The sequence below is a fragment of the Bufo gargarizans genome, chromosome 10, assembly GCF_014858855.1.
Source record: "Bufo gargarizans isolate SCDJY-AF-19 chromosome 10, ASM1485885v1, whole genome shotgun sequence".
Classification (NCBI taxonomy): domain Eukaryota; kingdom Metazoa; phylum Chordata; class Amphibia; order Anura; family Bufonidae; genus Bufo; species Bufo gargarizans.
Genome location: NC_058089.1, coordinates 10,873,716 through 11,017,894, shown reverse-complemented (window position 1 = coordinate 11,017,894; position 144,179 = coordinate 10,873,716). Strand labels below are relative to the sequence as shown.

Sequence of the window (144,179 nt, the reverse complement as noted above, 5' to 3'; positions counted from 1 at the left end):
GCCTTATAATACAGCTGGGCGTCAGGTAGAGCCATGCCTCCTTGGTTCTTCCTCAGTATCAACATGCGATGTGCCAGTCTCGCTCCCCTCCCCCCCCAGAGGAATATACTAAAAAGCCTTCTGATTTGTGTGAAGAAGGAAGAGGGGAGAAAGACAGGCAGCATCTGCATGGTGTACAATAACTTAGGCATAATGAATGCCTTCAGCAAATTCTTCCGACCCATCCATGAGACATACGGGATCCGCAATGTGTGTAGCTGTTGCTGAATATCTTTCAGTAACGAAGCATAGTTCAGCGGAAATATTTTATCTAATTTGCAAGGAATCTTGGTACCCAGGTAGGACAGGTGAGAGGTCTGCCATAAGAAAGGCGTTTTGGATTTGAGTAAGTGGATCTGCTTGGCGGGTGCAGACACATTCATGGCCTCTGATTTAGTATAATTTACTTTGAAGTTGGACACCTGCCCATATTGCTCGAACAAGGACAACAGATGCGGGAAGGCCTCGACCGGGTTGGAAACCATAACTAGAAGGTCATCTGCGTAAGCTGCGTTAAGGTATTCAATGGGGCTATTCTCCAACTTAAGACCTCTAATACCGGGATGTTCCCTAATAGCCTGAAGCAAAGTTTCCATTACGAGGATGTATAAGGCAGGTGATAAGGGACAACCCTGCCTCGTCCCATTCCTTATAGGGAAAGAAGGTGACAGGGTACCATTCACTCTAATCCTAGCGCTTGGGTCACCATATAGTGACATGATAGCCCTTTGAAACTGTTGGGGGAAGCCAAATTTTTGCAGGGTACTCGTCATATAGGCCCAGTTTACCCGGTCAAAGGCCTTCTCCGCATCTATACCGAGCAGGACCAGAGGGAGGCGTTTATTTACCGCTAGCTGTATAGTGGATATAATTCTACAAGAATTATGACTGCCTTCCCTACCAGGTACAAAACCCGCCTGTTCGGGGTTAATGAGTTTCGGTAAAAGGACACTTAACCTAGTTGCCAGGAGTTTCGCCCAGACCTTAACGTCCACGTTTAAGAGCGAGATTGGTCTATAGCTGCCACACAATTTTGGGTCCTTTCCGGGCTTAGGAAGTATAGTGACTGTGGCCTCGAGGGACTGCTTAGGCAGGTTAGACCCATTCATGAGCTCATTGCACCAGGCAGCCATGTAAGGAGTAAGGGTACTTGCAAATTTTTTAAAATATCCCACTGGGAAGCCATCTGGACCCGGGCTCTTCCCTAGTGGCATAGATCCTAGAATGCTAGTGATCTCTTTTTCTGTTACAGGGGAGAGTAGCGCTTGGCCTTCCTCCTTTGTCAAGGATGGAAGATGAAGGTGTTGCAGAAAGTTATCTATCAGCGTGTTCCTATCTATAGTAGACCCAGGAACCTCATCAGAGAGACCATAGAGGCCGCGGTAGAATTTCTGAAATTCGTCTGCTATATCTGATGTTTTATGCACGGTAGTACCATCCGTCCTGTTAATTCCCGCTATATACATCGACTCCTTTTTTTGCTTAAGAAGGGAGGACATGAGTTTCGTACCCTTGTCCCCGTGGGAATAAAAGCGGAATTGCGAATATTGGTATGTTTTAGCATACCCAACATTCAGGTGGTCTGTCAGTTGCTTACGCAATATGGTCAGCTGCTCTTGGGCCGTCTGGGCTCTAGAACGTTTGTGCACAGACTCAATAGCGGCAATCTTTTTAAGTAAAGAATTCAAATACTCCTGTCTGTCCTTTTTAACTTTACTGCCTAGTGCAATGAGCTCACCCCTCATGACCTGTTTGTGTGTCTCCCAGACAGTTGTGAGTGGCATTCCTTCTGTGCAGTTCTCTTGGAAGTACCATGTCATTTTCTGGTTGAGATTGTCTAGATCTGCTTTTTTATCCAAAAGTGTCTCATTTAACCGCCATTGTCTGGCATGTGTTGGCAGAGTCGGGAACCGGAGGGAGGCAGTCACTGGTGCATGGTCAGAGACCACTATGGGTTCTATGGTAGATCTCTCCACCCTGTCAGCACAGCTACCCGAGATCAGGACATAGTCCAGCCTCTTATGGGTGTTATGCGGGGCTGAAAAGAAAGTATAGTCTTTTTCGGCAGGGTGGAGTAACCTCCATGCGTCCACTAAGTTGGCATCAGCCAAGTATGCGTTAACCCGTCCCAAGGCCGCCTGAGTCAATTGAGACGTGCCATCAGACGCGTCTATCAAAGGGTTAAGAGTCATATTAAGATCACCTCCTATTAACCTGATACCTTCCGCAAAAGATGCGAATGTCTTCAGGGTATTAGTGAGCCATTTTGTCTGGCCACGGTTAGGGGCATATAGACTGGCAAGGGTCACTACCTGGGTACCAATTGTGCCCTTAACAAATACATACCGCCCGTCCGGATCGGTTTGTGTGCAATTCAATTGGAAAGGGACTCTCCTCGATATAGCAATACCCACCCCCCTTGCTGCCCTACAGTACTCGCTAGTAAACCAGTGCTGGAAGTAATTTTTGGGAAGGGTGGGAACATGTGCCGACTTAAAGTGCAATTCTTGCATGAAACAGACATCTGTGTGTAATCTCCTCATCATGCGAATTACCTGTGACCTCTTCTGCGGGGTGTTGAACCCCCGAACATTAAATGAAGTACATTTAATTAATGCCATAGTACAAGCTAGATGGGTACCATAGAGCTACCAGCAGTATGGGTACATGCGTGCGACCAGGGAAACTTGGTAAAACAGTAACCAGTAACAATAACCGGATAATGGAGTAAATCTCCAACAAATGGATCAGATGACTTGTGCCCAACGCGCAGCCCGTCAGAAGTAGGCAAAGCGCGAATGGCCCAAGCCAGCCGTATTGAAGGCGCTCGCACCAGGATTGCGCCAGGAAATCCCTGGTGGTCGTTATCTGACGGTGGGGGGGGAGGGAGCCGTTTAGTCCCCCACGCCATAGCAAACATATTCAAATATAATACTAATAGCTTAATTACCTAGCTATCAATCTAATGGTCAAGCCAACCCAAGGGCTCTCTAGTAGGCCCAAACAGACCTTACCCCCCTACCACAGCAATGAAGTAATGCAACAAGTCATATGAACCGCCACCAACTATTATAATAGGAAAACGTGGTTTACATAGGGCTGCCTGTGGTGTAGTTGTGCACCATATCCATGGTACAAGGGACGGCACTGCATGGGAATGTACCGTGGACCCCACAGCCGGGTCGGACCACCCAGGGGCCGCACCACCTCCACCCAGCACTCAGCTGCATCCCATTCTAGGCCCCACAACCCGGGGTAACGGCTGTATACCTCCCTATCAATAGCAAACAAACAGGCATAGATAGTGCAGAGTATACTTGCATAACCAAACATGGAAAGTGTGCATGGCCCAGGTCGGTCCGAGCTCTCTAGGTCAGGCAGCCGCCCTCAGCCAGCAAGATGAACACTGTAAATCAGGCTCACTAATCAGGGCCTGTTGTTAAGTCTTCTCTTCGTCGCCGCTTTGATCCACCTCTGCTCCGATGGCAATTCAGGCAGTGGGACTCCCGTATCTGCAGACGGGAGCCATGACGGGATGTCCAGGGGGGTTGTCTGCAACAGAGTCCATGCCGCTGGTAGGTCCGCCGGGGTGCGGATTGTGCACCTTTTCCCCTCAGATGAGAAGATCAATCCAAATGGGAAGAGCCACTTGTAGGGAAGCTTGATAGCCCTCAGATGGTCCGTGAGCGGCCTCAGGGTTCTCCGCTTGGCTAACGTCGACGGTGCTAAGTCCTGAAACAGGAGAACTTTGGCTCCTTCATAGAGCGGTTCTTTCTGCTCCCTGGCTGCCTTAAGGATCGCTGCTGTATCTGTGTACCGCAGGAGACCACAGACTACGTCTCTCGGCGGGTCAGTGTCCTTCGGCTTCGGCCGTAGTGCTCTGTGAATGCGTTCCACGCAGACTTCTGCGGCCCTGTCGGCGCCCAATAGATTGGAGAATATGGCGGCCGCCGCCTCCGGAAGTGCTTCATGCGGTACTAGCTCTGGGAGACCCCGCAGCCTGATATTTTTCCTCCGACTGCGGTTCTCTTGGTCTTCTATAAGAGCAAACGCAGTATCCAGTGAGGAGGCAAGCGCCGTGCTGTTGTCACCCAGCGTCTGGGCAAAAGTTAGTATGGCCTCCTGTGTGTGCTCCAATTTCTCCACACGGTGCCCAATGTGCTTCACGTCGCTCTTGATTTCATTCAAATCTTGAATCACCGGAGCTAACGCTGAGGTCAGGGCTTGCTGTATGAATTGGCGCGAGATGGGTGCCGAGGAATAATCACGGGACCCAGCGTCTATAACTGAGGAGACGCCGTCCGCTCCCTCTGCGTCCTGTAGCCGGGCCTCATGCTCCGGCGGCGCCATCTTGGCAGCACTCGCGGCCGGAGGCTTCTTTTGCAGAAATTTGTCCATTTCTTGTGGACCGCGGTCCGATCTGTGGGGTTCAGGCGTGCCACTGGGTATATATCGACCCACTTTGCCCATTCTTTCGAAGCTAGATAGCAATATTAACTAGTTTGCTGGCTCACATGGAGAGGAGCTCTCTCACATGCGTCTGGCTTGGCCGGAAGTCAAGCTCCGCCCCCCATAGTAGTTATATTCTTGTACATAGGAGCAGTATTATAGTAGTTATATTCTTGTACATAGGAGGCAGTATTATAGTAGTTATATTCCTGTACATAGGAGCAGTATTATAGTAGTTATATTCCTGTACATAGGAGCAGTATTATAGCAGTTATATTCTTGTACATAGGAGCAGTATTATAGCAGTTATATTCTTGTACATAGGAGCAGTATTATAGTAGTTATATTCTTGTAAATAGGAGCAGTATTATAGTAGTTATATTCCTGTACATAGGAGGCAGTATTATAGTAGTTATATTCTTGTAAATAGGAGCAGTATTATAGTAGTTATATTCTTGTACATAGGAGCAGTATTATAGTAGTTATATTCCTGTACATAGGAGCAGTATTATAGTAGTTATATTCTTGTACATAGGAGGCAGTATTATAGTAGATATATTCTTATACGTAGGAGCAGTATTATAGTAGTTATATTCTTGTACATAGGAGGCAGTATTAATAGTTATATTCTTGTACATAGGAGCAGTATTATAGTAGTTATATTCTTGTAAATAGGAGCAGTATTATAGTAGTTATATTCTTGTACATAGGAGCAGTATTATAGTAGTTATATTCTTGTACATAGGAGCAGTATTATAGTAGTTATATTCCTGTACATAGGAGCAGTATTATAGTAGTTATATTCTTGTACATAGGAGGCAGTATTAAAGTAGTTATATTCTTGTACATAGGAGCAGTATTATAGTAGATATATTCTTGTACATAGGAGCAGTATTATAGTAGTTATATTCTTGTACATAGGAGATACATAGGCAAATGTGATCTCTACACAGTTTTATAACACTTGATGGATTCGTATGTGACTGACATTTATAAAAAATGAATAAATTATGAAAAATATACCAGATGGAAAGAACTGACTGATTGTTCTAGTGGGTTTTTGGAAGGATTTTGACATCAGATCTGCCTACGTTAAACCTGCCATTCACAGAACCAAGGGAACAAAACAGAGGCCTTACAAGTAGTGTTGGTAGCGCACCAAAGTGCTCGTGTGCTCTGGTGCTAGAGTCGAACACTGGTGTTCTGGTGTTTCTACTAGTGAGTATTCCTATACAGCAGAAGTCTCATATTTTTTTTTGTAAGCGGCCATGCAGCTCTATAGTGTAGTGGTTAAGGTTCTTGGCTGTAATGTAGAAGGTTGCGAGTTCAAATTCTGCCAGAAATTTTTCAGAAATAGAGAATACATTTGATTTAAGTACACTGACTCGAGCACACGCGATATTCGGCCAAGCATAGCGATGCTCGAGCCGAACACTACTTACAAACTCACAATCAAGATAAAAGGAGCCAGAATGGTGATGCATAGGTGTAGCAGAGTAAAATGTGGTCAAACTCTTTAGCAAACAGTGCCTCAGTTTATTAATCCTAAAGGTGGAGTAAGCTTCGACCGGCTGTCTATCCCTGCACCAGCTTAAGGCTACATGCACACGACCGTTCCGTTTTCTGCGGTCCGCAAATAGCGGATCCGCAAAAAAACAGAAGCCGCCCGTGTGCCTTCCGCAATTTGCAGAACTGGCGATCGTCAATAAAAATGCCTATTCTTGTCCGCAAAGCGCGGACCCAAACAACGGCCGTGTGCATGAGGCTTATATTTTGACTCTACATCAGTTGGGTTACTTTAAGACAGATTTTGACATCGTTGTGGTGCAATTTTGGGACATCTTAGGCCCCACCTCTTTCAGCCAAGCCCTGCCTTGTTGAGCATATCAGAAAAAAGTTCAAAAACCCCAGATCTGGGTCACTGTGCAGCAAGCTCACCGGCATTCCCACTTCTCACATAACATTTCCCTTATTCAATGTGGCCCTGTCTTCACAACTGGATCTTAAGGGTATATTGGTCAGGCAGATTTTCTGCTCTATAATCGCTAACGGGCATCTCTATGAAAGCTTGTTAGCAATCATCTGGCAGTGTAAGGCTAGGTCTGCGCGACACATATGTTACAGTGTAGTTGTGCCCTATGTTGCACGACAATTTTTATAATTATAGTCTATGGTGTCGCACTGCAACGCAACAGTCACAGAAAAATCCATTTTGAATGGATTTTTTGCGACTGTCGCATCACAGTTCCATGTCGCAGTGCGACACCATAGACTATCATTATAAAAATTGTTGCGCAACAAATGTCGTGTTAGACATAGCCTTATGAACAAGCAAACGTTCATTCATCTGGCAATTCAGATATTTCAGCATGCTGAAAGATCTGAATTTGCCGGCGGTGGATCGTGCTGTGGAATCACGATCTGCCGCCGACACACTGCTGTCCTGCATGGGGACAAGCGATGGCATAGCTATCACTCCTCCCCACGCTGCAGAAGACATCACTGCGTGAAATAGCAGCCGTGTCCTTTGCTAGCTATCTGACCAGTGGCATAGCTAGAAATGACTTTCATGCCGCCCCCATTCCTGTGGCTAGTAAAGATCTCTTAGACCAGGCCCAGGATCTGCTCCATCTGTTTTCTACACTGTCTATACTGTCACTGTATATCATTTCATTGTATAATACTGTTGAGGGGGCCCTGACAAAAACTTTTTGTCCTCCTCCTCCTCTTGGATGGGCCCCTTCTGGGTCAGGGCACCAAAGCAGCGGCTTCCCCCATAGCTACGCCCCTGTATCTGACGACTGCCTGGAGGGAGCGCTTCCCCCCCAACAATCTCTCGCAGTATAGAGGTGTCTAATACACCCTTTATAGGTCACTGTCGAACTTAAAACAAGCAAATTTTTATCTCTTGAAATACTCTGTGCTATTGAAGACTGTCTCCCTTTCAACTCTAGTTTATGACTCTCTACTTGTCTCCATCCCCCTCCTCACATCATGATACCACCCCTGCCACCTACCATCCTGTTCTTACTTACATGAGTGCACAGGTTACTGCCTACAGCATACTCCTCTCTTACTGCTGTAATTCCCATGACCTGATTGGATACAGGCTGGACTGGGCATAATGGATCTGATGCGCTCAGCATTAATTCATGTTAGGAGCATTAGGTACTTGTGCAGCTGGTGGCTGCAGATGCCCTCCTGAATTCACCCGTATAATCTTCCTCAGGACAGTGCTAGGATTGAATACTGCAGTGTGGACAGTGGTATCCGGCTCTGCCGGGGCGGTATATTGTGCTGCACTGTGGTATCAGGCTCTGCCGGGGCGGTATATTGTGCTGCACTGTGGTATCAGGCTCTGCCGGGGCGGTATATTGTGCTGCACTGTGGTATCAGGCTCTGCCGGGGCGGTATATTGTGCTGCACTGTGGTATCAGGCTCTGCCGGGGCGGTATATTGTGCTGCACTGTGGTATCTGGCTCTGCCGGGGCGGTATATTGTGCTGCACTGTGGTATCCGGCTCTGCCGGGGCGGTATATTGTGCTGCACTGTGGTATCAGGCTCTGCTGGGGCGGTATATTGTGCTGCACTGTGGTATCAGGTTCTGCTGGGGCGGTATATTGTGCTGCACTGTGGCATTTGGTTCTGCTGGGGCAGTATTTTGTGCTGCACTAAAGTATTGCTGGTCCTGCCTACTTGTGTTATCCCACCTTCTGTTAATTTGGGCCTACCTACAAATGGGGCTACTTTTAGACTTTTTGTAAGGGCCCAATTAAATTCCCAGTCCTCCTCTGGATACAGGGTGTTTTCCCCACTTCATGGCATCAGAGACCCACAGGAGGCAAAGCATAAGGCTGGGTTCACACCTGAACGTTTTACAGCGCGTTCCTATGGGAATGGTTCTCACCTGGGCGTTTTACAGCGCATACGATCGCGCTGTAAAATGCCCGACGCCCCAAGAAGTACAGGAGCTTGTTTGGGGCGTCTTGTAGACTTTCGGGAACGCGCGACAATGGGCGTTCGCTTGTCTCTGTATGCGCGATTGCAAACGCCGGTACAATCGCGCATACAGAGCGCTCCATCGCGAACACTCAGGTGTGAACCCAGCGTAAGACACCTAAGTGGTGAATATGTATATAACGTCTAGTGTTTGTGCTAAAGACAGATGTAGCAGTTGCACCCAGGCTCTAAGTATAAAAAGACATCAGTATTGCAAATGGCACATTGTAGGTGGGGCGCCCTGGTACGGGTTTTGCTGTGGAGCCCAGGAGCTTGATCTTGAGCTAGATAGATGGTAGTACCAAGACTGAAGGTAGCATTCCTTTCTAGCAAGGCACCCACATGACTCCAGCACATGAGGAGTTAATCTGCTGCCATCTCCGGCACATCGAGTCAGTTGCTATACGCCGCAAATCTGAATAACTCCAAATCACAAGTGAAGCACGGAGTAGATGATCCAATTTTACGTAAGTACCTCCTTATTTAGCTCTCCTGATTACAGGGTTAGCGCCTACAAATGGAAAACAATACTATTTGGAGCATTAAAATTCATGAGACTTGGACACCTAGCGCCAATCTCACTTGTGAAATGAAATCACATTAAGAAATGATTTCTCTGGGAGATGAGCTTGGAGTAATTGCAATTTGAAACATTATTGCAGAGAGATTTATTTGGTTTTCCTTTGGTGTAATTAGGATTGGACCCAGATGCAGTTGTACGCTAGATATATGCATATATACTGTATGTACATACTGCAATATATGCTTATACCTAGACACAAATAGGCCTGTACATGCTGCACACATTCCCAAGTGTGTGTGTGTATATATATATATATATATATATACACACACACATATACACACACACAAATAAGCTTATATATACACACATAAATACATGCACACACAGATGTATCCAAGCATATACATCCACATACAAATATTCAGTATACACGTCCAGATATACACATGCATCCCTACAGCACATACAGATATTACTGGCACTAAAATTTCATATGAAGTGAGCAGCAGAAATTTTGGCAGATTCATGACTACACATCACCCATACTGTGCTCTATCAAACAAAAATCTGCTCCCCCCTCCCTTGAATTGTCAAACATGTATGACCGCGTGTGCCAGCCATATGACATGGCACACACTGTGTAAGAGGTCTGCATGTGTCTCTACAGTTATACCTGTCTAAACAGTGGGGAGTTAAGTCAGGAGGCACCCAATTACTCCTGCGTTTAATAATGGGTGCTAGTATGGCCCAGCCCTGATGGTAGAGGTGCAGTACAATGCAATTATCTCCCACTTTATATACAAAAAATAAATAAATAAATAAATAAATAAATAAATGAGGAACACAAAAAGAATGAGAAGTGTGATTCCAACCTAACGAAGGGTGATCTCATCAGTACTATTCTGTACTTACTAGGACTCTGAGGTCCAACATGGACATTGGGGCACGTTGCCTATTGGAACCAAAAAGAGAAGACAGACAGCACCAAAGTGTGACCCCATCCACTTCCGCCATCTATCTCATAGGCATATCCTTCTAATACAACAATAGGCTTTGTCTGAATAATTTGTACAGTGAAATTATCACCCTATCCTTGTTTCACACACATTTAATTAGTAATACCTCCCCCCCAATCACTACTACTCCTCTCCTCCATTATTATAATGAACCCTCCCTACACCTGAGGTTTAGACCCTACCCCATATAGTAACCCCTAGAAAGAGAGAGGACTCTGGCTATGCCTTTTCAAGCCTCTACTTCCCCCAGACTTATTAAGCAGTCTACCCCTGTACTGCAGCTTCCCCCAGACTGAAAATACATAAAATATTAATGGGAAATGATTCTCCTGTGGACTTTTTCTATTGCTAATCAAGAAAACGCTGGCGATATGAATCCTTTGAAGGGTGGTGAGCGGTCTTCTGGCTAATTCACCTGTGTAAAACACTTCAAAGAACACAATCTAGAGCCTTAAGGCAAGGAGACTGGGATCTGGGCAAAGAATTTGGATACTTTCTATAGGTTCATAGAAGCCTGGGAGAAGACTTATGTAGCCATTATATATATTGTTACTAGTAGATTATTCAATTCTTATAGTACATAGATAAACACAAGTTCTCCTGCCTTCCAAGTGTTGAGCTAGCACTGCAGCTATGGTGCAACGAGGACACCAACAGATAACCTAGATTACTGCTGAGCCTGGGAAATTTCGTATTAAAGTGTGTATTAGTGGAAACACATCTTTCAGTGAAATATTCCACAGCAGATGAAGGCTGTCAGTGCCCCCTTATGCAGACCTGCACCATTACCTAGTGACAGAGCTGTCATTCTGGAAATCTTCATGTCTGAAGCATTTAGCAACAACAGAAGGTGACTGTCACAGAACAGCACAGGATACACTGGGAATGCAAGTGACTGGGAGCAGCCAGGTATTACACAGGTGTCATGTGGGGGGCTCTGCCAGCTCCTAGGCTGTGCCATTATCTAGATAACACAATCATCTAAATGACACATTGATCCTGTCAGGCACAATAGTCTCATCACATGGCATCTGCTGGCTCATGCCCATTATTAATGAGCAACACAGGCAGCTGACATTTAAATGAGATCCCAGTAAAGATAATGGACATCTCTGGAGCTGCTCCTGCAGTGGCCGATTGCACTGACTTCCAATAATGCTGATGTCCTGGATGGAGAAGGTGACACTTGTCATTGCAAAGCTGAGCGGCACATCCTGGACAGAGCAAAGGGAGGCAATTGGGAATTTGGAGGTATAAAGTTTTAGGGGGGTTTCTACAAGTAGTAGGAGCTTGATGTGCAAGTAACAGTGGTGCCAGGGCTATAGACTGGTACCTAGAGGACCTAGGTCAGGTGCATATGTAGAATTAAGCCTTATGTGTGGGGTGTCTGAGAGGACAGAGACATTTGACTGTTCCTGCGCAGCTGCAACCACTAGAAATGACCAGGAACCTTACACCTTTTTGCACCTGGTGAGATGGTGATATACTTGCCCTTGTCTAGTGGCCAGGAGAAGCAGAATGGAAGACTGGTATCCAGCCTTTGCATATGTATCAACAAGATGCCTTCAAGCATAAGTGCTTCACTTTGTTCCTGAAACCAATGACTATTGTCATATCTCACACCTCAAAAAGGTGCATTCAGTTTTGTCTTAAGACCCACACAAAACCTGCACATCAGAGTAATGCAAATTCACCATGCAACAAACACCCAGCTGTGCCAGGCAAGCTTCTTACCCAGTGATGTACCATGAAGCTTAGAAAACACCCACCTACCCTCCCTGCAAGCAAAGAAAGCAGCTGCTGCTTGAACAGCAACTATAGCATAATAGAGAGGAGGGCAGAATACATTTCACCTGCACATCACAATACATCTCCCATCTATAACCTGCCAAGCAAGCATCTTACACAAAGCACTATGCAAGCAATCAGCATTCGTCAAGCTGTAATGTGGGCTACTCTACACAACCTGCAAGCCAAGCACCCAGCTATAACATGATGAAGACAATAGTACACTACATGCCACCTGCACAGCACACTGGCTTCCATCAACACCCAGCAGCTATAACAGGCAATGTCAGCCCTCTGTCAATCTTACCTGCTTTAGCTGTGAGCACACAAGTCAGCAATGCAAAAATCCCATCCATTTGTGTTATGCACAGAATTGTTCCTAGGCTGGAAGCAGTAAATAATCCTCATCCAGTTTGGTGGAGACGGAAAGTTGTGCAGCTCCCTGGAAGGCTGGTGTGAGACTGAGCGGTTGCAATCTCCAGGAGAATGAGATCTAGGCGCACACCACTCATCAATGAGGGGGAAGCTCCACTGCCAGCATCAAGCCTATTCCATTCTGCAAACACCTACCCAGAAATAAGAGCAGCCCCCTGCTAATATTAATCACCACAACCAGAAATGTCACCCTAAATGCATGTGCCGGGGTGAAGGGCAGAAGTGCAGGATGGTGGAAGTGTTTGCTTCACCCTGATGGGAGTTTTGGTTCATCCTTACACCAGAAACTCCAGCTTTTAGATGAAGGAATTGAGACCAGTAATTATCACACATCTACTACATGCACATTACTCGGGGGCTTTACTGGATCTATGGAGGAATCATGTGCAGGTTTGTAAGACCGCAATGGTGCAAAAGCAAGTGTTGTGTAAGTGCTTGAGTTTAGTTTTGTAACATTTTGCTACAAGTTTCTCTAAAGGTCAAAACTAAGGAAAATATAGTAACATAAAGGGAGTTAAAGGGAACCTGTCACCAGGATTTTTTGCATAGAGCTGGGGACATGGGCTGCTAGATGGCCGCTAGCACATCTGCAATACCCAGGTCCCATAGCTCTCTGCGCTTTTATTGTGTTAAAAAACAGTTTTGATCGATATGCAAATGACCTGATATGAGTCCTGTATCCGGAGTCAAGCGGAAAAGAGCCCATCACCGCCCCGCGTCCTCCAAATCTCCTCCTTGCTGGCTGACGTCACAGAGCTGGAGCGCCAAAATCTCGTGATGCGCGAGCTAGCGCATGCGTAGTTCGTTCCCTGTGCTGATGCCAGCACAGGGAATGAACATGATGCCGACACTGCGCATGCGCTAGCTCGCGCATCGCGAGATTTCGGCGCTCCAGCTCTGTGACGTCAGCCAGCAAGGAGGAGATTCAGAGGATGCGGGGCGGCGCTGGGCTCCTTTCCGCTTGACTCATCTCCGGATACAGGACTCATATCAGGTAATTTGCATATTGATCAAAACTGTTTTTTAACACAATAAAAGCGCAGAGAGCTATGGGGACTGGGTATTGCAGATGTGCTAGCGGCCATCTAGCAGCCCATGTCCCCAGCTCTATGCAAAAATCCTGGTGACAGGTTCCCTTTAAAGGCAATATTGTATCTGATACCAGAAGCAAGTTCAACGACAATGTCTCAAACACTAAAACAATGAGAGGTGCTGTGGGCAACAATATTGCATCATGCATTAGAAACAACACAGTATCATATAATGGATAACAACAAATTGTATCGTACACAGGCAAACGCAACACCATTGTATAAGACTCTTAGACCTCTTCGGAACTATTCATTTCAATGGTTCTGCAAAAAAAACGGAATGTACTCCGTATGCATTCTGTTTTCATATTTCCGTTCCGTTTAAAGATAGAACATGTCCTATTATTGCCCGCAAATCACGTTCCGTGGCTCCATTTAAGTCAATGGGTCCACAAAAAAACGGACCCATTGCGGAACCATCTATTGAAAATGTTATGCCCAGCCCAATTTTTTCTATGTAATTACTGTATACTGTAAATGCCATACAGAAACGGAAACACAACGGAAACAAAAAAACGGAACAACGGATCCGTGAAAAACGGACCGCAAAACACTGAAATAGCCATACGGTAGTGTGAAAGAGGCCTTAACTACAGGGGAATCCTTCAAAAGAAACCTGAAAACCCACCTCTTCAGACAAACCTACAACCAGTGACCCTGCTGCCTCTATACCGCCATGACCAGCTTCACCCGCACCTACTGTGTAATTCTCCTATACCATGTAGATTGTAAGCCTCGCGGGCAGGGCCCTCTCTCCTTCTGTACTAGTCTGTAAGGCTACTTTCACACTTGCGTTCGGAGCGGATCCGTCTGGTATCTGCACAGACGGATCCGCTCCTATAATGCAAATGATGGTATCCGTTCAGAACAGATCCGTCTGCATTATATTTCAGAAAAAAATCTAAGTCTAATTGTTAGTCAGACAGATCCGTCCTGACTTTGCATTGAAAGTCAATGGGGGACGGATCCGTTTGAAATTAGCCATATTGTGTCAACGTTAAACGGATCCGTCCCCATTGACTTACATTGTAAGTCTGGACAGATCCGTTTGGCTCCGCATGGCCAGGCGGACACGAAAACGCTGCAAGCAGCGTTCGGGTGTCCGCCTGCTGAGCGGAACGGAGGAGAAACGGAGCCATACTGATGCATTCTGAGCGGATCCTTATCCACTCAGAATGCATTGGGGCTGTACGGATCCGTTCGGGGCCGCTTGTGAGAGCCTTCAAACGGAACTCAAAAGCGGAACCCCGAACGCAAGAGTGAAAGTAGCCTAACTCGTCTTGTTCATGCTTAGTGCAATTGTCTGTATTATGTATGTGAACCGCTTATCATATGTACAGCGCTATGGAATGAATGGCGCTTTAATAATTAATAAAATAATAATTATACACTGGCAAGCGCAACAACATTGTATCATACACTGGTTAACAAAACAACATTGTTTTATACAAAGGTTAACAACACAACATTGTATCATACACCAACGCAGCGACATTGTATCATACACTGGCTAATGCAACAACAATGTGTCATACACTAATGCAGCAACATTGTATCGCACACTGCTTAACGTAACAACATTGTATCATACACTGGCTAAGGCAACGAGAATGTATCATACGCTGGCTAACACAATATCATTGTACAAAATCATACCTTTTCAAGCCAAGAAGTTCCGAATACCCCATGGAAGCAATTAATTATAAGGCCTCTTTCAGACGGGGGTCCCAGATTTGCTCCGGATGCATTTGTGGGGAAACCTGCGCGAGTAAGCTTGCAATTTTTGTTGACTGCGATTGCGTTGTTCAGTTTTTATCGCACGGGTGCAATGCGTTTTGAATGTGGTACCCAGACCCGAACTCCGCCCCGCCCCCATTATAGTCAATGGGGACGGAGCGGCAGTCCGGGTGCACACGGTCACTAGCGGCAGGATGGATCCGACAGGCTGTTAACCCAAAGGAACAGCCTGCCGGAGGTCTGTGCTGCTAGTGTGAAAGTAGCCTTAAGAATGCTATTATTTTCCTTTATAACCATGTTGAAAGGGAAAATAATACAGTAAATTGACTTTTATCAATTTACTAACATCATCTCCTAGCAACCATGCGTGAAAATCGCATTGCATCTACACTTGCTTGCGGATGCTATGTCATGCGCATGAGCCCTTACTGAAGGAGACCTTTTTTAAAGGCCATATCTCTAAAAGGCATCAGTAAAAAAGAAAAATGCAATTTTGCTGTTTATAATGGCCATTTTTTTAATGTGAATGTAGCTTAGGAGGATAGGAGCTCATGGACACCGCTGTAAGAAACGGGACGGATCCGTTTTGCAGCCCATAGACTTCTATTATGATGGAATGAATAACGAAATGCCTCCGTTATGCATTCCGTCATAGAATTGTTTTATGGTCCGTGGTAACGGAATCCATAACCCAATTCACCTTTTACCAACAAACGAAGTGTGAACGAATTTCAAAATATCAAATTCGCTCATCTCTAATCATCACTACTGCAACTGCTACGTCCAGCGATACTAGTCCTACATGGGCGTCCAACCTGCGCTGCCCCTTCACTTAATCTGCCTCCTGAAGAACAAAGCAGCACAAACCATATGAGAGAAATGTTCCCATATTCAATAAAGGAAGAACAGCTCAAATGAGCAGTAACCTATAACAACCTAGCGGCAATTAGCCTCAATTGAGGTTAATGAAAACAGATCTGAGGGTGCTGCTGACACACGTTCAGGCTTTTTGATGCAGTTTTTGCCGTTAAAATCAGGTGTGGATTATAGCGGGAGAGAATGTATTAAGGACAGATACAATGTCTCAAATTTTTTCAAAAACTGCATCAAAAAACCTGAACGGGGGTCAGCACCCTGGGGCCAGTTATTAGGGCCTTCATTAAGCTTTATCGCTCTAAAATATACGTCTTGTGTGCTCTACATAGATCCGACTGTATGGATAGAGACACAGCAAAGTCTGCAAAATGTGGAAGACGGGCTAGATACTGGGGGGCAACCACAATGTATCTGCTGGTAAATCCCATGTAAGACCATAAATCAGAATTATGCAAATTGTATGTATTTCTGTGGATTTTCATGTGCAAATTAAAAATCCATCAGTGTTGGGTCAAAACGCTTTTTCTTCATCTAGATATAAATGGTGAGGGTCATTTACTAAGGTTGGCTTTGACACTATGGATTTTTACTGCACAATTTTGGTGGTACAGACGTCCCTGAAATACATCTCAATGGGAGGCAGCTCTCAGGATCAGGGAGCGGTGACATTAGGGTGCCAGCACAGGGAATGAACATGATGCCGACACTGCGCATGCGCTAGCTCGCGCATCGCGAGATTTCGGCGCTCCAGCTCTGTGACGTCAGCCAGCAAGGAGGAGATTCGGAGGACGCGGGGCGGTGCTGGGCTCCTTTCCGCTTGACTCATCTCCGGCTACAGGACTCATATCAGGTCATTTGCATATCGATCAAAACTGTTTTTTAACACAATAAAAGCTCAGAGAGCTATGGGGACTGGGTATTGCGGATGTGCTAGTGGCCAACTAGCAGCCCATGTCCCCAGCTCTATGCACAAAATCCTGGTGACAGGTTCCCTTTAAAGGCAATATTGTATCTGATACCAGAAGCAAGTTCAACGACAATGTCTCAAACACTAAAACAATGACAGGTGCTGTGGGCAACAATATTGCATCATGCATTAGAAACAACACAGTATCATATAATGGATAACAACAAATTGTATCGTACACAGGCAAACGCAACACCATTGTATCAGACTCTTAGACCTCTTCGGAACTATTCATTTCAATGGTTCTGCAAAAAAAAACGGAATGTACTCCGTATGCATTCTGTTTTCATATTTCCGTTTTTCCGTTCCGTTTAAAGATAGAACATGTCCTATTATTGCCCGCAAATCACGTTCCGTGGCTCCATTTAAGTCAATGGGTCCGCAAAAAAAAGGGACACATACGGAAATGCATCCGTATGTCTTCCGTATCCGTTCCATTTTTGCGGAACCATCTATTGAAAATGTTATGCCCAGCCCAATTTTTTCTATGTAATTACTGTATACTGTAAATGCCATACAGAAACGGAAACACAACGGAAACAAAAAAACGGAACAACGTATCCGTGAAAAACGGACCGCAAAACACTGAAATAGCCATACGGTAGTGTGAAAGAGGCCTTAACTACAGGGGAATCCTTCAAAAGAAACCTGAAAACCCACCTCTTCAGACAAACCTACAACCAGTGACCCTGGTGCCTCTATACCGCCATGACCTGCTTCATCCGCACCTACTGTGTAATTCTCCTATACCATGTAGATTGTAAGCCGCTCCTATAATGCAAATGATGGTATCCGTTCAGAACAGATCCGTCTGCATTATATTTCAGAAAAAAATCTAAGTCTAATTGTTAGTCAGACAGATCCGTCCTGACTTTGCATTGAAAGTCAATGGGGGACGGATCCGTTTGAAATTAGCCATATTGTGTCAACGTCAAACGGATCCGTCCCCATTGACTTACATTGTAAGTCTGGACGGATCCGTTTGGCTCCGCATGGCCAGGCGGACACGAAAACGCTGCAAGCAGCGTTCGGGTGTCCGCCTGCTGAGCGGAACGGAGGAGAAACGGAGCCATACTGATGCATTCTGAGCGGATCCTTATCCACTCAGAATGCATTGGGGCTGTACGGATCCGTTCGGGGCCGCTTGTGAGAGCCTTCAAACGGAACTCAAAAGCGGAACCCCGAACGCAAGTGTGAAAGTAGCCTAACTCGTCTTGTTCATGCTTAGTGCAATTGTCTGTATTATGTATGTGAACCGCTTATCATATGTACAGCGCTATGGAATGAATGGCGCTTTAATAATTAATAAAATAATAATTATACACTGGCAAGCGCAACAACATTGTATCATACACTGGTTAACAAAACAACATTGTATTATACAAAGGTTAACAACACAACATTGTATCATACACCAACGCAGCGACATTGTATCATACACTGGCTAATGCAACAACAATGTGTCATACACTAATGCAGCAACATTGTATCCCACATTGCTTAACGTAACAACATTGTATCATACACTGGCTAAGGCAACGAGAATGTATCATACGCTGGCTAACACAATAACATTGTACAAAATCATACCTTTTCAAGACAAGAAGTTCCGAATACCCCATGGAAGCAATTAATTATAAGGCCTCTTTCAGACGGGGGTCCCAGATTTGCTCCGGATGCATTGTGGGGAAACCTGCGCGAGTAAGCTTGCAATTTTTGTTGACTGCGATTGCGTTGTTCAGTTTTTATCGCACGGGTGCAATGCGTTTTGAATGTGGTACCCAGACCCGAACTCCGCCCCGCCCCCATTATAGTCAATGGGGACGGAGCGGCAGTCCGGGTGCACGCGGTCACTAGCGGCAGGATGGATCCGACAGGCTGTTCACCCAAAGGAACAGCCTGCCAGAGGTCCGTGCTGCTAGTGTGAAAGTAGCCTTAAGAATGCTATTATTTTCCTTTATAACCATGTTGAAAGGGAAAATAATACAGTAAATTGACTTTTATCAATTTACTAACATCATCTCCTAGCAACCATGCGTGAAAATCGCATTGCATCCCCACTTGCTTGCGGATGCTATGTCATGCGCATGAGCCCTTACTGAAGGAGACCTTTTTTAAAGGCCATATCTCTAAAAGGCATCAGTAAAAAAGAAAAATGCCATTTTGCTGTTTATAATGGCCATTTTTTTTATGTGAATGTAGCTTAGGAGGATAGGAGCTCATGGACACCGCTGTAAGAAACGGGACGGATCTGTTTTGCAGCCCATAGACTTCTATTATGATGGAATGAATAACGAAATGCCTCCGTTATGCATTCCGTCATAGAATTGTTTTATGGTCCGTGGTAACGGAATCCATAACGCAATTCACCTTTTACCAACAAACGAAGTGTGAACGAATTTCAAAATATCAAATTCGCTCATCTCTAATCATCACTACTGCAACTGCTACGTCCTGCATAGTCAGCGATACTAGTCAGCGATACTAGTCCTACATGGGCGTCCAGCCTGCGCTGCCATATGAGAGAAATGTTCCCATATTCAATAAAGGAAGAACAGCTCAAATGAGCAGTAACCTATAGCAACCTAGCGGCAATTAGCCTCAATTGAGGTTAATGAAAACAGATCTGAGGGTGCTGCTGACACACGTTCAGGCTTTTTGATGCAGTTTTTGCCGTTAAAATCAGGTGTGGATCATAGCGGGAGAGAATGTATTAAGGACAGATACAATGTCTAAAATTTTTTCAAAAACTGCATCAAAAAACCTGAACGGGGGTCAGCACCCTGGGGCCAGTTATTAGGGCCTTCATTAAGCTTTATCGCTCTAAAATATACGTCTTGTGTGCTCTACATAGATCCGACTGTATGGATAGAGACACAGCAAAGTCTGCAAAATGTGGAAGACGGGCTAGATACTGGGGGGCAACCACAATGTATCTGCTGGTAAATCCCATGTAAGACCATAAATCAGAATTATGCAAATTGTATGTATTTCTGTGGATTTTCATGTGCAAATTAAAAATCCATCAGTGTTGGGTCAAAACGCTTTTTCTTCATCTAGATATAAATGGTGAGGGTCATTTACTAAGGTTGGCTTTGACACTATGGATTTTTACTGCACAATTTTGGTGGTACAGACGTCCCTGAAATACATCTCAATGGGAGGCAGCTCTCAGGATCAGGGAGCGGTGACATTAAAGGGAACCTGTCATCAGGATTTTGTGTATAGAGCTGAGGACATGGGCCGCTAGATGGCCGCAATACCCAGTCACCATAGCTCTGTGTGCTTTTATTGTGTAAAAAACCCTTTTTGATACATATGCAAATTAACCTGAGATAAGTCCTGTGCCTGACTCATCTCACGTACAGGACTCATCTCAGGTTAATTTGTATATGTATCAAATCGGATTTTGCGGATGTGCTAGCGGCCATCTAGCAACTCATGTCCTCAGCTCTATACACAAAATCCTGGGGACAGGTTACCTTTAAGCCGCGGCCATATCAAGAAGGGACATGTCTTAGTAAATGACCCCCAATGTTTCCATTCACTGGAAGCGAGCAGACATCTTATCAATTTTGAAGAACTGAAATATAAAGTTTATTAGAAAGTTGCAGAACATTTCAGAATACAATGATGAACTATATACCAGCCTATAAGGCAGGTTTGCCTGGTCGTATAGCTATAGGTCTCCTGCTTCTTGGAAAGCTGAGTGTCAGATGCAAGTAGTTACATGTAATCTGCTAAACAGAACCCATGGTGTTAGCGCTAAGTCACATTAGCACCTATTCAGCTCCTTGCATTTTCCCTGACTGTATCATAGTAATATTCACATATGAAGCAGCTCCACTGTGCCCGGTGGCATAAATCTCCCCGTCAGATAAAGGCTTTTCCCTATAAAAGGTAAGTTTGCAATCATAAAGATGTGATCGGCCGCAAGTGAATGAGTTTTTATATGATGGAGCTTATCACTCTCGTACAAAGCCCCTCACGGGAGAGACTGACAAATGAATATATCTCATGGCTGTCAGGGGGCGCAGATAAAGGGCGCAGAAAAGTGTCGGCTCTCCAGAAAATAAAAAGGGTCTGGTTATAAAGTAATGGCTGATGTATAAAATAATCTTCTCTGGGGTCTGGAGGCTGTTAATAAGCAATTCAAATCATGATGTTTCTCCTCCATGGGTTCTCCAGATGGGGGAGTGAGAGTCTTTATGCTGATCCCTGCCAGCTATTGTGGAGAGAGCCCCTTTATCTGCTGCTGGGCCTCAGTGCAAAATCTGTAGCAGGGCCCCATGACAAACATAGAGGAGAAGGGGCCCCATCATTCTGTCCTGGACTTCCCCCTGCAAAATCTGCCACAGCACCCCATCACAAATATAGAGGAGAAGGAGCCCCATCATCTGCTCCTGGGCTCGATAAAAAATCTGCAGTGTTTGCAAAACTACTACTCTCACCATGTCCTGGCATAATCGAATAGATTTTCATTCTGAGTAACTTATGATATTGTAAAAACTTGTAGCTTTATGTGACACTTATCATCATGGCCTGCCGTATGTATGCTCCAGAAGTGGCCCTCTAAGTCTTATATAATTTAAAGAGGTATTCCGGTTATATAAAATTATCCCTGATCCACAGAATAGGGGTTAACTATTAGATCATAGGGGTCCTACTGCTGGGACCCCCACGATTATTAGAACAGGGGCCTGTACCCCGTTTAGCCCCCAGATATGAACTGAGGGGCTGATTGGGATGTGTCCATCCGTTCCATTTATTTTCTATATCTCCAGAACACCCATAGAAATTAATGGAGCGGCTGAGTAGATGTCCGACTGGCCCCTCAGTTCATTTTGGGGGGCTCCACAGGGTATGGGGTCCCCATTCTTGTGATTGGTGGGGGTCCCAAAAGTAGTAGTTATCCTCTATCCCAGGGATCAGCAGCCTTCGGCAATCCAGATGCTGTGAAACTACAACTCCCAACAAGCACAATCACTCGGCTGTTCTTGTATCACCCATAGAAGTGAAAGGAGGATTCTGGGATTTGTAGTTTCAGAACAGCTGGAGTGCCGGAGGCTGCTGATCCCTGCCCTATCCTGTGGATAGGGGATAACGTTATAGAACCAGAATACCCCTTTACGTTTTCATCTATTGTGGGCTACGCTAAATGCAGCTTAAAGGGGTTGTGTCACTTCAGCAAATAGCATTTATTATGTAGAGACATTTAATACAAGGCATATTGCCTCCATTGCTGGCTGGATTCATTTTTCCATCACATTATCCACTGCTCGTTTCCATGGTTATGGAAACAAGCGTGGATTTTTCCCTATAGTGTGTGCGACGTACGGCAACGGCCATGGGCCCCTTAAAGCAAATGTTTTTCATGATGTCAGTTGCAGAGAAGCAACAAGGGCACAGGGCTCATTTTAGTGACGTAGTAGATGGTACCCAGGTGTAGGAATTCCAGAGTGGTGTAGGGGGGCCTAAATGTCCCTTAATGTTGGTGCACATGTCACAGTGCTCCTACCTGAATACGCTGGAACCCAGGCGTTGTCGTCCGAAGCAGAGCAAATAGGGGGAATAATCGAGGGATTTGAAGAAATAAATTGAGTCCAGACCTTGCGATGAAGTTCAATAACAGCTTAAGGCCTCATGCACATAACAGTTGTTTTTTTTGGAGGATCCGTTTTTTTCCGCACAGATCCCTTGTAATAAATGCCTATCCTTGTCCACAAATGTGAAAAAAGTAGGACATGCACTATTTTTTTTGCTGACAACGGACGCGGAACACAAACGGATGAATTATCAGCATTTTTTTGCTGACCCATTGAAATGAATAGGTCCCCATCCTATCCGCAAAAATAAAAGGAACGGAGGCCGAGAAAAACAACTGTCATGTTCATGAGGCCTTACTTGAATAAACATTGCTCCAACAGTTTCAGGCTTTGTCTTGGTCCCAGCAGGCTTTAGCATCAACTCTGGCAGGCAAACAAACTCAACTCTGCTACATCTGTTGCTCTCTGGCTCTGCTGTGCTGACAAGCTTACTGTATAGCTTATTTCTTTATGCTGCAACTTCTCTCTGCAGTATGTCTCTAGATTAATACCAGGGAATCTATACCTCCTGGCTTCAGAGACTTCAGGCTTTGGCCTCTGTGTCCAGCAGAGCTGAAGGTGCTCTAGCTGGCTTAGGCAGGACACATCCTTCCTTCCCCAAGCAGGGAGTACTCTCCACTGACCTCTAACTAACTAAACCCCTCCTTAGAGGGAGAGAATTAGAATGGAAAGAAGGTTCCATCCTCTGCAAATGTAGCTTTGCCATGCTTGCTGCCACCTTCTGGTGAACCAGGTACATTACATGAACAATAACAGTTACGTAGGAATAGCAATTCACTTTGTATAGGACCTGCAATAAATGCATAAGATGACACTGTGTTAGCCCACAGGAGACAGTTGCAGGGTGCGGAGTGGTAATAGCACTCTGGATCATTAAATGTGCATGCACTTCCACCGCTGATGGATTGCAGGGGAGTTGTAACCATGGAAACAAGCAGTGTATAATATGATGGAAAAATGCATCCAGCAAGTAAAGGAAGCAATATGAAGATTCACAATACATTAGTAAGTGTTTTGTATTAACTTTCTCTACGTGATAAATGTCATTTGCTGAAATGAGATGACCCCTTTAACACTGCACACCCCTCATGGTGAATAGTTAAAGGGGTTGTTTCACTTTCACATTTATCCTGTATAGAAAGTTAATGCAAGACACTTACTAATGTATTGTTATTGTCCATATTGATTTCTTTGCTGGCTGAATTCATTTTTCCATCAGATTATACATGGTTACAACTACCTTACAATCCATCAGTGGTGGCTGTGGTTACGCACTATAGGAAAAAGCAATAGCTTATGTGAGCTCCCATGGCCCCGGCCACTAGAAAGGCTGATGCTTTCTCCTATAGTGTGCATGCACGGCCACCACTGATGGATTGCAGTGTGGTCAGAAACATGGAAATGGGCAGTGTATAATGTGATTAGTGTTGAGCGAATAGGGCTTTGGATCATAGATTCGTGGAGGCAAAATTAGTTCTACCTGAAGTTGCGTGAATTAATTTGGTATTCAGTTCTACATCTTTAACCTCGGGAGCAAACCCGACTTCGGATAGCTAATTTGAAATGTTTTTAAAGATGCAGAACTGAATACCGAATTAATTCGCAAAAGTCTCGCGCGACTGAGTGAAACTAATTCTGCTTCCACGGATGCAATACATTTTAATGCTGTACGGAGACAGGTACAGCATTAAAACGAAGTGCTTGAACGGATCATCTTCAGATCTATGATCCAAAGTTCGATTTGCTCAACACTAAGGTCTGGTTCACACTTGAGCGTATATGATATGCGCGTTTCACGCGCCTTTTTGTCGGACATTTTCAGGGCACGTTTTTGTAAATAGGAAACGCGCGTTCTTTCGGTTGACCACAGAGGCATCCAATGAAAAACAGAGGTGTTTATGTACGGAACGTGTGACAATACGCCCCAAAGAAGCTCCTGCACTTCTTTGGGCGTAGGGCATTTTACAGCGCGTTCGTACACGCTGTAAAACGCGCAGGTGAGAACCATGCCTATAGGGAAACCTGGGTTTTCGCCTGTTGAGTGTTTTACAGTGCGTAGGAACGCGCTGTAAAACGCTCAGGTGTGAAATGTGATGGAAAAATGAATCCAGCCAGAAAAGGATGTAGCTAAAAACAATACATTAGTAAGTGCCTTGTATGCACTTTCTCTACATGATATATATGCCATTTGTTAAAGTGAGACAGATCATCGCTAACAAGCTACAGTGTTAATGCTCGTTAGTGATGATCTGGCAGTCTAAGGCCTCTTGCACACGAACGTGTGCGCCCCGTGGCCGTGCTGCAACCCGCAAATTGCAGGCTGCAATGCACGAACACCCACCGTGGGGCAGCCGCAGCGGATCACAGACCCATTCACTTAAATGGGTCCACGATCCGCCTGTTCCACAAAAAGACAGGACATGTTCTATCTTTTTGCGGAACGGAAGTAGGGGACGAAACCCCATGGAAGCACTCCGTAGTGCTTCCGTAGGGTTCCGTGCTTCTGTTCCGCACCATTCCGCATCTCCGGATTTGCGGACCCATTCAAGTGAATGGGTCCGCATCCGTGATGCGGATTGCCCACGGAACGGCGCCCGTGTATTGCGGTTCCGCAAATGCAGTCCGCAATACGGCCACGGAGCACACACGTTCATGTGAAAGAGGCCTAATACTGCTGCCAATTACCCAGTGAAAATTGGAGTCTTTCAACAGGTTTAAAAATCATACGTTGCTGGCAGCAGATCGTGGTGTCTAATGACAATCTACTGCCGGCAAACAATGATTCAGTATGGGGACGAACAATGGCATAAGTGATCGCTCCTCCCCCTACTGTGGAGGAGATCGCTGCATGTAATAGCAGCATTCTCCTCCGATGACGAGCAGCAAATTGCCGGGAAGGAACGTTTCCCTACTGACAATCGCCTGTGTGATCTGCCAGTGTAATATAAGCTTTATTACATAGATGTGTGAGGTCAAGGTTTACCAATTGCTCATGTATCTATGCCTCAGCTCTCATGTGGAGTCCAGCCGAGTAAGCTCTTCATGGTCCAGGGTTAGGCTTCAGTTTGGGACGTAAACCCCACATGGTCTTGGTGGATGTACTTCTTGGGCTCTACCAGGGGTGAACTGGGAACTTAAAGTGGCCCCGTTTTGTAGTCGGTTCCAAACTGATAGTAAGCAGGGCCAACACAAGTAGGCAGGGCCAGCAATACCATATTGTGGTACATTATACCACCCCAACAGAGCCAAATGCCATTGGCATTTCATTAGCTCCTCTCCCCGCAGTTCCATAGCATTACAATGATCACAATACGGTTAGACTTGCCCTTTACCTATTTTGCAGTCTTAGGTCACTTTCACACAGTCAGTATTAGGCCGAATGCACACGTATAGTGTATTACTGTAGTGCAGCGGCGACATGAAGCGCACAGCGTCATAGCAACCAATGACGCCGTGCGCTCCTGCTCTGAACAGGAATCCAGCCTGGCATACCACGGACCGCTCTCGGCCGCGGAACACGACCGTGTGCATTCGGCCTTAGGCTGAGTACACACGGGCGAGATTTCCGCAGCGGGTGCAATGCGGGAGGTGCAAATGAGCCCCCATTCATTTCTATGGGGCTGTGCACATGAGCTGTGATTTTCATGCATCACTTATGCGTTGTGTGAAAATCGCAACATGCTCTATATTGTGCAATTATCATAGAAGTGAATGGGGCTGAGTAAAAATCATAAGCATCCGCAATCAAGTGCGGATGCGGTGCGATTTTCACGCATGGTTGCTAAGATGACAGTTTATTCACTGTATTATTTCCCCTTATAACATGGGTATAAGGGAAAATAATAGCATTCTTTAATACAGAATGCATAGTAGGTGATCAACTGAAGGTTAAAAAATAAAAAATTATTAACTCACCTTCTCCTCTTGATCGCGTAGCTGCCGGTCTCTTCTTACTTCTTTAATCATGAGCTGCCGGCTAAAGGACCCGTGGTGACGTCATATCACATGATCAATCACACGATCATCACCTTATGGTTCATATATGAACCTCCCCAGCAGCCATTTTCTGCAGTTTTTTTGCAGTTCTGAGAGAGAGCAGTGACATTGCTGTGCTCTGTGCTTTAATCTGGATCATATTCCTTATCCAGTTACATTAGATAGTTAGTTAGCTCATATATACAGTGAGGAACAGAAGTATTTGAACATCCTGCAATTTTGCAAGTTCTCCCACTTAGAAATCATGGGGGGGGTCTGAAATTCACTTTGTAGGTGCATTCCCACTCTGAGAGATAGAATTAAAAAAAAAATATTCAGGAAATCACATTGTATGAATTTAAAGAATTTATTTGTCTTGCACTGCTGAACATAACTATTTGAACACCTTAGAAATAGCAAGAATTCTGTTACTGCGCCTTTAAAAAGTCCACCTCTACTCCACTCATTAATCTAACTTAGTAGCACCTGTCTGAGCTCTTTAAAGACCCCTGTCCACCCCACAGTCAGTCAGACGCCAACTACTACTATGGGCAAGACCAAAGAGCTGTCAAAAGACACCAGAGACAAAATTGTGGACCTCCACAAGGCTGGAAAGGGCTACGGGGGAATTGCCAAGCAGCTTGGTGAAAATAGATCAACTGTTGGAGCAGTTGTTAGAAAATGGACTGGGGCTCCATGCAAGATCTCACCTCGTGGGGTATCACTTATGATAAGAAAGGTGAGGAATCAGCCCAGAACTACAAGGGAGGAGCTGGTCAATGACATGAAGAGATCTGGGACCACAGCTTCAGAGGTCACTGTCGGTGGAACACTACGCCGCCATGGTTTCGGATCATGCATTGCACGGAAGGTTCCCCTGCTCAAGTCATCACATGTCCAGGCCCGTCTGAAGTTTGCCAATGACCATCTGGTTGATCCAGAGGAGGCCAGGGAGAAAGTCATGTGGTCAGATGAGACCAAAGTAGAACTTTTTGGTCTAAACTTCACTCGTCGTGTTTGGAGGAAAAAGAAGGCTGAGTTGCATCCCAAGAACACCATCCATACTGTGAAGCATGACATCATGCTTTGGGGGTAGGACGACTGCACTGTATTAAGGAGAGGATGAATGGGGCCATTTATTGTGAGATTTTGAGCAAAAATCTCCTTCCCTCAGTCAGAGCATTGAAGATGGGTTGTGGCTGGGTCTTCCAACATGACAACGACCTGAAGCACACAGCCAGGATAGCCAAGGAGCGGCTCTGTAAGAAGCATATCAAGGTTCTGGAGTGGCCTAGCCAATCTCCAGAACTAAATCCAATAGAACATCTTTGGAGGGAGCTGAAACTCTGTGTTGGTCAGCGACATCCCCGAAACCTGACAGATCTAGAGGAGATCTGTGTGTAGGAGTGGGACAAAATCCCTGCTGCAATGTGTGCAAACCTAGTCAAGAACTACAGGAAACATCTGACCTCTGGAATTGCAAACAAAGGCTTCTGTACCAAATATTAACACGGATTTTCTCAGGTTTCCAAATACTTATGTTCAGCCGTGCAAGACAAAGAAATCTTTTAATCTTTGAATTTCAGACCCCTCCATGATTTCTAAGTGGGAGAACTTGCAAAATCGCAGGGTGTTCAAATACTTCTGATAGTTAGTGGGAGATAGTCAGTCAGTGTAGGTTAGATAGTGATATAGTGTAGCTCAGGCATCCTCAAACTGCGGCCCTCCAGCTGTTGTAAAACTACAACTCCCACAATGCCCTGCTGTAGGCTGATACCTGTAGGCTGTTCAGGCAGTTTTGCAACAGCTGGAGGGCCGCAGTTTGAGGATGCCTGGTGTAGCTGATAGGTTCCAGTGCAGGGTGTTGGGTAGTGTGATAGGAGTTACTGTTTATCTGCTGTCCACACATACATGCTACAGACATAGTCCTGTGATGGACCAATCAGTAATATCTACTCAGACCTGATAAAATGTGAAGTTGAATGTATTGCGCAAAAAATATGCACATCATTAGTGCCAATTTGCTCAATCGCAAATTTATTGCGAATATTATGCAAAAAATTTCCCAAATATCGCAAAAACGAATATTGCCTATGCCGCTCATCACTAGTTTCTAGTGCCAATTTACGCACTTTTTGTAGTTTTTTTTAATGTTTGCTGACGAAACCCCAGCACCAGATGTTAGCAGAAAGTCTCTGGGAAATGTGAAATCTATTTTTCAAGTGAATGGATCCACGATTCACATGCAGCGGCCCCCACGGTCGGTGCCTGTGCATTTCGGACCGCAATTTGCGGTCCGCATCACGGGCCCGGCCAGCTCACGGTCGCCCTAAGAGAAACTGTCTTCTATTACATTGCATGTAAGGGATCTAAATTACTTTTTATGGCTCATGATAAACTATTTTAGATACAAAGAGCAAGGGTCCCATATACTGTGCCCCAAGTGAAGTGTGACTACTACTCCTATTATTGTTACTAGTACCACATTAACACTGTGTGTGGAGAAGTGCTGGAAGGGCTATATATACTACCCCCAGCTGGGTGAGATAAAAAGAATCCAGAAAGCTGCATTTCAGCAAAGTGCAGTTTGCTGGAGCCATTTGTACAGACTTTGATTGTGGGCTGGATTTGTTTTGGGATGGTAGGTAGGTTTGGCAGTGGTACCTACCACTACACACCCTTACCCCAGGAAAGCTATTCCCCCTGGACTTCAGATATTTGGCTACTGGGATCGTTACTGGGGAATAAATAGAGGCCTCGGAGCCTCAGTCAGTGTCGGAGTAGAGTATGCTGGCTATTTGACTGGGGCGTTGCAGAGCCTGATCCCCCGACATACTGAAGGCTTAAAGGGGTTCTCTGGGCTTTTAATATGGATGACCTATCCTCAGGATAGGTCATCAATATCAAATCAGCAGGGGTCGGACACCTGGCACCCCCGCCAATCAGATGCATGAAGGGAAGGAGAGCATGCAGTCTCCCTTCTCTCTTCCTGCTTGCCATAGACAGCAGCAGCGAGCAGGAGAGAAGGGAGACGGCACACGTGCACTGCATGCCTCTTCCCTTCATACAACTGATCGTCGGGGGTGACGGGTATCAGACCCCCATCGATCGGATTGATGACATATCCTGAGGATAGCACCAAACAAAGTAGATTGCAGCATATCCTCCAGGGATTCTTTATTCAAAGTAGGTCAATAAAAATGTACACAATGTTGAAAAAGTGCCAAAAATAGTGCAAAGTTTCAGCTACAACAGTCTTTTTGCACTATTCTTTTGTACTTTTTCTACTTTTCGTACATTTTTATGGATATCCTCTATCTATACAGTCCTGGATGTTTCAGAAGCACCAGATGCAGGATTGTCAGATATTCTGGACTATAGAGGCTGTGACCTCCCAGGCCATTGACTGCTGATTATCCATACCCAACCTACAGTATAGAGGTAGATATAATGAAGTACAAAAAACTGTATATCACCCTTTTATTATTACACAGACACCCAGGCTTTAACTCTCATCCTCTCAATATATTCTTCCTTACATTGCAAGAGTGCCCTCTTTTGTTCATTGCATGTAATTGCCTGCATCTCCCACTGAGAAATTAAATCAACTAAAGTTAGGCCTCTTTCCCACACGGCCGTTGCCGTATTGCGGACTGCATTTGTGGATCCGTAATACACGGGCGCCGTTCCGTGGGCATTCTGCATCACGGATGCGGACCCACTCACTTCAATGGGTCCGCAAATCCGGAGAAATGCAGAATGATGCGGAACGGAACCACAGAACCCTACGGAAGCACTACGGAGTGCTTCTGTGGGGTTTCGTCCCGTACTTCCATTCCGCAAAAAGATAGAACATGTCCTATCTTTTTGCGGAACGGCCCGATCGCGGACCCATTCAAGTGAATGAGTCCGCAATCCGCTGCGGCTGCCCCACGGACTGTGCTCGTGCACGACCACGGGGAGCACACGCCCGTGGGAAAGAGGCCTTAAAGGGGTTGTCCAGACTTATAGATAAAGATGAATCTTTGTATAATGAAACAGTTTGCAGAAGTCTTATCTACTTTGTATTTTGTTTAATCACCTTTTTTTCAATATCACTACTTGCTGTCAGTGACTGTTCGTACACACCCAGAAGCTAAAAACCTGTCTGAAATATTATTCTTACATGTGTGTCCTTCAGGGTGTATTCAGTAGTGGAATGGGACAGTCAATTACATTTCTGCAAATAAAAAAAATCTGCTACATGTGAATTCTCCCCAATACCACATGTACATGCAGAAAATCCACAACATAATACAGTGCCAGCTAAGTTGATGAGGTTTCCAAAATCTCATCTGCACAGTGCGGACATTTTCCACCCACTTTGGTCTGCTGTGTGGATTTTGAAATATGTTGCATGTTTGTGCGGATTTTCAGTGCAGCTTTCACCCTTTTAAATGCAAAGGGTTAAAGCTGCACAAAAAATCCACATAAACTACACTGCCATGTGCATCTACACTAAGGATATATTCACATATCATCTCATGGATCTTGCCACAACTTTTCTGAACTTGCAACATTTCTGCAAAAACCACAACATGACCTCGATATGTCAATAAACTCTTAGGCCCCTTTCATACGGGAAAATGTGCGGGTGCGTTACGGGAACACCCGCGATTTTTCTGTGCGAGTGCAAAACATTGTAATGTGTTTTGCACTCGCGTGAAAAAAATTGCGCATGTTTGGTACCCAAACCCGAACTTCTTCACAGAAGTTCGGGCTTGGGATTGATGTTCTGAAGATTGTATTATTTTCCCTTATAACATGGTTATAATGGAAAATAATAGCATTCTGAATACAGAATGCAAAGTAAAATAGCGCTGAAGGGGTTAAAAATAAATAAAAAATAATTTAACTCACCTAAAGTCCACTTGATAGCGCAGCCCGGCATCTCCTTCTGTATTCTTTCTTCAGGACCTGGGTAAAGGACCTTTGATGAGGTCACTCCAGTCATCACATGATCCATCACCATGGTAAAAGATCATGTGATGTACCATGTGATGACCGTAGTGACGTCATCAAAGGTCCTTGACCTGTAATGAACGCTCACCACAGGTCCTGTTCAGCAAAGGAGACAGAAGAGATGCCGGGCCGCGATCAAGTGGACTAAGGTGAGTTAAATTATATTTTAATTTTTTTTAACCCCTCCAGCGCTGTTTTACTATGCATTCTGTATTCAGAATACTATTATTTTCCCTTATAACCATGTTATAAGGGAAAATAATAATGATCGGGTCTCCATCCTGATCGTCTCCTAGCAACCGTGCGTGAAAATCGCACCGCATCCACACCTGCTTGCGGATGCTTGGGATTTTCACGCAACCCCACTCATTTCTATGGGGCCTGCGTTACGTGAAAATCGCACAATATAGAGCACGCTGCGATTTTTCACACAACGCCTAAGTGACGCGTGAAAATCACCGCTCATGTGAACAGCCCCATAGAAATGAATGGGTCGGTATTCAGTGCAGGTGCAATGCGTTCAACTCACGCATCGCATCCGCGCGGAATACTCGCCCGTTTGAAAGGGGCCTTAGGCCTCTTTCACACGGGCGTCATATTTTTCCGCGCGAGTGCAAAACATTGTAATGCGTTTTGCACTCGCGTGAGAAAAATTGCGCATGTTTGGTACCCAAACCCGAACTTCTTCACAGAAGTTCGGGCTTGGGATTGATGTTCTGAAGATTGTAATTTTTCCCCTTATAACATGGTTATAAGGGGAAATAATAGCATTCTGAATACAGAATGCATAGTACAATAGTGCTGGATGGGTTAAAAAAAATAAAATAAAAATTAACTCACCTTCTCCTCTTGATCGCGTAGTTCCCGGTCTCTTCTTTACTAGCTGTGGGCTAAATGACCTGTGGTGACATCAGATCACATGCTCCAATCACATGGTCCATCACCGTGGTGATGGAGCATGTGATCTGACGTCACCACAGGTCCTTTAGCCCACAGCTCATCATTAAAGGGAACCTGTCATGTGGATATTTGATTTATAATCTAACTAATTATATACAATCATTAACTACTAAAAAGTACCTTAGATGTGTTCACTTACTGGTGTGACAGATGGTTACCTCATAATATACACACAAAGATGCCACATGCCAATGAGCTAATTTGAGTCCAGCGTGATGTCATTGAGTCCAGCGTATATATTTAAGTCAGAGCTATAGCCACTCCCCTGCCCACCTGCTGCTGATTCATAGGGAAGCAAACTGTCATTCAGCAGCAGGCGGGCGGGGAGAGTCAGGAGCTCATGAATATTCATGACTCATCATTATCAGCTGGAGCTTTTCAATACAAGATGTTGGCAGATTGACTGGGTCAATTAAAGAAAGTGACCCAGCATTTTGCTAAGCGAATCAGTCACTTATTTATGTTGCCCTTATTTAGGACACCATAAAACTGGTGACAGGTTCCCTTTAAAGAAGTAAAGAGACCGGGAACTACGCGATCAAGAGGAGAAGGCGAGTTAATTTTATTTTATTTTTTTAACCCCTCCAGCACTATTATACTATGCATTCTGTATTCAGAATGCTATTATTTTCCCTTATAACCATATTATAAGGGAAAATAATATAGTGAATAAACTGTCACCTAGAAACCATGCGTGAAAATCGCACCGCATCCACACTTGCTTGCGATTTTCACGCAACCCCATTCATTTCTATGGGGCCTGCGTTACGTAAAAAAAACGCAGAATATAGAACATGCTGCGATTTTCACGCAACGCATAAGTGATGCGTGAAAATCACCGCTTATGTGAACAGCCCCATAGAAATGAATGGGTCCGGATTCAGTGCGGGTGCAATTTGTTCAACTCACGCATTGCACCCGCACTAAATCGGGACCCATTAATTTCTATGGGGCTTTGCACATGAGCAGGGATTTTCACGCATCACTTGTGCGTTGCGTGAAAATCGCAGCATGCTCTATATTCTGCGTTTTTCATGCAACACCGGCCTCATAGAAGTGAATGGGGCTGCGTGAAAATCACAAGCATCCGCAAGCAAGTGCAGATGCAGTGGAATTTCACGCAGGGTTGCTAGGAGACGATCGGGATGGGGACCCGATCATTATTATTTTCCCTTATAACACGGTGTAAGGGAAAATAATAGCATTCTGAATACAGAATGCATAGTAAAACAGCGCTGGAGGGGTTAAAAAAATTTAAAATAATTTAACTCACCTTAATCCACTTGTTCGCGCAGCCGGCATCTCTTCTGTCTTCTTATTTGAGGAAAAGGAACTGTAGAGACAGTCACTGCGCTCATCACATGGTGATGGATCATGTGATGGACCATGTGATGAGCGTAGTGATGTCATCAAAGGTCCTTTACCCAGGTCCTGAAGAAAGAAGAACGAAGAGAAGCCAGGCTGCGCGAACAAGTGGATTAAGGTGGGTTAAATTATTATTATTATTTTTAACCCCTCCAGCCTTATTGTACTACGCATTCTGTATTAAGAATGCTATTATTTTCCCTTATAACCAAGTTATAAGGGAAAAAAATACAATCTACACAGCCCCTAACCCAAACCTGAACTTCTGTGTAGAAGTTCGGGTCTGGGTACCACATTCAGTTTTTTTTATCACGCGCGTACAAAACATATTGCACCCGCGAAATCAAAACTGAAATTGCGTACCTACTCGCACAGGTTTGCCACAATGCACCCGGGACGCATCCTGAGCCAAAACGTGACGCCCATGTGAAGAGACCTTAGGGCTCATTCACACTAATGTTTTTTGCGTTCCATATACGGGCAGTATTTGTCGTTCCTTATACGGTCCGTATACGGAACCATTAATTTCAATGGGTCCGCAAAAAATGCGGACAGCACTCTGTGTGCTGTCCGCATCCGTTGCTCCGTTCCGTGGCCCCGCAAAAATTATGAGGCATGTTCTATTCTTGTCGGTTTTGTGGACAAGAATAGGCATTTCTATAATGGGCCTCCTGTTCCGTTCCGCAAATTGCGGAAGGCACACGGGCGGCATCTGTTTTTTACGGATCCGAAATTTGCATATTGGTGGTCACTAAGGGGTTAAAAGTCCCAAAACCAGGTTTTGCAACTTGTTAAATGCCATTGCGACTAAAATTTGTCACAACTGGTGTTTTTACGCTACCCTCGCCTGTTTCTTAAAAGGGTGTGGGTGGAGCCCTCAGCCCTGGCATATTTATCATCATGACTTCCAGAAACTGGCGTAAATGATGACTGAAATCTATGCCAGTTACGAGGGAGTAGGTTTCAGTCTGGCGCACGGACTGCCGCAGGATATATTTGATTTATGACGAGGTCTGCACCTCGTTATAAATTAAAACCCTCCTCCAGCAGCACGGCGCCTATCAAGACTGGCGTAGCACATGTTGGTCTCGATAACTTGTAAAGTATATTTACTTGTATTATTCGTTGCGATACTGGTCATTGCAGAAAAACCTCTGCTGTATTTCCATAAATGTAGCAGTACATGTATCCACATGACTCAATCATTACAGGTACAGATAGGGTGATTATTTACAAAGAACGGGATTGTCGAATGGTGTGTTGTCTTTCTGGCGTTTAGTTCGAAATATTGCGGCTCAGGTTGATAGATTACTAGAAGGGGCTGGCAAAGACCCGGTGGTCATGGTCCACACTGACACCAATGACAAAGTTAGAGGTAGGGAAAAACCCTTAGGCCCCTTTCACACGAGCGAGTTTTCCGCGCGGATGCAATGTGTGATGTGAACACATAGCACCTGCACTGAACCCTGACCCATTCATTTCAATGGGTCTGTGTACAAGAGCGTTTTTTTTTTCGCGCATAAGTTCTGCATTGCGTGAAAAACGCAGCATGTCCCTGGCCCCATAGAAGTGAATGGGGCTTCAGTGAAAAACGCATTGCGTCTGCAAGCAAGTGCGGATGCGATGCGTTTTTTACTGATGGTTTCTAAGAGATGTTGTTTGTAAACCTTCATTTTTTTATCATGCATCAAAACGCATTTTACCCGCGCCTAAAAAACTGAACGCAATCGCAGACAAAACTGACTGAACTTGCTTGGAAAATGGTGCGAGTTTCTCTGAACGCATCGGGAGCAAATCCGTCATGCTCGTGTGAAAGAGGCCTTATAGGAGGGGAAGATGGAGTGCAGATAGAGACCTGGGTCGAGGTAATGAAACTGGGGAAGGAATAGAAGGAGGGACTAGAACAGTTCATAAGGAAAGGTGTAGGGTAAAAAATCTACAAAAATCTGCACTACAGTAATACACTCGTATGATCTATACAAGTGTATTACTGTAGTGCAGCGGCGGCATGAAGCGCACGGCGTCATAGCAACCAATGACGCCGTGCGCTCCTGCTCTCAGCAGGAATCCAAGCCGGGTTACCACGGACCGCTCACGGCCTAATAAAACTGGTGAACTGGAAGTAGTAACTTTTGAGGAGAACTAGGACAGTGGGCATACCTGAGGCAGTGCTCCAGACGAAAAAAAATTACCTAGGAGCCATTAAACTGAAAAATTTAGGAGCCAAATAAAAGAAAATTGTCGCCAAATTTAAATACATATGTAATTATGATATAAAAAAATTGCCTCATTCACACGTCAGTGTTTTGGTCAGTGATTTTCAAAACCAGGACTGTAGGCTACACAGACATAAGGTATAAGGCCTCTTGCATACGACTGTATGTCTTTTTCAGTATTTTGCGGTCCACAAAAAACGTATCCGCCAAAAATACGGATGACGTCCATGTGCATTCTGTTTTTTGCGGAATGGAACAGCTGGCCCTGATAGAAAGTACTATCCTTGTCCGTTATGCGGACAATAATGGGACATGTTCTACCTTTGAACGGAACAGAAAAACAAAAATACGGAGTACCTTCAGTTTTTTTTGCAGATCCATTGAAATGAATGGTTCCGTATACGGAACGCAAAAAACGGAACTTAAACGGGGAAAAAAAAATGTTTGTGTGCAAGAGGCCTAACAGGGGGTTCAGACCTGAGCGTTCTGAAACGAGCGCTCTGTATGCGCGATTGTACGGGCGTTTACAATCGCGCATACAGAGACAGGCGTGCACACATTGTCGCGCGTTCCGGAATATCTATGTGTGGGAACGCGCGACAAGCGCCCAAAAAAAAGCTCAAGAACTTGTTTGAGCGTCGGGCGTTTTACAGCGCGATCGTACGCGCTGTAAAACGCCCAGGTGAGAACCATTCCCATAGGGAATCATTGGTTTCTCCGTGTTGAGCGTTTTACAGCACGTAGGAACGCGCTGTAAAACGCTCAGGTCTGAACCCAGGGTTAGGGAAAGATCTGCACCTGTTCTGTGCTTAGAGCCGAACCTGGCTTTGGCTCAAAATCACTGATGGAAATCACTGACCGAACACTGACGTGTGAATGAGGCATTACTGTGTGCAGTGTCCTGCATCTCTCTCCTCCTTCTCATTCCATTTGGTCCTCTTACAGCTGAACTTAAAAACTTGAACTTTCATTACTTACTGATGAAAACTATTTACATAGTTCAAAATTTAGGGTTTATTGGTCCCAATAAACAGTCAAAATGTCAGCGTCACTTGGCCGTCCTGTGTACTGAGGCTCCTCTTTCTTTTAGATCCAAACCAGCCTCTAACTCAGGGCTCGGGATTAAATGGCTGAAGTGAAGGCCTTCTGAGCTAATTTCGATTAGATCCTCCAGTGTAGAAATATGAATTGATTGCATACTTTTGATTTAATTCTGTTTTGGGCAGATAAACCTTCATTCACATGGGATTCTACTTTTCAATAGTACCACCCTGGGGTATATATAATTTATTGATCAACTTTTATTAAAGCAGTTCTCTGGGCTTTTAATATTGATGACCTATCATGCTCGCTGCTGCTATGTCTATGAAGAGATACGGGAGGAGGTGGGTATCAGACCCCCTGCCAATCGGATATTGATGACCTATCCTGATCAATATTAAAAGCCCCTTTAACCCCTTAGTGACCACCCATACGTGTTTTTACTGACGTTAAAAAAGGGGGTTTTAGCTAAACTGCTGGTTTTAATCAATCATTACATGTACTTAAAATGGTGCATTAAAAACTTTAACTTGTCCTGCAAAAAATAAGACCTCATACAAGTACATTTATGAAAAAACTAAAAAGTTCTAGCTCTTGGAATGCAATTTTAAAAAAATGTGCTTGGTCACTAAGGGGTTAACTCTTTCTTTGGGAAATAAACAAAAACACCTTTCCATGCCTACCATCACCTATCTGAACTTCCAGCACCGATGGAGGTTGCATAGCATTCTATTGATTTATGAAGCTATGTAGAGACACTTTGTTTGGTGGTAAAAGGTGAATTGCGTTATGGATTCCGTTACCACGGACCATAACGCAATTCTATGACGGAATGCATAACGTCATATTCATTCCGTCATGATAGAAGTCTATGGGCTGCAAAATGGATCTGTCTCATTTCCGTTATGTAGGGGAGTCCCATAGAATTTTTTTTTTCTCTAAAATTAGGAAAATTGGCTTCTACCTCACAGGGGATTTTTATTAATTTATTTTTTCCCTCCTCTGGATCAATTTGGCTTTAAAGAAGTGGAAGATCATAATAGGGTCATTTAGGGCAGCTGTCCCAGGCCCGAGTCCTCTAGGGGGCCCATAGCCACCCAAACTGCCCCCCAAGAAAATTGGAGAAAAACCAGTGAGCAGCGCCACAGCACCAAATCAGGAGAGGAGTAGAATGTCAGCAGGAGGACATTTGGGAAGAAGGATTGGCTGACCCTCCCAGTATGGTGATGTCACATGATCACGCTGGGAGCGTCAGGAGGATGGGACTACCAGTGTGGAGATGAGCCCTATAGGACCTGGTAGTGCTCTCCAGTAGGGGATAGGGCAGTGTTCATGGACACACAGCTGGTGAGATGCCCCTGTGAGATGTTGGCCAGTCCGCTTCCCCATGTGCCACCCCACCTGGCCCCCTGTACTCACCCAGGGTAGGTCAGTGTCCTGTCCCTCCTTCTCCTGCCTCTGTCCCCACACTCATTGTCTATGTCCCCCTCCCCCCTAGCTGCTGTCTGCTCTGCCTTCTGAGAGTGGCGAGGTGCCAGGTTTGATATCCTAGCTCACATGGGCACTTCCATCACACCTTGGAGGTTTTACTATGCGATGATTTGCTGTCCCTTTTGTTCCTCCATGATTTTCCTCCATACATAATGTCCTCTTATTTGTAAGCTGTGCGTATATAGAAACAGACAAGCCATTTTTGGTATCTCAGCCCTGGATGAGGTCATGGACACAAATAATTAAGCCTGGAGAGGAGACATCTCCAAGACAACACATTAATTCCTGCCGTATGTAGCTGTAATTTCATGACTGTGGATATTCGAGAATTAGCAACTCCGCAGACTGGCAAACGTTACCATCATCTTGTCACCTTTCACTGGACAGACGGAAATAGAGGGGCAGTCAATGGAGAGGAGATGATGAGAGCGCGGAATGAATTTGTAAATATGATTAGCATTTAATATAATATAGATGTAACTCTACATATAATACAAGTCAAGGGGGAGTAGAGGTAAGTATACTTATGAAAGGCACAGTGTGACATCAGAATAGGACTAGGGTTTACTAGCAACACTGGGGTGCATTGAGTCGAAGGAAATGGCAGCTTTATTGTCACGAACCAGCGGGTGTGAACCCTCTGTGCCACGTGTCCTACCTCTCCTAAGGGTGTTGTCTAAGTGAACCCCTCGATTCTTCACAGTACCCCTGATGGTGGGGATAGACGTTCCAGAGGGGAACACCAGGTCGCTACCTCTTGAGGAGGGTAGGCACACGAGGCAGCTGGTCCAGGCGGACCAGGAGGTACCTGAGAAAGGTACCAGAAGTACAAGCGTAGTCAGGCAGGCGGAGTCATTACCAGGAGCAACAGTGCAGGACTGAAGGATGAGGCAGAGGCGTAGTCAGACAGGCAAAAGGTCAGGGCAGGCAGCACAGGTACAGATCAGGCAATCTGGATCGGCAACAGGAGAGTTAAGGCAAGCAGGCAGGGATCAGATGGTAAGCAGAATCCAGGAACGAAGTTCAAGTCAGGAACACACATGAGTATCAGGATCTTTAGCAAAATACAAGGACCTTGACACTGAGGCATCTGGGAAGGGGGCTGAGCCACTTATATATGCGCATGAGGGCTAGGATTGGTCAGCGAGGTCACATGACCTAACCCATAAACCCAGAGATTGACGCGCCCCGGCCCTTAAGGAAGTGCTGCAAAAAAAACAGCAGCAAGCATGCTGTGGACAGGACTGAGATGAAACTGTGGAGCGGATCCTCAGAACCACAGCACTTACCTGAACAGAGCCCAAAGCTGCAGCGGTGAATGGGAAGCTCTGGCCACAGCTCACCGCTAAGCACAGCTCACGGAACTGCAGTGGTAAGCAGGGGAACAGCGGCGCACAGCAGCCGCTGTTATATTTATCTTTGCAGTGGCCGGGTTTGGGGTGGCCCCAACGCTACGCTAGGTCACCAGACACCGTTGAGGTGTGCCCACGTGTTGCTGCTCCCTGGAAGGGATGGTAAGTCATGGTGCACCCCAATGGGAAATAAGTCCAGAGCAGGCATCCTCAAACTGTGGCCCTCCAGCTGTTGTAAAACTACAACTCCCACAATGCCCTGCTGTAGGCTGATACCTGTAGGCTGCTCAGGCATTCTGGGAGTTGTAGTTTTGCAACAGCTGGAGGGCTGCAGTTTAAGGATGCCTGGTCCAGAGAGTCAGGTTCTGCAGCAAACCTGAGTGCTTCTTTACTGGAAGAATTCAGGTGCAAAATAATACAGGCGAGGAATAGGGCTGGCTTCTCCAGTCTCCTCCTTGAGACAAGGCATAGGGCTGGCTTCTCTAGTCTCCTCCCTGGCAGAAAAAGGGTTTGATGCTGAGGAAAGGCCTGAGCTAGCTATCCCTCTCTCTCTTCAGAAGGCTATTACCCTGGTCATAGGCAGGTGATCCAGGGTCTGTGGCAGAGTATCCCCGTCTCAGCATCTTCTTCTGGTCACTCATGCAGACTGGCAGAGTCTCCCTCTCCAAGCACTGGTCCCTAACTGAAGAACACTAGGAGCTCTGACTGCTCTCCTTAAATACCATTTCTAGCTAGACTGGAACCTTCTATTGGGAGGGGTGGAGTGGAGAAATTCACCACAAACAATGACAAAGTTGCCACTCCCGTTTGGCATAGACTTATATTAGAGCTCCAATTATACTCAATGGCAATGACACAGTAGTTTTTCCAGACAAAAACAAGCTAAAACCAGACATTCAAAAGGGCAGTCTGGTTTCGGTGGTAAACAAGCCTGTTTTTTTACCTCCAAAACTTTAAACCATATGGCAGCTATGGAACATTACCAGCTTCTTATTCAAAGTCCCAAAAGTCTCTCAGTATTCATTAGCCTTTTCCACAGAGGCTTGCGAATGCAGTGCAAATGAACAGGATATATATCATAACATACAGTTAGTAATAAACAGTGCAGATTAAGAGCATAGGTGAAACAGGGGGAAATGTCCATACTTTAAAGTACCCCTTCTCCAGGGCACTACACTTTGACTCTGGGACCTCAGTGCTTACCAATAATGAAAAAGTCAATGATCACTCTAACGCTCCAACGGGTGTGGACTTGCTGTGCCACTTACCGGTTTGGCTTTGGGCCAAACTTGGGAGCGGAATCTAAGTGTTTCCCTGGTCTTCACCCTTTATCCCACTCCAAGATGCGGAAGCTGGTCTTAGCTGCAGGCGAGACACCAGGTCGCTACCGTAAGAGTGGTCCCAGTTAAGTGGCAGCTGGCCGAGCAGGCCAGAACGCCCCAGTCCAAGCACTGGTGATACAGGCAGGTGGAGCGAGCTGTTGCTGGATGGAAGAAGCGCAGCAGCAGAGTCAGATGAAGCAGAGCTGAGTTCGTGATTAAGCAGGGCTGGAGCTGTTAGAACAGCAGAGCTGAATATCTCAGGTGCAGAAGGTGTAACAAGCTGAACAGCAGACAGAGGCGTGGTCGACAATCCGAATCATACACTTTAGAGCAGCGAAGTACAGGAGGATCAGGCAGAGACAAGGTCAGGATATAGGCTAAGGTCAGAAGCAGGATAACAACACAGGAAAGATGAGCTGGAACCTTCGCTGTAGAAAACTACAATATTGCTCAGGCATCACAGGAAGGGGGAAGAACCCTTATAAAGGTGGTGCCTGGCCGGGATTGGAGAGAAGGCGGAATCAGGGGCGTGCATTGTTACAATCACAAACATACCATCAATTTTGGGAAATTTGCAACCTTCTAGTTTTTTTTTCTGAACATGTTACCACAGACAGTTAGCTTAAGGGTAGGGATTCACATGAATTTTTGGTCATGACCTAAGTGTTACCTATGGGGGAAAAAGAACAAATCTGGAATTCTTGCAGTTGTTGTAAGTCAGTTGCAATGTTTTGTAACACTGATTTGTGGAACTGTTGCTTTATACAAAACTGCAACATTTATGCGAGAGGTTCATATCACAGAGGCAGACTATGCAACAGCCATGGGGCCCTCAGTTAGAGGGGGTCCAAGCCTTTTTACTTTCATCCCCTTTCCTATTGGGTGGTGATAACCTGTATAGGACAAAGCTTTACAGCAGAGCTGAGGGGTTGAAAGGTGGATAAGAAGACACCTGTGCAGGGCAATGAAAATTCAGGCCACACACATAGGTCGGAAACAGTCCAAGGTCAGCCAGCTAGATCAACCTATTGCTCAGGCACCTCTCCCCAGGCAAAGGTGCTTTAAGTACCTACAGGAGTCCAGCCATAAACTTGCAAAGTTTAAGGTGCACCCTTGCTGGCTTTTTAAGAGCCATGGATCATGCACACACTCTGTGGGACAAGAAAGAAGGAATGAGGAATGAGATGCAGGTTGTGGCCTTCAACAGAAGACACAGGACTCTGGTGTCCAGGCCTGCTGCTAGAAGGTAGAGGAGAGTCAGCATTCTACAGCCGCCAGACAGAGACAGCCACAGAAGAAAGATGAGAGAAGCGGTTCCCATGCCCGCGCAGGGAAGCTGGAGAATGGTGGGCTTGGGCTGCAGATTTTAAATCCTGCAGGTTCATTAGGCTGTGGATTTGTCCACAGTGTGTGAATGAGATTTCTTCAGACCTTCTCCACTTGCGAGCTACTGTAAACATGGTGGATTTGCCGCACACAAATCCACATTGTGTGGCAGATTAGCATGCAGGTCTGTACCAAGACGGTGATGAAACTGAATTTCTATGTATAGTTTTAGATTTACCATGCGATCCACAACAATCATAGCAGCCTCTACAGAACCAGCTATATCCTGTGTGTGTGTGATATAGTTTACATTGTCATTTTTCTATGCTCCTCTTATAAATAAGTCATCATGATCCTGTCACTACACATTACTGTCAGTCCAAACCTCAGGAATGCAGCAATGTCACCATGAAACAAAGCGAACTCCTGTCAGACTCCGCTTATGGATAATGCCATCATCGCCCACTGTAACCTGAAATAATCATTCATGCTATATATCTGCAAACCAGAAAAATGTTTGACAAGTGCAAAATATTAAAGTGATGGGTAAGTGTAACCAGAAGGCTTTGTTAAATGGAAATTTTATACATGTGGTGACTGAAATTACAATTATACAATTTGTAAGAGTATGCTTACAGCTCACCTGACTGGAAAGTAATCGATGTAAAACCCTGTATTTATACAGATCACACTTTGTAAGGTTTCAAATACTTAAATTGGTAAATTTAAAGATATTAACACAATTTTAGAACGTAAGACTAATAACTACTATAACTGCTCTTCATTATGTACCGTAATATAACTGCTATAACTGACATGTCTACCGGGGGTCATATGGACCTCTAGAACATCTCTCAGGCATATAACAAGGCAAGGACCAAAACAAATACTTTATTAGTTCACTGTGTCATGGGTTGTCGTGCGTACTCTCTTTAGTAGCTGTGGCGTACTGGCTATGGTGGATTCCAGGGATGTTGGTTGCTATGAGGTACGTCTAGTTGCAGCTTCCTGTGTATTTGTCTCCCTGTGTCCATCACTAGGTAGTTCTTTACATGTAGGTGTGCAGGCTGGCTGCATGCACTCTGTGCTCGGCTATGGTGTTTCCCTCTGGTTGGTTTTGTGATGCATGCTGGCTGCAGCTTTTGTGTGTGAACGTGGGCCTGTGTTAGGGATACTGTCTTGTGTATCACTGTTCAGTTCCCTGTCACGTTTTATGGCTGTGTACGCTGGCTGCCTTACTCTCGTACTGGCTATGGTGGATTCTGTGGATGTTTATTTGGATGTGCTGGCTGCAGTTTGTGTGACCTATGTGTGAACTGTCCCTTGTGATGTTCTGTGCTTGTTTCTTGTGTTTGTACTAAAAATAATACCAAGGACACCGCGCTTAAACTCACCTCACACAAAGCCCCTTTACTACTAACCTCAACTACGAAACACCGCGATTATTCCTGTGTCATACAAGCCTACCTTAATCTAGGCACTGTGATCGCTGCACTGGATGTTCCGGTGGTCTGGCGTGCTATACACGCAGTTGTAGGCGCTGATGCAAGGGACTCCTTCTGCGCAGGGGATCTGTGTCTCAGGTGAGCTGTTAGTCCTGGAGTCTGCCCCGGCCGGTAGTAGAACTTCACGCTCACAGCTGAGCGGGTGACGTCACCACTCCAGAGCTACAGATTGCTGTTAGTCCCACAATACCATCCAACGCGTTTCGAGTGAATTACGTCGCTCTTCGTCAGGGAATCCTTGACGAAGACTAACGGCAATGTGCCGGCATCCTGTGCTGTCAACGCATAAGTCGCGGTAAGCCCAACACTCGCCTAGGGACGACCGCCTTAAGAAGGCACCTGGCCTCCCATCACCGAGCCCAGTGGAAGCAACGCCATCAGAACCCACAAATCCACACTCCCAGAGCTCCACGTCCTGCCTCTTCTCCTCTCTCCTTCTATTTTTCCTCCACTCCACCTTCCACCGTGTCATTGTCGCGTTCATCTGGCACAAGGCAGCTTCCGTGGCCCAAATGTTTGAGTGTAAAAAGTTGACCGCTGGCTTGTCAGAACTGCTAGCCCGCCAACTACTGTCATATAAACTGGTGGACTCGGAGGCCTTTATAAAATTTGTGGCCATTGGCACACCACAATGGAAGGTCCCCGGAAGGAAATATTTCTCCCAGAAGGGCATCCCAGAGCTATATTGCCATGTTCAGCGGCAAGTTAATATATCTCTGGCACACAGTGTCGGTTCCAAGATACATATGACCACAGACACGTGGTCTAGCAAACAGGGGCAGGAAGGGTACATATCTTTTACTGCCCACTGGGTGAACCTTCTGACGGCCATCAAGCATGTAACCTGTGGCACCCGTGTGGATTTGGTGTTACCGCCACGGATTGCATGCAGGCCTACCTCTTCTTCTCCTCCTTCTACTTCAACCCCCGTCTCCTCCTCGGCTGACTCCTCCTTTTCCACTGCTACTGCCTCTTCCGCTGCACCCCCCAAGCTCCCCAGAACCTATTCGACAGGCCAGGTGAGACATTGCCATGCTGTGAGACATTGCCACACCGGTCCTGCACTCCTTTCAGCTCTGCGGTCACAGGCTGATCAGTGGCTAACCCCGCTCAATTTGACAGTTGGTAAAGTGGTGTGCGACAACGGTGCCAATCTGCTGAGCGCACTGAAACAGGGCAAAATGACAAACGTGCCATGCATGGCACACGTCCTGAACTTAGTCATGCAGCGATTCGTTGCCAAATACCCCGGAGTCAAGGACGTCTTGCGGCAGGCCAGGAAAATCTCTGGCCATTTTAGAAGATCTTACACGGCCAAGGCTCATGGAGCAAGAAGAGCAGGCTTTAAACTTTTCGGGGATCCCTGGTGTTGTCCGTGGCTGGGGGGAGGAGACCGAGGATGACATTTTCCTGGGCGATGAGCAGGAGCCAGGGCGCTCCACCGCTTCCAATTTAGTGCGAATGGAGGCCTTCACGCTCCAGTATTTAAAGAGGGACCCCTGTATAAAAAGCATAAAGGTCAAGGACCTGTACTGGGTGGCAACGTACTTAGACTCCCGGTACAAACACAAAATGGCAGACATGTAACCAGCATCACAGAGGGCTGTCAGAATTCAGCATTTCCAGGCCTTGGAGGGCGGTTTGAATATGTGTTGGTCACTTCGGATATGAGATCATTCTTGCAGCCAACCCATCGACAGCCGCCCTCTGGATCCATCCTCAGGGAATGCCTAGACCGACAGGTGTCCGACTATATCGAGTTAATGGCCGATGTGGACGCTCTGAGAAGCGAGGAACCACTTGACTACTGGGTGTGCAGGCTTGACCTGTGGCCAGAGCTGTCACAATTTGCCATGGAACCCTTGGCTTGCACCTCGTCGAGTGTCCTGTCCAAAAGGACATTCAGCGCAGCTGGGGGGGATCGTGACCGATAAGCGCACTTGCCTAGCTCACGACAGTGTGGACTACCTCACATTTTTAAAAATTAATGAGACATGGATCTCGGAGGAATTCAACACCTATGATGACCACGTGTAATTGAATTTCCTCATGCCAACCCACACATACCCGCCACCAACCAGAACAATGAATAGTCCTTGCCTTATGTATATACAGCGGCATAAAAGGCCTTTTATGTCAGGTGAATGCCTAATTTTTTGGGCCTGTACTGGCCGAGCGTTGCATACTTATCCTGTGACCACCTAATGTACCTCCAGCCACAGAATCCAAAGTTCTTTGCTGTCATGTGAATGCCTATTGGCTAATTTTTGGGGCCTGTACTGGCAGACAGTTACGATTTTTTATCTCTAGCCACATAATCACACCCCTGTTTCACTCCTCTGCCTCTCATTATGGTGGTGTATGAACCGCATTCACCATAAGGACCTTCTAATGTCACAGGGTCACGTGACTGTGCCCCCCACCCCGTACTGTGCCCCTCATTCCGTACTGTGCCCCCTTATACCCTGCATTGTGCCCTCTTACCACACCCTGTGCAGTGCCTCTAGTCATTCCCTGTACTGTGCCCCCTTTTATCCAGTCACGGTATGGCGGTGTTATCCGGTCAATGTATGGTGGTGGTATCCAATAACTGGATAGCCATAACTGTATCCTTTTCCCTGCCCACGCCATCCTTTTTTAGACCTGGAATGAGTTGGAAAAATATGCAGATTGCGGTGTTAAGGACCTTTGCGCCACAATCTGTGTCAGAAATACGCCTAACATAGACGTATTTCTATATAATAAATGACCACCTAATTGTATTATTATTCGGGGGTAGGGCTAATATCTTTATATTATATAGATTCTAGTGTATTATACTGTGCCCTGTATTTCCCAGTACAAAATGATCCTTGGGAAACACAGTCCTCATCCCTGACCACCAGGACCAGGTAGCGCTCTGTCAGTACATGGCGGCCTCACCTCTCCGCCACGCTGCTCCACTGTGTACTGGTGCTTTATTCTGACACTAGGACTGGGTTCACATCCTATTTGCAGGATACAAAAACGTGGAGTGCCGCACATTTGTATACATCAAACCGATAGGAAATAAATTTCTAGGCTCCAGCATGGCGCATTTTTGAGAGTTTCCCTTTTAAGACGCATAAAAATGGCCCCTGATTAAAATACATATTTTCGGGGGGAATTTTTGCCAATGATCCCCCTCTAGTATGTCACTGTCCATGTTGTGGGACTATTTGTGCACTCATAGTTTGTATTTGGTGGCTGCAAATATGACCTGAAGGTTTTTCAGGTTCGCCTGCCATTAAAGTGAATGGGGCCCGTCGAGAACGCGCAGTTCGCGAACATTTGATCGTGAACGCGCGTTCGCGAAACGTCCCGGCCGATGTTCGTCCATCACTAATGATTGCTACAAATAAATGTTCCTCAATGTGCAAGTGCCTGCGGAGTCCTGGACCTTGTGGCTGATGGGTCTGGCTCTGTAAACCGTCAGGCAGTATTTCTTGGCCTTCTTAGTAACACTTTACTGTACGGAAGTTTTGCACTCTCAGTGGGGGAAGGCTTCACATATACATTAGTAGCATTTAACGTCCGCCCAGATGAGACGGTATACACTTTCTGCAGCTCAGATAATCTCACAATCGGTTTGACAGCATGGCTTCCATTGAAGTGACAGAATCCGGCCAGTGCAGGCTGTTATTACGACGCTGCGTGTTTTTCGTGTGACATCGAGTGGGTATTAATTCCAGTTCTACCCTTCATAAAAATAAATACAATTCTGAGCTTCTGACCTCTGTCTGTGTCCCTGAGGATCTGAGATGCTTTTAGTTTTGCCATCTCCCTGAAACAATCTGTATCCTGCCCTAGAATTGAGACTAATTTATAAATGCGTTGTGGTTGCTAGGCGACAAAACATACCGAATTATCAGAAAATGGACAATGTTCTCTGTGCATTTGGGGAGCGCCGTGTATATTATCAGCTTATACCAACAGAACAGCAAAGCTGAAGCCCTCTCGTCACAAAATGTGATGTGGGGATCAGCGTCTGCTGGATATCGGCGGTGTGCTAGTCCAGAAAAACGTCTGTCTTGGTCCAGGGTGAATTTTGACGCTTTTGACAACCCCTTTGGGTTCCTCAGTGATAAACTGAACATGGGGTGTCTGACTGCTTAGAACCCAGCGATCAGCTGTAATTTGAACTAATTGCTCACTTATTCTGCATCGCCCCCAGTGGAGAAATGAAGAATTGCACCCTTTTCATTGAAATCAATGTGCTGCCCACGTAATACATAAAGGTGCACTCATCATTGACCATCCAATAGCCCCTACCTGGTCCATAGCTAGTTCCATTCCTGCACCCCACTTTCCTTCCCCCTGGGCACCCTTCTTATGCACCCACCCCTAAGATTGCATTTTTCTTCTTTCCAACCTTGCACCCTATCCACTTTTCCTTGGTCTTTACTTCCTCTCCTTTTTTCTTCCGTGTGAATGTTCATGTGCTCATCATTAAAGGGGCGCTCCCATCTCACCATGGACAGGTGGTTGTGTTTGTGCAGCTGCTATCCCTTCACTTCAGGAGCCCCATTTTGAAGATACAGGGGCAGATTGGCCATAGACCCTACAGGGAAATATTCGGGTGGGCCGATGCCCAGGGGGCTACCTAAAGCCCTTGTTATGGATGCCAGCCCTCCATGGTTGCAGTCCTCAGGACGATGATACAGTTTCATACTTGGTTCTGCTGGGGCAGTATATTGTGCTGCACTGTGGTATTTGGTTCTGCTGGGGCAGTATATTGTGCTGCACTGTGGTATTTGGTTCTGCTGGGGCAGTATATTGTGCTGCACTGTGGTATCTGGTTCTGCTGGGGCAGTATATTGTGCTGCACTGTGGTATCTGGTTCTGCTGGGGCGGTATATTGTGCTGCACTGTGGTATCTGGTTCTGCTGGGGCAGTATATTGTGCTGCACTGTGGTATCTGGTTCTGCTGGGGCAGTATATTGTGCTGCACTGTGGTATCTGGTTCTGCTGGTGCAGTATATTGTGCTGCACTGTGGTATCTGGTTCTGCTGGGGCAGTATATTGTGCTGCACTGTGGTATCTGGTTCTGCTGGGGCAGTATATTGTGCTGCACTGTGGTATCTGGTTTTGCTGGTGCAGTATATTGTGCTGCACTGTGGTATCTGGTTCTGCTGGTGCAGTATATTGTGCTGCACTGTGGTATCTGGTTCTGCTGGGGCAGTATATTGTGCTGCACTGTGGTATCTGGTTCTGCTGGGGCAGTATATTGTGCTGCACTGTGGTATCTGGTTCTGCTGGGGCAGTATATTGTGCTGCACTGTGGTATCTGGTTCTGCTGGGGCAGTATATTGTGCTGCACTGTGGTATCTGGTTCTGCTGGTGCAGTATATTGTGCTGCACTGTGGTATCTGGTTCTGCTGGGGCAGTATATTGTGCTGCACTGTGGTATTTGGTTCTGCTGGGGCGGTATATTGTGCTGTACTGTGGTGTTTGGTTCTGCTGGGGCAGTATATTGTGCTGCACTGTGGTATTTGGTTCTGCTGGGGCAGTATATTGTGCTGCACTGTGGTGTTTGGTTCTGCTGGGGTAGTATATTGTGCTGCACTGTGGTATTTGGTTCTGCTGGGGTAGTATATTTTGCTGCACTGTGGTATTTGGTTCTGCTGGGGCAGTATATTGTGCTGCACTGTGGTGTTTGGTTCTGCTGGGGCAGTATATTGTGCTGCACTGTGGTATCTGGTTCTGCTGGGGCAGTATATTGTGCTGCACTGTGGTATTTGGTTCTGCTGGGGTAGTATATTTTGCTGCACTGTGGTATTTGGTTCTGCTGGGGTAGTATATTGTGCTGCACTGTGGTGTTTGGTTCTGCTGGGGCAGTATATTGTGCTGCACTGTGGTATCTGGTTCTGCTGGGGCAGTATATTGTGCTGCACTGTGGTATTTGGTTCTGCTGGGGCAGTATATTGTGCTGCACCAGAGGAGGGACCCGCATCTAACTGACATTTATAGCATATCCTAGTGATATGTCATGAATGTTGAGATTAGAATACCCCTTTAATATGCCAGCATTGTGTCTACAGCTCCCTCCCCACAACCCCTAGGGCTCTTCTTTATACTACAGGGGGCGACACATAAACCAGACCCCTGTATCCCTCGTGTGGTTTGTACAGGATGGTGATGGAAGAGCAATGTACTTACCCAATACCGGAGACGCTGAGTTGGTTTCCACTCGCGGCTGCGCCCGTTGTGCCCGTCTTGTCCTGTTTAGGACCCTTATCGGCTCCACGACTTCTATATTCTGGGCATTGGCGATTTCAGGGGATGAGCTTCATAAACCCTTCAGATGGCCCCACAGATATCAGTCGCACCCCCACTTCCCCATTACATCAGGGGATTGTAGAGGCCACACCCCTTTGCTCATCATGCGTTCTTCTGTGAATGGCGCGGGGACGACGTACAGTAAGTCACCCTGTCTTACTGTCTGATGTAATCCTCACACCAGTGACCGGTCGGTGTGCGTAGCATTACTGGAGGACGTCCACGGCCGTGTTCACACTATCATCACAGAATACTGGACCCACAATCCCATGGCCGCACACAACACACTGATTTTCAACTCATGACATGACTGAGGAATTTTCTGTGTCATGCCACGCTTCACCATTCATGACGTATTATACCGGGCCCACATGTCCATCCTCGCAGTCTGTCAGTTCTTTGTGGAGTGGAATACGCCATGTTGGATGCACTCACAAGACGACGCGACTGCCCTCCACACAGAGCACCACTGACCGGCAGGGAAAGAGACAGTCATGCTGTGGTAAAATGAAAGCTGAGCTCTCATTGGCTGCTGCAAAAGCTGAGCTCTTATTGGCTGCTATGACAGCTGAGCTATGGCTGCTGAGCTGTGATTGGCTGCTATGACAGCTGAGCTCTGATTGGCTTCTATGACACCTGAGCTCTGATTGGCTGCTATGACAGCTGAGCTGGGACTAGCTGCTATGACAGCTGAGCTGTGATTGGCTGCTATGACAGCTGAGCTGTATTTGGCTGCTATGACAGCTGAGCTGTGATTGGCTGCTATGACAGCTGTGCTGTGACTGGCTGCTATGACAGCTGAGCTCTGATTGGCTGCTGTGACAGCTGAGCTGTGATTGGCTGCTGTGGGCCTCAGTTTGACTGTAAGCCAGTTCTAATGGCTGGCCATACACATTAGATTAACCCTTTCTGGGCATTTTTTTTTCAATATCGTTTTTTTTCTTCCCCCACTTTCCAAGAACCATAACTTTTCCTTTCACACGGCCATATGAAGGCTTATTTTTTGTGGGACCAGTTGTATTTTTAATGGAACCATTTAATTTCTCACAGCTTGTATTGAAAAAAAAAAGAGAAAAAAATAAATAAATTTCAGCCATTTTATTTGTTTTTTCTTGGTTTTTGTTTTGCATGGCATTCACTATACACCAGAAATGACATGACAAGCTTATTCTGGGGTCAGTATGATAACGGTGATCTTGAATTTATATAGTTTTTAATATGATTTACGACTTTTAAAAGGATAAAAAAATAATAATAAAAAAAAATGTCTTTGCATCGCCATATTCTGACTCCCAGAACTTTTTTATACTTTACAGACCTGTGTGAGGGCTTGTTTTTTGCGAGGTGAGCTGTAGTTTTTATTGGTACCATTTTAGGGTACGTGCAACTTTTTTGTTGGCAGAGTGATAAAAAAAAATGACAAATCAACCTTTTTTCGTGTTTTTATAAAGGTTTATTTCAAATTGAACAGTTTTGCTGAGAGGACGGCACTCCAGAACCGTCACAATATCTCAGATCTGGACATCCCTAATAAAGGGGGACAGATGCACGGACGTGATCAAAACGATTACACTGGCGGACATACACTCACCTAAAGAATTATTAGGAACACCTGTTCTATTTCTCATTAATGCGATTATCTAGTCAACCAATCACATGGCAGTTGCTCCGATGCATGTCGGGTTGTGGTCCTGGTCAAGACAATCTCCTGAACTCCAAACTGAATGTCAGAATGGGAAAGAAAGGTGGGCTACAACAGCAGAAGACCCCACCGGGTACCACTCATCTCCACTACAAATAGGAAAAAGAGACTACAATTTGCACGAGCTCACCAAAATTGGACTGTTGAAGACTGGAAAAATGTTGCCTGGTCTGATGAGTCTCGATTTCTGTTGAGACATTCAAATGGTAGAGTCTGAATTTGGCATAAACAGAATGAGAACATGTATCCATCATGCCTTGTTACCACTGTGCAGGCTGGTGGTGGTGGTGTAATGGTGTGGGGGATGTTTTCTGGGCACACTTTAGGCCCCTCAGTGCCAATTGGCCATTGTTTAAATGCCACGGGCTACCTGAGCATTGTTTCTGACCATGTCCATCCCTTCATGACCACCATGTACCCATCCTCTGATGGCTACTTCCAGCAGGATAATGCACCATGTCACAAAGCTCCAATCATTTCAAATTGGTTTCTTGAACATGACAATGAGGTCACTGTACTAGAATGGCCCCACAGTCACCAGATCTCCACCCAATAGAGCATCTTTGGGATGTGGTGGAACGGGAGCTTCGTGCCCTGGATGTGCATCCCTCAAATCTCCATCAACTGCAAGATGCTATCCTATCAATATGGGCCAACATTTCTAAAGATGCTATCAGCACCTTGTGGAATCAATGCCACGTAGAATTAAGGCAGTTCTGAAGGCAAAAGGGGGTCCTACACCGTATTAGTATGGTGTTCCTAATAATTCTTTAGGTGAGTGTAGTGGAAATAGTCCCGGCGGATGACAAATGTGCGCCGCATCTTCATCTTGGCGACCACAGGTGGAGACATTACCAGTGAAGGGACATTTCTTGTTTGTGCCGTCAATGGCCTCGCTGGGCGTCTTGAATCCGAAGACCAATGTTCTTGTGATAGTGGGGTTGCTTTTCCTTGCCGGTCACCCCAAGAATCACGCGTTTTATATCTGCTATCTTGGCCTGATGAGTGAGAGCATTTTCTTTTATTTTTTTATTGTTAGGGCTTTAATTATGCAAGATAATTATTTTTTAACAGTTCCCACTTTTTCAGATCAGATGCGGAGTGACCAATTGCATTTATTTTTTTATTGGCTATTTTATATGCAAAATTGGAAAAGAGGAGGTGATTTGAATTTGGAATATTTAGTTTTTTTATATTGAATTAAAAAAATAAATGTTTTACTATAATTTTTAGTCCACTTAGGGGATTATACGATCCTTTGATCGCTTGTACCATAAACTGCAATAGAATACTATTCCAGTCTATGGGATTTGTATTGGCTGCCACAGGCACAGCTTAATGGTAGGCCTGGGACCCTTTACAAGGCCGTAGGCTAGCATACCATCCAATCGGAACCCTGTAATTTCACCTTAGGGGCTCTGAGTGGAGGACAAGAGGAGTCCCCTCTCTCTGTCTAACTGGTGAGATGACGTGGTTGCTGTTAACAGAGTCATCTGAGGGGTTAAACGCCTGGGTTCAGAGTAATCTCCAATCCCAGTCATTGCGGCCAGGTGTCATCTATACTGCACCCGCCATGTATGAACAGGGATTAGTTTGTGAGCCCACTCCATACGCCCCTCACACACCGCTAACGTACAGTTATGTTAGTGAGTGTGAACAGATTGATGTCAACCAAGGTCACCAATTTCAGCAAGACCATCTAAGGGCGGGTTCGTATTTGCGTTATGGAATTCCGTTATAGTTTCCTTTATAGCAGAGTTATAATGGAATTTTTAGGATGGAATGCCTTTAAGAGACATTCAATTTTGCTCTGTCCTAATACATGTCTATGGGGACAAATAACGGTTCAGTTTGGTTCTGTTATACATGACGGAAAAAATTGGCATTCTGTTTTGCATTCCGTCCTAAAATTCGGTTATATTCCATCACCCTTACATGTATGTCTCGACTTTCCCCCGATGAAAGCTTTCATTGGGAAAGAAAGATCAGGCTGTTAGATTCCAACAAGTCCGATCCTTTTGTTCTCAAGCTTGACTCTGATTCAGCTCTCAGTTGTCTTCTTCTCAGCTTCTGGTCCCAGCATGTTATGTGCCATCTACATCAGCACTACCGGCCAGTCAGTGACCTCAGTGGTGATGACACGTCACACTTCCAGTCCCGCGGGGACCAGTAGCCCGGAGAGGAGAATGGTGCTGGAAACAGAACGCCACTAACGGGTGAGTCTTTTCTTTTTCAATATCTCCACCCTGCCTGGCCGTATCAAAAAGGGATCCCGGTCTTGGAAAACCTGTTCAACTTTTTGCACTTAAAAATAATTTTGTTCTTCACCATCCCATACTGTATATATGTGCAGAGTTTCAGGCGACGTGGCAGCGTTCTTCAGGCTGGTAACCGGTCACGTGTAAAAGCGAGGATGCTAGGTGTGTTATGGGTAATACAGAGCACCTGTCCCGGTTTTCTCTAGTGCAGGGAGCATGGCGGCGGCAGTGTATCGGAGATGGGTGATGTAGTCTTAAGGCTGGCCATATGCATTAAATAGCTACTGGCTAAATGTTTGTTTATTCCCCCATACATGTGCACACATGGCTCGGCTGAGCATGCATGTGTATTATTGTTCTCAAGGGAGATAACCCACCACCAGAAGGGTCTCCCTGTGATTTACTTCACTCTTCCCCTTCAGAACACGTGCATGCTCAGCCAACACAATATGGGGGAATGAACAAACATTCAGTCAACAGCTTATCCTTATATTCCCCAACATCTGCCAGCAGGGAAGAGTCCGGAGGTCGTCATACACATTGATGGTCGGCTCACCTGGGTGTCGGTATGAACAGGAAATATTGCTGTTGGCCATATCTTAAATGTATGACCCCCATTACATGGAGTTGAAGAGGGTAACAAAAATGGATAAATCAGCCAGATTCCTGGGGGACTCCTGACTCTTCTATCCATATTGTGGTGGTTGCATTATCTTATTTATTCAGTGCATTCTTCATTGTGGTGGAGATACCATTGTATGAAGCTATCGTCACTCAGTGCCAGGTGTCCAATGCATTGATTCCTCATAGATATGATAACACCCCCCATATGTGAGATGTTTTTGTGCTGCTTTGGTTTTAGAACAAAGGAATTCAGTGCAGAGCCTCCAATCCATCATCTGCATTGTACCCTGATCACAAATCATGTGCAAATGAAGTCAGCTGGAATCCAATTATCAACCAGATCTCCTCCACTTTGCTTCAAACCCTCAGTGACAGAAGCAGGTCTGGTGCTGAAATGGACAGCGCCTCCTCCAATGTAGGCTGATGTCCCCCTGATGTGCTAGCCACTGGATTATAATGTAAATACAGTATCGTAATGTAACCCCAGTAATATAATGTAGCCTCAGTATTATAATGTATCTCCAGTAATATAATGTAGCCTCAGTATTATAATGTATCTCCAGTAATATATTGTAACCCCAGTAATATATTGTAACCCCAGTATTATAATATAGCCACAGTATTATAATGTAAATACAGTATCGTAATGTAACCCCAGTATTATAATGTAACCCCAGTAATATAATGTAGCCTCAGTATTATAATGTAGCTCCAATATTATAATGTAACCCCGATATTGTAGAGTAACCCCAGTATTATAATGTAACCCCAGTAATATATTGTAACCTCAGTATTATAAGGTAGCTCCAATGTTGTAATGTAGCCCTAATATTGTGGACTAGATTAACCCCAGTATTATCATGTAACCCCAGTAATATATTGTAACCTCTGTATTATAATGTAGCTCCAATATTATAATGTAACCCCGATATTGTAGAGTAACCCCAGTAATATAATGTAGCCCCAAGATTTGAACCATGATGAAGAAAATCAGAACCATTGTTCATAAAGACGTCTCAAAATTTGCAAATTCATCTGAATGATCTGGATGCGTAGCAGCCCCTGATTATAGTCCTTGTGTATTTTCCTTCGTCCATGATGCATTGCTCCTCAGTGAAAGCTTCTGCATTGCAAAAAATCATTTTGAAGCTTGCCGTCACTGAATGGGGACATTCTTACATCCAGACGCTGAAAAGAATGCCCGCCATGCGGCTCATTATACGAGAGACACTGTACATGGATGAGCAGCAGATATTCAGAACAAGGCTTTAGCCTCTGGACGTGACAGCAAGCAGAGATCTTGAAATTTAAGAACTGAAAGACAAATTGGGTCAATAATCAAACTGCTGTAGTGAAATCAGATTCCACCTTTAATTTTCCAAAGGAGCTGTCGAAAATAAAAGGTGGAATCTGATTGGCTGCTATGGGCACTAAGCCAGTTCTGCTTTACACCAGTTTGATAAATGACCCCAAAAAGTCTATTAGAAATGTGTAAACTTTACAGTGAGGGTCATGGATTGGAGACTTACATTACACACCCCTGACTAAATTAGCTAGAAATGCTATGTCATTTGAATAAAGAGGTGTGGATTTTGGCCGGGGAGCGGATTTTTTACACCATCCTACCAGTCTAAACCTAAAACTTGTATATTAGTCAACTTACCTGGTGCTCTTGTTACTGTATTGTGGTCCCTCAAATGGAGCGTTCTAGGAAAGTCTAAGACATGCCACACATTGCCACTGTATCACTGCCCTCAGATGGACACAGCACCTAGATCAGCGTCTCTGGCCGATCCAAGAGCAGCGGAGGGTGAGGGCATGGAAGGAGGCAGCAGGGCAGGAATGGAGGGCATGCAGGTCTGTGATGAAATCATTGCACCACGTAAGTCCTTTTTAACACTGACATTTATTTCATGTTTTGGAATTGAGACAATTTAGAATAAACTCTAATTTATAATATTGTCATATAATAAGCAACATATCTATAATACAATAAATTGCATTTGTACACATAAATAGAAAATCTGAGGTAGGGCCTCAATGATAACAATCTCTTATACGCCTAATGTACATTATATATGTTCAGTATATAGATATTTCTATAGTATTACATAGAATGCATTTTTCATTTAAAACATTTTGTATCTAATTCATTATTTTTTTTTAATTTACAGCTAATGAAAGAAAACTAAGGACCTGATATTGGGTACATATCTATATCCATAGGTAGCAGTACCCAGAAAGAATGTCTGTTCCTTTATACGACATTACGCAAGTAATTAGGATTAAGCCTATTCAGTAATAGGTCCGCAATAAAAGTGCCAAAAAAGACACAAATGTATCATAACCAGAAGACACAACAAGACACTGGGGTATCAATGAGACACAGACAACACTCGGACGACGAGCAGATGTATGGAGGAGACACCTATAAGGCAAATGGCTTACCTGACAATGTGTTATATTAGTGGCTAAAATGATGATAAATCAGTCAGGCTATGTCCGAAATACTGTATCTACAAGTAAAATAAAGTTATCTCTCGGCCCTCCTCTCAACGCTTCATTCACTCCATCACTCTTCTACTCACTATTCCATCCAACTTGGTCTGTGGAACCCAACATGTTGCAAAACCACAATCTCCAGAGCCATGCTGGGAGTCATAGTTTTGCAACAGCCCGAAGGACCACAAGTTAGACAGAATTGATCTAAGTCACAGTTTTTTATTTTAACTCATTGGCTCTTGAAATCTTAAAGTGCTGCTAAATATATTTGTGGAGATCTACCTTGTATTTGACCATCAATAGAAGAGAATATCAGTTTCAGAAGAAGGTTTATTGATCAACCAAGAGTTGAAGAACATTGACCATTTCAATTGAAATTTGTGCTCGGTATCAAGGGTCTTGTCATCTATGGACATAGAACGGAATCCACTCCTCTATGGAGATTTATATTGATTGACCCGTAAATCCCAGCTATGACCCATCCTACCTTCATCTAATGCCCCATAACCCTCAAATTAAGGCCCCATTCACGCGACCATATTTTTGCTCCACATCCGATCTGCACTTTTTTGCAGCTTGGATACAGACTAATTCATTTCAATGGGGCTGCAAAAATATGGATGGCACAAAGTGTGCTGTCCGCATTCGTATGCCCGTTCCACAATCTCACCAGAAAGATAGAATATGTCCTATTCTTGTCCGTTTGGCATTGTTACAATGGGTCCACCATAAAAAAATAGATGCAACACGGACGTCACACAGACGCCATCCTTATTTTTGATGGATCAGCATTTTGCAGATGCAAAATACATACAGTCACTGTGAATGCACCTTCAGGGCTCCTGCACGCTGCCGTATCTGTTTTTGTGGTCTGCAAATCGAGAATCCGCAAAACACGGATACCGGCACAGAGCCTGTTGCTATTATTTTGTTTTCTCCTCCAGAAATGTCCTAGTCCTTGTCCACAAAACAGACAAGAATAGGACATGTTCTGTTCTATATTTTTGTGGGGCAACAGAAATGACCTACTGTCCGTATGCAGCCCCATTAAGATGAATGGGTCCACACCTGATCCGCAAAGATGTGGATTGGCTATGGACCAAAACTATGGCTCTGGGCATGAGCCCTCAGTCAGGAATATCCACCAAAGACCTCGGTCTTATATGAGAAGGCTCTATTGGATCCAGTTCTTTGCCTTGCAGCTCCAACAATCAGACCTGCCAATCCATATTTTGGAAGGATCAGTGGGACCAGTTGGCCCCTGTCTTTATTGTCCTGTTTTGTGTTTTCCTCTTCCTTCTTTGCTCTTCAGTTTCTATATTTAACCCCTTTATCTCTGTCCTCTGTTTACATCTATTCTTTGTCCTGTCTATGCCTACAGCAAAATGCTAGAAAAAGCCTTGATTGCCTCCCATTCACATAACAATCCCTGGGTGTAGACACCTATAGCATAAACATCTGCTAACAATGTATCAGAAAATGTATTTTTTTCCAAAGCTGTACAATCTCTCACCACCAATCTCCGGATATGTGAAGCAAAGAGGAAAGATAAGGAAGGACACGTCTGTATGCTTCCATCCGCCTACGTCTACTGAATTGGTCTATGTGTCAGTCTCCTTTATCTGTTCATCCTTAGATCTCTCACTAGAACTGGTCAGAACAGTTCAATGTCCACCCATTCTTGTCTTAGTCTCTATTACCCTTCCATCTGTCTTTTTCCATGTCCTGCCTCTCCAGTAATGTACTGCCTGACTACAGCATGAGCATGAGCACACAAAAACACTTCTTAATGGAAGACTCCAGTTTAGCAGCTGAGTCAATCATATCACCAACATACAAGCAGCGGCATCGGAACGCAAAGCTGAGATTATTACTGGACGGAAGTCATTCTTTGTGCACATCAACTGTAACTGCAATACAAAGTGTCCCAAGAGGATGGCGACAAATGCTGCAAAGTCTGCAATGAGATGCCCTCCCTCTCGGAGTCGTTGCACAATGCAATCTGGAAAGCATGTTTTGTCAGTGTTCACTGGAGAAGAGACATAATTAGTGTCTGTCTAGTAATTGTGCACAAGGACAGATGATGACAAGACGAATGGGTTTCAAAAGAATTGACACAGAGAATCTGGAGCATGTTTTCTAAGCAAGCCTTCTATTCACACAATGAATCACAGCCCAACCCAAACATTATGTAGAGGCCAAAGGGAGGATCAATGGAAGGTCTCCACGGCTAAAAAGGTTTCTCAACAACATCTACCGTCTTATTGATTTCTTGGGGGGGATGGTTTACTGTAACCCCCGTCTGCGACGATGGAGATATCAGTCTATTGATTCTCAATGACTTGTATTTCGATGGCCGCAAATTTCTGTGTCAAGGTCTATACCCATCTCAGACATTGGTCGGATATGCCATCAATGTCAGAAAGTATGCTGTCCTAAGTGAAGGAGAGCAGCCGTGCATGCGCGCCAACCCTCTATTCACCGCTATGAGTGTTCCGAAATTAGCCAAGCATTTCAGCAGCCTCATAGTTGTGAACGCAGAGGTGGCTGCACTTGCACAGGTTGCTCAACATTCACTGCTATGGGATGGCCAAAAACAGCCAAGCGTGCTCTGCTATAGCACGCTCAACTATTCTGAATGGCGAGCGCGCCTTGCATGCACGGTCACCTCGCCATTCACCACTATAGGTCTGCGGGAAATAGCCAAGCTAGCAGTCAGCTATATTCAGAACTCGCATAGTGGTCGACAGAGGATGGCCATGCATGCACTTTGGGGAGTCCATTCTTGAGATAGGAGTAGGTCCCAGAGGTGAGACCTGCACCTATCTGACATTGATGGCATATCCTAGTGATACCCCTATAAAGGGGTTATCCAAGACTAAAAAATGCCCCCCATATGCCCAGGCCCCTCACACTGAATATACTTACCTGGCTCCCCACTCCCTGCGCCGCTCCTGGTCCCCTCACCGCCGCTGCTGCTTCTCCCTGAAAAAAGTATATTCGGGTGTATGTGGTACATTTTATTAGTCTTGGATATCACAGGGGTACTGGGTCTCACTGAGGAGGCCCAGCCGATATATGGCATCTTAAAGGCAATGCTCCATATACAGTTACATGCTGCCTATTCAAATGAATGCAAACGTTTAGCTAAAACAAGGGAAAGATTACAGTCGAAAGAATCAGCACACGAAAGCCTGTGTCTAAACGCCCCATTATCCAGGATTCCGCTCTTTTCTTGCCATAATTTATAGAATTTAGAGACAAATAACATTTTTCAAAATTGCACTTAAAGAAAATTTCAGGCAGCAAAACAGTTTAACACATTTCTCAAAAACCTAAGGGAACGTAACCAGCGAAGTGCAATTGACGCACAGATCTTTCCAGACAGAGGGGTTTTGGCGGAGGAGCAAAGCTTTCTAAACTGGGGAAGGGAATGACAGTAATTAGCAGGATGTGGGAGATTTCTTCAGCTGAAGCCTCTGATCCTATTCAGTTCTATGAGCAGAGCCAAGAATAATTCATCTTGACAAAAATATCATTCCCTGCAGAGAGTTCTAATTGATTTCAGTTCAGTATTCCAGGGCTAGATTTGCTTGTATTTCATTTCTGCTGCATGAAAGGCTCTGCTCAGTCATGAGTGTTTGCTTAGGCTAATATTCCACTGCTGTTGATGAGATTGCATTAAGTCATTGAAGAGATTACTTCCCAGGAGCTGCGCTCGGTAAAAGGGGACAGCGGTGCAGAGATCAGACCACTATTACCTTACATTTAATTGGCATACAACCGCAGCTGGAAAGTCTACCAGGCTAAGAGCCCAGGATTAATCTGAAAATTGGACTTTTCCCCCTATTATAGTATAATCTTGTTAAAGGGAACCCGTCACCAGAGCAGACCAGAGGGCACACGTAGATTCAAGAGTCTAGCATAGAGCCTACAAAGTGCCAAGCAGGGGGCCATAAAGGGCAACACTGCCTCCAAAGTCCTAACCCTTCGCCATTTTCTCAGGGTCCATGTGAAAGTGTCATGTGGCCCCTGACTCCCCCCTAAGAAGAATGTAGGGGGGGGGCTCATAGAAGCGAAAGCATCGCTTCAAAATGTTGCTCCCAGGAGCAAACGTCCACCCATCCTATGTCATTTATAGCACTGCTGACTTTATATGTGGCCCTTGGGACCTCTTCAGGGATTATGGCTCAGGTGGGACTTCAACCTTACCACGCCCTTTGGCATCACAAGCTCTAATTAGTGCATTTTTTGTGCAGTGAGGAGGTGTTTGGACTGAGGCCCATGCCTAAGGCAGCAAATGAAAAGGGGCGGTGTTAAACCCTTTTTCAGGAGGGAGAGTTGCCATTCATTTTGAGTCTGCATCTATATAGGGTTCTCTTTCCTGCATCTATATGGGTTGGACCTTTCCTGGGGCCAATCTGCTGCCTAAATAGAAGACTAGTGACCTATGTGGGAGCACCTACCCACCCAGTGATAGCTGCCTCAATAGCCCCAATAAGTCAATAAACCTGTAGATGACAGCCAAGGGCAGAAGCCATGTACATAATACACAGTGATACCAAAATCACCAATGTAAAATAGCTTTCAATAAAATAAATGACTTTTCAACAGAACGACCCTCCAAGATCAACCCATAGTCAGCGCATTAAAGGGGTTCTCCACTCCTCTCCTTGTTAGAAAAGAGAATAAGCTGATTGCAAATCGTACCCCTGCTGGGACCCCCAATAATCTGAAGGAATATGTAGGAAAAACCTGGAAGTAAGCATTCCGTCCCCTTGCAGCACCACCACAAGGGAAATGAAGTATTACACAGTGTCCATTCACATCAATGGGATGTCTGTGTAATTCATAGCATAGACCTCCAGCCCCAGAGATGCTATCTGCTCTGGCCAAGAGACAAGGACCTGAACAGGCAAACCTTACCGGTGACTCCCTAATAGGATCTATTAATTACCCCCTTTAATTCAACATACTTACAGCTCCATTCCCTATAAATGTATCCCCTAATGTAGCATATTTGTAGCATTCTTCCTACTATTCTAAAGTGCTCTTTTCCGCCATTAAAGATCTCCACTACCAATATTTATTGGTCCTATTTTGTTCTTTATATTTTATTGTTACATTTTATAAAGTTGATACAAACTATGTATCTTCAACCATCAGAGAGTCAGTGGAATCCTAAATCTGCAAAAGGCGGCGTGATGAGATGATGATATTTGGACAATAATTATCCAACCGATCGATAGAAATGACATTTCAGAGCTGCAGCTTCTCACATAATGTAACCGCTGCCCTCGATGCGGGGAACGTATTTGTCCTAATCGTAGAATTGCATTTACCTCTGGCTAAATCTACTCATTTATTGACACTGCTGGGGCAGGGCGATCAATCACAGCCGTGATCGGGCATAATTATGGAAATATTCTGACTTCTCTTAGGCAAATTATATGGGGGGAAGCAGTAGGAAAGAAATATTCATGTTTTAATCTAATGGCCGTCCCTGCATGTTGTGCTTGTAGACGTGGAGAATATCTTAATCTCCCTGCAGACACTTTATATGGAGCTACACAGAACTATATATATATATATATATATATATATATATATATATATACACTTCACTCCTTAACATTCAAATTGCAACACCAAGGACAAGCCGCAAAATTATGCAAATCGAGGAAATAGCAGGAGTTGCTAAGATCTGCAGATGATAAACATTTTTAAAGCACCTAGCTTCAATCTATGACATGTGGGAGGGGCATAAATCCAGAATGAAAGCAAGTTTCTTTTAGCCACATGAAACCTTAGAAATCGGATCAAGTCATGTGGGATTATTGTGCGATGCCTCCTGCTCATCAACATGCTAGTTATCACCACTTCTCCTAAGACTGAGAAGGACAGAATCCTAGACTGAGACTCCTTGGTTTATCACTACGTGCTTAGGCTGGGATGTCAATGCTGTTCAGCATTTTGTGTCCTGGTGATGGAGAGGACAACGATAAACTGGAATGACAGGAAGAGGTCACAGAGGAGACCCTCTGCACGGATGGATCTTCTGATTAGAAGAATGGCACATGGCAATTCACTCTGTTCTGTAAGTTATTGTGGACATCACATCCCTAGCCTAGGGTGGCAAACTGTCTACACAAACCATCAGAAAGCATCTGTGTGACATTGGGCTACAAGCTAGACGTCCATTTATAGGTTATCCACTGATCTCGTGGCACCACTGTCACAGGTTATCGTGGTGAACAGACCGCAATAAAGGCTAGAATGGACATCTGTCCTCTTCAGCGATGAGTCCCGCTTTTGTCTTGAACACAATGATAGCCGGAGATTGGTCTGGAGACCAAGTGGGCAGCGCCATGAAGAGGCCTTCACAAAGGAATATCACACCGGTCCTACTCTCAGGTCTATGGTGTAGGGTGGAAATAATGTACAGTAGCTTGACCCATCTAGTCTTCATTTCAGGTACACCAGAGGTATGGCCATTTCTCCACAGTGTTCCAGGAGCCAATGTTCAGCAGGACAATGCAAAGTTGCATGTTGCTTGTGCTGAGCAGCCTGCATGACCTAAATTTGCTACCACGGCCTGCAGTAGCTCTGGACTTGTGTCACATCGAACACATCTGGGATGCAATTGGTTGTCAATTACAAATGGAGCTGCCAGCAGCAGATCTTGATGATTTGTGTGCCCAAGTGCATTCCGCATGGCAGAACATTCCTCAGACAACCAATAATAACCTCATGGACAGAATGCTAAGGCGTACATGTGATTGCATTTCTGTGCGTGGCGCTAATACTCTATTACTCTATTCTCAAGATGTTTTCAATATTTTGTTGCTGTTTTTTTTTTATATTTCCATATAATTTACATGCCTCTTGATCCCATGATTTCCATAATTCAATGACCTTTCCTTCTGGGTGTTACACAGTGCAATATGTATATATATATATATATATATATATATATGGAACTCCACTGTTGTAGAGACACAACATGCCTCTTATAAGAAATTGGAGGCAATTACATTGAATTCTCAGTGTAGCAGCCTTTTAATTGGTGAAATTGTGCCTTCCAGTCCAGCTAGAATAGAACATGTCCTAATCTATAGGGCACCTTCTCTTTACTGGACAATAGGCCACTTTCTGCCAGTATTGTCCGTGTTATAATTTAGCATTGTGGTCCAGAAGCTACAAGTTACACCTCTGCACATGGGGCTGCTGCAGATTCCCCAGTAATAAGCTGATTGTCAGGGTTTCAGAAGCAGATACCTTCAATAAATCTTCATGTATATGCTTACTAGGCAAAGTTACCTATTGTTTAATGTGGCTTTTTGGTGTCAATAAGCATAACACCCTATGGAGTTAGGTAGGTAGGTCATTCTGCCCACCCTGACGTCCCATTTGGCGTGCCTAGATAGCCAAGCTTTACCAGAGCTGAATGATAAAACAGAATATAACTGAGCGATCCCACAAGGACACAGACAACAAGCGCACAGAATCTCATGCAACAGGAACAGGTATGAAAATAAAATATATAGATATATAGAGGTATACATGTGAATATATATAGACCCATCTGCATATAGTAATAGCTATACTAAACATCTGATATATGTTCTGTATATAGACTTTATGCCTTAATATTGCCATCGAAAATATAATTTCACACTCACACAGAGCTACTGGAAGACTTAATGATATAGATTCACTGCATTGGATCACTGTGCATCACTACATGTGCAAATAGAGTGCAGCTGAGTTTCTCAGTTGGCACAACTCATTACAATCACAGTGCATTATCTATGTGTTACATGGGACTGCAGGTAAATCTATGATATTTTCGTATGTTTGTATTTGTGTGTATGTGTGTTATACATTACTTATCCTGTACTGATCCTGAGTTACATCCTGTCTTATACTCCAGAGCTGCACTCACTATTCAGCTGGTGCAGTCACTGTGTACATACATTACTTATCCTGTACTGATCCTGAGTTACATCCTGTATTATACTCCAGAGCTGCACTCACTATTCTGCTGGTGCAGTCGCTGTGTACATACATTACTTATCCTGTACTCATCCTGAGTTACATCCTGTATTATACTGCAGAGCTGCACTCACTATTCTGCTGGTGCAGTCACTGTGTACATACATTACTTATCCTGTACTGATCCTGAGTTACATCTTGTATTATACTCCAGAGCTGCACTCACTATTCTGCTGGTGCAGTCACTGTGTACATACATTACTTATCCTGTACTGATCCTGAATTACATCCTGTATTATACTCCAGAGCTGCACTCACTATTCTGCTGGTGCAGTCACTGTGTACATACATTTCTTATCCTGTAATGATGCTGAGTTATATCCTATATAGTCCACCAGCAGAATAGTGAGTGCAGCTCTGGAGTATAATACAGGATGTAACTCAGGATCAGTACAGGATAAGTAATGTATGTACACAGTGACTGCACCAGCAGAATAGTGAGTGCAGCTCTGGAGTATAATGCAGGATGTAACTCAGGATCAGTACAGGATAAGTAATGTATGTACACAGTGACTGCACCAGCAGAATAGTGAGTGCAGCTCTGGAGTATAATGCAGGATGTAACTCAGGATCAGTAGAGGATAAGTAATGTATGTACACAGTGACTGCACCAGCAGAATAGTGAGTGCAGCTCTGGAGTATTATACAGGATCAGCACAGGATAAGTAATGTATGTCCACAGTGACTGCTCCTGCAGAACACTGAGTGCAGCTCTGAGATATATACAAGGTATAACCTGGGATCAGTAATGTAATGGATTACTCAGGCATGTACAGAGCTGATCATAGTAGGTTTACCCGCAGTCCTGTGTAAAATCACACATAGAGTGCTAATGCACATTGCAGGCCAATGCATGATACAAACTACTTTTCTGCTGCCTTCAGCATAAGTGAAGGAGAATTTACTATACACTAACACAAATACAAAACATGTCCAAGTTCACCATGACGTGTAACCCATATACAGTAGTGCATGCTACCAGCCATGGAAGGCGTCCTTTCATCCTCTCACATCTGATCACATGTACTGGGAAGACAGAGGAGGAGGTTGTGTTTTCCATCAGTATCTGAAGCTTATTAAATATGGACAGGTGACATCTTGTGTGTTTTTTTGCAGAAACAGTCCTGTCACCGAGTGCAAGTGATGAAAGTTGAATGTTCCTCCAACCTCCAGCGCGAGAGAGGAGAGAGCACAACCATGGAAGCTGCTACAATGATATGTACAAAGGTGCAGCGTTCACTATGTAATCACACATTACTCTGATATCACAGATCACTGGCACCTACAGAGCCAGGCGCGTGGCACAAATAATCCTATTTATATCAGAGGTGGGCCACGGGACCAGAAATGCCATGTTCCACAGCAAAGATCATAATGGTCTCCACGTGTTGCTATCAAGGACAGAAGTTTCTCCCTTCATGCTTATTTTATGACTTTTGGGCCAACTCATCACCCCCATCTTGCTGACCAGAGCTGACCCCCTCTATAACAGCCCATATCGCCTGCTTCTATGGTAGATAGACCTTTGGTAAGATCTGATAATAGAAGGGACAATGTAACAAAAATACAGGAAGCCAATTTATATACAATGTATCTATGATTTAGAGATTAATTCACAAAAGTATTGATGGGATGGCTGCAGGGGCGCACCTAGCCTTTCTGCTGCCTGAGGCGAAAACTGAAATGGCGCCCCCTCTTCCCAATGCCAATTTCTTAACCTAACCCCTTCCCTTCAGCCCATGGCCCTTCGGCTGCCCCTCTCTTGCCCCTTCCTGGTGCTGCCTGAGGCGATCGCCTTACCTGGCCTCATTGGTGGGGCACCCCTGGAAGGTTGGTCTTTATATATACCAGATATCAGTTTAATCAATCTATTAATTCATTTACATATATCACCAAGTAATAGGATCAATCTGAACTTGAATATATCAGTGAGTTGGGAGCGCGCATAGATTTCATAGTATTGATCACTCAGGGGTCACTTGGCATCAAGTTTGAGTCAATATAAGTATATGGATAAGGTTATTGTCGGCTTCTAAATATATCAGTGATTAGGAGGCTTGATATTTATCACTGATTATATGGTTGGCCGGCACTCCACTCTCTCTAAAGACCTGGTGCTCAATGATGGGGTAAAGTGTCCCGCAATTATTTACAAAAAACCTCACGGCACTCAGGAATATGATGCAACTTTAGTATAGGATTCTTATTCCATCCAAGAAATATGTATCAATGTGGCCAACGTTTCGGTCCATCCCGGACCTTGGTCACGGCCAAATAAGCAGAGATATGTGGTGTGATGGATGGCGTTGCGCAACACCACATATCTCTGCTTATTTGGCTGTGACCAAGGTCTGGGATGGACCGAAACGTTGGCCACATTGATACCTATCTCTTGGATGGAATAAGAATCCTATACTAAAGCTGCATCATATTCCTGAGTGCTGTTTATCACTGACCTGAGGGGCCCCTTCCATATATCAGTGATAGGGGGTCTAATTCTTTATCTGTGAGTTGGGGTCACTTCACATACTGTAGATGAATTGGGGTTTAGTTCTTTGGGTGTCACAGACCATATATTAATCTAGTTATATATTAACTTCCCATGTATGGGAGTTGGGGGTCACCAGGGGCGGACTGGGAACTTAAAGTGACCTCTGTAAAAAATACTAAAATTGACCCCGTTTTGTAGTTGGGTTCAATTTGATGGAAGGAATACCATATTGGGGCACATTATACCACCCCAACAGAGCCAAATACCACAGTCCATCACAAAATACTGCCAGCAGCACAAAATACATCCCCAAATACTTCCACTGGCCGACCCCCTGGGCATCGGACCACTGGGAAATTTCCCTGTAAGGTCTATGGCCAATCCTGCCCCTGGGGGTCACAGACTATATATTGATGATTAGGGGTCTGGTTATAGATACATGAATTGGTGGCCACTTCCCACATATGAATTAAGGTTTAGTTAGTTGGGGGTCATAGACCTTATATTAATATTTAGGAGTCGATTATAGATCAGTGAGTTCGGGGTCACTTCCCATATATGAATTATAAGGGTTTAGTTAGTTGGGGGTCACTTCTCATATACATAAATTATTAGGGGTCTAGTGATATATAAATAACTTGGGAGTCAATTCTATATCTATTAATGACTGGGGTCTAGTTATCTGTCGGAGACTCGGGGGTCACTTCACATATATCAATAAATTGGGGTCTAGTTATATTTTATATACAGTAAAGGTTTCTGACTGCCTATACAATCACACCAATGAGTCTGGGGTGGGATAAATTTTATTTATTTTTTAAATATACGCATATAGGGGTGACATTACATATGTGTATATCAATTGGACAGGGTGAGTTGATGAGTAAATATATAAATTGGGATCTATGGGAACAATCAAATTGCATAGAAGAGTCTCACTTTACATGTACATATATAAGGGGGACGAGTGTAAATTCACATATTTAGTGATGGGGTCACTACCAAGGGCTTTGGTCATCTAAATACATCAAGGATTTGGGGAGACTTAACATGTAAGAGGCTAGGGGTCAATTTACACCTAAGTGCATGAATAAGTGGGAACTTCTCATATAAAATATTTGCGGTCAGTCTACTAATTGGGGCACTATCTCCATATCAGTATGTTAATGGACTGGCAGAACTTATTTTCTGGTTTGACCAACTCAATCCTGGTACAGATAATCCCGGAACAGGCGTCTGCATTTCTTTCCCAAATATTTGCTCCTTGCTTGGAACTGTAACCATGAAGTCAATGGACACCAGGCAGGTCAAACCTATTGTTGGCCATTTCATGTGATTGAATTCATTGATGTAGGCATCCAACCATCGCCTCAACCCACTTCTGATACAAATGCTTTTATCTGCCCCTAGAAAGCAAGCAAATTTCAGTATAGCCACTTGAAGCATTGACCTCATTCCAACAGTCCTCTGTATAGGTCACTATTTACACACATATGGCTTGGTATAGGAGATAGATGTCCATAAATATGAATATAACTATATATATAATATATAGACAGAGCTGGCTGCTATGGTTTTCATCACAGAATAACACTTATAATATATTATTATATAAAGAAGAGGGAGGGGAGGTCAATACTAAACACCACATCAAAGCACCGGGTCTACTACTAGGTGCACATATTGGAGCAACTATAGAAAATTAGGCACAAATTATATATCATGGCTTCTGGGGAAGGGAGTCAAGAAATGGAAGAAAATGATTTTGTGGGGTCAATGGAAGGAAAAGAGTAAAGGGTTAACATTGGAAGGAATGTGTGAATGTGCCGACCGGCTCAGAGTATGCTGAACCGTCTTATGGAAGACAAAGGATTATCACTTGGCAAATCAAGAGAAATAAGAATGGTTGTCCATTGCAAACTATCTGTGCCGCTGCAGAGAAAATGAACCTCTATAGATTGTGTAGGGCAATCACTGGGTGTCCATTGGTTTTAACGGGCAACCACTGGTTTTCAGTAGGCATTCATTGGTTTTGTTGGACTTCTATTGGTTTTATTGGACATCCATTGGTTCAAAATGGTCATTCATTGGTTTTACGGGTTTCATTAGGTATCTATTGGTTTCATGGGACAGTAGTTTCAGTGGGGGTCCACTGGTTTTAGTGAGCATCAATTGGTTTATTGTACATCCATTGGTTTTAGTAGACCTCTATTGGTTTAATTAGCCATCAATTAGTTTTAACGGACATCCATTAGTTTCAGTAGACATACTTTTGTCAATGGCCGTCTACTGGTTTAAGTGGGCATCCACTGATTTTATAGCTATCTGTTTTAGTAGGCATCTACTGGTATCAATGGACACCCACTGGTTTCATTGGACAGCCCTGGTTCTGTTGGATACCTATTGGTTTTATTTGGCATCCACTGGTTTTATGGGACACCCATTGGTTTCAGTAGGAATCTATTGGTTTCATTAGTAATTAGTTTCAGTTGGCGTCCATTGGTTTTATGGGACACCCATTGGTTTCAGTAGGAATCTATTGGTTTCATTAGTAATTAGTTTCAGTGGGCGTCCATTGGTTTTATGGGACACCCATTGGTTTCAGTAGGAATCTATTGGTTTCATTAGTAATTAGTTTCAGTTGGCGTCCATTGGTTTTATGGGACACCCATTGGTTTCAGTAGGAATCTATTGGTTTCTTTAGTAATTAGTTTCAGTGGGCGTCCATTGGTTCTATTGGGCATCCACTGGTTTTGGTAGACATATAGTGATTTCATTGGCCATTGATTAATTTTAATGGACATTCATTAGTTTCAGTGGGCACCTACTGGCTTTACAGGACATTCATTGGTTTCAGTGGGCACCTACTGTTTTTACAGGACATTCATTGGTTTAAGAGGGCACCTACTGGTTTTACAGGACATTCATTGTTTTCAGTAGGTGGCCCTTGATTTAATTAGAAACACATTTGTTTCAATGGCTGTCCACTGGTTTCAGTGGGCATCCACTAGTATCAATAGACATCCATTGGTTTCAGTGGGCAGCCCTGGTTTTATTGGGCATCTATTAGTTTCAGTAGGAATCCAATGGTTGTATTGGATGTCCATTGGTTTTATTGGACACCCATTGGTTTGAACAGGCATCTATCGCTGTCATTGGTCATCCACTGTTTCAGCGGGCATCCCATAATTTCAATGAACATTGATAGTGCTCCAGAGCAAAGAGCCTTAATAGAGCTGACAGTTCTGCTTACTACAGTGGGGTCACAGTAGGCTTGGATAAGCAACTGTATCCAGATTTATACTTCAGGTCAGTCTATTTGAGTCAACACAAATAATATTGTCATACATTTATATAGGGATGGAGTCAAAATAGGCTCATAATCATCCCATAGTTCTGCCATTGATAGAACCAACTGAACGTCCAAATTCCAAATGTGACTATTATTAAATGGCTAGTTAAAGGTGAAAGGGCTGTTTTACTTTGCATAGTAAACAGGATAGACCCTGCAAAGAGGAAAGACAGGAAAGAAAGCCAAATAAAAATATCGCTAAATGTATATAAGGAAGGGATGAGCATTTAAAGATATAGTAAAAGTAATATAGATTTCCAAAGTGCCTTGTAAAGGAGACATAGATTTTTTTAGCTTCTTGATATACATATTTAAAGGGTCATTCCACTCACCAATAATAAATACAGAAGCCCATGTAAAATTACTCACGCAGCATGCAAAATCTAGACTTGGAAGACCCAATAATAAGGCAAAACCATTGTTTATATTGGTAAGTAGTATGACCCTCATACTGGAGCCTAAACAGTACCAGTATGGACACTACATAAAATGTTTTATACACTTTCCATGTCAACAATGTCCCAAAGAATAGTACTAGGAGAAGCCACCATATGGGTAGGTGTCGGGGCCATGCTAGGGCTGTTTAGTTCCAATATTGGTTTGAAACCATTAGTAAATTCTTGGCGGACCTGCTGAGTGATCTTTTTAGACAATTTGACCTATTGATCGTGATTGCATGGTACAAAGGAAGTTTAGAGAAAGTCAGTCACTTTTGTGCTAAGAGAAGCTTTCATGATATATCTTGAAGAAGCAAATCAGAATGAACTGGACTAGTTCAAAATCTTGAAAAATGTTTCACTAGTCAATTAAACGGATTTCTATTATCAAAAAATGTAAGCTCTTGTATATTCTTCAACATTCACTTGACTGGATTCATCTGTTGACATTTCTGCAAAGCAACACATTCTTGAAGAACTTTCCTACAACTAAGTTGACTTTAGGAAGCCTCTCGGTGGAACATTGAAATATCACTCATTTGACTAGCTTCCTTAGGTCCAGTTACCCTTGCATAAACTTTACTAACAATCCCAGTGGCTTCATCTGTTGACCCGACCTTTGCATAAAAATACATGCAGGGAGCACGTTCATACCACTAATTTGATCTGATGAAGCCACCAAATTAGTGGTGGAATATCTCGAGGAAGTCTGGTTCACTTCAGTTTACCACTTTTAGATATGACTTGGATCTCCAACCTGATAGACATTTCAGAGATGTATCCGTAGAGGAACTACTCTGGGCTAATGAGGAATGAGGCATTTTTGGGTTTTACCCATCGTCGATGGAATAAATAATGAAAGTTCTTTGCTTAACAATAGATTGGCTCACACTCTATATAATATTCTCATATAACGACAGGAACAACTACTCTATTTTTCTCTATAAAATAATATTACTTACTGCAGCTGGACAATCATCGTCAGAGGCACTGCTGATATTTGGCAGTCAAACGAAAGGTTGTGGACACTATAGAGAAGCAAGAAATGTGCAAGGCGGTCGATTTAGGTGTTGGCTACAGCATGCAACAATGGATCTACTGTTTATCTAAGAGGCCACCTGCACTGTCGGATAAGGAAGCAGAATGAGACGAACATTATGAGGAATGTGGGGAGCCTGTACGACAGAGGTACAGACACCATATATACTAGCATTGTGTTCCTAGCTCCATATCCTTAGGAGGAAGTTTCAGGCCAAGTGAGGAGGTACCCAATGGGTCTATCATGTTCTTGTAACGTTCTCCACGGTGTTTAGAAAGGAACGGACCCCAGTCTGGCTGTGGAGAGCAAACCAGCTTCAGCCTCTGTAAGGTAAGAACAAAAGAGCCAGGTTAATAAGCTTGTACCTTCTAATACTTGCCACCCTTTCTAGACATACAGCCCTTTAATAAGGTCACCCAAAAGCGCAGTGAAATGCTCCTCTTGAGGGGTAGACATCTCAAAGAAGAAGATAGAAGGGAAATTAAGGTTTCATTCAGCAGTAAATTCCTTGGTACCAATTGTATCTAATGACCGTCTCCTGACTGTTACTCAACATACTTCTAATTCCAGCCTTTAAGCTTAGGCTAGGGTTAGAGGAAGACCTTTGTTGTGTCCTAGAAGCTATGGTGTGACATTTGTGATCCACAAGTATGCATTGAGTTGCATATTGCACTTTTATGTATTCCAAGTTCCTTGTCAATGGCCACTACATCAAAACCCAACATTAGTGGTTGGGACCTACCCCGAGAAAGGAGGACACAAAAATGATTACAGAACTCCACTTACTTGTACAGGTTCTCAATTGGCCACCGATATCCCACTACCTCCAAAGTTACCTTAGGCCATATGCCCATACTACCTTAACATGGTCTTCTTTTGGCTTGGTACCAACTTGCTCCTGACAAGAACTGGTTATGGTGTGGTACCAGCTCCCGTCAAACCTCCTGAGCTATATATTCTCGCCTCTATGGGAGTAGTGGTACTTCACAAGGGGTTGAAGTCTCAACTGAGCTCACAAGAAGATACCCACAAGGCCACATATGGTGGCTCAATTACAAGTCAATTGTATGTCAGCAGCCTTGGGCCATGTAGAACACGTCCTACAAGAACCCAAGTGAAATCTATTAGATAAGATTTCCGATTTTTAACCAACGTTTCACATCCACTTTTTCCTCAATTACTGAATCCAGTAACCCAGACGGTGGGAGCTTCACAAGTAATTGAATTTGTGTTTATGATAATCCCCTGAAGTATACAAACCAGACCAAATAAGAAACCTGCGCTAGAAATGAGATTCTAATTATCCGCGAATGATCGTTCTCCAGAGCGGCAGGTGAACGCAGAAGAAAAATAGGCTTCATGTTTCCTGGGGGGAGCGGGGGCTCCGGCATAAAATGACAAGGAAACAACCTTCTGGCATCATAAACAGAGCAATTATTGGTTTACTCGCTATTAAAATAAATTGAGCTTCTAATGTCATTATTTTTAATCTCATCTAAATTGCCATTTTGACTCCTTGACCTCCCAAGTGAAGAGTCGTAAATACAATGGATTAGGTCGGGCTGGGGCTGGGGACGAGGTGCATGTCCATGACAAAATGCATTGTAATCTTTTTATAATCCAGCTGTTCCGCTGCCTATTGGAAGCCGCAATCTAATTTTTGATTCTTGCACTGGGCAGAAATAATCACTGTTTAGTATGCAAAGCCAGAGCCCGGCTAATGATTGAGACGCTCGGAGCCGCTACCTCAATAAAGCTGCCGGGTGCCAGATACATTTTGATGACAAACATGATTGGAATCCAGATGACGGAGCAGGCCAGCATCAGCCACCCGAGGACCATGGACCACGGTGGGTAGTGGTAGGTTCCATAAGTCATTGGTTCCAACTGGTAGAAGCTGAAGCATAGGATGAACTGAAAGACAAACAAAGGGTTAATATCAGATGGCAACATGTGGGAAGGAGATTTAAAGGACAGGGGCAAAAATCTACAAGGGGCAAATAATAAAATCCACACAGTGATACTGCACACATTACCCTAATAATCGACTGGGCATGAAATATTATAGCCACTAGAGGCACTATTCTGTTTGCTGTGTGTATTATCCCTGTACTGTGACATCACTGTGTGTATTATCCCTGTACTGTGACATCACTGTGTGTATTATCCCTGTACTGTGACATCACTGTGTGTATTATCCCTGTGCTGTGACATCACTGTGTGTATTATCTCTGGGCTGTGACATCACTGTGTGTATTATCCCTGTACTGTGACATCACTGTGTGCATTATCCCTGTACTGTGACATCACTGTGTGTATTATCTCTGTACTGTGACATCACTGTGTGTATTATCCCTGCACTGTGACATCACTGTGTGTATTATCCCTGTACTGTGACATCACTGTGTGTATTATCCCTGTACTGTGACATCACTGTGTGTATTATCCCTGTGCTGTGACATCACTGTGTGTATTATCTCTGTACTGTGACATCACTGTGTGTATTATCCATGTACTGTGACATCACTGTGTGTATTATCCCTGTACTGTGACATCACTGTGTGTATTATCCCTGTGCTGTGACATCACTGTGTGTATTATCTCTGTACTGTGACATCACTGTGTGTATTATCCATGTACTGTGACATCACTGTGTGTATTATCTCTGTACTGTGACATCACTGTGTGTATTGTCCCTGTACTGTGACATCACTGTGTGTATTATCTCTGTACTGTGAAATCACTGTGTTTATTATCTCTGTACTGTGACATCACTGTGTGTATTATCCCTGTACTGTGACATCACTGTGTGTATTATCTCTGTACTGTGACATCACTGTGTATATTATCCCTGTACTGTGACATCACTGTGTGTATTATCCCTGTACTGTGACATCACTGTGTGTATTATCTCTGTACTGTGACATCACTGTGTGTATTATCCCTGTACTGTGACATCACTGTGTGTATTATCCCTGTACTGTGACATCACTGTGTGTATTATCTCTGTACTGTGACATCACTGTGTGTATTATCTCTGTACTGTGACATCACTGTGTGTATTATCTCTGTACTGTGACATCACTGTGTGTATTATCCTGTACTGTGACATCACTGTGTGTATTATCCCTGTACTGTGACATCACTGTGTGTATTATCCTGTACTGTGACATCACTGTGTTATTATCCCTGTACTGTGACATCACTGTGTGTATTATCTCTGTACTGTGACATCACTGTGTGTATTATCCCTGTACTGTGACATCACTGTGTGTATTATCCCTGTACTGTGACATCACTGTGTGTATTATCCCTGTACTGTGACATCACTGTGTGTATTATCCCTGTACTGTGACATCACTGTGTGTATTATCCCTGTACTGTGACATCACTGTGTGTATTATCCCTGTACTGTGACATCACTGTGTGTATTATCCCTGTACTGTGACATCACTGTGTGTATTATCCCTGTACTGTGACATCACTGTGTGTATTATCCCTGTACTGTGACATCACTGTGTGTATTATCCCTGTACTGTGACATCACTGTGTGTATTATCCCTGTACTGTGACATCACTGTGTGTATCCTGTACTGTGAATCCTGTGTATCCCTGTACTGTGACATCACTGTGTGTATTATCCCTGTACTGTGACATCACTGTGTGTATCATCCCTGTACTGTGACATCACTGTGTGTATTATCCCTGTACTGTGACATCGCTGTGTGTATTATCTCTGTACTGTGACATCACTGTGTGTATTATCCCTGTACTATGACATCACTGTGTGTATTATCTCTGTACTGTGACATCACTGTGTGTATTATCTCTGTACTGTGACATCACTGTAGGCATTATCCCTGTACTGTGACATCGCTGTGTGTATTATCCCATTATTATTTTTAGATGACTCCATGCATAATTTGTGTTCTATGAGGAGGACACAGAGGGGGTGAACATGGAGGTGGTCAGAGGAAGTAGGGACCATGAGGAAGGTGGGAGAAACATGGGGAGCAGTTTGTGATATTGGGGGGGGGGGGTCACAATTGTGTTAAGTATGTGAGAGAGGGGACAGGAACACAACAGTGTGTGAGAAAAGGGGGGCACCACGGGGAGCAGTGTAGGGGCTAGTGCTGTCTCTGCACCCCCTATAGATAGCACCCTGCGCAGCCCTTCTTAGAGCCACACCCGGTAATATATCGCTATACCATTAGTTAGGCTCCGTCGGTTTGTTCTGGTGATTAGCCACATAAACAGGACTTGGGATTAAAGGAGAACTAGCAGACAATCTATAATAAAATGTCTTCTCCTGCGCAGAGATATCAGAGAATTCCTCCACAAGCCTCCTGTCCCTGTGTCCCCATGACAGGTCTCCCTGTCCCAGCACTCTGATACAGAGACATTCATAGCAACCAATCAAATTATGATTGATTATCACGGGGACTCATGGCCTCATAGGAACCAATGGGATCTCTTCTTAAAATGTTACCTTTACTGTTGTGATCGGCTGCTATGAGGGCAGTACCCCTATGATAACAATGAGCTGCCAGAGCACAGGAAGTGTTGTCATAGGGACCCAGACATAGAAGCATCACAGGCGGGTAAGAAACGTACATTACAAAAATTATATTTTAAATAATAAAAAAAAATTCTCAAGATAAAATTTCATAGACATTGTCCTAATAGTAAATTTCACAACTTGCTAATTGTGCGCCATGAAATCTGAAAGAACGATTTATAGGGTTATTATAACGATATTATCATCTCTCGTGTATTATACAGCTATAAACTGCTGCACCGCAGGGAATGCTTTCCCCTTCACCATCTTTTCTGTCCTTGTTGGCTGTGCTCAGTATTGGAGTAGAAATAAGGAGCCTGCATTGTGCATGCGATGAAGCAGCCGCACTGAGTATGTCACCTGGATATTGTACACAGGGCTGCATGCCCCCCGTGCACTGCTCATCTTTAGCTGCTCTCTGCTGACACCCAGTGTCTAAACCTGGGAACTGCGCTCCCAAACAGCATCTGCAGTAAAAGTGGGAAATACTGGATACTTCTAATATACTACTGAAGGCCATGGCTGATTTTCCTGTATTTATATGAACCAATGGTGAATACATGAAAGTGTAAACTGCATTACTGCTATACTTACTATATGAAAAGTACAATCTCTTTGCGCATATTTTTGATCAAGAAAATGTCAGGCCCATCTACCAGTGACAAGGTGGCGTCTAACAGAAGGAATATCGATCTACCTATATCCTATCTATCTATCTATCTATCTATCTCTCTCATATATATTTATCTAGCTCATATCTATCTTGTATCTATCTATTGATCTATTGTTCTCTCTATCCTCTCCTATCTATCTATAGTTCTATCTATCTATCTATCTATCTATCTATCTCATATCTATCTATCTTCTATCTATCGTTCTTTCTATCCTCTCCTGTCTATCTATCTATCTATCTATCTATCTATCTATCTATCTCTCTCATATATATTTATCTAGCTCATATCTATCTTGTATCTATCTATTGATCTATTGTTCTCTCTATCCTCTCATATCTATCTATCTTCTAGCTATCGTTCTTTCTATCCTCTCCTGTCTATCTATCTCGTAGTGCCCAGGTTACAGTTTACAGATGTTACACTGGGGCCCGGGGCCTTCAGTGCTCTCGGTGATTTTAAATTCCTGATTTGTTTTCAATATAGAAATAATTGGATAACCTGCATCGGTCTGTGTCAGTGATGGCTAACCTCCGGCACGCCAGCTGTGATAAAACTACCACTCCCAGCATGCTCCATTCATTTCTAGGGAGTTCTAAGAACAGCCAAGCAAGTGTACATATTGGGAGTTGTAGTTTTACCACAGTTGGAGTGCCGGAGGTTAGCCTTCACAGCTCTATATAGTAAATGAAATGACAGGTGGGGGAGGGGTGCAGTAAGAATGTTTGATCATAGTTTCTGAAATTTGGGCCGTGATGCTTTTCCGCCTGTAGCTGCAGGGGTCTTCTGTCTGGAAAGCCACAATCATGAATGGTAAAGCAGAGACAAGGGATTTGAGCGCCATCTTGTGGTCAGAGCAGTATTGGCACTTTGCCTTTACAAATGTTTAACCAGGAGACCCTTGTATGTTATATATCAGAAATCGCAGCACAGATTGTATCCACACTGAACTATCTTCTGCCATGGAGCAAATGACCCATTAGTATTAGCCTGTACAGTCGTACTATGCTGGAGCACGTTAGCCAAAAATCTATTGCTTGTGTATATCTCTGGAGGTGCCTGTATACAGTGTGTGGGCTGTATATGGATGTGTATATAGTTATACATAATGTATTTTTGCTATATATGTATTGTGTTTACTGTACGTGTGCTGTATATGTACTTATGTATAATGTATATGTGCCATATGTGTGCTGTGTATGAGCTGTATATGTGCTATATATGAGCTGTATGTGTGCTATATATGTGCCATATGTGTGCTGTGTATGAGCTGTATATGTGCCATATATGAGCTGTATGTATACTGTATATGTGCTGTATATGTGCTGTGTATGAGCTGTATGTATACTGTATGTGTGCTGTGTATGAGCTGTATGCATACTGTATATGAGCTGTATGTGTGCTGTGTATGAGCTGTATGTGTGCTGTGTATGAGCTGTATGCATACTGTATGTGTGCTGTGTATGAGCTGTATGCATACTGTATGTGTGCTGTGTATGAGCTGTATGCATACTGTATATGAGCTGTATGTGTGCTGTGTATGAGCTGTATGCATACTGTATATGAGCTGTGTATGAGCTGTATGCATACTGTATATGAGCTGTGTATGAGCTGTATGCATACTGTATGTGTGCTGTGTATGAGCTGTATGCATACTGTATGTGTGCTGTGTATGAGCTGTATGCATACTGTATGTGTGCTGTGTATGAGCTGTATGCATACTGTATGTGTGCTGTGTATGAGCTGTATGCATACTGTATGTGTGCTGTGTATGAGCTGTATGCATACTGTATGTGTGCTGTGTATGAGCTGTATGCATACTGTATGTGTGCTGTGTATGAGCTGTATGTATACTGTATGTGTGCTGTGTATGAGCTGTATGCATACTGTATATGAGCTGTATGTGTGCTGTGTATGAGCTGTATGTGTGCTGTGTATGAGCTGTATGCATACTGTATGTGTGCTGTGTATGAGCTGTATGCATACTGTATGTGTGCTGTGTATGAGCTGTATGCATACTGTATATGAGCTGTATGTGTGCTGTGTATGAGCTGTATGCATACTGTATATGAGCTGTGTATGAGCTGTATGCATACTGTATATGAGCTGTGTATGAGCTGTATGCATACTGTATGTGTGCTGTGTATGAGCTGTATGCATACTGTATGTGTGCTGTGTATGAGCTGTATGCATACTGTATGTGTGCTGTGTATGAGCTGTATGCATACTGTATGTGTGCTGTGTATGAGCTGTATGCATACTGTATGTGTGCTGTGTATGAGCTGTATGCATACTGTATATGAGCTGTATGTGTGCTGTGTATGAGCTGTATGCATACTGTATGTGTGCTGTGTATGAGCTGTATGCATACTGTATGTGTGCTGTGTATGAGCTGTATGCATACTGTATATGAGCTGTATGTGTGCTGTGTATGAGCTGTATGTGTGCTGTGTATGAGCTGTATGCATACTGTATGTGTGCTGTGTATGAGCTGTATGCATACTGTATATGTGCTGTGTATGAGCTGTATGCATACTGTATATGAGCTGTATGCATACTGTATGTGTGCTGTGTATGAGCTGTATGCATACTGTATGTGTGCTGTGTATGAGCTGTATATGTGCTATATATGAGCTGTATGTATACTGTGTATGAGCTGTATGCATACTGTATGTGTGCTGTGTATGAGCTGTATGCATACTGTATGTGTGCTGTGTATGAGCTGTATGCATACTGTATGTATACTATGTATGAGCTGTATGCATACTGTATGTGTGCGGTGTATGAGCTGTATGCATACTGTATATGAGCTGTATGCATACTGTATGTGTGCTGTGTATGAGCTGTATGTATACTGTATGTGTGCTGTGTATGAGCTGTATGCATACTGTATGTGTGCTGTGTATGAGCTGTATGCATACTGTATGTGTGCGGTGTATGAGCTGTATGTATACTGTATGTGTGCGGTGTATGAGCTGTATGCATACTGTATATGAGCTGTATGCATACTGTATGTGTGCTGTGTATGAGCTGTATGCATACTGTATGTGTGCTGTGTATGAGCTGTATGCATACTGTATGTGTGCTGTGTATGAGCTGTATGCATACTGTATGTGTGCTGTGTATGAGCTGTATGCATACTGTATGTGTGCTGTGTATGCGTACTGTATGTGTGCTGTGTATGAGCTGTATGTATACTGTATGTGTGCTGTGTATGAGCTGTATGCGTACTGTATGTGTGCTGTGTATGAGCTGTATGCATACTGTATGTGTGCGGTGTATGAGCTGTATGTATACTGTATGTGTGCGGTGTATGAGCTGTATGCGTACTGTATGTGTGCTGTGTATGAGCTGTATGTATACTGTATGTGTGCTGTGTATGAGCTGTATGCGTACTGTATGTGTGCTGTGTATGAGCTGTATGCATACTGTATGTGTGCGGTGTATGAGCTGTATGTATACTGTATGTGTGCGGTGTATGAGCTGTATGCATACTGTATATGAGCTGTATGCATACTGTATGTGTGCTGTGTATGAGCTGTATGCATACTGTATGTGTGCTGTGTATGAGCTGTATGCATACTGTATGTGTGCTGTGTATGAGCTGTATGCATACTGTATGTGTGCTGTGTATGAGCTGTATGCGTACTGTATGTGTGCTGTGTATGCGTACTGTATGTGTGCTGTGTATGAGCTGTATGCATACTGTATGTGTGCTGTGTATGAGCTGTATGCGTACTGTATGTGTGCTGTGTATGAGCTGTATGCATACTGTATGTGTGCTGTGTATGAGCTGTATGCGTACTGTATGTGTGCTGTGTATGAGCTGTATGCATACTGTATGTGTGCTGTGTATGAGTTGTATGCGTACTGTACAGGTGGTATACTGACAATGTATGGATGCTTGAGGAGGTGGAGGGAGGAGGGAGGAGGCCGCACACATGCTTAAACTGCCTGATGTATGGGAGACAATATGGAGGAATGACCTTTGCCTGTATTTCATGCACGATCCTCTATACGTTCTATAGGCAGCTCTATGGACGGGATACATGGAATATGTTGAAATAGACTTGTCTGCATGAACCGTAGAATTAATCCCCCCACCTGGAGCCACGTTGCCCCTGGCCGGCCCTCAGGGACCGATCAATACACAATATAAAGCCCTATCCATCTCCTTACTGTTAAAATAGTCGGCGTGACGAAAGCCCAGCAAATCTTCCAGAAGCGATTCGGCTGAAATCCAATCATCATCTCTATGTCTTCACAGAATCTCTGCAGGCCTGAGGGCACAAGCAAAACGCAAAGGTTCTCATTAGACTCAAAATGCACAATATATGCAACAAAGCCTGCACCTGGATAGACCCCAGAGAGGGGCTCAGACACAGGGCTATGGTAACACTATTAATATAAATCTGAAGGAACGGTGGAAAGATAAGGATCTCTGCCCAAAAGCAGGCGGGAGATTGACGGGAAAAGTCACTTTGTGCAGATGGATATGAATTTACCTTCCTCTGCAAAGCTGGAGAGGGTAACATCGCCATCTGGTGGTTAGGTGAGAGAATGCCACTGGCCTGCAAATCCATCACAATATGCTATATTGCGCCTTTTCTGAGCCGCATGGATATAGAAATATTAGTATATACTGTAATATTCCTTTCATCCAGCATTAGAGACCTGATGAGTGCCAAATAATCAGATATTCTAGTCAAAGAATATCACATATTCTCAGGCTCTGAGATCAGGGCAGCTGTGCATCCAGATGCAGCTCATCCCATTCAGGTGAAGATGCTGCAGTCTTTCCACTGTCCTGACTGGAGTGTTGGTCGGACCCCTCGTTAATCAAAGATTTATAACCTGTTCTGAGTCCCGAAGAAGCCCTTAAAGGGGTTGTCTCACCTCCGACATTGATGGCATGCCACCAATGTTCAAAAGGTGTGGGTCCCACCAATGGGACCTGCTCCTATCTCCAAAATGAGCCCCCCAAAGTGAAGGAGAGGGCACCACGCAAGCGCATCCACCCTCCATTCGCTTCTATGGGAGTTCTGAGAATGGCTGAGAGGGCTCTCTCGGTTATTTCTTTAACTCCCGTAGAGGTGAATGGAGAACAGACTTGTGGTCCCGCTCCCCTCTGCTTTGGGGGCCCCATTGTGGAGATAGGAGCGGATCCAAGAGGGTGGGACCCATAGCTCTCTGACATTGGCGGTATATCCTAGCAATTCATCACCAATGACACAACCCCTTTAAGGAGCACCCATCTGTAGGATCAATTCAATTAAACCAGACATTCTACCTGGCAGGGTTGAACCTGCTGATTATAATGATACCTGACTTGTGGCATTCCAAAGAAAATAGGTTTTTATTCTTTATGCAAATGAAGGCTTCAGTGCACCAAGGGACAGGGCCTAGCACGTCAGTGCACCAAGGGACAGGGCCTAGCACGTCAGTGCACCAAGGGACAGGGCCTAGCACGTCAGTGCACCAAGGGACAGGGCCTAGCACGTCAGTGCACCAAGGGACAGGGCCTAGCACGTCAGTGCACCAAGGGACAGGGCCTAGCACGTCAGTGCACCAAGGGACAGGGCCTAGCACGTCAGTACGCCAAGGGACAGGGCCTAGCACGTCAGTGCGCCAAGGGACAGGGCCTAGCACGTCAGTGCACCAAGGGACAGGGCCTAGCACGTCAGTGCACCAAGGGACAGGGCCTAGCACGTCAGTGCACCAAGGGACAGGGCCTAGCACGTCAGTGCACCAAGGGAGAGGGCCTAGCACGTCAGTGCACCAAGGGACAGGGCCTAGCACGTCAGTGCACCAAGGGACAGGGCCTAGCACGTCAGTGCACCAAGGGACAGGGCCTAGCACGTCAGTGCACCAAGGGAGAGGGCCTAGCACGTCAGTGCACCAAGGGACAGGGCCTAGCACGTCAGTGCACCAAGGGACAGGGCCTAGCAGGTCAGTGCACCAAGGGACAGGGCCTAGCACGTCAGTGCACCAAGGGACAGGGCCTAGCACGTCAGTGCACCAAGGGACAGGGCCTAGCACATCAGTGCACCAAGGGACAGGGCCTAGCACGTCAGTGCACCAAGGGACAGGGCCTAGCACGTCAGTGCACCTTGGCTCCTCAGCATTTCAGTGGTGGCCATGACCCTCAGTGCACTGAAACCCTCATTAGCATAAAATATTTATTTAATGGAAAACCAGTTTTCACGCGACATGTATCATTGCAATCAGCAGGATCCACCCTACCAGGCAGTGTGTCTGGTTTAGTAGGGTTAATCCTGCTGAGGGGTGCTCTCTGAGTCATTGCAGGTCTATCTGTCCTCCATGTAAGTCTTCTTTAAGCCACCATGAAGAGGTGATCCAGGGAACCGTCCCAGGATACGCTACTCATTCTACTTGTAAAACTTCTTAAAATCAACTAAGAAAACAACTGAGTTGAATGTCTCCTTGTTAATGTCTTCACGTAATGGAGGTTTAATCTGTGTAAATCAGCTCTCTGTAGAGTCTCTTGGCGCCTGATCCTTCACTCACTCGGTAACACATATGTGTTGTGATGGTTTCAATGTTCCTCTTGGGAGCAGTAAACAGAGAATGGCGAAGTCTTTAACACAAGTGAAGATCGTAAAATTAAAATAGCAGCGATTCAAGATGCAAACTGTTTCCAGCTATTTAAGAAGAACTCCCAGATGGGTGCAGACATCATCATCCCCCGAACCCAGCCACAGAGAGCATTACAGGGGAAGAATCACTAATGAATCCTAATATACAGAACAGATCCTCCAGTAGCCTGCACTGTACATGGAATCATAATGGGGAGAGAGGAACAGAGCAACATTCATAACCATAATTATAAAAGAGGTTCCCGAACATCTATTTATTCTAATTATCTTCCCCATAGCTCAAAATAATGCAAAGAAATGATATACCATGGGAGGAGAATTCTCCTAAACTAAGAAAGTTTATATATAATATAACTACTATAATACTGCTCCTATGTACAATAATATAACTACTATAATACTGCTCCTATGTACAATAATATAACTACTATAATACTCCTCCTATGTACAGGAATATAACTACTATAATACTGCTCCTATGTACAAGAATATAACTACTATAATACTGCTCCTATGTACAGGAATATAACTACTATAATACTGCTCCTATGTACAAGAATATAACTACTATAATACTGCTCCTATGTACAAGAATATAACTACTATAATACTGCCTCCTATATACAAGAATATAACTACTATAATACTGCTCCTACAGACGTGGACAAAATTGTTGGTACCCTTTGGTCAATGAAAGAAAAAGTCACAATGGTCACAGAAATAACTTTAATCTGACAAAAGTAATAATAAATTAAAATTCTATAAATGTTAACCAATGAAAGTCAGACATTGTTTTTCAACCATGCTTCAACAGAATTATGTAAAAAAATAAACTCATGAAACAGGCATGGACAAAAATGATGGTACCCCTAGAAAACACAGAACATAATGTGACCAAAGGGACATGTTAATTCAAGGTGTGTCCACTAATTAGCATCACAGGTGTCTACAACCTTGTAATCAGCCATTGGGCCTATATATATGGCTCCAGGTAATCACTGTGTTGTTTGGTGATATGGTGTGTACCACACTCGACATGGACCAGAGGAAGCAAAGGAAAGAGCTGTCTCAAGAGATCAGAAAGAAAATTATAGACAAGCATGTTAAAGGTAAAGGCTATAAGACCATCTCCAAGCAACTAGATGTTCCTGTGAGTACAGTTGCACATATTATTCATAAGTTTAAGATCCATGGGACTGTAGCCAACCTCCCTGGACGTGGCCGCAGGAGGAAAATTGATGACAAATCTAAGAGACGGATAATCCGAATGGTAACAAAAGAGCCTAGAAAGACTTCTAAAGAGATTCAAGGTGAACTTCATGCTCAAGGAACATCAGTGTCAGATCGCACCATCCGTCGTTGTTTGAGCCAAAGTGGACTACATGGGAGACGACCAAGGAGGACACCATTGTTGAAAACGAATCATAAAAAAGCAAGACTGGAATATGCCAAACTACATGTTGACAAGCCACAAAGCTTCTGGGAGAATGTCCTGTGGACAGATGAGACAAAAATCGAAGTTTTTGCCAAGGCACATCAGCTGTATGTTCACAGACGAAAAAATGAAGCATATCAAGAAAAGAACACTGTCCCTACTGTGAAACATGGAGGAGGCTCTGTTATGTTCTGGGGCTGCTTTGCTGCGTCTGGCACAGGGTGTCTTGAATCTGTGCAGGGTACAATGAAATCTCAAGACTATCAAGGAATTCTAGAGAGAAATGTACTAGCCAGTGTCAGAAAGCTTGGTCTCAGTCGCAGGTCATGGGTCTTGCAACAGGACAATGACCCAAAACACACCGCTAAAAACACCCAAGAATGGCTAAGAGGAAAAAATTGGACTATTCTAAAGTGGCCTTCTATGAGCCCTGACCTCAATCCTATTGAGCATCTTTGGAAGGAGCTGAAACATGCAGTCTGGAAAAGGCACCCTTCAAACCGGACACAACTGGAGCAGTTTGCTCATGAGGAGTGGGCCAAAATACCTGCTGAGAGGTGCAGATGTCTCATTGACAGTTACAGGAAGCGTTTGATTGCAGTGATTGCCTCAAAAGGTTGCGCAACAAAATATTAAGTTAGGGGTACCATCATTTTTGTCCATGCCTGTTTCATGAGTTTATTTTTTTACATAATTCTGTTGAAGCATGGTTGAAAAACAATGTCTGACTTTCATTGGTTAACATTTATAGAATTTTAATTTATTATTACTTTTGTCAGATTAAAGTTATTTCTGTGACCATTGTGACTTTTTCTTTCATTGACCAAAGGGTACCAACAATTTTGTCCACGTCTGTATGTACAGGAATATAATTACTATAATTCTGACTCCTATGTACAAGAATATAACTACTATAATACTGCTCCTATGTACAAGAATATAATTACTATAATACTGCTCCTATGTACAAGAATATAACCACTATAATACTGCTCCTATGTACAAGAATATAACTACTATAATACTGCTCCTATGTATAAGAATATAACTACTATAATACTGCTCCTATGTACAAGAATATAACTACTATAATACTGCTCCTATGTATAAGAATATAACTACTATAATACTGCACCTATGTACAGGAATATAACTACTATAATACTGCTCCTATGTACAAGAATATAACTACTATAATACTGCTCCTATGTACAGGAATATAACTACTATAATACCGCTCCTATGTACAAGAATATAACTACTATAATACTGCTCCTATGTACAGGAATATAACTACTATAATACTGCTCCTATGTACAAGAATATAACTACTATAATACTGCTCCTATGTACAGGAATATAACTACTATAATACTGCTCCTATGTACAAGAATATAACTACTATAATACTGCCTCCTATGTACAAGAATATAACTACTATAATACTGCTCCTATGTACAGGAATATAACTACTATAATACTGCTCCTATGTACAAGAATATAACTACTATAATACTGCTCCTATGTACAAGAATATAACTACTATAATACTGCTCCTATGTACAAGAATATAACTACTATAATACTGCCCCCTATGTACAAGAATATAACTACTATAATACTGCTCCTATGTACAAGAATATAACTACTATAATACTGCTCCTATGTACAGGAATATAATTACTATAATTCTGACTCCTATGTACAAGAATATAACTACTATAATACTGCTCCTATGTACAAGAATATAATTACTATAATACTGCTCCTATGTACAAGAATATAACCACTATAATACTGCTCCTATGTACAAGAATATAACTACTATAATACTGCTCCTATGTATAAGAATATAACTGCTATAATACTGCTCCTATGTACAAGAATATAACTACTATAATACTGCTCCTATGTACAAGAATATAACTACTATAATACTGCTCCTATGTACAAGAATATAACTACTATGGGGGCGGAGCCTGGCTGTCTAGCTGAATGGTTGTGTGTTGCTGAGCTCCTACACCTTACCGGTGAATTAACCCCTAAAATACGCATATAGCTTCGCTTTTATGGGCAAGACAGGCAAGGATCGAGTTAAAGATCAAGCTGATCCATCCCCTAGGAGATCCAGACAGGCTGATATGGATCATTTCCTAAAAAAGCATCCGAGGCTGAGGACGGCTGAGACCCCCAAGATGGCCCCCGCTATAGCCCCAGCGTCTGATATGGGGGAAGACACAGATGGCGGCAGCGTCTCTGATGCCTCCACCTGCAAGTCAAAGAGGCAGAGAGGCTTATTCACTAAAGCGGCACTTCTGGAGGTGCTGAATTCGGCGCTGGCTCCGATTAAAAAGGATTTATCCGAAATTAAAGAAGATCTCCGGAGCATCGGCCACCGCGTGTCTGATTTGGAGGGCGCGCAGGAGGCGGCTATCTGACGGGAGGAGAAGACATTCAGGGCGCTTAATTCACACACTGACCTTCTCAACGATGCGCTCCTGAGGGTTGAAGACCAGGAGAACCGGAGCCGGAGGAGGAATCTGAGGATCCGTGGGCTCCCTGAAGTGATTGCAAATGAAGCGATGGAGAAAGTGGCGCGAGAGGTATTTGCTGACCTGCTGGGGCCTGAGAGAGCGGAGCGCATAGTGATAGAGAGGATCCACAGGGCGCTTAGGCCTAAGCCGAAGAACACCGATCCCCCAAGAGATGTCATATGCGGCTTGCTCAGCTACATTGACACCGCAGCGCTTATGAGGGCTGGCAGAGAATCGGAGCGCCTGCACTATGAGGACACCCCGATTATGTTCTTTCAGGACCTGGCCCCGTCCACTTTAATGAAAAGGCGCATCCTCAAGCCTCTCCTGGATGCTCTCAGAGCATCAGCTACCCCATTCAGGTGGCTTTATCCGTTCGGGATTGCGGTCCTTAGAAACGGACGCCAAGTCTCCATCCGCACGCCGAAGGATCTTCAGGCCAGCTGGGATCAATTGGGATTGAGCCCGATCGACATCCCCTCCTGGATGCCGGCCGACATTGAGGACCCCCCCCTCCCGCCACCTCGGGCAGCGGAATGGCGTCCTGTCTTCAATAAAAAGTCGCCCAAAGCCAGGGCTGAAAAGTCTGACCGCTCTCCTTCATGAACAGGGGAACCTTTTATGGTGCTTGCTGAATTGTTTCCAGTTCCACTCAGCTTACCTGGGACTTAGTGTCTTAGGATGAAGTGACTGGGAGCTTTCCTGATTGCTGGTAGTTATGGGCCTGAGTTCAGGCCAGTAATGTCCGCCTGTTGTGGAAACCATTATTTCAACTTCCAGCTCTTGCTCACCCAGTCCTAGTCTTTCAGATGATTTATATGCAGTTCTTGTTCTTGCCTGCTTTTTGCCCCTCCTTTTGATCTGCAGGGGTTAATCCGGTACTACCTTTAGGTCACCTTTCCCTTGTGTGATGGCCAGTAATTGGCCCTCTATAGCTCTGCGGGACCCCCCACCTGACAGACCCCGGCTGGTAGCCGTAATGAGAAAGGGTCGCACAGTCAGGTGCTCGGTAGAGCCCTCTATGCAATATGTCTTTGCATTTTTATGTACCTTCCCAGTTTGTCCCCCCTTCTTCCCTTGTGTGTCCCCCTCCCCCCTCCTCCACCACCAGATGTCATATTTTGCATTGTTAGATGCTGACTGTCCGCTTTTCATTTCAGAATGTCGTCTATTGTGATCTCATCCTTTAACGCCCGGGGAATGAACGAGCCTTGCAAGAGGTCCCAAATCCTGGCCCTTTTACAGAGGGATAAAGTGTCTATAGCTTTCTTCCAAGAAACCCACTTCCGAGAGGGTAAGATCCCCAAATTGCCCCCCAAACGGTTTTCCCAATGGTTCCACAGCACGTATAGTTCGGCTAGCAGGGGTGTCAGCATAGCGGTCCACAAGCAGCTCCCCTTTAAGCACTCTGCCGTCTCTGCAGACCCTGAGGGTCGTTACTTGTTTGTTAAGGGCGCTATTGCTGACACTCCTGTTACCCTGGCAACTGTATATGCTCCCAACAGAGGGCAGGTTGCTTGGCTCGTTCAGACCCTTGGCTTATTGTCCTCCTTCAAGGAGGGTATGGTCATTTTAGGAGGTGATTTTAATGCTACCCTTGAACCTGCATTAGATTCTTCAACTGGGAAATCTGCCATCACACACGTTCGCTTACGACGCCTTAAATGTGCCTTACAGAGGTTGGGAGTCTTAGATATTTGGCGCACCACTAACCCCACTGGTAGGGACTTTTCCTTTTACTCAGCAGCTAAACTGTCCTATCATAGGTTAGACTATTTATTCCTATCTAAGTCCTTTGCTAATAGAGCTATCGGATCCCATATAGGGAACATCACCCTGTCTGACCATGCCCCTGTATTCCTAAGTGTCTCTCTGCAGGACCTCCCAAAGAGGGAATGGAATTGGCGCATAAATGAGACCATTATTTCAGATCCCTCCCATGCTGTTAAACTCTCCTCCATCATAACGGATTTCTTCAAGTCCAATGCTTCAGGCCCTGACGCGCCCTCCCCTTCCATTGTTTGGGAAACCCACAAAGCGGTCCTGAGAGGGGAACTAATAGCCTTAGGTGCCCATGTTAAAAAACAACGGAACCAAGGGGTGGCGACACTTCTTTCCCGGATCCAGGCTCTAGAGCTATCACATAAAACCTCCCAGGCCCTTAGTTGTGCCTCAGAGCTATCAGAAGCCCGCACTAAGCTTAAAAACCTGATGAATGTCACCTCAGCCAAGCTGTTACTCAGAGCCAAATTCCGTTCATATGCCCACGGGGACAAGGGTAATAGGTTAATGTCCGCCCTAGTCAAGAAGCAGAAAACTGACTCCTTTATTTCTGCAGTCAAGAATGATAAAGGAGTTCTACATAAAAGTACGTCAGATATTGCTAATTCCTTTTGTGCCTTCTATAGAGACCTTTACAATCTTAAAACACCAGACGACTTATCACCAGAACAACTAGGGGAAGCAACGGAGAGATTCCTCTCCTCCCTACAGCTACCTACCATTACCCCAGCGCAGTCAGTCCAGCTCTTATCTCCCATCACTGATACTGAAATTAGTAAGGTCCTCTCCTCCATACCCACAGGGAAAAGCCCAGGCCCCGATGGTTTCACCATTTCTTACTATAACACCTTCAAACACATTTTAATCCCTCAGTTTAACATCCTATGTAACCATTTACTTCAAGGGGGCTCCCTCCCGCCCCAGTCGCTCTCAGCCCACATCACGGTAATTCACAAAGAAAATAAAGACCCCCTAAACTGTGGGAGCTACCGCCCAATTTCGCTCCTAAATACTGACGTGAAGTGGTGGGCCAAGATTTTGGCTCAGCGGATTCAGGCGGTTCTCCCTGGCATTGTCAACGAGGAGCAGGTGGGATTTGTTTCTGGTAGACAGGGAAGCGAGAATACAGTCCGGGTCATACAGTTGATTACACATGCCCGAAAGCACTCAATACCGCTGGCCTTGCTCAGTACAGATGCAGAGAAGGCTTTTGATAGGATTAGCTGGCAATTCATGTCGCGAGCATTGTCGAAATTTGGCCTTCCGGATCAGTTCATCCAATCCGTCTTCTCATTGTACTCGCTCCCCTCTGCCAGAATACGTATTAATGGGACACTCTCCCCTTCCTTTCCCATCACCAATGGGACGCGTCAGGGCTGCCCTCTCTCACCTGCTCTCTTTGTCATTGTCATGGAGACCCTGTTGGCCAGGATCAGACAAGAACCGGACATTGAAGGACTCACTGTGGGGTCGCAGACTCATCGGACGGCTGCTTTCGCAGACGATCTTTTAGTCATAACATCCAACCCCCTAACTTCTTTCCCCAGACTTCAGGCCCTTTTTGAAGAATACGGAAAGGTTTCAAACTTTAAAATTAATTACACAAAGTCACAGGCCCTGAATATTACCTGCCCACCTTCTACTGTTAAGACGCTTAAAAGCTCCACTGCTTTTTCGTGGGCTTCTAAGTCAATTCCGGTTTTGGGTACTAATATCTCAGCGAATCCGGATGAGCTCTTTGAGCTGAACCAGGTCCCCCTGCTGAAATCCATCAAATCTCACTTGCGCTCCCTAAAATTGCCATTTATCTCATGGATTGGGAGGAAGAACTACATCAAAGCCTTTATAGTCCCCAGACTGCTTTATCTTATTCAAACACTCCCTATCTGGCTACCCCATTCCTTCTTTGTGGAGGTCCGCAGGGTCTTCTCGGCATTTGTGTGGTCAGGCAGTTCCCCTAGACTGGCGTATGCCACTCTCACTCGGGAGAGGAGGTTGGGAGGCTTTGGCCTACCTGACATGTACCTTTATTATAGAGCAGCACTGCTAAATAGAGCTCTGAGCCTCTTGTCTTGGCGCCCCCCCGGCCTTGTCTCCCGACTGGAGTGTGATATGCTCTCATATAACGACAAGCTAGTTCTTTGGGGCTTACGCAAATGCACCGCCAACAATAAGTTCACATCACCCTTATGGAAAGGTTTATTATTGGAGTGGTCCAAACTATATAAATCCTCCTCCCTCCAGTTTCCTAGTGTGAATCTCCCCTTACACTTACTGCAAGCCTATATTCACCCTACCACCTCTAGGCCGTCAGGAATCTGGGCATTGCTCTCTAGCTCCACACTACAAGACGTCATGACTGAGACGGGTGCTTTTGATTGGGGCAAAATTGACGCAATTCCGAGAGTCCAAGAGGCCTCTTTCCTAGCGGTCATGGCTTTTAAAAAGGATGTGGCGCGCTTGACAACGCTCCCCAAGCCTACTACTGATCCCTCGTGGATGGAAGGGAAACTCTCTACTGCCATCCGCCCCAGGAAACCTCTCTCCACATTTTACAAGGAGCTACTCTCCTCTGCACCTCCAGATCTGTGGTTCTTAGCGGCCTGGGAGAAGGAACTGTCCATGTCTCTTTCAGAACCTGAAAAAGCGTTTATCCTCACACACTCGCACGGATTCAACCGTTGCATCAGGATTCAGGCTAACTCTTATAAATTACTCACAAGATGGTACAAAACGCCAGTATTCCTTCATAAGATTAATCCCGCTATCCCAGACAGTTGCTGGAGGTGTGGAGGAGGACCTGGTTCTTTATCACATATTTGGTGGAATTGTGAGAAAATTAAACCTTTCTGGGAGGAGGTGGTCACAACTATAAATAAGATTTGTAACACCAAGGTCAGGCTGGATGAAAAGCTTCTGTTACTGTGGTGCCCTAATAGTACGCTTGCCCCTTCAAAGTCTAGCCTACCAACCATGCTGATAACAGCAGCCCGACTACTGGTCCCTCTCCTCTGGAAGAGCGACTCGGCTCCCTCGTCTGTGATGTGGATTGAGAAAATCGACCAATTATACCGATTTGAGGAGTTGGCCCATTGGGAGAATCATTCTAGAGCGGTATTTATTAAAGTATGGTCCCCCTGGATGCAATATCGCAATTTCTAAGCTATGATGTTGTCTGATACATGTTAATGGATTGACATCTAACCTAATCCACCCCCCCCCCCTTTTTTCCTTCCCTCCTTCCCCTTGTCTTGTTTTTCCCATCCCTTCAGATACTTGTTAGCTCAGGTTATTGTTGGTTTTAGTTATGTAAGCATTCACGTGTGAAAATATGTATCGGCTGATTGAGCAGTTATCCAGCTGCGTCTGGTACACGAGTTGTATGCATTTCACATAACTTTGTGCCTTTTTCAATAAAAAGAAAATTGACAAAGAATATAACTACTATAATACTGCTCCTATGTACAAGAATATAACTACTATAATACTGCCTCCTATGTACAGGAATATAACTACTATAATACTGCCTCCTATGTACAAGAATATAACTACTATAATACTTCTCCTATGTACAAGAATATAATTACTATAATACTTCTCCTATGTACAAGAATATAACTACTATAATACTGCCTACTATGTACAAGAATATAACTACTATAATACTGCCTCCTATGTACAAGAATATAACTACTATAATACTTCTCCTATGTACAAGAATATAACTACTATAATACCGCTCCTATGTACAAGAATATAACTACTATAATACTGCCTCCTATGTACAAGAATATAACTACTATAATACTTCTCCTATGTACAAGAATATAACTACTATAATACTGCTCCTATGTACAAGAATATACCTACTATAATACTGCTCCTATGTACAAGAATATAACTACTATAATACTGCCTACTATGTACAGGAATATAACTCCTGGGGGGCGGAGCCGAGCCACGCTGCTGAATGGCCGCACGAGCTTGAGCTCCTCCAGCATTCCGGCTCCTTTGCCCTATATAAGCTTACAATTTGCTTGATTATGGGGAAACCTGGCAGAGAAAAGAACAGAGGAAGCTCAGAGTCTACCCCACTGCACTCCAAAGAACCAGAGATGGAGAAGTTTCTTCGGAAAACGCCGAGGATTGCCGCGCAGAAGGGCCCCAATATGGCGGCGTCTGTTGCTCATGACTCCGATGTAGGAGAACTCTCAGACGCAGGCAGCGGCTCCGATATATCGGACAGGAGGCCCAGAGATCCGTCTCTTTCAGAGCGGACTCTACGACGTGTCCTTGAATCTGCCCTTTTGCCTCTTAAGCAAGACTTGTCAGACATTAAAGATGACCTGAAGCACCTGGGCCAGAGAGTTGTCTCGCTAGAGACAGCACAAGAAGCCATCATGACCTATGAAGGTAAAGCATCGGAGGTGCTGGCGTCTCACAAGGCCTTACTGAACGATGCCTTCCTAAAGCTGGAAGATCAGGAGAATCGTAGTCGCCGGCGCAACATTTGCATTCGCGGCCTACCTGAGTCGATTGCGGTGGAGGCCTTGTCGACAGTGGCGCGCGAAATATTCTCCATGATGCTTGACCCAGACAGAGCGGCGGGAATCGTGGTGGAGCGCATACACAGGGCGTTGCGCCCCAGGCCTAAACCGCAAGAACCACCACGAGACGTGATTTGTGGCCTGCTGAGCTACGTCGACACCGCAGCCCTCCTGAAACGACAGTGTGAGATGGAGGTACTGGAGTATGAGAATACCCCGATCCAGATGTTCCAGGATCTCGCGCCATCGACCTTGGCTAAGCGGCGCTTATTCAAGCCTCTCCTGGATGTCCTGAGGAAAACGTCGACTCCGTTCCGATGGCTGTATCCCTTTGGGCTGGCGGTCTCTAGGAATGGTGAGCTACTTACCGTGCATTCACCTGCGGATCTTGACTCTGTCTGGAGGTCCCTGGATGTCCCTCCGGTGGAAATCCCTTCATGGTTACCGGCCGACCAAGATGGCCCCCTACCTCCACCTCGTGTTTCAGCCTGGCAGAAGGCCTCCACGGGCAGACCGGATCGTTTGGGACGCGGCAAGATGGACAGGGCCCTCACCTGAACCCAGTCGTCATCGGCCATGTTTGTAAGCATGTATCGTTGCTATCTCACTTCTCCAGGCTTGGAGATGACTGCCTCTCATCCTCCTGTATTAATGTTTACTATGGGTGAACTTGGCCTTTCTCCCGTTTTCCATTTTTCGGCCTATTTTGTATCTCAGGTCTAATGTTTTATATATGAGGTCATACCAGAATTGTGACGGCTCTCTGTTGTTACTGGATGCTACCTCTAGGGCTGCGAACTTTGTTCCCTACTTGAAGGGTGAAGACCGGATAGATACCGGTGCTGGACGTATTTGTGTTCTGGTCTATATGTTTCGGACCATACGGTGCTTTACTTGCCCCCTCGCCAGTCCAATCCTGTCTTGGCTGGTGATAAGTGAAGCACTCACTCCACCTCGGATGGGTACTTTGTCCGAGCTGGTCACTTGCCAGTTTAATATGCTTAATGTTATCTCCCCTATTTTGTGTTCTATGTTCCCCTCTCCCCCTTTCCTTTCCTCTGCTCATATCAACTGTGTGCTATCCAGTGCTTCCATGGGTATCCTCTGCTCTTACTCCCTTGATTGTATGCAGAAATGTCTTCTATAGTAGTCGCCTCACTAAACGCACATGGGCTGAACGAGCCATGCAAAAGGTCCCAAACACTGTCTCTCCTTCTGAGGGATAAAGTCTCAGTGGCTTTTCTACAAGAGACCCATTACAGAACAGGCAAAGTCCCCAACCTTCCCCCTAAGAAATGTGTCCAATGGTTTCATAGTACACATGACTCTGCCAGTAGGGGGGTTAGTATAGCTGTGCATAAGTGCCTTCCCTTCAAGCACACGGCTACTTCTGCGGACCCCGAGGGTAGGTACATTTTTGTAAAAGGTGTACTGGGTGATTCCCCAGTGACGTTTGCCAATTTATATGCCCCTAATAGAGGCCAAGTGCCATGGCTCGTTCAGACCCTTGCTGTATTATCTTCCTTCTCAGATGGTTTATTAGTTTTAGGGGGCGACTTTAACGTTGCCCTGGAGCCAGCGGTGGACACCTCGGTGGGCAGACCGTCTGTGTCTTAAAAGCTCTTGAAAAGGCTAAAAATTTCTCTGAGAAAACTGAAGGTCTTGGACGTCTGGCGGACCTTGAACCCCAATGGCCGAGATTATACATTTTACTCGCATGCCAAGATGTCCTTTCACAGATTGGATTACCTGTTCCTGTCTGATTCGCATATACGTAATGTCTCTGGAGCCCGGATAGGTAACATCACATTATCCGACCATGCCCCTGTCATTATTCACTTCTCCCTGTCCGGTCCGCAGAGGAAAGAACGCTTATGGCGTCTCAATGACACTTTGGTTCTAGACCCCACACACGCTTGCAAAATTAAGGCCTTGATCTCTGAATTTTTTGCGCTCAATGACACCCCAGACTCCCCCCCTTCTCCCTCCATATTATGGGAATCTCATAAGGTGGTCCTAAGGGGGGAACTCATTGCCTTGGGGGCTTATGTGAAAAAGCAAAGGATGCAAGCTTTAGATGCCTTGCTGGCGTCCATCGCTCGCCTTGAATCCTCCCACAAGGAATCACAGTCTATACGCACCCTAGCAGAGCTAACTGAAGCCAGAACGCGCTTAAAAAATTTATTAAATGTCACTTCTGCAAAGCTGGTCCTACGCTCACGATTTAAAGCCTACGCCCATGGGAATAGAGGAAACAGACTGATGTCGGCCATTGCCAAAAAGCAGTTTTCTGACTCCTTTGTTTCCTCTATTAAGGACTCCAAGGGAAAGGTGCATAAGTCCACCCCGGATGTCGCCAAGGCATTTTGCGCCTTCTATGAGGCATTGTATAATTTACCCCCTCCAACTGGGACTACCCCTAGTGACCTCTCAGAGGCCACAGATAAATTTTTGCAGACCCTGAACCTCCCCTCCGTATCCTCATCCAAAGCTTCCCTACTGACTAGGCCCATCTCTGATTCGGAGATTCGTAAAGTTCTCATGTCTATCCCCTCAGGTAAAAGCCCTGGCCCCGACGGATTCTCCATTGTGTATTATAAATCCTTTCAGGATGTTTTAATCCCCCGTTTCAGGAATTTGTGCAACTACCTTCTGACCGTGGGCTCCCTTGCTCCTCACTCCTTATTGGCGCACATTACTGTCCTCCATAAGGAAAACAAGGATCCGACTTGCTGCAGTAACTACAGGCCGATATCCCTGCTTAATAATGATGTGAAGTGGTGGGCGAAGATTTTGGCTACCAGGCTTCAGGATGTTCTACCTGGCATTGTACATGAGGAACAAGTAGGCTTTGTCCATGGCAGACAGGGGTCGGAGAACACGGTGCGGCTCCTCCATCTTGTAAATTGGGCCAAAAGATCCTCTAAGCCTTTGGTCTTGGTGAGTACGGATGCGGAAAAGGCCTTCGACAGGGTCGGTTGGCACTTTATGTCGAGGTTTGGCCTCCCGGACCAGTTTATTAATGCCATTTATACCTCATATTCGGCCCCCTCTGCCATGGTCAAAGTTAATGGAGCATTGTCCCCACCATTTCACATCCCCAATGGGACGAGGCAGGGGTGTCCTCTCTCTCCTGCACTATTCATATTAGTGATGGAGACCCTCTTATGTAAAATTAGAGCGGACCCGGACATTAAAGGCCTCCAGGTTGGCTCCTATACTCATGTTACTGCAGCATTTGCGGATGATCTTTTAGTCATGACCTCCAATCCTAAAGAGGCCTTGCCCAAATTGCTGAACATATTTGAGGATTTGGGGTTTGTATCCAATTTTAAAATAAGTTATGGGAAATCCATGGCACTCAACATTTCCTGCCCCCAAACTGAGATCAAGGCTCTCAAGCGTAATACCCCGTTTACTTGGGCCTCCAGAGACATTACGTTCCTGGGGACACATGTTTCGGCTAATGTCCAAGATCTAGCCTCCCTCAACTATATGCAGCTTCTGCAAACTGTCCGCACCCATCTACAAAACCTGAAACTTCAATTTGTTTCCTGGGTTGGAAGAAAAAATTACCTTAAAACTTTTATTCTCCCCAAATTTTTATATTTGTTGCAATCCCTCCCTATTTGGCTTCCAAATTCATATTTCACAGAGGTTCGCCGAGTGTTCACGCGCTTCCTCTGGAATGGCAAATCACCTCGTATTGCCTATTCTGTCCTCACAAGGGATAGGAGGTTCGGAGGCTTTGGGATGCCAGATGTGAAGCTTTATTACACTGCTGTTCAGTTATGTAGATGTGTGGCTACTCTATCCCGTCAGCCTGGCTCCCTTTGCTCACGTCTTGAGTCTGTACTGCTCACCAACCAAGACCAGCTTACTTTATGGGGTGTTAGGCCCTTCTCAGCCAATCACTACTCCTCTTCGCCGGTCTGGAAGGGAATGCTGGTAGAGTGGTCCAAAATGGTTCAGTCCCAACTGTTTAGCTTTCCTAATCCATGTATGCCTCTCAAACTACTGCAAAGCTACATCCACCCTTCTGTGTCCAACCCCTCTGGGATCTGGTCTAGGCTCGCTGACCTGTCCCTGCGGGATGTCCTTCTCCCAGATGGTAGTTTGCATTGGGATTCAATAATGGATCGCCCGGAGGTTAAGGCTGCACCATTTTTCTATTTGGCAAATTTCAAAAGAGATACTACATTGTGTACTGGATCCTTTGCTGCCAGCAGCTCCCCTTCCTGGCTTGAGAAGAAAGTCTTGGCTACTAAGCCCCCCCTTAGACCATTATCCCAGATGTATAAAGAAATGCTTTCCTCCTTACCACCGGAGCTCCGATATGTGACCTCATGGGAGCGAGAGCTTTTTCTAACCCTAACGGAGCCGGAAAAAGCCTTTGCCCTGGCCCACTCGCTTGGCTTCAACCGTTGTGTGAGAATTCAGGAGAATTCCTTTAAACTTCTTAGTAGGTGGTATAAAACACCTGAATTCTTACACAAGCTAAACCCAGAGGTTCCCAAAACATGCTGGAGGTGTGGCGCAGAAACTGGCTCCCTGTCACACATTTGGTGGCTATGCCAGAAGATCCAACCGTTTTGGAAGTCGATAGAGTCACTGATCAACCGTATATGCAGAACCAGGATCACGCTGGACGCTAAACTTTTCCTGTTATGGTGCCCGAATAGTACCCTTACCCCCGCCAAGAACGATCTCCCGACAATGTTGCTCACAGCAGCTAAATTACTCATCCCCTTTTTATGGAAAAGTGATTCCCCTCCGACTCTTCCTATGTGGACCGATAAGGTGGACCAGATCTACCGTTTTGAGGAGCTAGCGCATTGGGAAACCAACTCACGCTCTCGCTTCTTAAAACTGTGGTCTCCGTGGAAAGCACATAGAAACTTTACATGAAAGAGCAGGAATTCCCCCCTTCCCTGGTTCTCTACCCCCTTCCTTTCCTGTATGTTCCTCCCCGTGCTCCCTCTTTCCCTCTTTGATATTTGTCTCTAATTAATGATCGCATGTTATGTTTACACATGATATATATGCTCAATAGCTATTTTGAGTTTCATTGTCACCATATTGATGTCATGTGTGGGCATGTGGCCTTGATTTTTCTTTCAATAAAAATAAATATGGTTAAGAATATAACTACTATAATACTGCCTCCTATGTACAAGAATATAACTACTATAATACTGCTCCTATGTACAAGAATATAACTGCTATAATACGGCTCCTATGTACAAGAATATAACTACTATAATACTGCTCCTATGTACAAGAATATCACTACTATAATACTGCTCCTATGTACAAGAATATAACTACTATAATACTGCTCCTATGTACAAGAATATAACTACTATAATACTGCTCCTATGTACAAGAATATAACTACTATAATACTGCCTCCTGTGTACAAGAATATAACTACTATAATACTGCCTCCTGTGTACAAGAATATAACTACTATAATACTGCATCCTATATACAGGAATATAACTACTATAATACTGCTCCTATGTACAAGTATATAACTACTATAATACTGCCTCCTATGTACAAGAATATAACTACTATAATACTGCATCCTATATACAGGAATATAACTACTATAATACTGCTCCTATATACAGGAATATAACTACTATAATACTGCTCCTATGTACAGGAATATAACTACTATAATACTGCTCCTATATACAGGAATATAACTACTATAATACTGCCCCTATGTACAAGAATATAACTACTATAATACTGTTCCTATGTACAAGAATATAACTACTATAAGGCCTCATGCACACGACAGTTTTTTTTCACGGCCCGCAAAAACGGGGTCCGTGGGTCCGTGATCCGTGACCGTTTTTCCGTCCGTGGGTCTTCCTTGATTTTTGGAGGATCCACGGACATGAAAAAAAAGTCATTTTGGTGTCCGCCTGGCCGTGCGGAGCCAAACGGATCCGTCCTGAATTACAATGCAAGTCAATGGGGACGGATCCGTTTGATGTTGACACAATATGGTGCCATTTCAAACGGATCCGTCCCCATTGACTTTCAATGTAAAGTCTGGAGTTCTGTTATACCATCGGATTGGAGTTTTCTCCAATCCGATGGTATATTTTAACTTGTAGCGTCCCCATCACCATGGGAACGCCTCTATGTTAGAATATACTGTCGGATATGAGCTACATCGTGAAACTCATTTCCGACAGTATATTCTAACACAGAGGCGTTCCCATGGTGATGGAGACGCTTCAGGTTAGAATATACAAAAAAACTGTGTACATGACTGCCCCCTGCTGCCTGGCAGGTGCTGCCAGGCAGCAGGGGGCAGACCCCCCCCCCCCCTGTTTTTAACTCATTGGTGGCCAGTGGGCCCCCCCTCCCCTGTTGTTAACTCGTTGGTGGCCAGTGTGCGCACCCCCCTCCCTCCCTCCCTCTATTGTTTTAATACATTGGGGCCAGTGTGCGCGCGCCCCCAACCCCCCCTCCCTCCCTCTATTGTTTTAATACATTGGGGCCATTGTGCGCGTGCCCCCCCAACCCCCCCTCCCTCCCTCTATTGTTTTAATACATTGGGGCCAGTGTGCGCACCCCCCCAACCCCCCAACCCCCCCTCCCTCCCCCCATTGTAATCATCATCGGTGGCAGCGGAGTAGAAGATTTTCATACTTACCTGGCTGCTGGCTGCTGCGATGTCTGCGTCCGGCCGGGAGCTCCTCCTACTGGTAAGTGACAGCAATGCGCCGCACAGACCTGTCACTTACCAGTAGGAGGAGCTCCCGGCCGGACGCAGACATCGCAGCAGCCAGCAGCCAGGTAAGTATGAAAATCTTCTACTCCGCTGCCACCGATGATCGGGGGGGGGGGGGGGGCTGGGGAGGGGGGGGTGCGCACACTGGCCCCAATGTATTAAAACAATAGAGGGAGGGAGGGGGGGTTGGGGGGCGCGCGCACACTGGCCCCAATGTATTAAAACAATAGAGGGAGGGAGGGAGGGGGGTGCGCACACTGGCCACCAACGAGTTAACAACAGGGGAGGGGGGGCCGCACAATGATATTCAAACTGGGGAGGGGGGGGTCTGCCCCCTGCTGCCTGGCAGCCCTGATCTCTTACAGGGGGATATGATGGGGTTAATTGTACTATCATATCCCCCTGTAAGAGATCGGGTGCTGCCAGGCAGCAGGGGGCAGTCTTGTACACAGTTTGTAGTGTATTCTAACTAGAAGCGTCCCATCACCATGGGAACGCCTCTGTGTTAGAATATACTGTCGGATCTGAGTTTTCACGAAGTGAAAACTCAGCTCTGAAAAAGCTTTTATGCAGACGGATCTTCGGATCCGTCTGTATGAAACTAAAACCTACGGCCACGGATCACGGACACGGATGCCAATCTTGTGTGCATCCGTGTTCTTTCACGGACCCATTGACTTGAATGGGCCCGTGAACCGTTGGCCGTGAAAAAAATAGGACAGGTCATATTTTTTTCACGGCCAGGAAACACGGCTCACGGATGCGGCTGCCAAACGGTGCATTTTCCGATTTTTCCACGGACCCATTGAAAGTCAATGGGTCCGTGAAAAAAAACGGAAAACGGCACAACGGCCACGGATGCACACAACGGTCGTGTGCATGAGGCCTAATACTGCTCCTATGTACAAGAATATAACTACTATAATACTGTCTACTATGTACAATAATATAACTACTATAATACTGCATCCTATGTACAGGAATATATCTACTATAATACTGCTCCTATGTACAAGAATATAACTACTATGATACTGCTCCTATGTACAAGAATATAACTACTATAATACTTCTCCTATGTACAAGAATATAACTACTATAATACTGCCTCCTATGTACAAGAATATAACTACTATAATACTGCCCCCTATGTACAAGAATATAACTACTATAATACTGCTCCTATGTACAAGGATATAACTACTATAATACTGCTCCTATGTACAAGACTATAACTACTACAATACTGCTCCTATGTACAAGAATATAACTACTATAATACTGCTCCTATGTACAAGAATATAACTACTATAATACTGCTCCTATGTACAAGAATATAACTACTATAATACTGTACAGCAGATAGAAGTTCTCCATATGTAGCTGATTCTTGTTGAACCAGATGAGAAGTCAGTGTTTCCAGGGAACCTGATGTTATCACCCATAGCAGAGTTGTTTTCCCGGACGCTGCGGTTTTATTTTCACATGCAGACACATACAGTACAATTGTGAGAAGTTTCTTACCGTACACATAGGAAATTCCCACCAGCTCAAATATCGCAATTATTACAAGCGAATATGAAGCGGCATAATTGTCCACGAGCTGCAGCATGTAGATCCCCCCCTGGAAGAGCCAAATAGTCAGGAAGAATATTTTAGTTTCAATGTAACTTTTTTGATTGTCTAATATTACATGTCTACTTTTTCCATAAAGGACCCCCCCCCCGTCCATGGGTTGTGTCTGGTACTGCAGCTTAGCTCCCCTGAAGTGAATGGAGCTGTGCTGTATTACCGGACACAGCCTGTAGATAGTTGGAGCGCTGTTTTTGGACGAAAGCAGCTATGTTTTCTAACCCTACATAACTCCCTTTAAGACCTTATGCACACTACAAACTGCGGATCCGCAAAACATGGATACCGTCCATGTGTCATCTGCATTTTTTTTTGCAGATCTTTTGACATTAATGGGTCTGTGGACCCACATTTTGCGGACCAGAATAGGACAGGTTCTATAATTTGAAGACCGCACAATGGATACTTTCTGTTTGCTTTCTGCTCTCTGACAGACGCACTGACCTGAGTGATCATCGGAAATCCCATGATGAAGAAACTAATACAGCAGATCAAGGTGAAGATGGCCTTGTGGGTCCGCAGATACTTGGGGAACTCATCAGTAACCGAAGTTACAATTGTTTCAATTGTAGCAAACTGAAATCAGGTGAAAGATATCAAGTTATAGGTCAAAGTGATTTGACTGAGGCACCGGTGCCTCACGCCTCAGTGGTTACACTATTCTGAATATGGGAGCACAAAACATTTGACTCCACTGTTTGGACTTTGCATCCTGTCCATTTGGTTCTTTAGAAATTTCCATCATATATTTGCCAGATTAAAATCATGCCGTCTTACCATTGTGTCCAGTCCTAATGTTAAAAGCATAAGGAAGAATATTATCGCCCAAAATGGGGACAGCGGCAGCCTGGTCAGAGCCTCCGGGTACACGACAAAAGCAATGCCAGGACCTGTGGAGAAAATCAGTATCAGTGCAAATCTGCAGAAGGAGCAAAGTAATGTACTTTGTGGGCTGAACTAGGATGCTCAGGGGTGGGATCAAGTAGATATGGGGGTGTGGCTTGTTCTATATTCAATTGTATGCTTTACCCTCAAGTAGAATAATGTGTTTACCTTGATCAGCAACTTTGTCAATATCTACTTTCAGCTCGTTCGCCATAAAGCCGATAACAGAAAATATGACGAAACCGGCAAAAATGCTTGTGGCGCTGTTGGTGCAAGTCACAATCAGTGTGTCCCTGCAAAAGAGAGGAGCGTCACAGGAGCGTTCATACACAGTGATAACCAGCAGAGGGCGTCTGAGGAGGCAGGCTGCGTACCAGGGGTACCAGTTATAATTGTGCACCTCATGCTATAAACAGCCGTTCTGTAATAACAGGTACAGTTTATACGGATTATACACATACCGATACAGGTTATTGTGGAATTTGTTGTAAGATGACAAGGTGATCAGACCTCCCCAGGCTGCCGACAGAGAGAAGAAAATCTGTGTAGCTGCGTCCTTCCAAACCTCACAGAAGAAAAAAATAAATGTGTTATGATAGATAGATAGATAGATAGATAGATAGATAGATAGATGATACAGTATCTCACAAAAGTGAGTACACTCCTGATATTTTTGTAAATATTTTCTTCTATCTCTTCCTGGGACAACACTGAAGATCTGACCCTTTGATACAATGTAGAGTAGTCAGTGTGCGGCTTGTATAACAGTGTAAATTGGGCATGTCCTCAAAATAACTCAACACACCGCCATCAATGTCTGAACCGCTGGCAACAAAAGTGAGTACACCCCTAAGTGAAAACAGCCAAATTGTGCCCAATTAGCCATTTTCCCTCCCCGGTGTCATGTGTGACAAGGTCTCAGGTGTGTTACATTTGGTGTGATCGCTCTCACACTCTCTCACACGGGTAACTGGAAGTTCAGCATGGCCCCTTACAGCAAATAACTCTCTGAGGATCTGAAGAAAAGAATTATTTCTCTACATAAAGATGCCCGAGGCTTTAAGAAGATTGTCACCACCCTGACACTGAGCTGCAGAATGGTGGCCAAGACCATACAGCGGTTTAACAAGACAGGTTCCACTCAGAACAGGCCTCGCCATGGTCAACCAAAGAAGCTGAGTGCACGTGCTCAGCATCGTATCCAGAGGCTGTAGGAGTGCTGCCAGCATTGCTGCAGATGTTACAGGGGGGGGGGTCAGCCTGTCAGTGCTCAGCGTCATATCCAGAGGTTGTAGGAGTGCTGCCAGCATTGCTGCAGAGGTTACAGGGGTGGGGGGTCAGCCTGTCAGTGCTCAGCGTCATATCCAGAGGTTGTAGGAGTGCTGCCAGCATTGCTGCAGAGGTTACAGGGGTGGGGGGTCCGCCTGTCAGTGCTCAGCGTCATATCCAGAGGTTATAGGAGTGCTGCCAGCATTGCTGCAGAGGTTACAGGGGTGGGGGGTCCGCCTGTCAGTGCTCAGCGTCATATCCAGAGGTTGTAGGAGTGCTGCCAGCATTGCTGCAGAGGTTACAGGGGTGGGGGGTCAGCCTGTCAGTGCTCAGCGTCATATCCAGAGGTTGTAGGAGTGCTGCCAGCATTGCTGCAGAGGTTACAGGTTGGGGGGGTCAGCCTGTCAGTGCTCAGCGTCATATCCAGAGGTTGTAGGAGTGCTGCCAGCATTGCTGCAGATGTTACAGGGGGGGGGGGGGGTCAGCCTGTCAGTGCTCAGCGTCATATCCAGAGGTTGTAGGAGTGCTGCCAGCATTGCTGCAGATGTTACAGGGGTGGGGGGTCAGCCTGTCCGTGCTCAGCGTCATATCCAGAGGTTGTAGGAGTGCTGCTAGCATTGCTGCAGATGTTACAGGGGTGGGGGGTCAGCCTGTCCGTGCTCAGCGTCATATCCAGAGGTTGTAGGAGTGCTGCCAGCATTGCTGCAGAGGGTACAGGGGTGGGGGGTCAGCCTGTCCGTGCTCACCGTCATATCCAGAGGTTGTAGGAGTGCTGCCAGCATTGCTGCAGATGTTACAGGGGTGGGGGGTCAGCCTGTCAGTGCTCAGCGTCATATCCACAGGCTGTATGAGTGCTGCCAGCATTGCTGCAGAGGTTACAGGGGTGGGGGGTCAGCCTGTCAGTGCTCAGCGTCATATCCAGAGGTTATAGGAGTGCTGCCAGCATTGCTGCAGAGGTTACAGGGGTGGGGGGTCAGCCTGTCAGTGCTCAGCGTCATATCCAGAGGTTGTATGAGTGCTGCCAGCATTGCTGCAGATGTTACAGGGGGGGGGGGGTCAGCCTGTCAGTGCTCAGCGTCATATCCAGAGGTTGTATGAGTGCTGCCAGCATTGCTGCAGATGTTACAGGGGGGGGGGGGTCAGCCTGTCAGTGCTCAGCGTCATATCCAGAGGTTGTATGAGTGCTGCCAGCATTGCTGCAGATGTTACAGGGGGGGGGGGGGTCAGCCTGTCAGTGCTCAGCGTCATATCCAGAGGTTGTAGGAGTGCTGCCAGCATTGCTGCAGAGGTTACAGGGGTGGGGGGTCAGCCTGTCAGTGCTCAGCGTCATATCCAGAGGCTGTATGAGTGCTGCCAGCATTGCTGCAGATGTTACAGGGGTGGGGGGTCAGCCTGTCAGTGCTCAGCGTCATATCCACAGGTTGTAGGAGTGCTGCCAGCATTGCTGCAGAGGTTACAGGGGTGGGGGGTCAGCCTGTCAGTGCTCAGCGTCATATCCAGAGGCTGTATGAGTGCTGCCAGCATTGCTGCAGAGGTTACAGGGGTGGGGGGTCAGCCTGTCAGTGCTCAGCGTCATATCCAGAGGCTGTATGAGTGCTGCCAGCATTGCTGCAGAGGTTACAGGGGGGGGGGGGGTCAGCCTGTCAGTGCTCAGCGTCATATCCACAGGCTGTATGAGTGCTGCCAGCATTGCTGCAGAGGTTACAGGGGTGGGGGGTCAGCCTGTCAGTGCTCAGCGTCATATCCACAGGTTGTATGAGTGCTGCCAGCATTGCTGCAGAGGTTACAGGGGTGGGGGGTCAGCCTGTCAGTGCTCAGCGTCATATCCAGAGGTTGTATGAGTGCTGCCAGCATTGCTGCAGATGTTACAGGGGTGGGGGGTCAGCCTGTCAGTGCTCAGCGTCATATCCACAGGTTGTAGGAGTGCTGCCAGCATTGCTGCAGAGGTTACAGGGGTGGGGGTCAGCCTGTCAGTGCTCAGCGTCATATCCAGAGGTTGTATGAGTGCTGCCAGCATTGCTGCAGAGGTTACAGGGGTGGGGGTCAGCCTGTCAGTGCTCAGCGTCATATCCAGAGGATTTATGAGTGCTGCCAGCATTGCTGCAGAGGTTACAGGGGTGGGGGGTCAGCCTGTCAGTGCTCAGCGTCATATCCAGAGGCTGTATGAGTGCTGCCAGCATTGCTGCAGAGGTTACAGGGGTGGGGGGTCAGCCTGTCAGTGCTCAGCGTCATATCCAGAGGCTGTATGAGTGCTGCCAGCATTGCTGCAGAGGTTACAGGGGTGGGGGGTCAGCCTGTCAGTGCTCAGCGTCATATCCAGAGGCTGTATGAGTGCTGCCAGCATTACTGCAGAGGTTACAGGGGTGGGGGGTCAGCCTGTCAGTGCTCAGCGTCATATCCAGAGGCTGTATGAGTGCTGCCAGCATTGCTGCAGAGGTTACGGGGGGGGGGGGGGTCAGCCTGTCAGTGCTCAGCGTCATATCCTCAGGTTGTATGAGTGCTGCCAGCATTGCTGCAGAGGTTACAGGGGGGGGGGGGTCAGCCTGTCAGTGCTCAGCGTCATATCCACAGGCTGTATGAGTGCTGCCAGCATTGCTGCAGAGGTTACAGGGGTGGGGGGGGTCAGCCTGTCAGTGCTCAGCGTCATATCCACAGGTTGTAGGAGTGCTGCCAGCATTGCTGCAGAGGTTACAGAGGTGAGGGGTCAGCCTGTCAGTGCTCAGTGTCATATCCTGAGGTTGTATGAGTGCTGCCAGCATTGCTTCAGAGGTTACAGGGGTGGGGGTCAGCCTGTCAGTGCTCAGCGTCATATCCAGGGGTTGTATGAGTGCTGCCAGCATTGCTGCAGAGGTTACAGGGGTGGGGGTCAGCCTGTCAGTGCTCAGCATCATATCCAGAGGTTGTATGAGTGCTGCCAGCATTGCTGCAGAGGTTAAAGGGGTGGGGGGTCAGCCTGTCAGTGCTCAGCGTCATATCCAGAGGTTGTATGAGTGCTGCCAGCATTGCTGCAGATGTTACGGGGGGGGGGGGGTCAGCCTGTCAGTGCTCAGCGTCATATCCACAGGTTGTAGGAGTGCTACCAGCATTGCTGCAGAGGTTACAGGGGTGGGGGTCAGCCTGTCAGTGCTCAGCGTCATATCCACAGGTTGTAGGAGTGCTGCCAGCATTGCTGCAGATGTTACAGGGGGGGGGGGGGGTCAGCCTGTCAGTGCTCAGCGTCATATCCACAGGTTGTAGGAGTGCTGCCAGCATTGCTGCAGAGGGTACAGGGGTGGGGGTCAGCCTGTCAGTGCTCAGCGTCATATCCAGAGGCTGTATGAGTGCTGCCAGCATTGCTGCAGAGGGTACAGGGGTGGGGGGGTCAGCCTGTCCGTGCTCAGCGTCATATCCACAGGTTGTAGGAGTGCTGCCAGCATTGCTGCAGAGGTTACAGGGGTGGGGGGTCAGCCTGTCAGTGCTCAGCGTCATATCCAGAGGTTGTATGAGTGCTGCCAGCATTGCTGCAGAGGTTACAGGGGTGGGGGGGGGGTCAGCCTGTCAGTGCTCAGCGTCATATCCACAGGTTGTAGGAGTGCTGCCAGCATTGCTGCAGAGGGTACAGGGGTGGGGGGGTCAGCCTGTCAGTGCTCAGCGTCATATCCAGAGGTTGTATGAGTGCTGCCAGCATTGCTGCAGAGGTTACAGGGGTGGGGGGTCAGCCTGTCAGTGCTCAGCGTCATATCCAGAGGTTGTATGAGTTGCTGCAGAGGTTACAGGGGTGGGGGGGTCAGCCTGTCCGTGCTCAGACCATACGCCTCACACTGCATCACATTGGTCTGCATGGCTCATCCCAGAAGCTGAAGACAAGCAGACTAAGAACATGGATTACTGGAACCTCGTCCTGGGGTCTGATGAGACCAAAATAAACTTATCTTGTTCAGATGGCGTCAAGCGTGTGGTGGTACCCAGGTGAGGAGCACAAAGACAATTGTGTCTTGCCTACAGTCAATCATGGTGGTGGACTGTCATGGTTTGGGGCTTCATGAGCGCTGCCGGCTGCGGGGAGCTACAGTTCATTGAGGGAACCATGAATGCCACCATGTTCTGTGTCATACTGAACCGATCCTCTCCCTTCAGAACCTGGGCTGCAGGGCAGTATTCCAACATGATAACCACCCCAAACACCTCCAAGACGACCACTGCCTTGTAAAGAAACGGAGGGTAAAGGTGATGGACTGGCCGAGCATGTCTTCAGGCCTAAACCCTATCTGTGGGGCATCCTAAAACAGAAGGTGGAGGAGCGGAAGGTCTCTAACATCCACCAGCTCCATGATGTCTCCATGGAGGATTCCAGTGGAACCTGTGAAGCTCCAGTGAACTCCATGCCCAAGAGAGTGAAGGCCGTGCTGGAAACTAATGGTGGCCACACAAAATAGTGACACTTTAGGCACAATTTGGCCATTTTCACTTAGGGGTGTGCTCACTTTTGTTGCCAGCGGTTTAGACATTAATGGCGGTATCAAACATTGTACACTCTACATTGTATCAAAGCGTCAGATCTTCAGTGTTGTCCCAGGAAGAGATAGAATAAAATATTCACAAAAATGTGAGGGGTGCACTTACTTTTGTGAGATTCTGTATATATTAGATTGATAGAGGCTCTGGATATGTTCCGTACACCCCCGACACCTGCCGGCCTTCTCCCTGTACTCACCATAGCATCTTTCAGCTTCTCCCAGTTTGGGGTGATGAAGTACCAGATGCCGGCTCCTGCCCCAGGTAGGGTCACCCCTCGGATGAGGAGGATGATAAGTACCACATAAGGAAAAGTGGCTGTAAAATACACAACCTAGATAATAAAGCAAAGCCAAATTATTCCACTGTGAAGAGTCCTGCAGAAGCGATACAACAGCACTGGGCCACCATGACAGAGAACAGACTGGACAGATCCTGGAGAAGGACAGAGAACCTAGAGAGACAAAGAGACCTGCAGGACCCCTCCAACTGTATCACCGCTCTGTGTGCTCCCCGCTCCACCTAGTGGCCCATCTCAGGTACTACAGCTACATTATCATTGGCACGTAATCCCTGGTGGGATTTATTTTCTGCACCTTACTGAGGGGCGACCTAATAACCATATCCCCTAGAAATATTTTCCTGAGCCCTGGATACAATGGGAGGAGTACAAACTTTCAGAATCTGCATGAGCACCTGGAATAAAAGAGACATTACGCCAATCACAGAAATCCACAGAAAGCATGTGCACGAAGCAGAGTAACACGGGAGGCACAGTGTTACAGCACAGGACACCAAGAGGCACAGGGAGGAGAACTTTCTTGACACCTAGTTTAGAAACATAGAAGGAAGGGTGGGAGTGTGTGTGGGGGGGGGGGTTATGACTACTGCCATCTAGTGGCTCCTGGGTGTAACTGCGCTCTGTGTTGTGCTTGGTTCAGGCTTCCCAATTGTGTTTGTCACTCCCCCCCCCCCCCCCATGATCAGTCTATTATCTTAAATATATATTTCAAATGCCTATGGGTTCATAAGTAATCGAAACTAGGCAGCAGAGCTGAGTTTGTCATGGAGTAGTTTAGGCTATTCATTGTAAAATGAAATTTTGGCTTTGTGTTTGAATTCCTCTCTGTTTTTACAGTCTATGCTTGCTGTCTGTGAATGGATTTTTTTTTTGTTTACATGCACAAGATGAAAACCTGCCCTAATGCAATCTCGCTGAGGGTCTGTTACAGTGTATCAGTCCATGAGACAAACACAGCATTGGCGCCAATCTTTCTCGTCTTCCAGATTTCAGTCTGATTGCTTTGACCTGCACTGATACGTTGTAACAAACTGCAGGTGTCAGAGCAGAATTGGTTTAGGATGGGTTCCATTCACTGACAGTAATCAGATATGTTGAAAATGGGGAGGTATTAATAGTTAAACTTAAATAAAAATGTAAAGTTGCACAATTATTTTGCATACCTGCGGTCATGCCCAATAAATGGCAGCTCCACAGGGATGAAAAAAAACACATTGTGTTACATTGTATCTCCAGGGCGGATACAGTGTTACCAGTTCATACAATGCTATACTCTAGTCACATTCAGAGCTGTATCCAAACCCCACTCTGTTAATGGTGGGTGTGAGCGCTATAGCTCCTCAACCCAACAAAACAGACAATACGGAAGGCTTATACAGCATGAGAGCTGAAGAATTGTGAGTGCAGCTCTGGATGTGACTGGAGTATAAGATATGATGTAACACAAATTACTTGCAGATGTGGTGTGATCTTAGATATAGGCTACATGCACACGAATGTTGTTTGTTTCCGTGTCCGTTCCATTTTTCTTTTTGCGGATAGGATGCGGACCCATTCATTTCAATGGGTCTGGTTAAAAATGCGGACAGCACACCGTGTGCTGTCCGCATCAGTATGTCCGCTCCGTAGGCCCGCCCAAAAAATAGAACATGTCTTATTCTTGTCCGTTTTAGGCATTGTTACAATGTATCCACAAAAGAAAACGGATGGCATACGGATGGCATCCGTGTTTTTTTTTTTGCGGACCGCAAAACACATACGGTCGTGTGCATGTAGCCATAGTGTGTGGATGTCCTGTCCTTTGTGTCCTTGCCCTGTGAGTGTTTTTCGTGGGGCAGTATCGGCTGGGGTGCAGTGGGACACGAGGACCACCTTCCTTTTAGACTAACCATGCTCTGCAGACAACATTCCAGTAACTAATTAGGGCTTCATTCCAAAGCAGGCAGGAAAAACCTGAAAAATGTGCAAAGTTAAGAAAAAAACTTCACTATTACCCCTGGACAGTAACACAGACAAAAGTATAAGAGGCGACCTAAGCCCAGGTTATAGCAGCGGCCACCATGTGTCTGCCATTCAAGAGCCATGCTTCCATCCTCCTCACTTACCAGCATGTCGCCCTGGAATGCCCATGCAGAGCACATACAGAAGTCAGCATGCTGCAATTCATTACATTGCCCCCTAGAGGCCGCCACATACTATAAAAACACATTTCCTCTAAAACGACATAAAATGATACAATAGATATCAGTCCAAGGGACGTCCTAAGGGGTTAAAACTGTATTTAAAGGAACACGCTCCAGGAAATCTGATACACTGTGTAATGTCTAGTGCATGACACAATGTTACTATGTGGGGGCGCTATTACTGAGGGGTTAATATTACTTTGAGGGACAAAGAAGAGGCAATTACTTTCTAGAGGCACAGACTTCGCGTCAGCACTATGACCTTGTGGGGACAAAAAAGGAGGATTATTCATTTTCAGGGGCACAAATACTTTGGGGGGTATTACTGTGGGGAAAGGGGGCATTACTACTGCGTAAGGCACAAAGGGGGGAAACTTTTTTCTTTGTTAAGGGTACTAAGTGGGCATTATTACTGGAGGGCAGAAAGGAGGATACTATTACTTTTGGGCACAAAGAAGGGTACTATTACTTTTGGGCACAAAGGAGGGTACTATTAATGTGGGGCACAGTGGAGGGCGCTATTACTGGGAGGACTAATGGAGGCTGCTATTACTGTGGGGCACAAAGGAGGATACTATTACTTTTGGGCACAAAGGCAGATACTATTAGTGTGGGCACAGTGGATGGCGCTATTACTTTGGGGCACAAATGAGGGCACTAGGGGGATTTTTATTGTGTAGGGGCACATAGGAGACATGGCACAATGGGGGGAAGCATTGTTGTGTGGGGGCTTTATGGGGCACTAGTAGTATGTAGAGGCACTGAGATGGGTATGGAGGTCAGAAATTGGATAAGGGTGTGCTGTCTTCGATATATTGGTGCAGCGTTCAAACTGGAATTGATAGAGTTAAAACCGCTCTAATAAAACGCTTTCAAAACTAGCTAATTTAGAGTTATGTACATGTTCAACCATCTGACCTCTTGTTTTTGTGATATTTTTGATACAATTCTGTCTGCCTGCAGCCACCACTAGGTGGCGCTTACTAGTGACACAGTACACAGTGAGCTGAGCTCCCCCTGGTGGTGGCTGCCAACATTTTACTATTCATCTCTGTGTCTGTGCAGAGGATTTGGAACTCTGCATTGAATGAGGGTGGCATTGAATGAGGGTGGCATCCCCAGATTAAAAAGCACTCAAACAGTTCTTGGGGTTTATCATAAACATGGGATAAATGGAAAGTTCTTTGGGTGGCAATTGCCCACCTCAAAACTAATCCTTTCCTTCCATGTCAGACTCATGGATTCCAGGAAGCTGAGATATATGGTTTTGTTGGCAGTTTCCTGTCCCTGTGCTGCCTGTGACATGAAGGAAACATTGTGATAACACTGACAATGTAGCAACTCTGCAAAGTCAAGGGATCAGAAATCAATAGCTTCAGATCCTGACGATCACAGCCTTCCCTCCTCTCTCTGTGTGAGCACCCTGCAAATAGCTCCTCATATCTCAGCTTCCTGGGCCTGTGTAAGCATTCCCTCCAATAGTCCTTTTTCTCATAGACTCATCCAATGAAACATTCCTCAGAGGAGCAGAACTTATCTACACTGACGAGCAAAAGGGTAACAATGTTTTGAACTTTTGACTTTCAGGCTCCATATCTCACCATCCACTACAGCTTCGGACGCGAGACTCCCATCATCCTATAGACAATCCTCTCGGCTATCTCACACATACATTGGACTTGCAGCTATTTAGCATATGATTAGTTCTGCAGATTCTTCTCATGTAACTGCATTGTTCCTGTTCTGCTCCTGGTGGTGGAAGAATCTCTTTCTTCTTGTAGACTACAAATCACAACCTGTCCTCACATTCCCTAATAGCTCAGTGTGTTATTAGGTTGATTCCCAAGCGAAAGGTCACTGGTCTGAATCCAGGAGCCGCCATGAAAAATATCTCCGAAAAAAAAGAGAAACGTCCTCATCCTGCTCATCGATAGCGGCATCTCGGCCAAGAAAATTGCCAAACTGCATCATGTGAGGCCATGACAGCTGGAAGAATACGAGATGTCCAGCCATTCCAAAGCCAAGAGGTGGACGTCCAGGCAAAATATCGGAGTCCACAAGTCGGCTCATCACAAGGTCTATCAGCTCTGGCGAGACAAACACGGCAGTGGAGGCGGCTCGTGTGCTTCATAATAGTGAGATCAGAGACGTCCATGCAAGCACCGTGTGACGCGCATTACACAAGCCTGGAACGGTGGCCTGAAAAAACGGTGGAGAAGCCTCGACTTCAATCATAAGAAGCATCGGCTCGAGTTTGCAAAACAGTATGAACAGTGGACAGTAGAAGATTGGAAACGGGTGATTTGTAGCAATGAGGCGAAGGTCAATAGACTGGGCTCTGATGGGTGCAAATGGGTCTGTAGAGGAAAAGGGGCCTAACGGATCGAGAAATTGGAGGAACTGTCAAGTTCAGTGGAGGAAGCCTGAAGATATGGGGTTGTTTCACAGCCAAAGTTGTTGGATACTTGACCAGGTCAATGGTGGTCTCAATGCTGAGCTATATGCGAGTATCCTACAAGATTAATTACTTCCTACACTCGAGTACTATGGGTATGAAAAGGACGACATAGAGTTCCAGCAGGACAACGACCCGAAGCATACATAGAGATTGGAGAGGAAATGGTTCAATGACAATGAAGTAGAGGCGCTGGGTTGTCCCCCGCAGTCCCCAGACCTCAACCCAATCCAACACTTGTGGGTAGAGTTGAAGAAAAAGCTGTATTCGTACTGTTGACCAGTATGGACCAACATTGGGAACGTGTACAAGAGACCTGGGAACAGATTTCGGTTGAGACATGTTTGAATCTGATGGAGAGCGTGCCCAGAAGGGTTCAGGCCGTGCTGAAAGCCAAAGGTGGATTTACAAAATACTAACAAAATAATAAAAATTAAAATGTAGAATTTTAGGCGCAAAACAGTAACAACGCAGTCACATGGGAAGAATCTGCAGAACTAATCATATGCTGAACAGTTAGTATGAGATAGCCGAGAGGATTGTCTATAGGATGATGGGAGTCTCCTGTCCGAAGCCGTAGTGGATGGGGAGATATTCTAAACATTGTTACCCTTTTGCTCATCAGTGTAAATGTTCCCCAAAATGTTTTTTTCTGGAATGGCCCGTAGCTGCTTTTGCATGGATTGAGGTCAGAGTCAAAGGATTGGAGATAAACCTGTGGGAGCAATGTGGAGGGAGGACGGCTGTGGGGTCACCAGTGGTCACCCTGACTTTGTTCATTTTGGTGAAGTTCACAGTAACCATATTCGTTACATTATTTCATTTTGCCTAAATTGCGAAGTTTCATCAGATTCTGCCGTTGTTCTCTGGGGTCACCCTATCCGCTCCTACCTTTCCCGATGTCTTGATTCCTTTGGCAAGTGATGCATAGACGATGACCCAGGCCAGGAAGAGGGAAAAGACGAGCGGCCAGCGGATTTCACCGGGGTACTCGATGCCGGCCGAAATCTTCAGCATATTGTACCTGAGATGACAGGGCTATTACAAACTATATACGGGGCAGGGGGATCATACAACCCACACATTGTGCTATAGGTAAAGGGTATGCTTATTTTTGCAACCCATTTTTGCATTGCTTCAATGCATCTAAACGAAAAAAAAATAATCAACGTTGCCAATAATCTTAATGTGAAAATCCCCTACAGCTTTGTGTATACAGCTCCTATGCAGAACTCTGTGTCTCCATGGTTACAGACCCCAGTGCAGTCAGGTGCTCCTCTGCTCCCCCTTCTGGTTTCGGTAGATCATCAATGAGAGGAAGCAGAGGCGCGAAGTAACGGAATTCCACAGAGTGAATATATAAAGTCCGACCTCCTTGTAATATATATTTATTCAATTTTTTTTTAGCAGTTTCACTCATTTATCAGTGTTTTTCTACAAAAATCCCGCCCCATAAATTATACCCATATTACATGACATCACATTTTATGGTCAGACCTTTGAGAGCCAAGTCTTACTTGAAGTATTCTTCACTCCCGCTGACAAAGGTCTTGTTGCCGTGGCTGGTAAAGTTCACCATGGTCAAGTTTGGATAGGCGGACATGCAGAACGTGCTGTTCTTGATTAGAATTTTTGGCTGGTCCCCAATGAGGCAGGAATCTGCAGAGACATAATACATGGAAGGGGGGACACTTGTATATGGACATTACTGGCTATGGGCCGTACAGCTAAAATCAGAGACTCCGGCTTAACTGCATTGTCTATTGGTGTCTAAGGTAATCTGCAATCTACTTTTTGTCTCATCAAAAGCTCAAACAGCAGCTCCCCCCCATGCTTTAGACTGCAGCTCTGCTTGTTCAGATTGGCTGCAGTGCAAGCAAAAGCTCAGCAAGAAATCGGTGCATAAAGAGCAGATTCCATGACAACAAGGGAGAAATGAGCATAAACTAAACCACCATTGATAAAAAATATTATCAGACATTGCTGAACATAGACTCAGTAAAAGGGGTTAATTTAGTAAATAGTGAGATTTGTCTTTTCTCTATGGAGGACATCAATATTCATAACTTTATTTGCTTATTCAGCTTGTATTACAATAATTACGTCTTCTTTCTACTTTCCTGTGTAAGTAACGCAGGGCATCAACACAGGTGGCACCCGACCGCACATCGCTATATCACCCACACACAAAAAATGTATATAAGTGCAAAGCAAACCTATCAGAAGTGCAGAACCTGAGTAATGTTCACATTTTGAACAGTAAACCTCAAATGTCCATCCTGCTATTAACACTAGGATTGTGTATTACACAGACTGGCCACAGGAGGGCGCAGAAGTGCTATTATAACCTAGCAAGCTGCTCTGCCCTGGGTATAAAGACTCATCCTCCAGACCAGAGAACAGAAGCTTTCCTGACCTGCACACAGAGGGTCCCGTTCACGCTCTAGGGCCCCAATGCAAAATATCTAATGCTGGTGTCTTCTTGTGCAGCAGAGGGACCAGGCGCCAGGGCTCCGCTGCGATTGCTACTTAAGCTATAGCCATGCCACTAGATAGCAAAAATAATCAGCAAAGAGGTAGCCCTCTGGATTCAGTGAAAAAAATGGATCCCTTTATTCACCCAACACTCAATGCAACATTTCACATCAACTCAATGGAGCCTTTGTCATATAGACAGATATACAGGTGAAAGTCGAAAAATTAGAATATCGTGCAAAACTCCATTTATTTCAGTAATGCAAATTAAAAGGAATTGCATTAATGCATCTTAAAATTAGAATTTTGTGAAAAGGTTCAATATTTTAGGCTCAAAGTGTCACAATGTAGTCAGCTAATTAATCCATAACCCCTGCAAAGGGGACCTCAAAATTGAGACTTTGGGGTTTCATAAGCTGTAAGCCAAAATCATCCAAATTATAACAAATAAAGGCTTGAAATATCTCGCTTTGCATGTAATGAGTCTCAGGTGTTAGTTTCACCTTTTAGGTTGCATTACTGAAATAAATGAACTTTGCACGATATTCTAATTTTCCGAGTTTCACCTGTATATAAGATAGATAGGAGTTAAATAGATAGATATTAGATAGATATTAGATAGATAATTACAATGTGTATCTTGGAATTCCAAGATGTTGCTATTGTTTTTGTGTTTTGTAAATTAATCAGACACTGTATGTTCTTTCTTCTATTTATGTTATTTCTATTTCTTTATATTTTTGTAGGGGCTTCATAGCCATAGGGTTGTGATAAAACTCGCCCTTCTGGTGGACAGGATTTATCTTATGAAGAAGGAAGTTTCAGTAAATCTATAGTTTTCCCCTAACACAAAAACAATCTTCCAGCAGAACTTACCCAGTAAAAGTCTGTTTTTATCTTTACAGTCTGGTGTATTCCATGGATTATCACAAGACGCCCAGGGTAAGACATAGACGAGTGAGGCGAAGAGATAGAAGAGGGTGTAGCACATGATGATGTTGTAGTATATGGCGATCAGAACGGAAATAATCAACATGGCAATCCCGCAGCCTGTGGAGAGGGGGAGGGGAGACATTTCCATTACACAAGTTCTAAAATACCCTAAAGTTTCTCATTCGGATGTAAAAAAAAAAAAAAAAGGATTAAACTAAAGTGAATAAAACATATTTATTGTTTTTAATAAAAAATTTTATTATCTGGATAATTGCACATTTCCAGAAGGACAGGACAATTTGCAACATTATAAACTGTAATAGCATCCTATAACCAGCAAGCAGAATGTTAACAACATGAACATTTCATATATAATAGAAGCTGCTGACACCCAAAAAAGACCCACATCTGTAGCAGTGCACTGATTTAAAGGGCTAGTACATCTAGAATTGGCCAAAGCATTTGAGGAGTTAATGGCTGGGAGGGGTTAATTTCATAATGTATCTTTTTAGGGGTTGAAGATGCATTTTTCAATGTTCATGAGATTTTCTGCATTTCCATAAAATTCCATGATAAAATTCTATCTTTCTGTAGCTACCACTAGGGGGAGCTCACTGAAGACAGGTCTATTATTGTGCTCTATAGATACTGCATAAATCTTAATATTTTATTTGCACCCAGCCAGTGGTTCTCCATGTAACTCCTGAATGTCTTCGCCCTAGAGAAGGCAGAGACATTTCAATACCGCCCCTGTCCCCCTGATCACAGTATACTGTACATGGCAAAGTTCAGGAAGCAACAGTCTCAATAATCATGTGTCGGGCAAATGCAGAAAAGCTTCTGGGTCTTAATAGCAGAGCAGCTATACAGTGCAGGTACACAATTCTGTCAAATCAGCAATTAAATGAGCTATTAGCAATTATTGGGTAGTTCAACGAGAATTGGCTAAAAGCATTCGAGGAGCAAATTGCTGGGAAGGGTTAATTTCATATAGAAGATTAAATATCAACTATTTTAAATATATATATTAACCTTAAATACATATATAATGTTTTAATGCACCCAAATGTAATTTTATGACCTTATCAGGGGGTGCAGTGGGTAAAAATAAATGAATGAATTATTAAATAAAATTTAAAAAAATAATAAAAATAATAATAAATTAAAAATCAAAATAATGCAAAATACAAAAAATAAATAAAATACATCAAAAATAAGAAAAAATAAAGACAACACAAAATACAAAAAATAAAACAAGTTACAAAAAAAGAACACTACTGGCCGACGCTGCAGCTTCCAGCCCATAGACCATAATAAAATGTAAAAAAAATATGAAACTGACTAATTGTTTACCATTTTTTTTGCATTCTTCTGGTAACAAAAGAAAATACTAAAATACAAATTACATAAAAATAAAGCATCACTGGAAAAAGGATGGAGAAATTTCTGAGCAAGTTATTGCTGTACTAAAACAACAAAAATGTGGTTGCTAACCGGGGAAAATAGCTCAGTCTTGTACTGGTTAATTCTGCCATAAAGCTGCGTAAGACCTCATGGACAGGGTGATATCAGGTACAAGCTCTGGGCAGTACAGGTCTGTAATACTGTACCTCTGAATGCCTCTGATTTCACACTGTATGAATCTGACAGAAAGAACTCATGGACCTTATATACTATGTTACTATCTTACTATGACTGCTCCAATATTATGGAGGTATTCTTCACTGGAAGCACTAATTCTAGGGAAGAATATCTCTGTAGCATGTGGTCATATGGAGGCACCACAGGACACTACACAAAGGGACGGATGCTGCAATACAGACATTGTACACCTGGCTCTAACTTTCTTAATACCATATTCATAAAAAGAGGATTAAAAACCTAAAACAGAAGAAAAGGAATTCTACAAATATTAGTGATGGACTAACCATCCAGAATAAATCTAGCTCATGCATCACATGGAAAATGTTGTGAGGTATTTAGATACAATCCGTATCTAACATATACCTTTTATTAATATTATTATTATTATTATTTATTTTAAAGTGCCATTAATTCCATGGTGCTATACATCCAGCTGGGGTTACACAAGTCTAAAAATATAATAGACAAGAAACTATTAACGGACTGGTACAGAGGGGTAGGAGGAAATGCATTTCAGTTTCTCATCATTTTCAACATCTCTACTTGCTGAAAGTGAATGAAAACCAGTCCTGACCTAATTTTATCACAACTGAGAGTTTGTTGCATTATATTCAGTCCAGGCAATTCTCTGTAAATTCAACTATCTGGACTCCAGGCTAATGTGTTTATTTGGGACTAATACAATGTAACAAACTCAAGGCAGAAGAAAGATTACAGAGGATTGTCTAGACTGGATCCAATTGCAACAAACCCTCAGCTATGGGAAATATTAGTTAGGGTAGGGAGGGTTTTCTGGCTCTGGCATGTTTTCATTCACTGAGAGAAAGTAGAGATAATTGAAATAATGAGGATTGAAACACAAAGTATATTAGAAACTTGAGTATAGAGGGTATATGGCGGCTCACCTGTTGTGGCAAATGGTTCTGGTGCTCTAATAAAAGAGGTTTCCCTGAAAACCCAGTAGACTAAAATGTAAATGATATTGTATAACAGGCAACTCAACCATCCAGAACTGCACCGATATGAGACATAATAGCAAGATATAATAAAATCCTTATCACTGTAACCAATTAATTGTGTTACAATCACTTATTTGAGATAATCAATTGGCTACAGTGATAAGTATTTTATTATATCTTGCCTATTATGTCTGGATGGTTGAGTTGCCTGTTATACAATATTTTTATATATTAGAAACTTGCAAAACGTTTCATTTGTACAAAGATTAAACTTGATAACCAGAAAATCCTCTTGAAACACCATAAAGATTACGTTAGATTAAATGTCATAGACAACACCAGAAGTCTAAATTATTAAGCTGTAGGAGTAGGAATCTAGATCTGAGAGAACATGTAAAATCTAGACTTTACATTAACTAAAATCTAGATCTGAAAGGACATGTGAAATTTACATTTTACAATAACTAAATGAGATCATCCACACATTAAGATCATGCAGTAGATAAAACAGGTTTTAAAAAAAATACATCAGAAATATTCTCATTGATTCTGCAAACATTCTGACATTAAAACTTAGAAACCTATGGGGAGATTTATCAAACTGGTGTAAAGTAGAACTTGCTTAGTTGCCCATAGCAGCCAATCAGATTCCACTTTTCATTTTCCAAAGGAGCTGTCCAAAATGAAAGGTGGAATCTGATTGGTTGCTATGGGCAACTAAGCAAGTTCTACTTTACACCAGTTTAATAAATGACCCCCTAGATCTTACATTAGTGGGATCAAGAATAATACGAATATTGTGTTAACATCGGGAAGAACACTTCTAGAATGTAGAACAAATGTAGAACATACAATACACTGAATGCAACCTTAACAATCTACTGTGATACTTGAAAATCTGGAGAATGTAATAAATAGGAGGAAACCTTAATAAAGTAGAACATCTATAATACAATAGAGGCAATAAAGGCAACCACAGCATTTTCTTTAATAATTGAAATCAAGAACATGTAATAACTCTAGAACATATAATACACAGGAGAAAACATCAGCATTCTACTCTAATACTTAAAATCTAGAAAATATAATACACAGGAGGGAACCTCAAAAATCTGCAACAGTACTTGAAATCTAGAACATATCCTACATAGGAGGAAACCTGAACAGTCTACTGCAATACTGGAAATCTAGAACATGTATTAAACACAAGCGAATCTTATTAAAGCAGTGCAATACTTAAACTCTAGAACATATAATACACAGGAGAAAACATCAGCATTCTACTCTAATACTTAAAATCTAGAAAGTATAATACACAGGAGGAAACCTGAACAGTCTACTGCAATACTTGAAATCTAGAATGTACAATACACTATAGGAAATCTACTACATCACTAGCCATATCACTAGAGACCTAGATTATATATGAGAGACTGCTAGAAATCTAGAACATGCACCTAGCGATAACACTAATAATCTAATGTATGTATCAAAGAGAACTCAACCCAGTATAAGAATCATTATAATGTATATGGAAGAGAAACACAGCTAGAAGATATACATACTAGAAGGCTAAGCTGATTCCAAGCTCAACTGGGCTTGGGGAACCCAACATGATCTGGATAAACATGCTTTATTTGTCAAGCTGAGGGAGGAGTAGACAATACACCCAACAGGACTGTTGCCCAAGGGCACATACACCCCTGGGGCCAACTAAGCAAAGACTATAAGAATCTAGCATATTACAAAGCAAGAGGAACATAGCACAGGAGTCTAGCACATAAATGACAGAGAACTGAAAGAGTCTAGAACACAAATCAGATGAAACACACATGGACAGTCATGTAAAAAACAGAACATTATTTCCAGTGTTCGTGATTTTTTTTTGCCTTTGCAGGTCAATGAGAGTAATTGTTTCACAGCAAGTGTTGGTAATGTGTTCACACGGCTCTTCTGTAGACTGATGTTATTATATGTTCTTTATGCAATTAATTGAGGTTTTCCAGTGTGTCAGTAAACAGTGATGCCCATCCATGATTTTTTGAGATGATATTTCATAAAAAATACAAAATCTAAATGGCAACCCTGTGTATGATGTCATCATAGAGATCAAACTTCATGGGGAATTAAGGAGCTACATCTGGAATATTACAGACAAACCAGTTGGGGAATCCATTAATAACCAGATTAGAACTTGATGAAATCCAGAATATAAGTTTTAGGAGAGAAAATAGTGAGGATTTACTAGTGACGGGGTCACCACAATGTTTCTATAATATATTAAATTCCCCCCCCCCCCCCCCCCAAAAAAAAGGAGGAAAAATGTGGTTGAAATACAAGTCTGCTACAAATGGATTTCAGGGCAATTCTAGATCTGCACTGAACCACATGTCTAAATAGAGAATGCCAGGGAACAATAAAGAATCTTCACAATAATACTTCACCCCAAAAAAACTAATCCGAGAAAAACCAAATCCAAATGCTTACAGTCTTTTTAGTCTCAGCTGAGGTCAGTGCATGATTCAACAATAAAGTAAAGTTGATAAAAATACATGGGGATTTAAGGGAGAGTAGAATACAGAAACCACTGAACACCAAGGGGATATCAATGGTTCTGTCATATGTGCCGCACACACCAGGGTGAACCTGCTTGGATGGACAAACGAGACAAAATGTGGTCCACGCAGGTCTTATTCTGCCTGGTTTAAAGCAAATACAGAAATTATCATACCCGGTCACAGATCATAGCGCTGCTGGGATGAGGCCATACAGTTATAGAATAATGTCAGTGTAGTAAAAGAATCCAGCACTTGGCAAAATTTCTAATCTTCTCTTAATTTCAATTCATTTTCATAAAATAAACATCCATATAGCAACTGTATCAACAGCTCCATGGGAATTAGCCTGCATGTTCCAGGGCGAGTACAGACGCAGAGAGCATGTAAAACATGTAGGCTAATTCCCATGGGCCTGCTGATGTTTGTGCCACCATTCAGTGATTAAATAATACCGTCATATAGTGCTCTAATAATATCACCATACAGTGATCAAATAATACCTCCATACAGTGCTGTAATAATACTGGTATACAGTGATCAAATAATACCTCCATACAATGATCAAATACTACCGCTATATGTTGATCAAATAATAGCTCCATTACATAAAATTATCTACTAATTACTGTACAAGTCATAAACAATAATTACAAGTTAGTCAGTTGAGAATGTGAAAACAATGTCTGCTATCATGTAGAGTGATCTAGAGCATACAGTGATCAATTAATACCGTACAGTGATCAAATAATATCGTCATACAGTGCCCTAGTAATATCACCATACAGTGATCAAATAAACACCACCATGATCAAATAATACCTCCATACAGTGCTCTAAAAACTCGTCTATAAAGTCATCAAATAATAGCTCCATGACATAAAATAATCTTGTCATAAACAATAGTTACAAGTTGGTCAGTTGAGAATGAGAAGAGAAACATGTGCAATCATGCAGAGTGATCTAGAGCACATTCAGATCAGGCTGTGTACTGTGTAACACATGATGAAATTATCTAAGGGTACAAAAGATATATTGTAATAAGTATGAATAATCTAGAATGGAAACCATTAAGAGAACCAGAAACATCTCTAGAAAGGGCAAACTGAACAAAGCAACTGAAATCCCCTCAAAAGTTACACAAAGTATCATCAAATAAAGTAACTGAAATGCACGAACAAAAACCCCTAAAAGTTTAAACATCAGAAAGTCAATGGATATTACTAATCCAACAAACTTTACTGATGCTATCTATACAGGCAGGACACTTCTGACCTAAGCACAGAGTCATCTATAGGAGCACATGTCTTCTGCTCTAGACCAGGGCCATCTTTAACGCAGGGCAAAAGGGGCAGCTGCTCCTGGGGGGCCCAAGGCAACTGCTTCTTGAGCCCCGCTGGCCACTGGAGGACCTTTCATGGGTCCAAACTTTATTAACTAAGTAGCAGGACATGTAGGCCATTTATGGGGGATGTCCCTGCACTTACTATTATTTCTGGGCGCCGCTCCGTTGCGCCGCTGTGGCCCCCGTTACATTCTCCCGCGCTGTATGCTAAGCAACAGCATCGGAACACCAGGGAGGAGACATCAGCTTTTCTCCCAGGGCGTTCCTTCTCTGGGCTGTAGTGCTGTCCAATCGCAGCGCAGAACGTCACAGCCAGGGAGAAAAGAAAACTCACCTTCTCCTTGGCTGTGACATTCTGCGCTGCGATTGTACATGGGACATCCCCCATGTATGCCCTACATGTCCTGCCACTTAGTTAATAAAGTATGGACCCATGAAAGCAGAAGCGGCCACTTGTGTTCTCCCTCTTGCCCAGGGTCCAATCAATATTGCAGACGGCCCTGGTCTAGACTCTAGAACCCATTAGTAGACAGGTTCATGCCACTCTTTCCAGCTCTTTCCCATGCCGGCCTCAGCTTCACCTGCAGTTGCTTTTCCATGAAGCTCCCAATGAACAGTTTCAGCAAATAGAAGAATCATAGGGCCCCATAGCAGAATTTTGATCCCATTACAGGAGAGCTGAGCCCCTTTTAGCATCTAGACCCAGGCCCCAAAGCAGCTTCTATACCTGCTAAAGGGAAGCCCTATAATATGGAGCACACAACAGAGACATCACGTGGACAGGTAAGCTAATTTTTGTCTGGGACCCTGATATCAGAGGCCTTTTAAATACCTTCATATAGAGCAAACTAACATTATAAAAGTAGAGAAAGGATAGAACTTGTATAACCTAGAACACAGATAAAAAGCCACAACAACATTAAAGGGGCTGTGCAGCCAGTGCATATTGATAACTTATCTTCAGAATAGGTCATCAATATCTGATCGGTGAGGGTCTGGCACCCGGAACCCCCATCGATCAGCTGAGGATAGGTCATCGGTATGTACTGTCTGCACACAGGGGCATAACTACCATAGCGGCAGACCATGCAACTGCTATGGGGCCCAGTGTAAGAGGGGGCCCAGTTGGGATCATCTCCTCTTCTACTTGGGGTGAAAACTTGGTCAGGACTCCACCCTCTAAAGGAACAACTTTTAGCAAATGAAGCAGTGGGAAAATGTCCCGGCGGAAACCCTTCTGTCCTGTGTGGGGGCCCAGGTTTGATCCTTTCTATGGGGCCCTTACTTCTCTATGTACGCCACTGGCTGCACAGCCCCTTTAAGAAGAGCAAAGAGACCAGGCCATCAAAAACGAGGACATGTTGAACATGTAATATAACAAATGCAATGTCATGGACTGATTAGACACAGGACATGTCATCTAGAGTAATTCATTTGTATCAGGCTAGGTTCCCATATGGTGGTCCTTCATCTATAAACCATGGCCGATGCATGAAACATCTGGATTTACAATGATGGCCACTGTAGTTTTTTGTGTTTTTTTTTTTCATTTTCTTTTTCTTTTTTTTTTTTATAAATCAATCCTAAGCAAAGCTTGGACTGATCAGACAGAACATGCGCTCTAGAACACAACAGCAATAGCATATGCCATGCAGCACCTAGAACAGTTTAGCAGTATCTCAACACATCCAAACATTAGCCTCATAATAACCTCTAGATCATTGATGTCAAACTCATGGCCCTCCAGATGTTGCAAAACTACAGCTCCCATCATTCCCTGATAGCTGTAGTATGCCCAGGCATGATGGGAGTTGTAGTTTTGCAACAGCTGGAGGGCCACGAGTTTGACATCCCTGCTCTAGATGTTCCATGTATAGCAGTCCTGCGCTCTCAGCCTCAGTGTCCTGAACTAGTGACCCAAAGGACAACCCAGTATTGTTCCAAACAGTAATTGCTACAGAAGACTATCTCCACACAGCAGTGCCACAACTACCCCCGACTGTTCTGCCCGTTTAGACCAAACACCAAGGTCATCCCAGTGTGACACTGTTCATATCATTGCTCCTACCGCACATAATCATTAAAAAAAATGCCTCCAGCCCAATAGCAGTGTCCATAAAAGTGTTCTAATAACATAGTAGGTACTATAATGCCAGTACCAATATGTAAGTCACAGTACCACCAGAACACTCTCTTCTTCTGAATGTAGCCATCACTGCCTGTGTCACTCCAGCAAGTGATAGGAAAGTTTATACCGCCACATTGTGGCCACCCTGGGCATAAGTGATGTAAAACACCCAGGTGATGACATGGATAATCTAGAGCAGAATATTTCAGAAGATACAAAGGGTGTGATCCATAACTTTATATACCCAACAACATACCAAGGTCATAGAACAGGTGCTATAGAGTCTACTGGAGCCTTTTCCTCAAATCTATAGGTGGTATCTATTTACATATGGCTTCCTCACTTGAGGGTCCCCAAGATGTTAGTAAAAAAAAAAAAAAAAGAGCAGAAGGAGACAAGCATGCCTCTGGATGTAGGGTGAGAACATACATTAGGTAGGCACCTCACTTACATTGCTGCTCTGGAGCCTTCTTTGTATCCTACTGTAGGATATGCAATCTAGAGCACAGACCTAGCCTCATCTAGATCAGTGGTTCTCAAGGTCTCTAAACCAAGTACCCCCTACTCAAACAAACAAAATCAAAGTGCTGAGAACTATAATGATACACAGAGCTGTTCCTTACCAGTAAAGCACGAGACCAGTGCCAGTGCCTCCTAATGACATGACATGTATGCCGACATAGAGCTGCAAATTTTGCACCACTGTCTTATTTATTATACTCACTTATATAGCACTGACATATTCCGCAGCGCAGTACAGAGATTATCATCATATGCTGTCCCCAGAGGAGCTCACAATCTAGGTTCCTTATCAGTATGTCTTTGGGAGAAAACCAGAGTAACCGGAGGAAACCCTGAGGGAACATGCAAACTCCAAGCAGATGTTGTCCTTAGTTGGATTTCAACCTATGACCCTAGCGCTGAAAGGTACAAGTGCTAACCACTGAGCCACCACTAACTACTTAGCCACCATGCTGCTTAATAAACTACTATTCCCAGCATTTCTCAAAATTGCCAAGTGCTGGGAAAAGTTGAAAAACATTTGCACAAACCTGGTGTGCGCCGCGATTTGCAACTTTTTTACAAAGCACAATGAATTGATTACTAAATGTGGCCCAATGTATCATAGTCATGAGATGCGTGGCACTTACCTTGCAATGCAGGAATGGCTTTCCACACAGAGATGGGGCCCTGACTGGCAAACTGTCCAAGTGACACCTCCATGAGGAAAATGGGGATCCCAGCTAAAGCCAACATTGTCAAGTAGGGAATGAGAAAAGCCCCTGAGAGAACACAAAATGAATTAATAGGAAGTCGAAACATTGTAGAAACTAGACACATAACACGTAAAATAGCAAAGAACAACAGATCTTCTTCAGGGTCTTTAGACCCTTTCACTTTTTATGTTGCTCCTTGTGCTGGAAGTTCCCCCATCATTCTGCACTTCATCCCCCATTATGAGAAAGTGAGAACAGAAGGTTAGAAATCTTTGCTAATTTATTGAAAAGGAAAAACTAAAATCTTGCATTGACATTAGTCTTCAGCCCCTTTACTCAGGACATAGGTCTTCAGCCCCTTTACTCAGGACATAAGTCTTCAGCCCCTTTACTCAGGACATAGGTCTTCAGCCCCTTTACTCAGGACATAAGTCTTCAGCCCCTTTACTCAGGACATAAGTCTTCAGCCCCTTTACTCAGGACATAAGTCTTCAGCCCCTTTACTCAGGACATAAGTCTTCAGCCCCTTTACTCAGGACATAAGTCTTCAGCCCCTTTACTCAGGACATAAGTCTTCAGCCCCTTTACTCAGGACATAAGTCTTCAGCCCCTTTACTCAGGACATAAGTCTTCAGCCCCTTTACTCGGGACAAAAGTCTTCAGCCCCTTTACTCAGGACATAAGTCTTCAGCCCCTTTACTCAGGACATCAATCTTCAGCCCCTTTACTCGGGACATAAGTCTTCAGCCCATTTACCCAGGACATAAGTCTTCAGCCCATTTACCCAGGACATAAGTCTTCAGCCCCTTTACTCGGGACATCAATCTTCAGCCCCTTTACTCGGGACAAAAGTCTTCAGCCCCTTTACTCAGGACATAAGTCTTCAGCCCCTTTACTCGGGACATCAATCTTCAGCCCCTTTACTCGGGACATAAGTCTTCAGCCCATTTACCCTGGACATAAGTCTTCAGCCCCTTTACTCGGGACATCAATCTTCAGCCCCTTTACTCGGGACAAAAGTCTTCAGCCCCTTTACTCAGGACATAAGTCTTCAGCCCCTTTACTCGGGACATCAATCTTCAGCCCCTGTACCCAGGACATAAGTCTTCAGCCCCTTTACTCGGGACATCAATCTTCAGCCCCTTTACTCAGGACATAAGTCTTCAGCCCATTTACCCAGGACATAAGTCTTCAGCCCCTTTACTCGGGACATAAGTCTTCAGCCCCTTTACTCGGGACATCAGTCTTCAGCCCCTTTACTCGGGACATAAGTCTTCAGCCCTTTTACTCGGGACATCAATCTTCAGCCCCTTTACTCGGGACATAAGTCTTCAGCCCCTTTACTCTGGACGCAGTTGAAGCCCCTTTGGCAGAGGTTCCAGCCTCCAGTCTTCTTGGAGATGATGTCACAAGGTTTACACCTGGATTTGGAGATTTTCTGCCCTTCTTCTCTGCAGATCCTCTCAAGCTATGGGGGTTGGACAGCCATATTTAGGTCTTTCCAGAGATGTCCCATTGGGTTCAGGGCTCTGGCTGGGCCACACAAAGACATTCACAGGGTTGTCTCGGCCATGTTCTTAGGGTGATTGTCTTGTTGGAAGGTAAACCTTTGCTCCAGTCTGAGGTCCAGAGCTCTTGGTTGGCTTTCCCTCCACCCTGACCAGTCTCTCCGTCACCCCAGCAGGATGCAGCCACCACCAAGCTTCACTGTAAGGATGGTATCGGGGCAGGTGATGAGCGGCGCCTGGTTTACTCCAGACATGATGCATAGAATTGAGGCCATAAAGTTCCATCTTGGTTTCATCAGACCACAGAATCTTGTTTTCCACAGTCTAAGAGTCTTTTTGGTGCTTTTTCTTGCCAAACTCCAGGCAGCTTTCATGTGTCTTTTCCTGAGGAGAGGTTTCTTTCTGGCTCCTGCCATAAATCCCAGATTGGTGGAGGCTGCAGTGAGGGTTGATGTTCTGGAACTTTCTCCTATCTGCACACAGGATCTCTGGAGCTCAGCCTGAGTGTCCATTGGGTTCTTGGTCACCTCTCTTACCAAGACCCTTCTCCCTGATTATTTAGTTTGGTGAGGCGGCTACAGTGGCGTAACTAGAAATGACTGGGCCTGCAGATTTTTTTTTTATGCCCCCTCCACCTCTCCCAGCAATTTCATCGCAACCCCCTCCTCTTGTGCATCCCCTACTCCTGAGGCTAGTCAAGATGACTCTCTCAGACAAGGCCCAGCAGCCGCTCCATCAGTTTCCTCAGTGTCTCTGTATATAGTGCCATTTTATAATACTGTTGAGGGGGCCCTGACGATAAGATATTTTAGTCCTCCTCCTGGTTGGGCCCCTTCTGAGTGTGAGCCGCAAAGCAGCCACTTCCCCTGCTTCCCCTGGGTGTCCAGCTCTGGGAAGAGTCCTGGTTGTTCCAAATGTCCTGGTTGTTCACAATAAGAATTATGGAGGCCACTGTGCTCCTGGGAACTTTCAGAGCAGCAGAAATGTTTTTGTTCCCTTCTCCAGATCTGAGCCCCCATGTAATCCTGTCTCTGAGCTCTACAGGCAGCTCTTTCCTCCTCATGGCTTGGCGTTTGCTCTGATGCATTGTCAGCTGTGAGATCTTATATAGACAGGGCTGGGTCTGTGTACATCATCTCAAAGATGATCAGGAGAAACTGGAGGCCCCAGAGCTAAATGTCAAGTGTCACAGCAAAGGGGCTGAATACTCATGTCCAGGACAATTTTGTTTTTCCTTTTTAATAAATTGTAACAATCTAAATCTATCAATTCCAGATTAAGGTTATATCCACAGCTGCTTGCAGACCATCTTTTTGATATTTTTTGTGCTGCTTAAATTTGGATTTTTTTTTTGCAACATGTCAATCCTCTATCTGTCTATCCCTATCCTTTCTGTGATACCGCAAAAGAATATGTTACACTGCAGTGATATAAAAATAGTATATTATACAATGCACTGATGTAATAATAATATATTTTACATTGCAGTAAAGAAATAATAGTACCGTATATTATACACTGCATTTATGTAAATATAGTATATTGTACACTGCAGTGAAATAATAAAAATATATTGTACACTACAATGATGTAATAATAGTATATTGCACACTGCAGTATTATAATAGCAGTATATTGTACACTAAAATTATAAAATAATGTATATTGTACACTGCAGTGATGTGTGATGTAATAATATTTTGTACACTGATATGATGTAATAATGGTATATTGTACACTGCAGTGAAATATTTTTTCCAGATTTTATTGAAAAATTATAAAGTATATCAAGCATTGCATACAAGATAAAGTATCATACAATTAGTTTACTCTGCATATTGCACACTGCAGTGATAAGTTGTATGATGTAAGAAAAATAATCATATATTGTATACTGCAGTGATATAATAATAGTACATTGTACACTGCAGTGGTGCAATATTAGTATAGTAGTATTAGTCTAGTGTGCACTGCAGTGATGTAATATTAGTATACTGTACACTGCAGTAATGTACTAATAGTGTATTGTATACTGCAGTGCTGCAATATTAGTATAGTATGCACTGCAGTGATTCAGTATTAGTCTAGGGTACACTGCAGTGATGTAGTATTAGTCTAGGGTACACTGCAGTGATGTAGTATTAGTATAGTGAGCACTGCAGTGAGGTAGTATTATTATAGTGAGCACTGCAGTGATGTAATATTAGTCTATTCTGTACTGCAGTGATGTAGTATTAGTCTAGGGTACACTGCAGTGATGTAGTATTAGTCTAGGGTACACTGCAGTGATGTAGTATTAGTATAGTGGGCACTGCAGTGAGGTAGTATTATTATAGTGAGCACTACAGTGATGTAGTATTAGTCTATTCTGTACTGCAGTGATGTAGTATTAGTCTAGGGTACACTGCAGTGATGTAGTATTAGTCTAGGGTACACTGCAGTGATGTAGAATTAGTACAGTGTGCACTGCAGTGATGTAGTATTAGTCTAGGGTACACTGAAGTGATGTAGTACTAGTATAGTGTGCACTGCAGTGATGTAGTATTAGTATAGTGTGCACTGCAGTGATGTAGTATTAGTATAGTGTGCACTGCAGTGATGTAGTATTAGTCTAGGGTACACAGCAGTGATGTAGTATTAGTATAGTGTGCCCTGCAGTGATGTAGTATTAGTCTAGGGTACACTGCAGTGATGTAGTATTAGTCTAGGGTACACGGCAGTGATGTAGTATGAGTATTGTGTGCACTGCAGTGATATAGTATTAGTATAGTGTACACTGCAGTGATGTAGTATTAGTATAGTGAGCACTGCAGTGAGGTAGTATTATTATAGTGAGCACTGCAGTGATGTAGTATTAGTCTATTCTGTACTGCAGTGATGTAGTATTAGTCTAGGGTACACTGCAGTGATGTAGTATTAGTCTAGGGTACACTGCAGTGATGTAGTATTAATCTAGGGTACACTGCAGTGATGTAGTATTAGTCTAGGGTACACTGCAGTGATGTAGAATTAGTACTGTGTGCACTGCAGTGATGTAGTATTTGTCTAGGGTACACTGAAGTGATGTAGTATTAGTATAGTGTGCACTGCAGTGATGTAGTATTAGTATAGTGTGCACTGCAGTGATGTAGTATTAGTCTAGGGTACACGGCAGTGATGTAGTATTAGTATAGTGTGCCCTGCAGTGATGTAGTATTAGTCTAGGGTACACTGCAGTGATGTAGCATTAGTCTAGGGTACACTGCAGTGATGTAGTATTAGTCTAGGGTACACTACAGTGATGTAGTATGAGTATTGTGTGCAGTTCAGTGATGTAGTATTCGTCTAGGGTACACTGCAGTGATGTAGTATTAGTATAGTGTGCACTGCAGTGATGTAGTATTAGTATAGTTTACACTGCAGTCATGTGTGAGGCAATTATGTAATAATACTATATAATACACTGATGTGTGGTAATGATAGCCTTAGGATGTTGAGCTCTGCAGAGTTGTGCTGTTAATATAGGATACTGTACACTGTATGTCCTGTAGTTGCTATACTAGTATATTGTAATAATAGGACAGTCTGCGCTGCAGGGTGTTTGTTACACTGTATGATGCTGTGCCCTGAAGGGACAGTTACCTCCTTCATGTCTTAACCTTTTCCCTGTTAACAATGTGCAGAGCTGCTCTGTGCTTTGCACTGCAGAGCTGTATGTGTGCGCAGTACATGTCACACTGAAGATCCCTGGGTGTCAGTGGAGGCATGTGCTCGCCTGTCCCCCCTGTCACTCATCTGACATATGGTACATAGTAAATAATGACAGGGGATTATATGATATGAAGTGTCCTCCGCCTCCAGCATCCACAATGAGACAGCAATCAGAACCCTACCTCCGCCATTTTTAAATGCCAGGTAGGGAAATCTCCAGACATTGCCCAGGCCCACCGCGTAGCCCACCATAGACAGGATGAAATCCAGTTTATTGGACCAGTTTCCTCGCACTTTATTCTCATCCCCATCATCCTCCTAGGGAAAGAGAATCACAAATCTCAGCCATCCCAGAACAAGGGGGGCATTTTACAGGTGGCATTATTCCGCCCCATACAGATTAGAGAAAGACATCCTATAGACGGACAGACGGACAGAATTATAGAATCATAACCCCAGTATACAGTGTGATCACTATGGATTTATTCCGAAAGGTAGGTAGAGAGATTCATGATAGATAGATAGATAGATAGATAGATAGATAGATAGATAGATAGATAGATATGAGATAGATATGAGATAGATAGATAGATAGATAGATAGATAGATGATAGATAGATAGATAGATAGATAGATATGAGATAGATAGATAGATAGATAGATAGATAGATAGATAGATAGATAGATATGAGATAGATAGATAGATAGATAGATAGATAGATAGATAGATAGATAGATATAGAAGATAGATAGATAGATAGATATGAGATAGATAGATAGATAGATATGATGATAGATAGATAGATAGATAGACTAGATAGATAGATATGAGATAGATACATAATAGATAGATAGATGATAGATAATATATAGATAGATAGATAGATAGATATGAGATAGATACATAATAGATAGATATGATAGATAGATAGATAGATAGATAGATAGATATGAGATAGATACATAATAGAAGCTACATGATAGATAGATAAGATAGATAATAGATAGATATAGATGATACATAATAGATAGATACATGATAGATAGATATAGATAGATATGAGATAGATAGATAGATAGATAGATAGATATTCCATATACATCCATTCCCATTGCACAGCCTTCTCAGCACCAACCATTTCTAGTAAAATCACTGCGACAAAAACTATGGAAAAAAAAAAGATTGCAAGCTCTGCACCTGACAACCCGCAGCTGATGGATTCACTGAGACACTGAGGTGTCAGTAGCCTCTGAATCCAACTCTAACCCATCAATACCACATAACACTGGGAGGTCGCCTGGCGATCAGATTGTAAGCTCCTGATCGCCCGTTCGGTTCATACAATAATCTGCACAATCCATCTGGAGGCTCTTACCCCGCTGAGGTTGCCGGACAGGACAGAGGTGCTGCCATCTGTGCCCAGGATGACGGTGCTCTGGTTCATGGGCACCCAGCCCCCCTTGGCGTTGTTCTGCTCCAGACTGGTTCTCCCATAGTTCTGGTTGGCGCCCCCCTCTGTGCTCTGGAGGGGCACGATCCTGCATGGCACCGAGTTGCTCTGCCCGTTGCTGTCAGTCATGTTTGAAGCCTTCAATGGAAATCCATCTGCAGAGTCCTTTCTTATGACAAAGTTCCCATGACTGGGGGTGATGATCTTACAGGACCCCCCAGTTCTAGACCTCTCCAGAGCGCTGGCCTTGGACTCCTCAAACCCTTTGTTGTCATTGGAAGTAGATTGGGACAACCTGGCCAGTTTGGAGGAGGCTTGAAGGGGGACATCATTGTCGGGGCTGTGCTGGGTGACTCCTGAGGCCCCCATGAGTCCTGGGGTGGCCCCCTCCGGGCTGTTCACTGTCTTCTGCCCCACATCCATGGGATTCACGTAGTCCTGTGGAATATAATAGAATTCTTACTGACCCGACTACATGCGCCCTATAACAGAGGTGAGGTGATGCCCTGCCTTACTGAGGACTGCAGGGAGACATTGTATCTGCTGAGCTAATTCTAACAATGATGGGATTTCCTCTTGCCTTTGAAATGGTTCATTTTTATTTTAGCTGGGGTGTGAAGAATAATCTGCAGAATGCTGGGTGAGGGGACAGCCGGAGCCTCCTTGGGTTTCACATCACGGCTTGAACAGGCTCCTGCCCCTTTCATTGTTGTACAGAGATTCTTTAATTTTACGCCCCATTTCCCCGGTGTCACTCAGCTCTCAGAGATTCTACAGACAGGGGGCTCTTCCTCAGGGAGAAGCAAGAAAAATCTCCCCCTAAAACCCCCACACAATCCCTGCTCCGAAACCGCAGACTAATGTGTCTGGCGACCTTAATGTTTAATATTTACATTAATATCAATAATAAAAGATGCAACAATGTATCCAGTGTCGGATACAGATATACAGGGAGGTAAAGTGGGACTGTATACACAGAGAAGACTGGATGTGGGGACAGATAAAGGGACGTGAGAAGAGCTGAGGGAGTAACATGAAGGATGGATGTTAGATTATCTGTTCTATAATTTATCCAGTGTCTGAATCTAGATAGATAGATAGATATGAGATAGATAGATAGATGAGATAGATAGATAGATAGATAGATAGATGATAGATAGATATGAGATATATAGATATGAGATAGATAGATAGATAGATAGATAGATAGATAGATAGATAGATAGATTAGATAGATAGATTAGATAGATAGATAATAGATAGATATATAGATAGATAAAAAAGATAGATTAGACGTGTCAGTCCTAATGGTAGCTAGAACTCCTCTTTGTAGTCCAAAGAATGTAGTATATTTCGCCCATAGACAGGCAGGTTCACGACTATGGACTGTATTACAGAGCTGCAGAATAAGTTCAGAGACTGCAGAAAACCCCGGCAGGTTGTGCACCATGAAGAGATCCTGCCAGTTAAATGCTATAGAACTGTGGGAAAGACATGGAGGGTTCAGTACTATGGACATTTACCCCAGGTTCAGCACTGTGTACATTTACCCCAGGTTCAGCACTGTGTACATTTACCCCAGGTTCAGCACTGTGTACATTTACCCCAGGTTCAGCACTATGGACATTTACCCCAGGTTCAGCACTATGGACATTTACCCCAGGTTCAGCACTATGGACATCTACCCCAGGTTCAGCACTATGGACATTTACCCCAGGTTCAGCACTGTGTACATTTACCCCAGGTTCAGCACTATGGACATTTACCCCAGGTTCAGCACTATGGACATTTACCCCAGGTTCAGCACTATGGACATTTACCCCAGGTTCAGCACTATGGACATTTACCCCAGGTTCAGCACTATGGACATTTACCCCAGGTTCAGCACTATGGACATTTACCCCAGGTTCAGCACTATGGACATCTATCCCAGGTTCAGCACTATGGACATTTACCCCAGGTTCAGCACTATGGACATCTACCCCAGGTTCAGCACTATGGACATCTACCCCAGGTTCAGCACTATGGACATCTACCCCAGGTTCATCACTATGGACATCTACCCCAGGTTCAGCACTATGGACATCTACCGCAGGTTCAGCAGTATGGACATCTACCACAGGTTTAGCACTATGGTCATCTTCTCCAGGGTCAGCACTATGGACATCTACCCCAGGTTCAGCACTATGGACATCTACCCCAGGTTCAGCACTATGGACATTTACCCCAGGTTCAGCACTATGGACAACTACCCCAGGTTCAACACTATAGACATTTACCCTAGGTTCAGCACTATGGACAACTACCCCAGGTTCAACACTATAGACATCTACAACAGGTTCAACATTATGGACATTTACCCCAGGTTCAGCACTGTGGACATCTTCTCTTGGTTCAGCACTATGGACTCTTCCCTGTGGATAGTTCCCCCATGTTCTTCTCTATAGATAGCTTGTTACCCCAGGTTCTGCAGTATGGAGAGGTCTCCTGGTTTGAGCACTATGGATAGTTACCTCACGTTCAGCACCATGGATAGCGCCGTGTTTCAGCACTATGGATAGTTACTGCATTGTCAGCACTATGGACCAGGTTCTGCAGTATGTAGAGGTCCCCTGGTTTAGCATTTTGGATAGTTACCCCAGGTTCTGCACTATGTAGAGGTCCCCTGGTTCTGCATTTTGGATAGTTGCCCCAGGTTCTGCAGTATGTCGAGGTCCCCTGGTTCAGCATTTTTTTTGATAGTTACCCCAGGTTCTGCACTATGTAGAGGTCCCCTGGTTCAGCATTTTGGATAGTTACCCCAGGTTCTGCACTATGTAGAGGTCCCCTGGTTCAGCATTTTGGATAGTTACCCCAGGTTCTGCACTATGTAGAGGTCCCCTGGTTCAGCATTTTGGATAGTTACCCCAGGTTCTGCACTATGTAGAGGTCCCCTGGTTCTGCACTATGCAGAGGTCCCCTGGTTCTGCACTATGTAGAGGTCCCCTGGTTCTGCACTATGTAGAGGTCCCCTGGTTCTGCACTATGTAGAGGTCCCCAGGTTCTGCACTATGTAGAGGTCCCCTGGTTCTGCACCATAGACAGCACCTTGTTTCAGCACTATGTAGAGGTCCCCCTGTCCCAGCAGCACTGAGCTCTACCGCAGGGTTCACCCCCCTGCATAAAGTGCTAAAATGAATACAGTGACTGCAATAATAATCCCAGCAGTGTGAACATGGTGTAAATCGCAGAGCCCTGGTACTCACCATCTCCACAGGAGCCTTAGAGCCACTTAACAGCAGAGAAAGTCCTTGCACTTCAGGCTTAGAAAGATTTCTGAATTCTCTTGTGAGAAGACCAAAGCTTGTATACCTTCCTGCAAAAGAGAGTCTGCGTCAGTACAGAGCAAGGTGCCCTTCCCTGACATTTCCTTGATAATAAGGGCTTGATAAATCATTGCACTTACATTCAGATTTTAAAGGGACCGCGTCCTCCTAGTGAGCTGTCAGTCAACCGGAGATTGCGTCTTCAGCCTGAGTCACAGGGGGGTGATGACTGAAGTCATTAGGGGGGCACTCCACCTCCACGTCCCTTTACATGAAGCCCACAACCAGCAATGAGCCCAGGGATGGCAGCTGCTTCCTTATTGGATTCAGGTGTTTATCCCATTGGATATGTATTCAGCAATGAGGCGGCTTTAAGGGGATGAGATTTTATACTAAGCTGCAAAGGGTTAATTGCTAATTCCTGTAACATGGCAAGGGACACAGGACCTGAGAATTTAGAGGACTTCTACCCAGAGCTGATACAATGTATATACATATGTACACTAATAGATATACCCATACAATGTATATACTGTACATTCAGTATCTATATCTACACCTATAAATATGCGGATCCAATCTATATACATATATATACATACACCTGTAGATAGAACTATACAATGTATATAAATGCAGTATCTACATGTACAATTAGGTATAGATATAGAAAATGTATATTGTACTCAGAGCTTGCAATTAAATCTATCTATCTATCTATCTATCTATCTATCTATCTAATATCTTTCCATATATCTCATATCTATCTATCTATCTATCTCATATCTATCTATCTATCTATCTATCTATCGGTATTCATATTTCTTTGATTTTTATTCTTTTCACTATTTTAAACGATACATTTTATAATCAAAGAACATTAAATAAACCCAGGTGTAACAGACAATTGCAATACATTTCCACTCCAAAAGAAAAAAAAAAAGATGAAGATATTTTAAAAAGGCAGAAACTCGGTCAAATTTGTTTCATTTATTCCTTCCAGTAATGGAGAGTATAAGAATAATCTAAAGGTAGAATAGTAACCATGGTATTTATACAATAAATAGTAACGATAAGGATGTAAGAAAAATCATAAGAAATGCCAAATCTAACCACATAGAAATAATATTATACAATATTAAAAATTAAATCACTGTAATAAAAATAACTATGATAAGAAAATAATTATATATAGTTCGATTCCATTAGATTCCGGCTCCCTGTATCTGTGCTTCCATACAATGTGTCTATAGACGTTTTCTATTCGATTATAACTCTATATTTGTAACATGATATCAGGTTTGGATTGTAATGTACAATATATTTATAGGATTCATTTTTATGTAAAGGGATTTCGTTTCTTGCAGGTAAAGACTCCTCCAGATATCGGGAGATAATATTATCAGATCAGATAGAATTCTATCGATGTAAGTGGAATGAAGGCTTCAGATTCGCATCCGTGTCCTGCATCTGTCCTTGCTGGTGATGAAGGGGTTAACCCTGGGTCTTAATTTTTTTATTTTTTGCTGACTCTCAGATTTGTGTCTTTTCGGATCCTGCTGCCCCAGCACAATGACTCAATTCTATTTCCTTCAATGGGACATTAATAAGAGGAAAAACTATTAAGGCTGGGGTATTATGAGCCGCTGATGACGTCACAGCTGTAACCCTGTGTCTGCTGGTAAGGACAGCTGCTCCCTCCTTTCCCACATTCTGTATCTTGCAGTTTTAATGAAAAATTAGGGAAACAGATTTCTTCCTTGTGAAGCATTGCAGAGAAGGGGGGTTATTGGGGTGACTGAGAGTGTGGGGGGACACAAGGAAGGAGCCTGTGGAAGTGAATTATGAACTGAAGGAAGCCCCTAAACCCAAGAAGTGATCTAGGAGGGAAGTCACTGAGATGGCAGATTGCATGTTACTGCAATGGAGATCATGTCCAATATTCACAAAAACATGTGCTTTGATGACACTGATTAGATATATTAGAGGGATGTATACTTTTGCAACACTATTTCATTGCCCCATGGATTCAAAAATGTGCAAAATTAAACAAAGCTTTTGCTGTTTTGTCCCCCAGCAATTTCCTGTAGTTTTGTCTGTACAGCTCCTCAGCAGACCAATGTGACTCCATGGTTACAGAATACAAGTTTGTAGTCCTCCTTGCAGCCCCTTGTTACATCTCCTGCCCCCTTTCCTTGATGACCTACAGACACTAGAAGAAAAGAACACAAAGAAAATGCCTCAATAACAGTAAGAACTAGGGCATGTCTATACACATAATATCAACCTACACAATGCTCCCTAGGGGGACACAATGCTCCCTAAGGGGATACAATGCTCACTAGGGGGACAAAACAGCAATGTCCAAACACAATATATCATAAAAATATAAAGTTTATTCACCAGAAATCAGAGATTACAAATTAAAGAACATAAGGGTGCAAAATAAAATTAAAATAAGATACTGGTGATAATAACCACAATTACTGCACCAAATCACTGGCCCTCAGGTCACAGAACCCCCCAAAAGGTAAAGCTGAGGCAAGCGAAACGCGCGTTGAGGTGTTCTCTGGCCATCTTGGATACATTGTGTCTCTAGGTGGGTTTTTGGGTTGGAAGCCCTGACATTTTCAGATATATAGCCTGGTTATTTTGAGACTATTACCTGAGGGAATGGGTTGATAGAAGTATTATTAATATGGGCTATTATCAAGGGGTGGTTGTTTTTTTCCTTTTGATATGTGACATGTTTTATATTCTTTTCCGTGGTTCTTTGATCTGAGGACCAGAGATTTGGTACAGTAATTGTGGTTATTATCACCACTATCTGATGTTTTTTTGCCCCTGTATGTTCTTTAATATGCGTCTCTGATTATTTGGGAATAAACTTTCCTATTTTTATGATATATTGTGTTTGGGCATTGCTGTTTTGTTCCCCTAAGGACAGTGAAGGCTACAACTACGACTCCCAGCATGCTCCATTCATTTCTGGGGAGTTCTAAGAACTGCCAAGCAAGTGTACATCTTGGGAGTTGTAGTTTTACCACAGCTGGAGGTTAGCCATCACAAATTCTAGGGAGTCTTTTGTAAGTTAGTAGTAGAAGAATAGAGGGAAGACAGTAACAGAGGACTTGCAGGATCAGACTACACAGGGTTTGTTTGTAGTCTGTAACCATGGAGACACCTCATTTGCATGGCATAGGAGGAAACGGCAGGAGATTATTTTTTGTTTTTTATATAAGGTCCCCATTGATAGCTTCTGTTAAGATGCACAGAAACAAAATAAATAAAATGATTGCAAAATGTATATATCCCTTTGATAGATTAGGAAGAGGCAAGACTAAAAATCTACAAAAATGTTAAATTATTGCATCACTTAATTATTTTCTCTCACTTTCAGCTCTATATAAATGTCCTGAAATATTCAGCAATTAAACATCCTAAAAGGTAAGTGGGGTACCCTGTTTGCCCCAGAGTTGCACCATTCAGCTACAGAACATGTGCACGTCTCCATTAGTTACATTGTAACATCTCCTGTTGATCGTTACTTGTAAATGAACCCCAAAAAGCGATAGATCTTAGCTGAGTTCAGGTCATATTCTTCTTATTATTCAGCCAGAACCTCATCCACAGAACAGAAGGATCCCATGACCCTCTAATGATCCACCCCTACCCTGGCTATAGTAGTCCTATCTGATAAAGCTTGACAGAGCTATCCTTGTAGGAGTCACAGTGTGTTTTTTTTCCAATACAAAGCTCCAAATCTACTGCATAGACATACCATATCAATTTTTTTCTGCTTACAGCTCCCACTAGGGAGAACTGTGGAGCTTACTGAATATATACACGTATGCAGGGAGCTCCCCCTAGTGGCGACTATGGAAAGAAAAATTCAATATGTGTAATTCAAATCTATATAGAAACATAGACTGTGTCGGCAGATAAGAACCATGTGGCCCATCTAGTCTGCCCAATATACTGAATACTATGGATAGCCCCCTGGCCCTATCTTATATGAAGGATGGCCTTATGCCTATCCCATGCATGCTTAAACTCCTCCACTGTATTTGCAGCTGCCACTTCTGCAGGAAGGCTATTCCATGCATCCACTACTCTCTCAGTAAAGTAATACTTCCTGATATTACTGTTAAACCTTTGCCCCTCTAATTTAAAACTACGGTATGTCCTCTTGTAGCAGTTTTTCTTCTTGTAAATCTTCTCTCCTCTTTTACTTTGTTGATTCCCTTTATGTATTTAAAAGTTTCTATCATATCTAAGCAGAGGATTTGGAGCTCTGTATCAGAAAAACCTAACTCTAACCGCTATAAAGAAATATAAACAAATCAAATAGCACACAGTGCAGGTGCATAATCACTTTAGCTGATGTAAATACAGAGTAGTTGTGTCTGAGTATTACGGCATGGTATTATAGTAGCTTATTAGCAGCGGTCTATGTGCAGTGCATGGATTGAGCGAGGACTTGGGACTGCACTGAGATAATTACACTATTTAGTCCATCACTGTTTACAGGAGACAATGAAGTGACAGTGTGTAAAATGAATTACCCCCTGAGGAGGGTCCTGGAGATTATCTCCAAACCCCACCAGTACTTAATGTGACATAATAGAGATAATACCAATGATCATTAGGCGATTGCGCTTGCTATAATCCTATTAAAGTGCAGGCAAGGACACTTGGAAGAGACTGGTTCGTTTCCACAATGAAACAGTATTTCCTCTATACATACATAAATAGCACCTGGAACTTACACACAGGGGAAGTAGTTGCACGCTGAGTGGAATTAATAGTCATGAAGATAAAGCCAATGAATGTGCAAAAAAGCATCAGGACGTCCGGCTACTACAGACTGTGCAGACTTTTGCAACCAAATTGATTATTTTGCTAGTGCATCAATTCCTTTTAATCAAATGTAGCAGCTTGGCAAACAAAAATAATTGAATATCTCTTTAAGATTTTGAGTATACAGCTCCTCTGAAGACTTATGTGTCTTCCTGGTGGGGTAATCTTAATTACTGGTACCCCACTCCTTCTTCCTCTGAGACTGAAAATCTGTTTTAGTCTTCTGAATAGGGTTGTTTTGGGGGCAAGCAAGCGGATTTCAGGAAGCACCTATTCAGATGAATGTAACTGATTTTCAGTCTCTCTTTTCTGCCACAAAATGTGCTACATGTAAAGGATCAGACTACTCACAGTTTGTTTGTAGTCTGTAACCATGGAAACATATAGGTCTGAATAAGAGCTGTATACACAGAATGGTAGGAGATTCTTAGTAATATCCACGTCTGGGAAAGCTGAGTGACAACCAATATGGTCCCCATTGTAAACCCTACTTTTAATACTAGACACAGTTTGACAAATCTCTAGTCCTAGTTATGGAAGGATGTAGGTCTCCTTCCCATATCACTGCATACAGTCAGATCCACTAGACAGGAATCAGCCACCATGTTAGTATATGATCAGCCTACCAGGGTCTGGGAGATCCTTCTCTGATTGTAGGTCCTTTTGACTAAGTTTTATGGCTGGTCTGCCAGGTGCCCCCGTGATCACCTGAAATCCTGGGGACACTATTATATAAATGATCAGAGATGCTACAAAAAATATTGCAATTTTTGGGTCCATATTAAGGCTAAAACCTGGACAACTATAGTTTTATTTTGTTTTTACATTTTTAAATTTTTGTTTGTAATTTATTTTAGATGATTATTTTAATATTCATTCTACACAGAAAAGAACCAAAGATAGAAACAAGTTCCTGGCCCTATGATAAGTGCTCAGCAGGGGCCAGGTCTCTCCTGGGGGATATGCATTATCCTAGAGGTCTCAGTCTCAGGGTCCTGATGGGCTATAATATTGAGGGACAGCAGTGGTCTCTGGGGAGCAGTCTCCATGATCAGCCTGTGAGCTGTGATAATCTCCTGCAATGCTCCAGCACCGCTGCCTGTAAATCTGCATCCATCACTGGCACAGCTATTCACACCGAATTAACAA

General features: G+C 44.3%; 2 protein-coding genes across 4 annotated transcripts in view; both read right to left on the bottom strand.

Annotated features, from left to right (window-relative positions):
* The window catches only part of NELL1 (neural EGFL like 1), an 843,611-nt gene extending 831,353 nt beyond the window's left edge, over positions 1–12,258 (bottom strand). For all 3 annotated transcript variants that reach the window (XM_044270977.1, XM_044270974.1, XM_044270976.1), the window contains exon 1: positions 12,125–12,258. In XM_044270977.1, coding sequence (XP_044126912.1) covers positions 12,125–12,173 — 49 coding nt within the window. In that variant the 5' untranslated portion in view covers positions 12,174–12,258. The remainder of the gene's footprint in view (positions 1–12,124) is intronic.
* A 60,561-nt stretch (positions 12,259–72,819) lies between these two features.
* Positions 72,820–136,465, bottom strand: SLC6A5 (solute carrier family 6 member 5). The gene is made up of 17 exons (XM_044270464.1): positions 136,443–136,465; positions 136,286–136,346; positions 134,791–135,303; positions 133,597–133,732; positions 128,151–128,282; positions 118,312–118,485; positions 116,478–116,619; positions 115,852–115,984; positions 110,221–110,355; positions 104,720–104,823; positions 104,427–104,551; positions 104,151–104,263; positions 103,818–103,949; positions 103,266–103,365; positions 82,249–82,349; positions 74,587–74,754; positions 72,820–73,163 (listed from the first exon to the last, which is right to left on the bottom strand). Exons 1-17 carry the CDS (start codon positions 136,463–136,465, stop codon positions 73,008–73,010), a joined length of 2,448 nt encoding a protein of 815 aa, XP_044126399.1. The 3' UTR covers positions 72,820–73,007.
* Between the last annotated feature and the right edge of the window lie 7,714 nt (positions 136,466–144,179).

Bases quoted from the DNA above. Each gene is read 5' to 3' on its own strand.
- SLC6A5 (XM_044270464.1), bottom strand. From the start codon at position 136,465: ATGTACACAGTGCTGAACCTGGG. The intron at 116,620-118,311 runs GTAAGTTCTGCT...ATGTCTCTGCAG, and splicing joins TAAAAACAGACTTTTACTGG to ATTCCTGCCTCATTGGGGAC. The intron at 110,356-115,851 runs GTAGGAGCGGAT...TTTATTATCTAG, and splicing joins GAATCAAGACATCGGGAAAG to GTTGTGTATTTTACAGCCAC.